We start from the raw sequence: 143,027 nt of genomic DNA on the forward strand, positions 1-143,027 counted from the left end.
CACAGCAGTTTGGTGCTCTTGTACCTTGATGAACAGCTCCAAAAAAGATGGTCTCTGCTCCACAAAAGCAGCAAGACTCTGGTACAGGTCATGAAGTCCCCTGAAGTGGGAACAGGTAATGCTGCCAGAAGCACATCCCTTTGTTCAAAAGTCCATCAGGCACAGAATCCTGCTGGCACCAGCAAGCTGGTACCTGCTACCTCCCCACATGCACATGGACTGCTAGCCAGACCTTGTGTTGAGACTTGCACAGATGTGGGCTGGGAGGAGGAGGAGGAGATGTTTACTCTAACAGGAGATACCCACCGTTTCAGTCTCCACAGTAATTAGGAGCAAAGCACTTTTAAAGCACCTTCCCTGCACCTATTATACAGGCACAGTGTGAGGTGCAGCCATTAATCAGACAAGCTGCTGGAGACAACTGCTAATTGAGAGCAATCCGACTCCCTGAAGTTTGCCTCCCTCTTTCTACCCATGCTGAAATAGGTAATTTGCTCTGTATAGTGGTGTTGGAGAGCAGGTTGTGGCAGGCTGGGGCTTTACACTTCTGCTGTGCCCAGGGTTGGAGGAGGGGATAAGCTCTGTTTGCTCAATAATAAAGTATGTGTGTCCTGCACGGCCCTGTCCACACCTACACAACACTCTGGATGCTCTGGGTTCCTGTTCCAGTTCTGCAGGAAGAGGTGAGAGTGGGTGGCTGATAGAATCATAGAATCAGCCAGGTTGGAAGAGACCTCCAAGATCATCCAGGCCAACCTAGCACCCAGCTCTATTCAGTCAACCAGACCATGGCACTAAGTGTCCCAGCCAGGCTTTGCTTCAACACCTCCAGGCACAGCGACTCCACCACCTCCCTGGGCAGCCCATTCCAATGCCAATCACTCTCTCTGACAACAACTTCCTAACAACATCCAGCCTAGACCTAACCTGGCACAACTTGAGACTGTCCCCTTCTTCTGTTGCTGCTTGCCTGGCAGAAGAGCCCAACCCCACCTGGCTACAGCCTCCCTTCAGGTAGCTGCAGAGAGCAATGAGCTCTGCCCTGAGCCTCCTCTTCTGCAGGCTGCACACCCCCAGCTCCCTCAGCCTCTCCTCACAGGGCTGTGCTCCAGGCCCCTCCCCAGCCTTGCTGCCCTTCTCTGGATGCATTCCAGTACCTCAACATCTCTCTTGAGGAGCCCAGAAGTGGACACAGTAGCAACTGCAGAATTTCCATGGAGTTTTGAAAGTCCCAGTCAGTGGCCACCAGCTCACCAAAGCAGCACCTGTATGAAGAGTGCATCACAAAGCCCAGCATGCTCTTAGTTGAGTATTCAAGGCTGCATTGCAATATCCAGAGCCTCAACATTGCACCAGTAGTCCTCTTAAAGTCAAGGAGCCACTTGTGGGTGAAAGTGCAGCTCACTAGGAGAACTCCAGAGCAAGACCAACTGAGACTACATAGAGGCATGAAGAAAAAAGTAAAACCTCATGTATGGCTGAGACCCCACCTGGAGTCCTGGGTGCAGTTCTGGAGCCCCCAGCACAAGAAGGACATGGAAGTGTTGGAGCCAGTGCAGAAGAGGCCACCAAGATGCTGAGAGGGCTGCAGCAGCTCTGCTATGAGGACAGGCTATGAGTGTTTGGGACTCTGCAGCCTGGAGAAGAGAAGGCTTTGAGGAGACCTTGGAGTGGCCTTCCAGGATCTGAAGGGGGCTACAGGAAGGCTGGGGAGGGACTATTGACAAGGGGTTGTAATGATAGGATGAGGAGGGAAGAGTTTAAACTGGCAGAGAGGAGATTGAAACTGGATGTTAGGAAAGGGTTGTTTGCAGTGAGGGTGGTGAGACACTGGCACAGGTTGCCCAGGGAGGTTGTGGAGCACAGAATCACCCAATATGATCTTTGACACCTGGAGGTGTTCAGGACCAGGTTGGACGAGTTGGACCTGTTCTAGTGAGAGGTGTCCCTGCCTATGGCAGGGGGGTTGTAACTGGCTGAACTTTGAGGTCCCTTCCAACCTAAACCATTCTACGATTCTATGGTATAATTTGTTGAGTTACAGGACAGTGAAAGAAGAGTAAGAGGAATTCAGTGGCTAAAAGGCTTCTGAGTCAGACTATATGGCAAACATGTTCAGGACAGATGGCAATTTCTAAAAGGAGCTGTTTACTCCTCGAGTTGCTCTTCTTCCTTCCTGTGGCATTTCTCCCTCGTTCTGTGGATCTTCTGCCCACAAAGTTGCCTTTTTTTTCCCTCCAGCATATTTCTGGTGGCAATTTTAAACCATCTTTAAAAAGAACCCCGCAACCCACCCAGCTATAAAAAAAACCCTTTCTCCCTGCTCTTTGTCTTCTTACCTTCACATTCCTCTCTGCCAATGCCCTGTCCTAATTATGGCTAAATGCACAATATTGAGTTGTTTTGGAAAATGCCATTTGTCCTCATACAGGAGGTCTAATGAGCAGCTTAGGTTACCTTGCTTTTTTATTTGGCCAGATGTCACTTTCTGTTTGTGTCATTGCCTGTGTTAATGTCTAGGTAAGGGAATCCTGAATCATAGAATCATAGAATCAACCAGGTTGGAAGAAACCTCCAAGCTCATCCAGTCTAACCTATCCTCCAACATCAACCAGTCCAACCTATCCCCAACATCATCCAGTCCAACCTATCCTCCAACATCATCCAGTCCAACCTATCCCCAACATCATCCAGTCCAACCTATCCTCCAACATCATCCAGTCCAACCTATCCCAAACATCATCCAGTCCAACCTATCCTCCAACATCATCCAGTCCAACCTATCCCAAACATCACAATGTCACAGTATCATCAAGGTTGGAAGAGACCTCATAGATCATCAAGTCCAACCCTTTACCACAGAGCTCAAGGCTAGACTATGGCACCAAGTGCCACATCCAATCCTGCCTTGAACAGCTCCAGGAACGGCGACTCCACATCATCCAGTCCAACCTATCCCCAAAATCATCCAGTCCAACCTATCCTCCAACATCATCCAGTCCAACCTATCCCAAACATCATCCAGTCCAACCTATCCCAAACATCATCCAGTCCAATCTATCATCCAACATCATCCAGTCCAACCTATCCCCGACATCACAGTGTCACAGTCTCACAGTATCATCAAGGTTGGAAGAGACCTCATAGATCATCAAGTCCAACCCTTTACCACAGAGCTCAAGGCTAGACCATGGCACCAAGTGCCACGTCCAATCCTGCCTTGAACAGCTCCAGGAACGGCGACTCCACATCATCCAGTCCAACCTATCCTCCAACATCATCCAGTCCAACCTATCCCCAACATCATCCAGTCCAACCTATCCCAAACATCATCCAGTCCAACCTATCCCCAACATCATCCAGTCCAACCTATCCCAAACATCATCCAGTCCAACCTATCCTCCAAGATCATCCAGTCAAACCTATCCCCCAGCCCTATCCACTCAAGTAGACCGTGGCACAAAGTGCCTCATCCAGGCTTTAAATAGATTGCAAAATAGATTGCAAAAGGAAAAGCAAAAGGAAAAACAAAAGGAAAACATGACCCAATTAACTAGAGCTAGACCCTGGAGGTGCTGTTCTGTGTAAGCCTCACAGTCCTGTGACAAGACTCAGCTTTTGCATGCCTTAGCTGCAGTCCTGCACGTTAGATTCTCTGTTATTTAAGCCATATTTCCTTTCCTTTAGGACAGCAATGACTTTCCACTGGTGCCATATCCATTAAACTGCCTTTAGGTCCACAGCACCCTTGAAAAGTGGTGCTCATTAAATCTTGGAAAGCAAACAACTTTTTTTTTCTCTTGGATGTTGGAAAGGATGAAAAGATAAATCCTCTTTGCAGACATAAAAATCACCCCAGCAGCATGGAATTCTTCTCTGGTTCTTATTCTGCACAGGTTGCTTTGATAACAATTGCAACTAATACTGGTTCATGTCTTTTCTGGATGTATTTATGATAACCTCAGGATAAGTTAACAGGAATTCTTCCCTTCATATAATTAACTAAGATTCTTGCTGAAGTGTCTTGTCCCCTCACCCTGTTCTCAGCACAGGGTGCACAGAGGCAACAGAAGCTGAATTTCAGCACTGTTCCTGATGCTTCCTTTTGTTTGGTCTGCTTTTGTCTTTTAACTCTACACTTGCTGTTGAAAGTAAAGACATCCCAACTCTCAAAGTTATGGAGCTGTGCTTATTTTAGGCATAATGGACTAGAAAATCATAGAATCATAGAATGGTTTAGGTTGGAAGAGGCTTCAAAGATCATCCAGTTCCAGCCCCCTGCCATAGGCAGGGACACCTTACACTAGAACAGGTCCAACTCATCCAACCTGGTCCTGAACACCTCCGGGTGTCAAAGAACACATTGGGTGATTCTGTACTCCACAACCTCCTGAAGGCCTCATCCAACCTTGAACAGCTCCAGGGAGGGAGCAGCCACAACCTGTTCCAGTGGCTCACCACCCTCACTGTGAAGATTCCTTTCCTAACATCTAGCTCAAGATCTCATCCTACATGGCCTTGAACACCTCCAGGGAGGTTGTGGAGCAGAGAATCACCCAATGTGATCTTTGATCACATTGGGTGATTCTCTGCTCTACAACCTCCCTGGGTAACCCATGCCAGTGTCTCCCTACCCTCAATTCTTCCTAACAGCAAAGACCACGTTGGGTGATTCTCTGCTCTACAACCTCCCTGGGCAACCCATGCCAGTGTCTCACCACCCTCAATTCTTCCTAACAGCAAAGATCACATTGGGTGATTCTGTGCTCCACAACCTACCTGGGCAACCTGTGCAAGTCTCTCACCACCCTCACTGCAAAGAACCCTTTCCTAACATCCAGTTTCAATCTCCTCTTTTCCACTTTAAACCCATTACTCTTTGTCCTGTCATTACAAGACCTTGTTAATAGTCCCTCCCCAGCCCTCCTGTAGCCCTCTTCAGATACTGCAAGGCCACTCCAAGGTCTCCTTGAAGCCTTCTCTTCCCCAGGCTGCAGAGCCCCAACTCTCTCAGCCTGTCCTCATAGCAGAGCTGCTGCAGCCCTCTGAGCATCTTCATGACCTCTTCTGGACTCACTCTAACAGTTCCAGGTCGTCCTTGTGCTGGGGGCTCCAGAACTGCACACAGTTAGTAACAGGTTTTCATGAGAGAGAGAAGAAAAATGATTATTGTTGGTGCTGCAAAAGAAATATGAAAAAGCATTGGCTACAGATCACACCTAATATGTGACTGAAAGCATGGAGCCAAGTGGGAACCTGCAGTGCCAAACTGTTTGCAATTAATCCTGGCTTACCAACACTTGAAAAGCAGACTTTCAGCTGGAATAGGCAGGCAGTGCCTCCATTCCTCTGGCAAAAAAAGCTGTTTGCAAGAGAAGAATTAATCTGTGCAAAAGACAGAGCTTTCTCCAAGGTTATGCCCTCTGCTCCACCAGAAGAGAAGTGAGCTGTGAGCAGTTTTTATGCTCTCACTTTCATCCTGATGTGGCAGTACTACTTTTTAGGCTTTGTCTTCTACAACTACCTGAAAGGAGGTTGTAGCCAGGCCGGGGGAGGTCTAGGCTGGATGTTAGGAGGAAGTTCTTCACAGAGAGAGTGATTGGCATTGGAATGGGCTGCCCAGGGAGGTGGTGGAGTCTCTGTCCCTGGAGGTGTTCAGGCAAAGCCTGGCTGAGGCACTTAGTGCCATGGTCTGGTTGACTGGATAGGGCTGGGTGCTAGGTTGGACTGGGTTGAACTTGGAGGTCTCTTCCAACCTGGTTGATTCTATGATTGATTCTAGTTAATTGGACAGGCTTGGGTGCTAGGTTTGACTGGATGATTTTGGGGGTTTCTTCCAACCTGATTGAATCTATGATTCTGCCAGACAAGCAGCAACAGAAGAAGGGGACACAGTCTGCAGTTGTGGCAGGGGAGGTCTAGGCTGGATGTTAGGAGGAAGTTGTTGTCAGAGAGAGTGATTGGCATTGGAATGGGCTGCCCAGGGAGGTGGTGGAGTCGCAGTCCCTGGAGGTGTTGAAGCAAAGCCTGGATGAGGCACTTAGTGCCATGGTCTGGTTGGTTGGCCAGGGCTGGGTGCTAGGTTGGACTGGGTGAGCTTGAAGGTCTCTTCCAACCTGGTTGATTCTATGATTCTATGATGGTGCTGGTGCTGACTTTCCAGTAGAAGGCTATCCATCTTCCTTGCCTCAGTGTGACCATTCTCCAACTTTCTTCCCAATGCTTCAGTCCTTGTTTGGGTTTAGTTTTCTCTCCTCCTCTATTTTTATGTTGCTGCAGTTGAAGGATGTAAATTCTCTGTTGTAATCATTGCCCTTGGCCCATGCAGGTTTTTCACCATCAGGACTTAATAATAACCCTGGGCACATAGAAGCTCATCAGTCTTTAAATGCTACTTTAGGGATGGAGAAGAGCAGCTTCTTTCCTTCCCATGCACCAAGCATATTACCACAGTCAGGCACAGACTGATAGTCTCATGAGCAGCACTTATTTCCACTATTGTTCATGCTCATGCCAAAGATTAATCTCTTTGCCCACAGCAGACTACTTGTCTGATTTATTTCTGTGTACAAAAGGGACCTTACACAGGGCTCTGGCTCTCTGCAGACGTTGTTGAGAGGGCATCCAATTATCAGTTCATCATTTTAGTTTGATTAAATGATAGTTACAATGAACAGCCCCACTTGTATTGTGTCCTCTGCTCTTTTGTGTTGCTGTTAACACACATTTAGGGCTGGCTGTGCAAGAGACCAGCCCTTGCCTGAATGCAGAACCAGCTGGACTCAAAACAGACCTTTTTAGTGACTTCAGGGGACCTTGGAGCCAGCCTCTGATATGAGTAGTCATAATAATTTGCTTTTTCAATCACAGGAAAGCTTCATGCTTCTAGATCCAGGCAGCTCAAACAGATAAATGCATGTTCATCACCTCACAGGGCTGTGCTCCAGGTCTCCCACCAGCTTTGTCACCCTAAAGCTAAATAAAAACTAGAACTAAATCCAAGTCTTTGGGATGGTTTAGATATTCACAGAACCACAGTGTGCACAGATTTCTTGCTAGCAGAAGGACATGAATTAATAAACAATGAGCAACCCTGTGCTGCAAAATGTCCTTGAGTCCATCCCAGAGGCAGGAACTGTGGTGGTGAATAACAGCTCCCACATGCAGCTGCAGCAGGCAGGAGCTGCTGGCTGCAGGAGGCTGACCCTGCAGGTTGTTTATACAAGTTAACCTATCTATACCTCACACTAACCTTAAGCCAATCTATACCTTCCACATGTACCAATCATAGAACAGAATCATAGAATCACAGAATCAAGCAGGTTGGAAGAGACCTCCAAGCTCATCCAGTCCAACCTAGCACCCAGCCCTGGCCAATCAACCAGACCATGGCACTAAGTGCCCCAGCCAGGCTTTGCTTCAACACCTCCAGGGATGGCAACTCTACCACCCCCCTGGGCATCCTGACTAAGCTAGCTATGCACACCTCTTCCAAGTTAGCATATAAGTCACTGTATCATGGGATTAAAGTTGATCTGGAGAAGGATTATCTAACCACATAGGTGTTACAAATGCTCCTCTGGTGGTGCAACGCCGGCACAACAAATGTTAGGGGCTGGAAGGGACCTCAGAAGATCATAGAATCACAGAATCAGTCAGGGTTGGAAGGGACCACAAGGAGCAGCCAGTTACAACCACCCTACCCTAGAGCAGGCTGCACACAGCTTAAACACCTCCAGCCATGAGGCCTCAACCACCTCCCTGGGCAACCCATTCCAGCCTCTCACCACCCTCATCACCAACAACTTCCTCCTCACCTCCACTCTGACTCTCCCCACCTCCAGCTTTGCTCCATTCCCCCCAGTCCTCTCACTCCCTGACAGCCTAAACAGTCCCTCCCCAAGTGAGAGCACACCATAGGTGGGAAGACAAATATTATTGCACCCAATTTTGCACTTGCACTTGTCCTCTAGCAGCTAAAATGAGGTTTTTAATATACTTATTACGAATACATGCATCTGCTCTGCTGCTTTTGCATAATGAGCACATTCCTGATGCTTAAAGAATTAACTTCCTCTCCCTCCAAGAGATAGACAAAATGAGGCCTGCTGTTATTCACATATTTATTTCTTCATTCATTATTATATATGCCTTTTTTTTTCCTTGCCTGAAGCGTACTGGGCAATCCATCTTGTGCCCAGGAAACCCCAGGGGATGTGGAGCAGGCTCAGCTCTCAGCTCAGAACTCAATTATCACAAATCTCATCCTATAAATTGGAACATGTTGCAGAGAAAGAAGGAAATACAGCTCCCCACAGTACATTTCCTGAAAGAGAGAGAGAGAGAGAATGGCTTTGGACAACTGCCTGGAGAAATACATTGGAGGGAAATTATCCAACCTCCCCCAGCCCCACGCTGCAGGAAGACAAGGGGCTGGTTAGCTGTGCTTCCAAATGCCTTTTGCCACATCCTGGTTTCATGTGCTCAGCAAAGTCCAAAGCAGCACTGATAAACCTAGACAGCATCCATCACAGTATCACAGTATCACCAAGGTTGGAAGAGACCTCACAGATCATCAAGTCCAACCCTTTACCACAGAGCTCAAGGCCAGACCATGGCACCAAGTGCCACGTCCAATCCTGCCTTGAACAGCTCCAGGGATGGCGACTCCACCACCTCCCCAGGCAGCCCATTCCAGTAGCCAATGACACATCAGCCTGGACTCATGTATCTGGAACTCAGACATGATCCTTCTCTGCAAGGAAAGCAGCTTTTATTGCTTGGCTGAGCCAGATCAGGAGCTTTTATTTCCCCATTCAATGGCTCAGAGGATGGTTCTATAAATACATTGTTTTCCAAAGTAATGCAGATGATAGAAAGCTATCAGAATCATGAAGTCATGGAATCAACCAGGGTTGGAAGGGACCACAAGTGATCATCTAGTTCCAACCCCCCTGCCGTGGGTAGGAACACCTCACACTAGACCAGACTGTAAAGCCTCATCCAGCTTGGCCTTAAACACCTCCAGTGATGAGGCTTCCTCCACCTCCCTGGGCAGCCAGTTCCAGGCTTTCACCACTCTCATGCTGAAGAACTTCTTCCTAACATCCAGTCTGAATCTACCCATTTCCAGCTTTGTTCTATTCCCCTCAGTCCTATCACTACCTGACAGCCTAAGAAGTCTCTCCCCAGCTTTCTTATAGACCCCCTTTAAGATACTGAAAGGCCACAAGAAGGTCACCTGGGAGCTTTCTCCTCTCCAGACTGAACAGCCCCAAATGCCACAATCTCTCTTCACAGCAGAGCAGCTGCAGCCCTCTGATCACCCTCATCACCCTTCTCTGGACTCCTTCAAGCACATTAGAATCACAGAATCACTCAGGGTTGGAAGGGAGCACAAGGAGCAGACAGTTCCAACCCCCCTGCCATGCCCAGGGACACCCTACCCTAGAGCAGGCTGCACACAGCCTCATCCAGCCTGGCCTCAAACACCTCCAGCCATGGGGCCTCAACCACCTCCCTGGGCAACCCATTCCAGCCTCTCACCACTCTCCTGCTCAACAACTTCCTCCTCACAGCCAGGCTGAACCAACCTACCCATTTCCAGCTTCACTCCATTCCCCTTAGTCCTGTCACTGCCTGATATCCTGAAAAGTCCCTCCCCAGCTTTTTTGTAGCCCCCTTCAGATCCTGGAAGGCCACAAGAAGGTCACCTGGGAGCCTCTCCTCCACCCCTATCCCTTGTGAAGCACTTGGATAAGCTGTCTGTCTGTCCCAGAATAAGCATGGTTCCTGAAGTGCTGTTTCTGTGCAGATTTAGACCCCTTGTATCTTTCTCTGAAGCCCCCCAGAGTTACCCCAGCCCGTGTTACACATTCACCAAAGCACTGCTTAGCCTCTGGGATGGCTCAATCCCTGGTGCTGGTTAAGAATGGGGAATGCATCTCTATGCATTGGCAGAGCAGCTCCAGCCCTCTGATCATCTTCATGGCCCTTCTCTGGACACCTTCCAGCACCTCAACATCCCTCTTGTAATAGGCACTCCAGAACTGGATGCAATACTCCAGGTGGGGTCTCAGCAGTGCGGAGCAGAGGGGGAAGAGCACCTGTCAGGTGTATCCCTGCAGCATGACTTATGCCTGTGCCATACAGCTCCTTCTGTGGAGAGCTGCTTTAGGTGAGTTGCTACAAAGGCTGAGAAATGCACAAGAAGGTCGTTGCCTGACTGCAGAGTGGTGCCTAAGCAGTCAGTGAAGCACAATTTCTGGCAGCAAAGGGGATGTGGAAGGAAAGGGCTCTCAGGCTGCTGTGGGATGCTGTTAGACAGGGAGCACACCTGTGAGACACCAGCACTCATAGAATTATAGAATCATAGAATTATAGAATCATAGAATCATAGAATCATAGAATCAAGCAGGTTGGAAGAGACCTCCAAGCTCAGCCAGGCCAACCTAGCACCCAGCCCTAACCAATCAACCAGACCATGGCACTAAGTGCCCCAGCCAGGCACTTTGCTTGAATACCTCCAGGGACGGTGACTCCACCACCTCCCTGGGCAGCCCATTCCAATGCCAATCACTCTCTCTGACAACAACTTCCTCCTCACATCCAGCCTAGACCTGTCCTGACACAACTGCAGACTCTGTCCCTTTCTTCTGTTGCTGGTTGCCTGGCAGCAGAGCTCAACCCCACCTGGCTACAGCCTCCCTTCAGGTAGTTGTAGATAGCAATGAGCTCTGCTCTGAGCCTCTTCTGCTGCAGGCTTCACACCCTCAGCTCCCTCAGCCTCTCCTCATAGGGTTTGTGTTCCAGGCCCTTCACCAGCCTTGCTGCCCTTCTCTGGACACCTTCCAGCACCTCAACAGCTCTCTTGAATTGAGGAGCCCAGAACTGGACACAGCACTCAAGGTGTGGCCTGACCAGTGTTGAGTACCCAGTCTGGGGGTGCAGAGTGTGCAGACCTGATAAATAAGTGTCTGAACTTGTTAAAATGCTAATAAGCAAGGCAGGCTTGAGGTAGGATGCTCCAATAAGAGTGATGAGGTGTGAGATGCTCTCATAAACATTCAGCAGTCTGCCAGCTGATTTGTCTCCTCCTTGCAGACTACTCAAGACTGTATAGCTCAACTCTTTTTCATCTGTTTTTTTCAGCCTCTCTCCTTGGTAGGTAACATTTATTTTCAAGCTGCCAGACTGAGCTCCATGGAAATAGCTAAGGGGGTTGCTCTTTTTCACCAGGAACCACTTCCACCACAACAAAGCCCAGTAAAATACTGGTACAAGCATTAAGGCCTTTTAATTTTTAACATCCTTATTTCCAGGGTGTTTCTCAGAAGCTCAGGCAAGGAATATGCTGTGCCCCTACCACTTTGCAGCTGCCCTGGGATGAATCCAAAGGAACTTGAAACCACGAGTGTGGTTTTCATTAACTTCACTAGATTAGGTCTTCTACCAGGAAAAGTGCTGATCACTTGTGGGGAGTGTGGAGGCTTTGTGGATGGCTCTGCTTATTTAAGAGGTGAAAAGATCCACTGTTAGAATCCTGAGCACTGCAAAAAACTCTTTTTCCACTGCAGCTCTCACTCATGCATGAGCCCCAACACAGCTTTACTAACCTCACCTTGGCCTTTTTGCAGAGAAGAGCTTTCCTTCTACTTCTTGCATCAAAACAGAAGACAGACAACAGGCTCCTCTTGCTCAGCCTGCTCTTAGCTGCTGTTAATAGCCTTTTATGCCAGCAAGGAATCAGGAAGGACTTAGACACCTGAACTTCTAGCTGCTGTTTTTTCACTTAATCTGTTGCCAACACGCAGAGGTAACAAGACAGAGCAGCTACCATGGCAGTGCCACCCTCTGCAAAGGGCTTGGTGTTAGAGAAAGGCTCAAGGACCAAACCCACAACTTCAGTGCAACTTAGAGTCATAGAATCAGTCAGGGTTGGAAGGGACCACAAGGATCTAGTTCCAACCCCCCTGCCATGGGCAGGCACACATCACACTAGATCAGGCTGTCCAGAGCCTCATCCAACCTGGCCTTAAACAACTCCAGAGATGAAGCTTCCACCACCTCTCTGGGCAACCTGTTACAGGGTCTGGCCACCCTTGTGGTGTTGTATATCTCCCTCTCTGAAGGTATTCAGGAACCATCTGGATGTGTTGCAGTGTGATTTGCTCTAGGTGATCTTGCTCTGGCAGGTGGCCTGCACCAGATGATTTTTTGAGGTCACTTCCAGCCTCTAACATTCTACGATTCTATGATTCGATGGTGAAGAACTTCTTCCTAACATCCAGTCTGAATCTTCCCATTTCTAGCTTTGTTCCATTCCCCCCAGCCCTATCACTACCTGACACAGCCCTGTGAGCAAAGGCTGAGGGAACTGGGGGTGTGCAGCCTGCAGAAGAGGAGGCTCAGGGCAGACCTCGTTGCTGTCTGCAGCTACCTGAAGGGAGGCTGTAGTCAGGTGGGGTTGGGCTCTGCTCCCAGGCAAGCAGCAACAGAATAAGGGGACACAGTGTCAAGTTGTGTCAGGGCAGGTCTAGGCTGGATGTTAGGAGGAAGTTGTTGTCAGAGAGAGTGATTGGCATTGGAATGGGCTGCCCAGGGAGGTGGTGGAGTCGCTGTGCCTGGAGGTGTTGAAGTCAAGCCTGACTGGGCACTTAGTGCCATGGTCTGGTTGCTTGGCCAGGGCTGGGTGCTAGGTTGGACTGGATGATCTTGGAAGTCACTTCCAACCTGCTTGATTCTATGATTCTATGATTCAACCAGATTCTATGATTCTATGATTCATAGAATCAACCAGGTTGGAAGAGACCTCCAAGATCATCCAGGCTAACCTAGGACCCAGCCCTGTCCATCTATGATTCTATGATGAAACAGAGCCCTCAGATACCTCCTTACAGTAAAGCACTGAGGCAGGCTCTGGAGGAATAGGTGATTGCACAGGGATTATGACACAGAGTCCTAGAGGAGTCTCCCAGATGTATCACAAAGTGCAGGCACCACCAGCAGAAAGAAACTTGCTGCAAAGGGCTGATTCCTAAGGCCACTGCCAGCATTTCAACGAAGCTCCAACTACAATGCAAAGGCTTGGTGGCTATAGATGCCTCCATTTGTAAATAATGAATGTTGGGAGCTTATTCAGGCTAAAAAAGCATCCATTAAAAATGGAAATCAGTGGAGCCAACTGCTAGAAATATGGAGAGAAGATAAACAATAAAAATAAATCATTTAAGCTTCTAGCTAAGAAAGTCAGAGCGATTACTCCTCTGTAAATGGGGCAGCGAGAGGAGCTAATGGGCCTGAATTCTGCTCTGTGAAACTCTCAGTGGCTCCACTGGTTGGAAAGGAGTTGCTTAAAAGGTCTGCAGAAGGGGTTCAAATCTGGTCTGGAAGATGCTGTGACCTTTACTCGAGGGGCTAAGCAGAAAAGCCTTTTGTTGTCGCTCTTTGCCAAGCCCTGCCTGTGGCAAGGATTTGTGGTGCTGTTCCAAGAGCTTCCACAGACTCTCCTGGTGAGGCACTAATTGCTGCTTGCAATTTGGGGTAGCCTGATTTGTTTAGCTGGCAAATCCGAATCACAGGTGCGGGTTGGCAAAGGCCCTCAGGGTCACCTCCTCTCGTCTCAAACCCTGCAGGCATCCAAACGCACTGCCTGGTGCCTTAAGGCAGGGAACTGCTTTACACTGGGCATAACCTGCACCTTGTGCAGGGGGAGGAAGCAAAGCACAAGGAACCAGCAGGATGCAGGTCTTATTCTAGGTAGGCAAGGAGTTGTGCATACTCTGCTTCACATGTGGCTCCTGTGCTTCATATGTTCATATGTGGCTGCTTATAAGCAGCCTACAGCCATGCTGGAGGTCCCCAGGAGTGCTCACAGAATCACAGCACCATGCAGGTTGGCAAAGGCCCTCAGGGTCACCAAGTCCAACTTAGAACCCTACTCTACAACATTCACCTTGAACCATAGCCCTAAGCACCACATCCTAACCAGCCTCCAACATATCCAGGGTAGGTGACTCCACCACCTCCCTGGGCAGCTCATTCCAGTCCCTGACCACTCTCTCCATGAAAAACTTTTCCCTAATGTGCAATCTAAACCTCCCCAGCCTCAGCTTGAGGCCGTTGCCCCTTGTCCTGTCTCCAATTAGCTGTGAGGAGAGCCCAGCAGCAACCTCTCCACAACTTCCCTCCAGGTAGTTGCAGACAGCAGTGAGGTCTCCCCTCAGAAGAGGGTTTGTCCTCTGCCTGAGATGAGAGCAGTGAGTGCTGCACCTGGCTGATAGATCGGTGTCTCCAGGGAACAATATCACCAGCAGCTTGCCTTTGTCACTTTGGGTTTGTTTCCTCCCCCCCCCACTACTTGCTCTTCCTCAGCTGCCTTGCTTACATTTTGCCATCAGCTTTACCTTTCATTTGTCGTTGAGCTGTGTGTGAGGGCTCAGAAGATGCAGGCTGAGTGTAGTCCTTGCTTGATTTATGGCACCTTCTGCAAGCACCCAGGTGCTCCAGTGAGCAATGCTGACACACAGAGCTCACTGTATTTCATCAGGCTCCAGCAGCCACCTCTGCAGTGGCACATGGCTGGTGTTAGCACAGCACCAGCAGGTGGGGGGGAGGAGATTTTAAATGACCTGTCTTTTGGGTAGGATCTGTCTTACCTTCCCCTGGGAGGTGTTTTGAAGTTGTGTCAGGGTCAGCTAAAGCACGGAGGTGGTTTTGTACCTGTACCTATCAGGCAGTGAGCACCCTTCCAGAAGAAGAGGCAGAGAAATTGATGTGGGGATCCTAATGTCATTCATTACTGTGGCCAAGCACAGCAGGACCCAGATTCCCACACTGATAAAACAGTAGAGACTGCTCTGATCTGACACCTCCAATCTCTAGATACTCTGCTTCAGCTCCAGCTGCCAATCACATCTGCAAGCTGCTGGGTTTGGGCCCATATCTGAGCAAGATTCAAGACAGGGGCAGGGGCAGGGGACAGGGGCTGGTTATGTGTGAAGGTCATTTGGAAGGGAGCAGCTGATCTCCCAGCACATAAATCTTCGTGTACTGGGTTGGATACAGATCACAGCATCACAGGATTGTCAGGGTTGGAAGGGACCACAAGGATCATCCAGTTCCAACCCCCCTGCCATGGGTAGGGACAACTCATGCCAGATCAAGCCTGACTTTAAAAATCTCCATCAATGAAGCTTCCACCACCTTCCTGGGCAACCTGTCCCAGGATCTCACTATCCTCATGGTGAGGAACTTCTTCCTAACATCCAATTTGAATCTACCCACTTCTACACTTGCTCTGCTCCCCCCAGTCCTGTCACTACCTGACACTCTAAAAAGTCACAGAGTTACAGGATCATAGAACCATAGTCAGGGTTGGAAGGGACCACAAGGATCATCTAGTAACAACCCTCCTGCCATGGACAGGGACACCTCACATTACATCAGCTTGCCTACATCCTGGGCTCTGCCCAGCACTGCTGATGCCAGCAGTGTTCCTCAGTACTCCAAATTGCCTTTTTCTCCCCCTCCCGTGGGTTTGACTGGCAGAAGAAGGTGCAAAACCTGCTTCTCCCAGCACAGGCTTGAGGTGGGACCAGCAAAAGGCTTCCCCACACATGTGCTGACCTGTGTGGAAGCCCATGCTGGAGTTGGGCAAGTGCTTGGCTGGGTTTTCATGCCCAGTGTAAATGGTAAGTGGCCACTTGGTCTAGAACAGTATAAACAGAGAGCAATGAAGCTCTGGTGAGGGGCCTGGAGCACAGCCCTGTGAGCAGAGGCTGAGGGAGCTGGGGGTGTGCAGCCTGCAGAAGAGGAGGCTCAGGGCAGAGCTCATTGCTGTCTGCAACTGCCTGAAGGGAGGCTGTAGCCAGGTGGGGTTGGTCTCTTCTGCCAGGCAAGCAGCAACAGAACAAGGGGACACAGTCTTGAGTTGTGCCAGGGCAGGTCTAGGCTGGATGTTAGGAGGAAGTTGTTGTCAGAGAGAGTAATTGGCATTGGAATGGGCTGCCCAGGGAGGTGGTGGAGTCGCTGTGCCTGGAGGTGTTGAAGCAAAGCCTGGATGAGGCACTTAGTGCCATGGTCTGGTTGATTGACCAGGGCTGGGTGCTAGGTTGGCCTGGATGATCTTGGAGGTCTCTTCCAATCTGTTGATTCTCTGATTCCCTGACAGTGGGGTAAAGCTGTTTTTACAGCTTAGCCTTTTCCATTTCCTGACAGCCCAAATCTCTGCAGCTGTCTGTAACATCCTCTGGAAGAAATTCCCAATCCAATCAGAATCAGTAAATGAACCCAGATGAGTTTTGTATCCAGTCTGGGGTCAAGGCTTCAGGAGAATAAACCAATTCTATTCTCATAACTCCTGACTCTGCCACATGAATTCCCTGCCTCCACAACAGCCAGGGATACCCAATTCAGACTATGAGAGCTTTGGTTTTTCCTTCTCTTTGATTTGAGTGAACTTGCTTTGATGCTTAAACAACAGAAAAAAAAACCCAACCCCACCCCAGCAAAACAAAATTAGGCTTTTATCTGAAGCACTCAGGAGAATACAGCAAGCTACTCCAGGCTGTCAGCTCCAGTTGTAATTAGGTGCTTTTAGAAGTATACTCTCTATTTTTATCTGTTATTTCTTCTGCATGCTATGTTTGTTGTGCTGAACACACCATGCCCTTGTCAGGCTACTGCAGATTCCTGCAGTATGTTTTTGTCTAGGTGCTGTTGTTACACAGATACTGAGATTGGGAGACAAACCAATTGGATTCTGGCATTTATTTGTCTTCTTAGAGAGAATCTTTTTGTCTGGTAGGTATGTAGGGACTCCTAAAGAGCTGTTAGGATGCATCATGTTAATCTCTCTTAGCTCATGGATTACTGACCTAATGCACAGTGACAGCCCTTTCAGAGCTCTTGCACTGCAGTCACCTGCTGTCACATGTGTGTGCTGATGGAGGTGGTCAAGAAAAGACTGGGTGAGGCATTTAGTGCCATGGTCTAGTTGACTGGGTGGGGGCTGGGTGCTAGGTTGGACTGGATGATCTTGGAGGTCTCTTCCAACCTGCTTGATTCTATGATTCTAGGTACACCACCTCTGCACACCAAACCTCTGCACACCAAACCCAGTGTGCCCCTCCCTACAAGAACCCACAAGAATAGGCTGTCCCCGTGCAAAGATACTCTCACATTGTACCCTCATAGCCTGTAGAATCATAGAAGGGTCTAGATTGGAAAGGACCTCAAGGATCATCCAGCTCCAACTCCCAGCCATAGGCAGGGACACCTCCCATAGAAGAGGTTGCTCAAGGCCTCATCCAACCTGGCCTTGAACACCTCCAGGGAGGTTGTGGAGCACAGAATCACCCAATGTGATCAAAGATCTGAAGGGGGCTACAGGAAGGCTGGGGAGTGACTATTGACAAGGTATTGTAATGACAGGATGAGCAATAATGGGTTTAAACTGGCAGAGGGGAGATTTAGGCTGGATGTTAGGAAGAAGTTCTTTGCAGTGAGGGTGGTGAGACACTGGCACAGGTTGCCCAGGGAGGTTGTGGAGCACAGAATCACCCAATGTGACCTTTGATCATTGCCTGAGAGCTCTGCAGTAATCACCACACTGTGTTGGATTCATTCCAGTCTCTCATGGGAGGGCTCAGATGCGAATCATAGAATCAACCAGGTTGGAAGAGACCTCCAAGACCATCCAGGCCAATCCAGTCAACTAGACCATGGCGCCAACTGCCTCAGCCAGGCTTTGCTTCAACACTTCCAGGGATGGCGACTCCACCACCTCCCTGGGCAGCCCATTCCAATGCCAATCACTCTCTCTGACAACAACTTCCTCCTAACATCCAGCCTGAACCTCCCCTGCCACAACTGCAGACTGTGTCCCTTTCTTCTGTTGCTGCTTGCCTGGCAGAAGAGCCCAAACCCACCTGGCTACAGCCTCCCTTCAGGTAGTTGCAGACAGCAATGAGCTCTGCCCTGAGCCTCCTCTTCTGCAGGCTGCACACCCCCAGCTCCCAGTGTCTTAGCTAACAGCTCCCTTCTTCCAAGAGGCTTGTGTGCCTGATGCCAAAAAGAGGCCTTCTCTTCAGCTTTTCTATATGTTCAATTTAGGACTGGAAAGAAGAATCATGTTTATAGGCACAGAGAGCTGTAGCAGAGAGCTTGCAAGCATCAAAGCTCAGGAAATGAAAGCAACTGGAGACTCTACAGAGCTGGTTACAACAGGGCAATGAGGAGTGACCTTTAGTTAATTACTCTGTCGAAACACTACTCATGCTGATGATAGAAAGTCAGAATGAGGCTCATAAACAGTAGGTTTATACCCCTGACAGCCCCAGGCAACCTTCTGCAGAGACATGCCTCTGCTGTGTGCACAGGCTGAAAGAGTTGGGGCTGTGCAGTCTGGAGAAGAGGAGGCTCCCAGGTGACCTTTTGGCCTTCCAGGATCTGAAGGGGGCTACAAAAAAGCTGGGGAGGAACTTTTGAGGCTCTCAGAGAGTGAGAGGACTGGGGGGAATGGAGCAAAGCTGGAGGTGGGGAGAGTCAGAGTGGCTGTGAGGAGGAAGTTGTTGAGCATGAGAGTGGTGAGAGGCTGGAATGGGTTGCCCAGGGAGGTGGTTGAGGCCCCATGGCTGGAGGTGTTTGAGGCCAGGCTGGCTGAGGCTGTGTGCAGCCTGCTCTAGGGTAGGGTGTCCCTGGGCATGGCAGGGGGGGTGGCACTGGCTGCTCCTTATGGTCCCTTCCAACCCTGACAGATTCTATGACTCAGGCTAAGCCTGGCTGGGGCACTTAGAGCCATGGACTGGTTGATTGGACAGGGCTGGGTGCTAGGTTGGGCTGGATGAGCTTGGAGGTCTCTTCCAGCTTGGCTGATTCTATTTTTCTATGATGAATAGAAAGGAAGTTGGCAGTGCCAATATCTTTAACCCCTGATGTGATGTCAAAGCATCACATTTATGCCTAGAGGTCATCTTCAGGAGCTGCTGGAATGTGGTGCCTTCCAAACCTGACTGATTCTATGATTCTAAACAGCCTGCTAGGAGCTCCTGACCTGCAACCCAGCTTCTAAAGAATAAAGACCTTTACTGCATCTGCTGCACTCCAAGCTACAAGGCTGACAAGTGCTGCTTTCCAAAAGAAAAACAGTTTTGCAGACCCTGAGCCCCCAGCTGACCTGACCTCAGAAGTAGCAGAGCTATGTCAGGAAGGCAATTCTATAGCCTGGCTGCTGTCCTGGCACAATATCACTGTGAGAAAAAGCTGCATCTGCAGGAAAACCACAGCCAAGCCTAGACAGAAAAGCAAGGAGAACATCCAGCAGATCAAGGGAGGTTCTCCTCTCCCTCTGCTCTGCCCTGCTGAGACCTCATCTTGAGTACTGTGTTCAGTTTGGGGCTCCCCAGTTGAAGAGGGACAGGGATCTTCTGGAGAGGGTCCAGCAGAGGAAGAGGAGGATGATTAGGGGACTGGAGGGCATGGCTGATGAGGAGAGGCTGAGGGACCTGGGGCTGTTTAGTTTGGAGAGGAGAAGACTGAGAGGGAATTTGATAAATGTTTATAAGTATCTGAAGGCTGCCAGGAGGGGGGACAGGCTCTGCTACCTGCTCCCTGGGATAGGACAAGGAGCAGTGGGTGTAAGTTGCAGCAAAAGAGGTTCTGCCTCAGCACAAGGGAGAACTTCTTTCCTGTAAGGGTCCCAGAGCCCTGCACAGGCTGCCCAGAGAGGTTGTGGAGTCTCCTTCTCTGGAGCCTTAGAAGTCCTGTCTGGATGTGTTCCTGTGTGCCCTGAGCTAGACTGTATGGTGCTGCTCTGGCAGGGAGGTTGGACTGGATGATCTCTTTGGGTCTCTTCCATCCCCTAACATCCTCTCATCCTGATCTCCCACTAGAACAGTTCCCTAGAGGTTTGAATTTGCTCAATTCAGCTGTCTAAAGGAAGGCAATGACACAGTATAAGGACAGTGAGAAACCTCCAGCACTGCAGACACTGTCAACTCCCAAAGGCATTTCAAAGTGCTCAAACTGAGAGGGTGCTAAAGAAAAGCCACCCAAGGTCAAACCTTCACGAGAAGCAGCAGGAACAAAGCTGCTCTGCACTTTCACATCCATTGTTTCTCTCACACTGCCCCAGTCCAAAGAGAAAAGGTGATTCACAACCAGGCAGGCAGCAAAGCTCCCAGCCTTCCTCAAGGCAGCAGAACCCAGGACTAGCAGCACACTACAGATGTTTTCACCTTGGGTCCCTTCCAACCCTTAGCATCCCGTGAGCCTGTGATCAACTGTTCCACCTCTTTTTCAGGCCTGTGGTTTGAGGTTTGTTTTTTAGCTGAGCAGTGAGGGAGAGCTGCAGTGCAAGCACTGTGTTACAGGGAACAGACTCACTGCCCCGGGAGGGGCACACAAAGTGACAAAGAGGCCATGGGGTAAGACAGAGTCTTTCCAGGTTTATGGACAGCTGTAGAATCTGGGATGTTCTGTTGTCTTTGTATGCCACGTATGTGAGAGCCATGGGAATGTCAAAGAGGCAACAAAGCAGTGAAAAAATGGGTTCAGTGACAATACATCAACGTCAGCCTGCATGGCAGCTCTTTCTCTCAGCCATAGTTTTAACACACTGCAATGCCTGTGTTTTAATCTGTCTGGCCACCAGCCTTTAAAGTCTGGATGTTTATAAATCCCTGAGAAGAAAGACATAGCATGAAAGAAATGACAGCCCTGAATTATAGATGTGCTGAGTGTTGTCATCCTAAGTTCTCTCCTCCACCAAAAGGGCAGTGAGGGATTCTTTGGGCACCACACTGTATTTTTACAAGTCAAGTACAGCCACTTGCTCAACTGATAGCTTGGGTTTGGGCTGGAAGTCTCCACTCATATTACCTGAGCTCAGCTGAGCAGGATGCAAAACTATTTGGCTAAGAATACCTTTTTGTTAATCTAGGCCATTTAGGCTGAGCTTTTCCTGGGGTGACAGCTGTGCTGTCTACAGCTACCTGAAGGGAGGCTGCAGCCAGGTGGGGTTGGGCTCTGCTCCAAGGCAAGCAGCAACAGAAGAAGGGGACACAGACTCAAGCTGTGCCAGAACAGGTCTAGGCTGGGTGTTAGGAGGAAGCTGTTGGCAGAGAGAGTGATTGGCATTGGAATGGGCTGCCCAGGGAGGTGGTGGAGTCGCCGTCCCTGGAGGTGTTGAAGCAAAGCCTGGCTGGGGCACTTAGTGCCATGGTCTGATTGACTGGATATAGAGCTGGTTGATAGGTTGGCCTGGGTGATTTTGGAGGTCTCTTCCAACCTGGTTGATTCTGTGATTCTATTCTATGCAAGAGCTTTGTCTACTCAAGTCAAAGCCACTCATGTACCTAAATCCCCCGGGCAGTGTCAAGCCGCAAGCAGTGTTGCTCTACAGCTTGTTTCTGCAGCTATAATTGCAAGAGGAAGGGATGCTGAAATCATAGCATGATAGGATGTTAGGGGTTGGAAGGGATCTCTGGAGGCCTTCAAGCCCAACCTCTCCCAGAGCAGGACCATAGACTCTAGCACAGGTCACACAGGAACACATCCTGACAAGGCTCGAAAGTCTCCAGAGAAGGAGACTCCACAACCTCTCTGGGCAGCCTGTGCCAGTGCTCTGTCACCCTTACAGTCAAGATGTTCTTCCTCATGTTGAGGTGGAACTTCCTGTGCAGCACTTGCCCCTTGTTCAATCCCAGGTCACAAGCAAGCAGAGGCTGTCCCTGTCCCTTCCTTCCTGACCCCCAGCCCTCAGATATTGATAGACATTTATTAGATCCCCTCTCAGCCTTCTTCTCTCCAGGCTCTCAGCCTTGCCTCACCAGGCAGTGTTCCAGTCCCTTCAGCATCCTTGTAGCCCTCTGCTGGACTCTCTCCAGTAGATCCTTGTCCCTCTCGAACTGGGGAGCCCAGAACTGGATGCAATATTCCAGGTGGGGCCTCACTAAAGCAGAGAAGAGGGGGAGGAGAACCTCCCTCAATCTGCCAGCTACACTCTGACAGTCAAAACACTGTTTCCAAGATTAACCATTTGCAGCACCATGACCCTTACTGGAGTTGTAATTAATATTAATCACCAATTCCTTGCTTTTAGCTTGATGTGCTGTTGCCATGAAAGGGGATGGCAATTTAAGCAGCTACCTCTGGAACACTTGGTTGGTGTGCAGAGCTTTGCTCCAGTTCTACACTTTGACCACAACAACCCCAAGCAGCCATACAGGCTGGGGACAGAGTGGCTGAGAGCAGCCAGGCAGAGAGGGACCTGGGGGTGCTGGTAGTGAGTAGCTGAAGATGAGGCAGCAGTGTGCCCAGGTGGGCAGCAGAGCCAATGGCATCCTGGGCTGGCTCAGGGGCAGTGTGGCCAGCAGGACAAGGGAGGTTCTTCTGCCCCTGTGCTCAGCACTGCTCAGGCCACAGCTTGAGTGCTGGGTCTTGTTCTGGGCTCCTCAATTCAAGAGAGATGTTGAGGCGCTGGAAGGTGTCCAGAGAGAGGTGATGAAGCTGGTGAGGGGCCTGGAGCAGAGGCCTGTGAGGAGAGGCTGAGGGAGCTGGGGGTGTGCAGCCTGCAGAAGAGGAGGCTCAGGGCAGAGGTCATTGCTGCCTACAACTATATGAAGGGAGGCTGTAGCCAGGTGGGGTTGGTCTCTTCTGCCAGGCAACCAGCAAGAGAACAAGGGGACAGAGTCTGAAGTTTCGCCAGGGGAGGTCTAGGCTGGATGTTAGGAGGAAGTTGTTGTCAGAGAGAGTGATTGGCATTGGAACAGGCTGCCCAGGGAGGTGGTGGAGTTGCTGTCCCTGGAGGTGCTGAAGCAAAGCCTGGCTGAGGCACTTAGTGCCATGGTCTGGTTGATTGGCCAGGGCTGGGTGCTAGGGTGGCCTGGATGATCTTGGAGGTCTTTTCCAACCTGGCTGATTCTCTGATTCTCTGAAAAAGGAACCCACTGACACATGATGGCTACACATTTTGCCATATCTTTATTGCACTTTTAACCACGTTGCAAACAATTCCACAAAAATAAAAATGCTGCAAAAGTAAAGCCTAGAGCTGCCCCAAGCAGCTTTGGATTTGTTTCTTTCTCTTTTCTTCTGTACCCATATATGTATATATTTACACAAAACTATCAAAAGCAAAGTTGAAAAGGAGCAGCTCAGCTAGGATAGTCTAGAAAGAGAAAGGAGCTGCCCCCTCGTTATGGACAAATAGTACAACTTGTCATTTTACATCACTTGGTAAAACCAACATTCAAGTATTCCTGTCGATGCACAAGTAGTGAAATTCCCTTCCAGTAACCACTGTAGTTATGATAATAATGATTAGCTTCTCCTTTTTTTGTTTTGCCTTTAAAAGTTCATACTGCCTTAACCCTTTAAATGCTGGGAGGGGAGGGGGAAATGAAGGCATTCGATTTAAATAAGATGCAGTGGATTGGAGCACTTAAAGGGTTAACACAAACTCCTACGTGGGCTGCCAGCACAAAGAAAGTGTGAGTCACAAAACTATGCTGTCCCTCTTCCTTAGGTTTGGTAGGTAGGTCTGGGGCTTCATAGATATGCCATATATAAATACAAAATATTAAGTAAAGGCCTCCTTTCTCTACAAAAAGGACAGGAGGTGTTTTGCTATCAGACTGTTGCCTGTCAACCATCTGAGCCTTTGCATAACCTCTCCTCAGGAACTAACCAAAAGCATCACATTAGACTGAACTTTGTCTGAACGAGCTAACCCTCTGCAGAGTCTACACTTTGCCTACTTCAGGAACAACTCTACCTCATGTCTGAATTCACTGAATTCACAAGTGGCATACACAGTCTTTTGCAAGACTTTTGTGTCTGTGTGTGTGTGTGTGTGTTTGTCTCCTCTTTGAATCTTCTCCACTTGGCTGGTCTTGCAAGGTCACTACCTCTCGGTTGTAACAGTGTTAGCATCAGTGTTCAAGTCATTTTCCACCACGGTGTCATAGCCATCCTTTTCTATGCAGTCACTGACAGCCTTCAGGACAATCCGCAGCCGCCTGTCCAGCGCCTCCAAGTGAGGCTGGTAGAGGATGGGAGCTATTTTGTCTTTTAGTAAGGATTCCTTCAGCAGGAGGCTGAGTTTGTACTCCTCCTTGGCTAACAGCTGTAAGCGCAGATAGGTTGACTTCCTGATTCTAAGAGAGGAGAGGAAAGGAGAAAGAAAAATGCAAATCAGTATTTTCATCACTGCTGTAGGCAGGAGGGGTTGGGCTCTTCTGCCAGGCAACCAGCAACAGAGGAAAGAGACACAGACTCAAGGTGTGCCAGGGGAGGTCTAGGCTGGATGTTAGGAGGAAGTTGTTGGCAGAGAGGGTGATTGGCATTGGAATGGGCTGCCCAGGGAGGTGGTGGAGTCACTGTGCTGGTACTGGAAGGTGTCCAGAGAAGGGCGACAAAGCTGGTGAAGGGCCTGGAGCATAAACCCTATGAGGAGAGGCTGAGGGAGCTGGGCCTGTTTAGCCTGGAGAAGAGGAGGCTCAGGGGTGATCTTATTACTGTCTACATCTACCTGAAGGGACATTCTAGCCAGGTGGGGGGTGGCCTCTTCTCCCAGGCAACCAGCAATAGAACAAGGGGACACAGCCTCAAGTTGTGCCAGGGGAGGTCTAGGCTGGATGTTAGGAGGAAGTTGTTGGCAGAGAGAGTGATTGGCATTGGAATGGGCTGCCCAGGGAGGTGGTGGAGGCACCGTCCCTGGAGGTGTTCAAGAAAAGCCTGGCTGAGGCACTTAGTGCCATGGTCTGGTTGACTGGATAGGGCTGGGTGCTAGGTTGGACTGGATGATCTTGGAGGTCTCTTCCAAACTGGTTGATTCTATGACAGGGCTAAAAGGCTTCCAATCAGCATAGCAATAACAGCATCGAAGCTTGACTGTGTGGTTTGAAATGGTGTGGAGCAGGCACTGCCACAGTCCCAATGAGCAGCTGATCCTTGGGAGCCTTTTAGGGGTGGAGAGGTTTTGGAGCACAGCTCTAGAGTCAAGTGCCTTACCTTGCCTTCATGTTCCTCAGCTGGGTAAGGCACCAGCTGGACCTGAGTCACATTTGCCTTGGCAGTGAGCTGCAGGGTGTCTGTGACTTTGCGCTGGGCTGTGGCTGATGGCAGCAGAGGCTCATGCAAGCTCACCTTAGAGGCATGCCCAGAGCATCTGCAGACACAGAGCTTGCTCCATGTCACAGGATCACAGGCTCACAGAATGCCAGGGGTTGGAAGGAACCAAAGAGATCATCAAGTCCAAACCCTCTGTCAGAGCAGGACCATACAATCTAGCTCAGGGCACACAGGAACACATCCAGACAGGCCTTAAAAGGCTCTGGAGAAGGAGACTCCACAACCTCTTTGGGCAGCCTGTGCCAGTGCTCTGGGACCCTTACAGTCAAGAAGTTCCCCCTTGTGTTGAGCTGGAACCTCTTTTGCTGCAAGTTACAACCATGCAACTTACATCCATGTCCTAGCTGTGCAAAGCTGAAACTGTAAGTGTCACCTGTCCCCTCAGAAAGTCCCAGCCATGGGCACTGAGGAAGCAGTTGTGAAGCACTTGACCAAGCTGGGGCAGGCTTTGCCATGACCTCCATGGGACATGCTTTTAGCCATAGTAAAGCCTCTCTCCCAGCGCCTCGCCAGCTGTGCTCCTGACCTCAACAAAGCATGGAATGTGCTCAGGGTGGCCTGGGACAGGCTCCCTGGGCAGGATAGTAACATCTCCTCCCCTCCATGGCATGCCATGTATGACTCAGTAGAAACTTCATCCCCATTAGTGGAAACAACTGTATAAATTGGGTAATAACTCTGGAGGTGAAACACACCTGCAGCACTGGTTTAAAGGCACCAAAATGGAAAGTTCATCGTGGGAATATTTTCCAAACCTATGTAAAAACAAGAAGATGACAAAGATTACTTTAAAGACTTTCTTCTTTGTTATCTTGCTTTCTTTTTTTGTTACCTTCCTTCCCTCCCTCCCTTCTTTTCCTTTTCTTTTCTCTTTTCTTTTCTTTTCTTTTCTTTTCTTTTCTTTTCTTTTCTTTTCTTTTCTTTTCTTTTCTTTTCTTTTCTTTTCTTTTCTTTTCTTTTCTTTTCTTTTCTTTTCTTTTCTTTTCTTTTCTTTTCTTTTCTTTTCTTTTCTCTTCTCTTCTCTTCTCTTCTCTTCTCTTTTCTTTTCTTTTCTTTTCTTTTCTTTTCTTTTCTTTTCTTTTCTTTTCTTTTCTTTTCTTTTCTTTTCTTTTCTTTTCTTTTCTTTTCTTTTCTTTTCTTTTCTTTTCTTTTCTTTTCTTTTCTTTTCTTTTCTTTTCCTTTCTTTTCCTTTCTTTTCCTTTCTTTTCTTTTTTTCCCTTTCCCATCCTTTTCCCTTTCCTTTCCTTTCCTTTCCTTTCCTTTCCTTTCCTTTCCTTTCCTTTCCTTTCCTTTCCTTTCCTTTCCTTTCCTTGCCTTTCCTTGCCTTTCCTTGCCTTTCCTTGCCTTTCCTTGCCTTGCCTTGCCTTGCCTTGCCTTGCCTTGCCTTGCCTTGCCTTGCCTTGCCTTGCCTTGCCTTGCCTTGCCTTGCCTTGCCTTGCCTTGCCTTGCCTTCCCTTCCCTTCCCTTCCCTTCCCTTCCCTTCCCTTCCCTTCCCTTCCCTTCCCCTTCCCTTCCCTTCCCTTCCCTTCCCTTCCCTTCCCTTCCCTTCCCTTCCCTTCCCTTCCCTCCCTTTCCCTTCCCTTCCCTTCCCTTCCCTCCCCCTTTCCCTTTCCCTTTCCCTTTCCCTTTCCCTTTCCCTTTCCCTTTCCCTTTTCTTTTTTCCCTCTCCTTTCCTTTCCTTTATCAGAAAGATTCTTAAAGGTGATTACCCTCTTCCATTGTCTAAGTGGATAATAAATGTTTCATTTCCAAACTTCTCGAAGGTTTCATAGTGATGTCGATCCATGTTACCTACAGAGAAAAAAAAACGTCCAGTTTCACTCTGGCTTTCTGCTGGGAGCAGGTCAGGGCAATGATTTCATAGAATCATAGAATTAACCAGGTTGGAAGAGACCTCCAAACTCACCCAGGCCAACCTAGCACCCAGCCCTAACCAATCAGCCAGACCATGGCACTAAGTGCCTCATCCAGGCTTTGCCTCAACACCTCCAGGGACGGTGACTCCACCACCTCCCTGGGCAGCCCATTCCAATGCCAATCACTCTCTCTGACAACAACTTCCTCCTCACATCCAGACTAGACCTCCCCTGGCACAGCTTGAGTCTGTGTCCCCTTGTTCTGTTGCTGGTTGCCTGGCAGAAGAGCCCAACCCCACCTGGCTACAGCCTCCCTTCAGGTTGTTGTAGACAGCAATGATAGGACAAAGGGTAACAACTTCAGACTGGTAGAAGCTAGATTTAGACTGGACATTAGGAAGAAATTCTTCACCATGAGGGTGGTGAGGCACAGGAACACATTACCAGGGAAGTGGAGGCTCCACTTGAGGTCAATCTGGTCCAGTGGGAGGTGTCCCTGCCCACGGCAGGAGGGTTGAAACTGGATGATCTTTAATGTCCCTTCCAACCTAAATGATACTACAGTACATGTCTCAGGATCAAATATGTAGTTGGCACCTTATAGGTGCAGCAGGACAGCTTTCATATGAGAATGGCCCAGTGTTAGCCACTGAGTAGGTGTGGGGTAGGTCACCATTACCTGCTTGGTAGTGATTATTCTATTCTGATCAGGTTACAAAGGAAAAAACTTACTGATACACACCACAACTGCTTTGTGACTAAGCACCACCTCCCTTTTTTTTCCTCCTTCTGAGAGTTTACAGAGCAAGCAGCACTGAATGCCACTGCAGGTTGAAAACAATGTGCCAGTAACGAACAGTCCTTGAATGTGCATCCACTAAAGCAAACTGTGAAGCCCTTAGTTGTGGTGAAGGAGGCTAGCCTGACCTGCATTCATCACCACCCTGCATTGCTGAGCAGCTTTGCTCCTTTAATCTGCACTGGTGGGAACACAGAACCCATGTAAATCTGCACTTTCTCATCATCCCCATCAGACAGGGCACACAGTGTAAATGCAGCTTCAACCACGCTGTAGTGGTGAAGAAGAAATGGATGAGGGAGGTTCTTCTGCCCCTGTGCACAGCACTGCTCAGGCCACACCTTGAGTGCTGTGTCCAGTTCTGGGCTCCTCAATTCAAGAGAGATGTTGAGGTGCTGGAAGGTGTCCAGAGAAGGGCAGCAAGGCTGGGGAGGGGCCTGGAACCCTATGAGGAGAGGCTGAGGGAGCTGAGGGTGTGCAGCCTGCAGAAGAGGAGGCTCAGGGCAGAGCTCATTGCTGTCTACAACTAGCTGAAGGGAGGCTGTAGCCAGGTGGGATTGGGCTCTGCTGCCAGATAACCAGCAATAGAACAAGGGGACAGAGTCTCAAGTTGTGGCAGGGGAGGTCTAGGCTGGATGTTAGGAGGAAGTTGTTGGCAGAGAGAGTGATTGGCATTGGAATGGGCTGCCCAGGGAGGTGGTGGAGTCACCATCCTTGGAGGTGTTCAAGAAAAGACTGGATGAGGCACTTAGTGCCATGGTCTGGTTGCTTGGCTAGAGCTGGGTGCTAGGTTGGCCTGGATGATCTTGGAGGTCTCTTCCAACCTGGTTGACTCTATGATTCTTCTTCTAATGAAATGTTGCATTTCATGTTTGAAAGAGATGGAACATACCCATTAGGAAATCAAAAACTGTCATATCCATTATATCCAGGATTCTGGTCCCACTGTCATATGGGGGTGTTTGTTTAACCTCTTCACAATAATCTGGATCGACTTCCCACCTGGAAAAGCCAACATTTTGACAGTTTAGGTGACATACAGAGTTTACTGAGGGTTTGGTGGTTTGCTTTTGGTTTGTTTTGTTGAGTGGTTTTTTTACTAGAGAAAGTTATTTTGCAAAGATCTAATTCTCTCACACCAGGTAGAGGCAGCAGATTCTTCAGGCTGCTCCCAGTAACACAGGCAACCAACAAAGATTATGACTGATGAAAAGGGAGAAAGTCACAAGGCTGGAAACTAAGTGGCTAATAGCTTCAAGATTTAGGAGACCAGCTGCACCATCAGTCATGATGATGAGAACATCAGAGACCTATTTAGGGCTTCTAAAAGCACTGAATCTTTCACCCTCTCACAGGACATGGGCAGGTCCCACTGCATCCCATCAAAGCCACTGTGGAAGTATCTGTCTCATGATGAGGGAATGATGCCACTGAAGGTCCTCTCAGGTTCAGCATCATAAGCTGGAGCACCTTGCAACTGTAAATACTCTGTCCTTCCCCAGGAGCTGGGCTCAGTGAAGAAATGCAGATGTTCTCCTAAGCCTCCATGCTCTGTGTTAGGCAAGGGCAGTACCTGCAGCACTGTTTCCTCTTCCTATCACCCTTTGCAGCTGCTGAATCCTTTGCTCACCACTACTCACTCTGCTTTCTTGCGCTTGTGGTAGGAACGTCTCCAGGGGTTTCTCCAGGTTTTCCTTTTAGCTAAAGACAAATCAGGTAGGAAAGCAGCCAGAGACCCTTCAATCTGATCTGGTTTTCCACACAGGGCGTGCTCTGTTGAGCAGTAGTAGGAGCATTCCCCATAGAAGCAGATGTTGTTGGCTGGAAAGAAAGCAAAAGAGTTTTAGAGCCTACCCTTAAATGAGCGTTGCAAGAACTCATAAAGGCAGAAGAATCCAAACCTCTGCTACCACACATAGTGTCCTGCCACTGAAACCACCAGAAAGGCATTCATTTCACTGGCTGAGATCATGGCCTGTGCTGAGTAGTCTGTGGCTGTTCTCAGGCTCTTTATATTCCAACCCCCCCCCCAACCCCAGATTTGAATATTTTCATTTATAGACTCATAGAATGGTTGGAAGGGAGCTCAAAGCTCAGCCAGTTCCAACCCCCTGCCATAGGCAGGGACACCTCCCACTAGAATAGGTTGCTCAAGGCCTCATCCAACCTGGCCTTGAACACCTCCCTGGGCAACCTGTGCCAGTGTCTCACCACCCTCACTGCAAAGAGCTTCTTCCTAACATCTACTTCAAATCTCCCTTCTGCCACTTCAAACCCATTCCTCCTCATCCTGTCATTACAATAATTTGTCAATAGTCCCTCCCCAGCCTTCCTTCCTAGCCCCTTTCAGATACTGGAAGGCCACTCCAAGGTCTCCTCAAAGCCTTCTCCAGTCTGCAGAGCCCCAACTCTTGTAGCCTGTCTTCCTAGCAGAGCTGCTGCAGCCCTCTGAGCATCTTTATAGCCCTCCTCTGGACTCATTTCAACAGTTCCATATCCTTCTTGTGTTGAGGGCTCCAGAACTGCACACAGTACTCCAGGTGTACTCCTTTCTCCTTTCATTTCCCCAGAATGATACATCCTTTGGGATCAGTTTGTTACTCCAGGCTGGAACAGTTGATATGTGCCCCAAACCAAGTCACCTTTCAACATCTTGTTTCCTTTCTTTAGGAGCAGACAACAACATTTCATTCATTTACTTGCTAGTGTGAGCAGAACTGGCAGTTTTACTAAGGAGAATTGCTTACTGCAGAGAGGCCTGTGGGGGTGTGGGTGGGAGGTGGAAATAGCACAGATGCAGCTCTGTCAGCACACATCCCAAACATCAATTTCTTCCTCCACACATCAGGTTGCTCCAACAACCGTGGCCAAAACTTGGGTTTGGAGCTTGTGTTATCTTAAAACCTCCCCAAAGCTGCCACCATCTATTTCTGGACCCACAAGAACATCCACCCCTGCAAGAACTCCCTTCCCATATGAAATTCATTGGAGGTGGGAGAGAGCAGCACCTCCCCACCCTGCCACAAGCCCCACTATGAACAAGAAGAGGAGCACAACATTGGTGATCTTGTTGGTGTGCTACAAGTCTTTTACCATGCACATCAAATGCTATTGGAGGAAGATTGTGTCCCTTCCTCATGGTAAGGCATGGAGCTGAGAAGTCACATTGCTTCCTCATTCACCACAAGGCCTCTACATTCCAATACTGCTTCTGAGATACTCTTCCTTTTGGCAGGAGCAGCATAAATGTGGCAGGAAGGGCTGGCAAACAGAGGGAGGAGATTTTCTGCCTGCCACAGCAGAGCATGTGGCTCAGAAAGGTGAGCTGGTAGACCTTCACCTCTGAGATGCCCTGCAACATGCTGCCCTGCACATTGCCATGATGTTTTCCCTGTCCAGAGCCAACCTACAGCAGGCAGAGAGATGGTACACTGCTGGTGGCCAGTGAAAGGAAGACAAGGAGTCAAGAGGCAAGGAAGCAACACCAAGTCCTGGTGCCAAGGAGATAACAGCAGGGAGGGAGAAACAGGGCAAGGAGCTGAAGGAAGGAGAAGAATGTGGAAGAGCAATAATGTCTCATGATGGTTTTGATTGTGTTAATTAAGTGTATTATCTGAGAAAAACTGCTAACCTCAGAATTGCATCATATAATTGGACTACAAGGCTGATGTGTCCAGTTCTGGACCCCCCAGTTCAAGAGGGATATAGAATTGCTTGAGAGAGTCCCAACACAGAGCCACAAAGATGATGAAGGGAATGGAACATCTCTCTTATGAGGAGAGCCTGAGGGATGTGCAGCTTGGACAAGAGGAGACTGAGAGGTGACCTCAGCAATGGTTATAAAGGTGTGCAGGGTGAGTGGCAGGAGGCTGGAGCCAGGCTCTGCTGCGGGATGCCCAGTGCCAGGACAAGAGGCAATGGGTGGAAGCTGAGGCAGAGAAGTTTCACTTAAACATGAGGAGGATTTTTTACCCTGTGAGGATGAAGAACACTGGAACAGGCTGCCCAGGGAGGTTGTGGAGTCTCCCTCTCTGGAGGTATTCAAAACCTGCCTGGATGTGTGCCTCTGTGATCTGGTCTAGGAGATCCTGCTCTAGCAGGGTGGTTGGACCAGATGAACTTTTGAGGTCCCTTCCAGCCCCTGACATTCTATGATTGTATGATTCTTTGTGTTGCTACTTGACAGTTTGTCTCAGCTCCATATTTACAAGCCTCTACTGAGAGCCATCAGATTTGTCCATGAAGTTATGATTACCTGGACACAGCCCTTCTGGAACTTTCCCTTGTGACTGACTCCTAAGTGCCTCCCATATACCTTTGCTCAGCAACAACTCCAACCAGAACAGTATATTTACATGGACGAGGTTGGCTCTTACCAGTTAAATACATCATAGAATCATAGAATCAAAAAATCAGAGAATCAACCAAGTTGGAAGAGACCTCCAAGATCATCCAGGCCAACCTAGCACCCAGCTCTAGACAATCAACCAGACCATGGCCCTAAGTGCCTCATCCAGACTTTGCTTCAACACCTCCAGGCACAGTGACTCCACCACCTCCCTGGGCAGCCCATTCCAATGCCAATCACTCTCTCTGACAACAACTTCCTCCTAACACCCAGCCTAGACCTCCCCTGGCACAACTTGACACTCTGTCCCCTTCTTCTGTTGCTGCTTGCCTGGCAGCATAGCCCAACCCCACCTGGCTACAGCCTCCCTTCAGGCAGTTGTAGACATCTTGACTCAGCCCAGAAATATTTACCCTGTGGTCAAAAAAAACTCCTCACAAATGACTGGAAGAGAACTACTTCAGGGAAGAGAAAATTAAGAAGAGAAATGAACAAAGGAAGGAAAGGAGCACTCAGCAGCTCTCTACTTTCAGCTGCTTTATGAAGCAGAAGATCCTGTCTCAAATAATCATAGCAAAAGCTTTTCCTGACATGGAAGACATTCATAGTCCCTTCATATTTTAAAGGAATGTCCCATGAGCAAAGAAATGACCATGGCCTTGGCCAATAAGCCACTCTCAGCTTATCTGCTTCCTATGAGCTCCAGCATGCACCTCGCTGCTGCCCATCGCATCCTGCCACACCTATCCACTTCTACTCAGCACCTCCACTCAGTTTCCTTTTAAGCAGCCCAGTAATATGTGGCTGACAGGGATGCTTTGAAAACCCTTTTACAAACTGCAGGAAGGAAAAAAAAGCATTCATAGTTGGGCAGCTCAGGTTGAAAGTGACTCTGGAGGCCCCCAGCTTAAGCTAGAGCTTCAGGGAGGCTTCTCCTTACAGAGGCACCAGCTCTGGGACCATCTCAGTGGCCCTCCCATTTTGTTAGCCTACAATAAAGTGTAAAGTCAACATCTAGACAAACTCAAGCTAGGGCAGGTCTTGGGCATGCCACCTTGCAGTCTGTAATCACTCCTGGCTTTCCTCCTCAAAAAGGCTTTGCAGCACACACTTGGCACAGGTTTTGCACTGCTCAGGCAGGTGTCTCAACTTCGCCTTTGATCATCCTAGCAAAAACCAGGAGGGCTTCATGCCTCCCTGTGAACCTCCTCCATAATTCAGGATGAAAGGGAAGAGGCATCCAAGCACCTGTGGGCACCACTGCCAGCTGCAGATGGTCTGCAAATGGGAGGATCCTGCTGGGCCATCCAGACAGTTGCGATACGCTCAGCCAATAAAAAGACTGGGGAGAAACATCTGTGATTTACAGCCTGAGAAGACCTAATGCAGACAAAATATCTCAAGGGGTTCCAAGCTGCCACAAAGGCTGATTTACAAGAAATCATACACAGATGCTGCTTGCTGCAGGCCAGCAGAGAAGAGTTAGGAGATAAAAAGTGATGCTTTACTTCTCGGGCGCCTGCTGCCTTGGTGGGCAGACTCAGGCTCTCCCTCACACTGCAGCCAGGCTTTGTGTCTCCACTGGTTAGGAGCTGCAGTGGAGCTTGTGCTTAGATTCAGCTGTGTCAGCATCACCTCTGTGTCTGTGGAGGGCAGAAACCCACACAGATATACCTTGATCACCTGAGACAATTTATCTTCCAGGGCTGCTATGACCTGACTTCTGCCCAGCCATGGGAAGGCAAGCGTAGAATCAGTCAGGGTTGGAAGGGACCACAAGGATCATCAAATTCCAATCCCCCTGTCATGAGCAGGGACACCTCACACTAGATCAGGCTGGCCACAGCCTCATCCAGCCTGGCCTTAAACACCTCCAGGGATGAGGCTTCCACCACCTCCCTGGACAATCTGTTCCAGGCTCTCATCACCCTGAACAACTTCTTCCTAACATCCAGTCTGAATCTACTCATTTCTAGCTTCATTCCATTCCCCTCAGTCCTATCACTACCTGACAGCCTAAAAGGTCCCTCCCCAGCTTTTCTGTAGACCCCCTTCAGATACTGAAAGGCCACAACAAGATCACCTCAGAGCCTTTTCCTCTCCAGACTAAACAGCCTCAACTCCCTCAGTCTCTCCTCATAGCAGAGTTACAAGCCACAGAAACAGGTTTGTAAAGGGCAAAGGGCCCAGCAATGCCTCTCCTGTGCTACTGCAGCTTCTGCTGCTCACTATGTAAATCTGACCTTTCAAAGAAGGAATTATATTAACCACACCACTTTGCACAGTGGGAAGATAAATGCTGTGTTTAATAGTTTGCTTCTGAATTTAACGTTGGGAACAATGAAGCTCTGCTCCGTGCCCTCCAGGAATGCAATTGGGGCTAATGGTTTGACACTCATCACACATTCGTGCCCAGAGAAGTCCTCATGAAAGCCTGGGGGCTGTTGCAGTGGTGGCATTCAGTCACACAGAGTGACACAGACAGCAAGGGTGCTGCCTGCCCCACGCCCAGCTGCTCAGCCCTGCTCCCAGCTACTGACATATAGGGCCAGGAAGATGATGAAGGGGCTGGAGCACTGCCCTGTGAGGACAGGCTGAAGGGAGCTGTTCTTTTTGGTCTAGTGAAGAGAAGACTTAGAGGGGATCTAATCAAGGGAGGTTATTCTGCCCCTGTACTCAGCAATGGTCAGGCCACACCTTGAGTGCTGTGTCCAGTTCTGGGCTCCTCCATTGCAGAGAGATGTTGAGGTGCTGGAAGGTGTCCAGAGAAGGGCAGCAAGGATGGGGAGGGGCCTGGAGCAGAGACCTGTGAGGAGAGGCTGAGGGAGCTGGGGGTGTGCAGCCTGCAGAAGAGGAGGCTCAGGGCAGAGCTCATTGCTGTCTGCAGCTACCTGAAGGGAGGCTGTAGCCAGGTGGGGTTGGGCTCTTCTGCCAGGCAAGCAGCAACAGAAGAAGGGGACACAGTCTGAAGCTGTGGCAGGGGAGGTCTAGGCTGGATGTTAGGAGGAAGTTGTTGTCAGAGAGAGTGATTAGCATTGGAATGGGCTGCCCAGGGAGGTGGTGGAGTCACTGTCCCTGGAGGTGTTGAAGCCAAGCCTGGCTGGGGCACTTAGTGCCATGGTCTGGTTGATTGGCCAGGGCTGGGTGCTAGGTTGACCTGGATGACCTTGGAAGTCTCTCCCAACCTGGCTTATTCTGTGATTCTAGGAATGCTCATACATATCTGAGTGCTGGGGATCAAGAGAGAGGGGACAGACTCTGCTCAATTGTGACTTGGACAGGACAAGGATCACTGGGTGTAAGCTGCAGCACAGGAGGTTCCAGCTCAACACAAGGGGGAACTTCTTTCCTGGAAGGGTCCCAGAGCACTGGCACAGGCTGCCCAGAGAGGTTGTGGAGTCTTCTTCTCTGGAGCCTTTCAAGGCCTGTCTGGATGTGTTCCTGTATGACCTGAGCTACACTGTATGGTCCTGCTCTGGGGGGGGGGGGTTGGACTGAATGATCTCTTTGGGTCCCTTTCCAACCACTATCATCCTATGACATTACCACAGACCCTCCATCACCTGCACTGGGGCTCCAAGCCTCTGAGTGATGGCAAGAGGTGTCCTGCCACTGAGACAGCAAACTTGAGGTAGCACCACCAATGTGTTTCAAGGTGAGAAGTTAATTTCAAAGGCAAAGCTTTTTCTGCCAGTTGTTTTTCTCCCTATGGGCACGGAGCTGTGGTAATCACTCTCCACAGCTCCTGTCCAACTCCTGGGGGGTAGTGGAGGTGAAAGAATGCTGTACCCCAAGCTGCTATTAAAGCAATGAACTGCTTTGATTGACACAGAATAGACATGTCTAGCCTAGCTCTTATATAAGGCAGTGAGAGGAAGCAGCCTGAATTACCTGGGGAAAGATTAATTTTTAAGGTTTCTTAAAAATGTAGGGGAGGGAAAAAAAATAACAAGAGGTACCAAATATAGAAGAACACAGTTCTCATTTCAGGCTTCAAGGTGCTGTAGCAAGCCTCTCTGAAATCTAAGTAGGTGACCCACATTCTGCACAGCAGGCCGAGGGTGAAATCCCAGCTAAAGAAGCGAGCTCAGTGCTTTGCTGGCAACTGCACACTGAGAGCAGGATTTGGCCTTTTGGAAACAAAAGCTGGAGGGAAAAGGGAGATGAGGTTTAATTGTGGCTTGGTCCTTCTCCTCTCATCCAAACTGCCCAGCCCATATCATAGAACCATAGAATCAACCAGGTTGGAAGAGACCTCCAAGATTATCCCGTCCAACCTAGCACCCAGCCCTAGACAATCAGCCAGACCATGGCACTAAGTGCCCCAGCCAGGCTTTGCTTGAACACCTCCAGGGGTGGTGATTCCACCACCTCCCTGGGCAGCCCATTCCAATGCCAATCACTCTCTCTGACAACTTCCTCCTAACATCCAGCCTAGACCTCCCCCAGCCCAATTTGAGACTGTGTCCCCTTGTTCTGCTCCTCTCTAATCCAATGCAGGTGTTTCTATACAGACCTCATATGGAAGGACAAGGAGCAATGGATGGAAGCTGCAGCACAGGAGGTTCCAGCTCAACACAAAGGGGAACCTCTTGACTGTAAGTGTCCCAGAGTACTCAATCAGACTCTCCAGGGAGGTTGTGGAGTCTCCTTCTCTGGAGCCTTTCAAGGCCTGTCTGGATGTGTTCCTGTGTTCCCTGAGCTAGATTGTGTGGTCCTGCTGTGGCTGGGGGGTTGCACTTGATGATCTCCTTGGGTCCTTTCCAACCCCTAATATCCTGTGAGCCTGTGATCCTGTAAGCACATATGCAAAGGAAACAACCTCCAGGGATATGTGCTCCTGCAGAGTGAGTGAAAGCAGCACCAGCAGCAGCACTGGCACAGCAGAAAGGAAGGGATGTCTATGCATGCTGAGATGTTCAAGTGCTCCCAATGTGTAGCGTTCAAGCTCCTTCTTCACTGAACCCCAAAACTGTCCTCCCAAAGCATCGGAGCGGCAAGAGATCCTGAGGGATGCTGCAAGTGTCTGGCTTTCATTATCTGAGGATGAAAGGATAAACTTCATCATGAAACCCACCCAAAAATCATGGTCTGGTGATCAAAACCAGTGAAGAGCCAGAGTGTTTGCGTACTCCTCTGCCCCTTTTTCTGTGTGCCACCCTGACAGCTGAACAATCACTCTTCTTGGGAAGCAAAGAAGGGAGTGGAGATGCCTTTAAATATATTGCTTTGCAGAGCACTCCTTTTATTGAGATATGCATGAGGAGACATTTAGCTAGCCTGAGCAACTGGAGTGCTGGAGAGAGTCCTGAATATTTACTAAAGCAATGCATGGAAAGATCTTTCTTTCACCTGCTCAAGGTAACAGCTAATTCAGAATTGCTCTTGTTTGGTGAGAAGGGGGAGGGGGGAACAAAAAAGATCCATAATTCCTCAGAATTGGTTAATATGAACAAAAACATAGTGCTTACCAGCTGTGTAACACTGATTCCCTTAAGCTGCTGCCTCAATCACTTCCAAAAGGAAAGCTGACAGCATTAATGTGTCTTTTTTTTCCCTTCCTAGCAAATTACCATTCACTGGTAAGAGTAGCAGGGCTACTGCAGTCTGCTTTAGTACAAAGGATGTGAAATTAATTTCAGTAATTGCTGACCTAATTCCATTTCTCATGTTTAGTCCAAACTGCCTGCAAGTGCACTTTCCTGCAGCCTGCTTTCTCTCGGAGCGCAGCCCTAATGCCTCCACTAACCTGGCTGCTTGCAGCCATTTCTGCTCCCCAGTGGGAGAAGGGATGGCACTCTGCAGCCTGCTCAGAAGCTACAGCTGTCTGCAGCTTCCTGGCCCTCATTCCATAGAATCATAGAATCAATCAGGTTTCCAGGCCTCCTGAGCCACACCTTGAGTGCTGCGTCCAGTTCTGGGCTCCTCAATTCAAGAGAGATGTTGAGGTGCTGGAAGGTGTCCAGAGAAGGGCAGCAAGGCTGGTGAGGGGCCTGGAGCACAGCCCTGTGAGGAGAGGCTGAGGGAGCTGGGGGTGTGCAGCCTGCAGAAGAGGAGGCTCAGGGCAGAGCTCATTGCTGTCTGCAGCTGCCTGAAGGAAGGCTGTAGCCAGGAGGGGTTGGGCTCTTCTGCCAAGCAAGCAGCTACAGAACAAGGGGACACAGTCTGCAGTTGTGGCAGGGGAGGTCTAGGCTGGATGTTAGGAGGAAGTTGTTGGCAGAGAGAGTGATTGGTGTTGAAGCAAAGCCTGGATGAGGCACTTAGTGCCATGGTCTGCTTGATTGGCCAGGGCTGGGTGCTAGGTTGGAGTGGATGATCTTGGAGGTCTCTTCCAACCTGGTTGATTCTATGATTCTGTGCTTCTATGACATGACATGGAAATGCTGTAAGGTTTCTTCCAACACATGTCCACACTGGTTTCCTTCCCTGGAGCTTTTCAACCCTGTCTAGATGTGTTCCTCTGTGACCTGAGCTAGATTGTATGGTCCTGCTCCGACAGGGAAGTTGGACTTGATGATCTCTTTGTGTGCCTTCCAACCCCTGACATGCTGTGATGCTGTGATTCTGGTTGAGGGAACAACACAACACACTGATGAGAACCATCAGTATTTACTCTCCCAGGGGTTCCATTGCAAACAGTGCTCTCCCAGCCTGAAGGGAAGAGCTTGGTGTAAAATCAATTACATTTAGTGCTCATTTAATTTGAAGAGATGCAAATGGGCACATGGAGAGGGATACATTGCCAGCAGACACCATGTGTCCACCGTGACCATTAATTGCCACTGAGCACTCTGGGGATGAAGATGCTGTCTACAACTACCTGATGCTGTCTGCAACTATTTGAAGGGAGGCTGTAGCCAAGTGAGGGTTGGGCTCTTGTGCCAGGCAACCAGCAACAGAAGAAGGGGACACAGTATCAAGTTGTGGCAGGGGAGGTCTAGGCTGAATGCGAGGAGGAAGTTGTTGGCAGAGAGAGTGATTGGCATTGGAATGAGCTGCCCAGGGAGGTGGTGGAGTCGCCGTCCCTGAAGGTGTTGAAGCCAAGCCTGGATGAGGCACTTAGTGCCATGGTCTGGCTGATTGTCTAGGGCTGGGTGCTAGGTTGGACTGGATGATCTTGGAGATCTCTTCCAACCTGGTTGATTCTATGATTGTATGCAGAGGCACAGTTACCCAAAAGGGAGTCCCTGGGGGGTGCCCTGATAGCTCAATGCAGGTGCACAGACTACTTTTTGCAACAGTCTATACATCACACCTGTGCTCCTCACCTTTCTAAGCACTTCCCCCTCTTTTGCTGCCCCTCATCTAGCAGAGAGCACAAATCAGCCTCTTCCAGACTTCTCCAGGCTCCCTATTCCCTCTCCACCATCATCCCAGGCCATAGGGCTGTCTTCAGCACCCTCCTGTTTTACTTTGTTCTGCCCTCAATCTGAAGCTCTGAGCCACCTGCCAGCCTGGAGAATTTGTTTCTAAATGCTTAATTTAAGACCTTTATGACTTTTTTTTTTCACTAAGCATTAATTAATGCCTGCCTCTTAAGGTCACTACAAACCCCAGGATGGAGTTTGGGCATATGTTAATGAGAATCCAACTAATTAAGCTGGGGACTTGTAGAGAAGAACCCTGACGAGTAGCCAGCAGGATTTAAGCAAAGTCTATTGATTTAGCAAACATGAAATTGAAACACAAATTACTTGCTCTAGTGTTTTATTCTCCAGAAAACCATGGTTCAGTGTTAATCAAATATTTTAATTGAATTTATCTGGGGGCCTCTAAATAAACTTGACTAAAGGATGATGCTGGGATCATGCCTTGGATGTCTGGAATTTCATCATGCCAAGACAAAGATCTTCACCTGAACTGGCAGCCTTAATGCTGCACTGCCAAGTTCTGGCTGCTGTCAGATGCTCAGGACATGAGTCCAGGTTTGTAATCCTCAGCAACCATTCAAGTTCACCCCCAAGCCTTGATAGAGAACCTGGGAAGACTAAAAGCAAGCAAACCTGCTAATCTACATCTATCTTGCTAAACTGGGAATAAAATGGCTTACATCTCAAATGAGCTGTGGTCCCTAGTGCACATAAACAGACAGAGAGTGATAGAACCGACCAGGTTGGAAGAGACCTCCAAGATCACCCAGGCCAACCTAGCACCCAGCCCTGGCCAATCAACCAGACCATGGCACTAAGTGCCTCATCCAGGCTTTGCTTGAACACCTCCAGCGACGGCAACTCCACCACCTCCCTGGGCAGCCCATTCCAATGCCAATCACTCTCTCTGACAACAACTTCCTCCTCACATCCAGACTAGACCTGCCCTGCCACAACTTGACACTCTGTCCCCTTCTTCTGTTGCTGCTTGCTTGGCAGAAGAGACCAACCCCACCTGGCTACAGCCTCCTTCAGGTAGTTGTAGGCAGCAATGAGGTCTGCCCTGAGCCTCCTCTTCTGCAGGCTGCACACCCCCAGCTCCCTCAGCCTCTCCTCACAGGGCTCTGCTCCAGGCCCCTCACCAGCTTTGTTGCCCTTCTCTCAACACCTCTCAGCACCTCAACATCTCTCTTGAATTGAGGAGCCCAAAACTGGACACAGCACTCAAGGTGTGGCCTGAGCAGTGCTGAGCACAGGGGCAGAAGAACCTCCCTTGTCCTGCTGCCCACACTGCTCCTGAGCCAAACCAGGATGCCATTGGCTCTGCTGCCTACCTGGGCACACTGCTGCCTCATCTTCAGCTGCTCTCTATAAGCACCTCCAGGTCCCTCTCTGCCTGGCTGCTCTCAGCCACTCTGGCCCCAGCCTGTAGTGCTGCTTGGGGTTGTTGTGGCCAATGTGTAGAACCCTGCACTTGGCCTTGTTCAGTCTCATCCCATTGGCCTCTGCCCACCCATCCAGCCTGTCCAGGTCCCTCTGCAGGGCTCTCCTACCCTCCAACAAATCCAGACCTGCTCCTAGCTTGGTGTTACCTGCATACTTACTGATGCTGAACTCAATCCCCTGGCCCAGTCAGGTAATTTATATTTTGGGGGGCACTTTTGTGTGTGTTTGTCTACAAGAGGCCAAGGAAATAACCCGACTGATAAGTGTGGCAGAGGGGGAGAAGGAGAGAAAGCAGCTGAGGCACAAGTGCTTAGCTGGAGCACGCAGAGATCGCCGCACATCAGGCTTGACGAACGCTGTCCCCATGTACTGTCACAAGGACTGTACATGTAAAATTGGGGCACTCACAGCACAGGGCACTAGGAAGTCTTTTGCAATTATGTAATTCATTTTAGAAGAGAAGCTACTGGAATAAACAACTCTGTCCTGCAGAGCTGAGCACGGATAGGAAGCCAAAAATAACAGCCGTAATAATGACTTTATCGGGGATCACAAAAGTGTGATAAACATTTTAAGAGACAAAGCTCTGTAATGACAGGGCTCTGACTTCTGCTCACAGCAATAATTGCAGTTACACCATGAGAAACTGTAATTAAGCCTTGAGATGTTGACTTCAGGGGTCTGGGATAAACAGCTTCTGTCCAATCGCACACAGAGCGAGGGGCAGAGAGGAAGAGATCTCTGGAGACTTCTGCTCCAGATTGCCTGTTACACAAGTCACAGCCCCAGTTCAGCAAGGCACATTTGCATGCAGCTGAAGGAATAGGAGTTAGGCTCACTGGAAGGCAGCTGACATGCTTTAAATTGAATACTCTTTGATAGAATCACAGAATCAACCAGGTTGGAAGAGACCTCCAAGATCATCCAGTCCAACCTAGCACCCAGCCCTGGCCAGTCAATTAGACCATGAGTGCCTCAGCCAGGCTTTGCTTCAACACTTCCAGGGATGGTGACTCCACCACCTCCCTGGGCAGCCCATTCCAATGCCAATCACTCTCTCTGCCAACAACTTCCTCCTAACATCCAGCCTAGACCTCCCCTGGCACAACTTCAGACTCTGTCCCCTTCTTCTGTTGCTGGTTGCCTGAGAGAAGAGACCAACCCCCACCTGGCTACAGCCTCCCTTCAGGTAGTCATAGAAAGCAGTGAGCTCTGCCCTGAGCCTCCTCTTCTGCAGGCTGCACACCCTCAGCTCCCTCAGCCTCTCCTCATAGGGTTTGTGTTCCAGGCCTTTGTCCAGTTTCTCTGAGAACATACCTAAGTGTGTATTTTGGAGCCTTATTTCTCCATCACAGCATCCCAGATGGTACCACTTTCTCCCAAGCCTCTGCTATGAGGAGAGGCTGAGGGAGCTGGAGTGTGCAGCCTGGAAAAGAGGAGACTCGGGGTGACCTCACTGCTGTCTACAACTACCTGAAAGGACGTTGTAGTCTGGTGAGGTTGGTCTCTTCTCCTAAGCAACCAGCTGGATCTCATTTCAAACATTAATGTCCCCACGCTGAGTGTCCCTAGAGGAGAAGCGCAATCCCTAGTGTCATGGGAGGTTGTAGCCAGGTGGGGTTGGGCTCTGCTGCCAGGCAAGCAGCAACAGAACAAGGGGACACAGTCTCAAGCTGTGGCAGGCGAAGTATAGGCTGGATGTTAGGAGGAAGCTGTTGGCAGAGAGAGTGATTGGCATTGGAATGGGCTGCCCAGGGAGGTGGTGGAGTCACCATCCCTGGAAGTGTTGAAGCAAAGCCTGGATGAGGCACTTAGTGCCATGGTCTGGTTGATTGGCCAGGGCTGGGTGCTAGGCTGGGTCGATGATCTCAGAGGTCTCTTCCAACCTGCTTGATTCTCTGATTCTATTCTATGAAAGAATGCAGTGTGATTTCCCAGACTACCTGGAGAGATGAAAAAGGTCCTCCAGAGCTTCTTGTCACGGGTAACATCTCGTATCTCTCTTGTCATGTTCACGAGCCGACCCGCGACTGGCGGCACGCGGCGGAAATCCAGGATCCTGGAAGAGGAAGGGAAGAGTTTACCTAAAGGATTAAACTATGCCGATGGTGATAGGGTTTAGGCAGGCTCATTACACTCTGAAGGCACGTTTTAACTCTGGTCTTTAAGGAATAAAAAGCCCATCAACTTTCAAGTGGATAATCCTTCCTATAATATAGTGTGAATTATGTGCTGAATATGATGAGCTCTGCTTTGCCTACACAGCATGGAGCAGGTGCAAAACACAGAGGAGTAGGGGAACATATTGTTCCATGATAAAAATGGAGATTTGGTAGAATTCCAGGCATAAGACACAGGAGAAGCTTTGTTTTGACTTTGTGCTGCTTCAGGATTGCTACAACATGCATGTTGCTCACCCATTTTTGAAGTGATCTGAGGAATGGCAATTCAGCACCTTCCTTCCATAACCACCATCTAATAGTACATTTTTTTCCCCTGGCAGTCTTAGTATCTGTTTCATTTACCTTCTTCTGCTCCTCTCTGTTCCAGTACCCTTATACCAACTTAAACTTATCTCCCTGAAACTAAATTTCATCCCACAGGCAAAGGCTGAGTGAAGAGCCTTTCTCTACCCCAAATTCCCTTGCCTTAGTAGATCATTAAAAACTCCTTGTGAAGTTTTACAGTGGAAAAAAAAAAAAGGCATAGTTCCCATTCAAAACCTCCAAAAAGGTTGAGATTTTGATGTCCACTGCTGCTAAGATTTTTCTGCATTAGGTAGCTGCTGCTTTTTCTGCTTACTGTGTGGATATTTAATGTGCCTCCCTGCAGGAACAGCATTAATATTTTCTCTTACACTACCTGCTGAAAATGGCCAAGCAAAATATCAATCAAAGATCAACAGGGATCAATGTCAAGGTCAACCACAAAATACAGAAGACCCTTGAAGGGTCTGATTAGGATGGTTCTTAATGACAAATCCACCCTCTGCCATCCATTGACAGGTGCCTTTATGCTAAGCATCAACCCAGAAGTCAGCAATACTACATGGAACCCCAAATAATTTATGCCCCTAAAGCTTCAAGCTGCTCAAAGGATGATTCTTGGCACCCCAGAGTTTGAAAGAAGCTTCAGTTCTAACTCAGCCTGTGGAATGCCCTCATTTCTTGCCACACTGTTAATAACTCATCACTAATTATTAATTACTGCTTCTAATCTAGGCAGTCTGAGAGGGCTGCAGTCTCTTCCCAGTCAGGGTATCTGCATGAACTCTGCCTGGGGAGACATCATCAGCTACCACCACTGCCCTCTCCTTCCCACTAACTGGTGTCCTAAATACACTCCTGATATGGGATGGTCCTGGCTTTTGGCTGTGAAACCAAACCCCCCCTCTCAATATCACCTCTCTGAACACCCACACCATTCCCCATGTCCCACTTGGATCTGCACACCCTGCAGCTAATTGGGCTGAGCTAGAGTCCCCTCACACTTCTGTCACATATTTCCCAGGAGATGGGTCCTCTCCATTCAAGATCACAGGGGAAATTCATTCCTTGGCTTCTACTCAATGTCATTTCTCTTTCCTTTTGAGAATAACTTATTGCTAGAGTTCTCATTCCCAGAGCAGCTACACATTTCCTAATTATTAATCTAGCCTTTCATCATCTGCCATTTCATTTATTCATGGCCTTTGCCCACCTTTGCTCCATCTTCTCCCTTCTTTAAAAGGAATTCAGTTCCAGGGCTGGAACACATAGGGCAGAAACCTATGACAATTATCTCCCCTTTTTCTTTCAGTGCAAACCCCTTTTTACTTGCCTGTCCAAATGAAAGGCTGCTATCTCTGCATTGTGCCTCTCATAGTCTGAGAAATAGAAAAAGTCAGGTGGGGTTTCTTGTTCTCTGGTTTGCCTGCAAAGAGAAAAACAAACAAACAAGGGAAAGGGTTTTAATGCTGGGTTAGAATTCCTAAGGAGCAGCAGTATTTTAGGCTGGAGTTCAGTATTGCTTGCTTAGTGGAAAGCCTTTAAGGACATCATGTGTGCAGCATTTACCACTCAGCCTGCATTTGACCTTCTATTTTATTTTAAACCAGTGCAACAACAACCAGAAAAAAGCCCAAAGCAACCTGTCCTGGGTTAAGGTGGATCCCTCCCCTGGTAGAATAAACTCACCACTGCCACAGGCTGCATGCCATGGGCATCAGAATAATAAGAGATGGGGCAAAGCTTAAGGTAAGCAAGTTCCATGGGTTTATATACTTTCCATCAGAAGGCTACATAAGTGTTTCTTGGGAGCAGGACATGAACTGATAAGCAATGAGCTGCCCTGTGCTGCAGTGTCCTTGAATCCATCCCAGAGGCAGGGACTGAGATGGGGAATAACAGCCCCCCACGTGTTGAGGTGCTGGAAGGTGTGCAGAGAAGGGCAACAAGGCTGGGGAAGGGCCTGGAACACAAACCCTGTGAGGAGAGGCTGAGGGAGCTGGGGGTGGGCAGCCTGGAAAAGAGGAGGCTTGGGGTGACCTCATTGCTGTCTACAGCTCCCTGGAGGGAGGCTGTAGCCAGATGGAGTTGGGCTCTTCTCTCAGGCAAGCAGCAACAGAAGAAGGGGACACAGTCTCAAGCTGTGCCGGGGGAGGTCTAGGCTGGATGTTAGGAGGAAGTTGTTGTCAGAGAGAGTGATTGGCATTGGAATGGGCTGCCCAGGGAGGTGGTGGAGTCACCATTCCTGGAGGTGTTGAAGCAAAGCCTGGCTGGGGCACTTAGTGCCATGGTCTGGTTGATTGGCCAGGGCTGGGTGCTAGGTTGGCCTGGATGATCTTGGGGGCCTCTTCCAACCTGGTTGATTCTATGATTCTATGATTCTAAGAGCAGCGGGCACAGCTGAAGAGGCAGAAGCAGCAAGGGGAAGGTCCAGGCTGTGCTTCTAGACATAGCTCTTGATGCTCCAATGAAATTATATTAACTTATCCATTGGTGTCGTTATTTGGCCTATCCCTAGAATCATAGAATCATACAATCAGTCAGTGTTGGAAGGCACCACAAGGAGCAGCCACTTCCAACCCCTCTGCCATGCCCAGGGACACCCTACCCTAGAGCAGGCTGCACACAGCCTCAGCCAGCCTGGCCTCAAACACCTCCAGCCATGGGGCCTCAACTGCCCCCCTGGGCAGCCCATTCCAGCCTCTCACCACTCTCACGGTGAAGAAATTCCTCCTCAAGACCACTCTGAACCTACTCTCCCTTCAGAGCTTCTACTTCCAAGTTTCTCTGTTCTGAATATTCTGCTGCCTGAGCTAGAATTGCAGCTCCAACAGCCACACAACCAACCCAGGCACTCAGGCAAGCTGCTGTCACAAAGCACTTCCACCCCAGACTCTTGCTCTGCTTAGCAGGCTCTGGTTTATCACACTCAGACATTTCATTAGTGACAGCAGCAAAGACAATGTCACTTCATTAAATTATCATTAGCTGCAATTATGAAATTTCCAACAGCAATAACATTTCTTTTTCAGCTTTCATCTTTGGCAGCCATGCAGCTCCTCTCGTAAGGATGCCTTTCCCTTTGTGTTAGTGGGAGCCAGAAGTGACATGTTTTCCTCCTTGCAGCAGAAATGGGATGGCTGCAGTTTGATGGCCACGACACATGTCATGTTTCAAAGAACATGAACAAAACTGTGCTCTGGAGAGGATGCAGAATTTGTTGTGCCTTCAGTTTAAGAAGCAATAGCAAAAAAAAAACAACCAAAAAAAAAAGGGGGGGGGGAGTCATGCTGTTGGAAATGGAAAGGCTAAAAATCTCCAACACCAAACTCCATGGAAAATAGAGAGGGTGTGGCCAGTAGATCAAGGGAGGTTCTTCTTCCCCTGTACTCAGCACTGGTCAGACCACACCTTGAGTACTGTGTCCAGTTCTGGGCCCCTCAATTCAAGAGAGATGTTGAGGTGCTGGAAGGTGTCCAGAGAAGGGCAACGAAGCTGGTGAAGGGCCTGGAGCACAAATCCTATGAGGAGAGGTGGAGGGAGCTGGGCCTGTTTAGCCTGGAGAAGAGGAGGCTCAGGGGTGATCTTATTACTGTCTACAACTACCTGAAGGGGCATTGTAGCCAGGTGGGGGGTGGCCTCTTCTCCCAGGCAACCAGCAATAGAACAAGGGGACACAGTCTCAAGTTGTGCCAGGGGAGGTCTAGGCTGGATGTTAGGAAGAAGTTCTTCACAGAGAGAGTGATTGGCATTGGAATGGGCTGCCCAGGGAGGTGGTGGAGGCACTGTCCCTGGGGGTCTTCAAGAAAAGACTGGATGAGACACTTAGTGCCATGGTCTGGTTGATTGGCCAGGGCTGGGTGCTAGGTTGGCCTGGATGATCTTGGAGGTCTCTTCCAACCTGGTTGATTCTATGATTCTATGATTCTATGATCTGGGGAGGAAGAATAAACTGCTCCAGTACAGGCTGGGGGGTGATCTGCTGGAGAGCAGCACCATGAAAAGGGACCTGAGAGTGCTGGTGGAGAACATCCATGGCACAGCAATGTGCCCTTGTGGCCAAGAAGGCCAATGGGATGCTGAGGTGCATTAAGAAGAGTGTGTCCAGCAGATCAAGGGAGGTTCTTCTCCTCCTCTACCCTGCCCTGGTGAGACTTCATCTTGAATACTGCCTTCAGTTTTGGGCTCCCCAGTTGAAAAGGGACAGGAATCTGCTGGAGAGCAGCCCTGTGGAGAGGGACCTGGGGGTCCTGGTGGCTAACAACTTACCCATGGCACAGCAATGTGCCCTTGTGGCCAAGAAGGCCAGTGGGATCTTGGGGCGCATTAGGAAGAGTGTGTCCAGCAGATCAAGGGAGGATCTCTGCCCCTTCTACTCTCCCCTGCTGAGACCTCATCTTGAATACTGTGTTCAGTTTTGGGCTCCCTGGTTGAAGAGGGACAGGGATCTGCTGCAGAGGGTCCAGTGGAGGGCGATGAGGATGATGAGGGGTCTGGAGGGCTGCCTGATGAGGAGAGGCTGAGGGACCTGGGGGTGCTTAGTCTGGAGAAGAGAAGACTGAGAGGGGATGTGATAAATGTTTATAAGTATCTGAGGGCTGCCAGGAGGGGGGGACAGGCTCTGCTCACTGCTCCCTGGGATAGGACAAGGAGCAGTGGGTGTAAGTTGCAGCAAAAGAGGTTCTGCCTCAACATAAGGGGGAACTTCTTTACTGTAAGGGTCCCAGGGCACTGGCACAGGCTGCCCAGAGAGGTTGTGGGGTCTTGTCTCTGGAGATTTTCAAGGCCTGTCTGGATGTGTTCCTGTGTGATCTGTGTTAGATAAGATTGTCCTGCTCTGGCAGGGGGGTTGGACTGGATGATCTCCTTGGGTCCCCTCCAACTCCTAATATTCTGTGATCCTGTGAGCCTGTGTTAATCTCTAAGCGGTTTCCAGTCGTGATGGCTTTTGGAAGGTGCACAGCTCAGGTAGGTGAGCAGTGCTGTATCTCAGTGCCACCTCAAACCTGCCTTGTGCCCTATTTTGAAGTCTTAACTGAGATACAGGCACTGTAAAGCTGTTCTGCAGAGCATCTGCAAGGGAGGACAGCTCCTGCAATAGGAAAACAAATCTCTTTCTCCTTCCCTGCTGTCGCAGGTGGGCAGCTGACAGCTTGTGCATCACCCATGCTACATGCTGCTGTTAAAATAGAACTTCTGCACCAAGACTTTGTCTCATGAAAGTCTTTAGAGTTGTGTTGGGGCAGATCTCAAACCCCCAGAGAACTTGCAGTAAATCCTAATTATGGGGCTTAGTGGAATGCAAAGCCATGTCCACCCACCCCCAGGACTGCTGGGACTGGGATCTGCCTCGAGCCCTCCTGTATCCATCCTGCTGGAGAAAGCAGTAAAGTCTTGCACTTCTTGGCTGTATGAAGACTTTTCTATAGAACCAGCAGAGTTTGAAAGGCTGAGATCCCTCCTTTTGCTATGAACATGGGCTGCCCAGGGAGGTGGTGGTGTCACCATCCCTGGAGGTGTTCAAGCAAAGCCTGGCTGAGGCACTTAGTGCCATGGTCTGGTTGATTGGCCAGGGCTGGGTGCTAGGTTGGGCTGGATGAGCTTAGAGGTCTCTTCCAACCTGCTTGATTCTATGATTCTATGATTCTCTAGCTCTAAATGACAAGCAATTGCCATTATAGAGACATCAAGATATTTGACTTGTGTCAAATGCATGGCCAGCAGGACAAGGGAGGGGATTCTACCCTTTTACTCTGCTCTCCTCAGACCCCACCTGGAGTCTATGTGCAGTTCTGGAGCCCCCAACACAAGGTCATTGAACTGTTTGAGTGAGTCAAGAAGAGACCATGAAGATGCTCAGAGGGCTGAAGCACCTCTGCTATGAGGACAGGCTGCAAGAGTTGGTGTTTTCAGCCTGGAGAAGAGTAGGCTTTGAGGAGATCTTGTAGTAGCCTTCCAGCATCTGGAGGAAGCCTACAGGAGGGCTGGGGAGGGGCTGTTTACAAGATCTTGTAATGACAGGAGGAAGGGTAATGGGTTTTAATTGGCAGAGGGGAGAGTTAAATTGGATGTTAGGGAGAAGTTCTTTGCAGTCAGGGGGGTGAGACACTGGCACAGGTTGCCCAGGGAGGTCGTGGAGCACAGAATCACCCAATCAAGATCACATTGGGTGATTCTGTGCTCCACGACCTCCCTGGAGGTGTTCAAGGCCAGGCTGGATGAGACCTTGAGTGACCTGTTCTAGTGGGAGGTGTCCCTGCCTATGGCAGAGGTTGGAACTGGCTGACCTTTGAGGTCCCTTCCAACCTAAAGCACTCTATGATATCCATAGAACTCCAGAGGAACCCCCAACCCCCCCCCCCCCAGCAAACCTTACACACATCAGCACAGCTGATAAGCTGCAGAAAACACTACTAATTAGCTAATCAATGCCATCAGCTTTTTTATCTCTGAAAGACTTTAAACAAATCGTGGCTGCTCCTTTACAAGGAAATCTTGCTCCAGAAAATCAGGCTTCAATAAGGGCTAGATCTCAATCTTGCCAGCACAGCTACCCCCCCCGAGGCTCTGCGCCGCCTGCTCGAGATGCCAGGCAGTCAGTGCATCGCTGCTGGGGTAGTCTGGTCTCTCTAATGTCACTTCTCCATTTGCTCCCTGCCACCCCTGGCAATGGCTGGGGATATTATTCATGTAAGCTAAGCATAGCTGTCTTGCAGGCTTGGACTTGTTTGTACATATTTCTCTCCTGTCATACTGCATTAGTAAGCGGCAGTGCACCCTCCTAGAGATCCATGAACTCAAGTGCATAGAATCACAGAATCAACCAGGTTGGAAGAGACCTCCAAGATCATCCAGGCCAACCTAGCACCCAGCCCTATCCAATCAACCAGACCATGGCACTAAGTGTCTCATCCAGGCTTTTCTTGAAGACCCCCAGGGACGGTGCCTCCACCACCTCCCTGGGCAGCCCATTCCAATGGGAAATCACTCTCTCTTCCTAATAGGTATAGGCTGGATATTAGGAACTTCTTCCTAATATCCAGCCTATACCTACCCTGGCACAACTTGAGACTGTGTCCCCTTGTTCTATTGCTGGTTGCCTGGCAGAAGAGCCCAACCCCACCTGGCTACAATGCCCCTTCAGGTAGTTGTAGACAGTAATAAGATCACCCCTGAGCCTCCTCTTCTCCAGGCTAAACAAGCCCAGCTCCCACCACCTCCCTGGGCAGCCCATTCCAATGCCAATCACTCTCTCTGACAACAACTTCATCCTAACATCCAGCCTAGACCTCCCCTGGAACAACTTGAGACTCTGTCCCCTTCTTCTGTTGCTGCTTGCCTGGGAGAAGAGCCCAACCCCACCTGGCTACAACCTCCCTTCAGGTAGTTGTAGACAGCAATGAGGCTGAAAACCTGCCAAAATGGACTCCAAAGCCACACTGCAATGTAGACAATGGAAATAACTCACATTCTTTGGACCCAACTATACAGCATCAAACAAGCTCCCAAGTTTCCTTGGTGCTTCAGGTGCTTCCTGCTGTGTATCTACAGAAAAACACGTTCTGGCCACTGTCCCCATGGCTAATGCTGCTCAGAAACAGGCACGGTGCTCACTTCTCTGTCTCTTGGAAGCATTGGCAGAGCCCTGGGGTATTTAGTCTTGAGAAGACTGAGAGGGGATCTGATCAATGGCTATAAATATCTGAGGGGTGGGTGTGAAGTGGAGGGAGGCCAATTTCTTTTGGGTGGTGTGCAGTAATAAGACAAGGAATGATGGATACAAACCTGAACAGAGAAGGTTTCACCTCAACATGAGGAGAAATTTCTCTACAGTGAGGGTGACAGAGCACTGGAACTCAGAGAGGTTGTGGAGTCTCAGAGTGGCCATGGGGAGGAAGTTGTTGAGCATGAGAGTGGTGAGAGGCTGGAATGGGTTGCCCAGGGAGGGGGTTGAGGCCCCATGGCTGGAGGTGTTTCAGGCCAGGCTGGCTGAGGCTGTGTGCAGCCTGCTCTAGGGTAGGGTGTCCCTGGGCATGGCAGGGGGGTTGGAACTGGCTGCTCCTTGTGGTCCCTTCCAACCCTGACTGATTCTGTGATTCTATGATTCTCCTCCTCTGGAAACATTTAGAACAGCCTGGATGCATTCCTGTGTTGACTACCCAGAGTGATCCTGCTTTGGCAGAAAGGACTGAACTCTGTAATCTCTGAGGTCCCTTCCAGCCTCTAACATTCTGTGATTCTGAATACAGCCTGGAAGGAGGAATTATCAACTCCCCAAGATGCTGTCTACAACTACCTGAAGGGAGGCTGTAGCCAGGTGGGGTTGGGCTCTTCTGCCAGGCAAGCAGCAATAGAACAAGGGGACACAGTCTCAAGTTGTGCCAGGGGAGGTCTAGGCTGGATGTTAGGAGGAAGTTGTTCTCAGAGAGAGTGATTGGCATTGGAATGGGCTGCCCAGGGAGGTGGTGGAGTCACTGTGCATGGAGGTGTTGAAGCCAAGCCTGGCTGGGGCACTTAGTGCCATGGTCTGGTTGATTGGCCAGGGCTGGGTGCTAGGTTGGAGTGGATGAGCTTTGGAGGTCTCTTCCAACCTGGTCGATTCTACGATTCTATGCTTTATGTTCTTTATGTTTCTTTGCAAAGCTCCATAGAACTAAAATGCAACAGATTCAAATGTGAAACCCTCTCCTGGAATAACCTTATCCCAACATCCTGCTGGCTTATTCCAACATCCCACAGATAAAACAGGAGCCTTGTTCTTTGGATCTGCCTTTAGCTGGCAAGAGATTCAAACGTATGTTTATTGTTAATGTGATGTCTGCAGCAGCACCTGAAGAGATTTGCTGCTAATTCCTCAGCCACAGTAGAATCATAGAATCATAGAATCAACCAGGTTGGAAGAGACCTCCAAGATCATCCAGTCCAACCTAGCACCCAGCCCTAACCAATCAACCAGACCATGGCACTAAGTGCCTCATCCAGTCTTTTCTTGAAGACCCCCAAGGACAGTGTCTCCATCACCTCCCTGGGCAGCCCATTCCAATGCCAATCACTCTCTCTGTGAAGAACTTCCTAATATCCAGCCTATATCTACCCTGGCACAACTTGAGACTGTGTCCCCTTGTTCTATTGCTGGTTGCCTGGCAGAAGAGGCCACCCCCCACCTGGCTACAATGCCCCTTCAGGTAGTTGTAGACAGTAATAAGGTCACCCCTGAGCCTCCTCTTCTCCAGGCTAAACAGGCCCAGCTCCCTCAACCTCTCCTCATAGGATTTGTGCTCCAGACCCCTCACCAGCTTTGTTGCCCTTCTCTGGACATGTTCCAGCACCTCAACATCCTTCTTGAATTGAGGGGCCCAGAATTGGACACAGCACTCAAGGTGTGGTCTCACCAGTGCTGAGTACAGGGGCAGAATAACCTCCCTTGACCTACTGGCCACACAGTAAGCTGCTAACTAACAACCCAGCAAACACTAACACGTGTGATGATCATACCCTAAGGTGCACAGCTGGATTTCAAAAGCCACATGAGGCTGACAACACTTTTGAATCAATGGGATCAATGGACTGCCATGAGAATGGTTTTCACAGTGTTAAAAGGGCACTTACAGAATATCCTACATACATATATATGTATTTTACTTCATCCAAAGGGATTTAAACATGGTTTTCTGTTGTGTGCATTTAAACAGTTGCTGTTTTTTCAAGTGTTCCAATCTAATCAGTGCATTGCCCAGTTTGGTGCTGGCTCTTCTCATGATCTGGTCTTAGGCATATGTAGGAAGAGCATAGAATCATGCAATGGTTTAGATTGGAAGGGATCTCAAGGATCAGCTACTTCCAAGCACTCTGCCACAGACAGGGACACCTCCCACTAGAACAGGTTGCTCAAGGCCTCATCCAACCTGGCCTTGAACACCTCCAGGGAGGTTGTGGAGCACAGGATCACCCAATGTGATCAAAGATCACATTGGGTGATCCTGTGCTCCACAACCTCCCTGGCCAACCTCTGCCAGTGTCTCACCACCCTCACTATAAAGAACTTCTTCCTAACATCTACTTTCAATCTCCCCTCTGCCACTTTAAACCCATTCCTCCTCATCCTCTCATTACAAGACCTTGTCAGTAGTGCTTCCCCAGCCCTCCTGTAGGCTCCCTTCAGATACTGGAGGGCGACTACAAGGTCTCCTCAAAGCCTTCTCTTCTCCAGCCTGAAAACCCCAACTCTTGCAGCCTATCACAGGATGTTAGGGATTGGAAGGGACCCAAGGAGATCATTAAATCCATCCCCCTGGCTGGAGCAGAGGTGCTCTAGATCAAGTTCTGCTCTCAGCAATGCTGAGGTACAGTCAGCAAGTCACCTTCCCTGGAGGTGTTCAAGAGTAGAGCTGATGAGGCACTTAGTGCCATGGTCTGGTTGGTTGGATAGGGCTGGGAGCTAGGTTGCCCTGGATGAGCTTGGAGGTCTCTTCCAACCTGCTTGATTCTATGGTTCTGTTTGTAATATATTGTAACTATCTGCTTGTATCTTGTGCTAAGCTGTGAATATGAAGCTTCATTCCTTAACTTCCAGCTGGCTGAGTCTAGTCTGGGTGATTTCAATGTGAGGTGGGGGCAGGTAACTCTCAAAGCATCACAGAGGGGCAATAAATGAAAGCAGTGCTCAGAGCTCCCGCAGTGCCAGCAGTCACAGGACACAGGTTCTACAGAGGTTGCAGGCAGCAGGAGAGGACTTCTGGCAGTGGCTCCTATTTTGCAAACAGTTGGAATCTGGTGATCCTGTCTTTGGAGAAGGATTTGGCATATTTATAATGGCAGGCTGGGAAGCTCTGGAGGAGAGACAGATGGAGGTCTGTTGATACCACACAGAGTTAGAAACTACACAGTGGCACCAGACCAACTGCAGTGTAAGGGAAGAGACAAATCAACAAGGTAACAGCAACAGAGGAGAAATAACAACTAAAGGGAAATCAAAGCTTGGGAACATTTCCCTGCCATGGCACAACTTGGAGAAAACACAGTAAGGGAGTTTAAAGAGGAGAGGGTCACATCTGCATTGACAGAGGACAAGATGTGACTGTGAGCTGACCTTATGGCTAGAGAAGTGACTCCTGCTTAACAAATACAAGTAATATGAGGAGAGGCTGAGGGTCTAGCCTTGGGCACTGTGGTAAAGGGTTGGACTTGATGATCTGTGAGGTCTCTTCCAACCTTGGTGATACTGTGATACTGTGATACTGTGAGCTGGGATTGTTTAGCCTGGAGAAGAGGAGGCTCAGGGCAGACCTTATTGCTGTCTACAACTACCCGAGGGGTGGTTGTGGCCAGAAGGAGGTTGCTCTCTTCTCTCAGGTGGCCAGCACCAGAACGAGAGGACACAGCCTCAGGCTGCGCCAGGGGAAATTTAGGCTGGAGGTGAGGAGAAAGTTCTTCCCTGAGAGAGTCATTGGGCACTGGAATGGGCTGCCCGGGGAGGTGGTGGAGTCGCCGTGCCTGGGGCTGTTCAAGGCAAGGTTGGATGTGGCACTTGGTGCCATGGTCTGGCCTTGAGCTCTGTGCTAAAGGGTTGGACTTGATGATCTGTGAGGTCTCTTCCAACCCTGATGATACTGTGTGATACTGTGATACTCTGCTAAACTAACAGAATCAGGAATAAATCTGGTGGGTCAGCTCCCTCCTAGGTAAGGCTGAGACTTGCTTTGGTGTTCAGCAGTATTTGGATAAACCAACACAGTGATTTGTGTGAAGAGACAATTGCAAAGGCTCAATTTCTCCTTAAATATTTATCTTAGGGATTTGGAGGGTTATTATTTTTTTGTTTTGCAGTTACTTGATGGCCCAAACCCAACATTAATAATTTTTGGGGGTTTTCTTTTTCATAAAATCATAGAATCATAGAATCAACCAGGTTGGAAGAGACCTCCAAGTTCATCCAGTCCAACCTAGAATCGTAGAATCAGTCAGGGTTGGAAGGGACCACAAGGAGCAGCCAGTTCCAACCCCCCTGCCATGCCCAGGGACACCCTACCCTAGAGCAGGCTGCACACAGCCTCAGCCAGCCTGGCCTCAAACACCTCCAGCCATGGGGCCTCAACCACCTCCCTGGGCAACCCATTCCAGCCTCTCACCACTCTCATCACCAACAACTTCCTCCTCACAGCCAGCCTGAATCTCCTCACCTCCAGCTTTGCTCCATTCCCCCCAGTCCTGGCACTCCCTCAGCCTCAAAAGTCCCTCCCCAGCTTTTTTATAGGCCTTCTTCAGATCCTGGAAGGCCACAAGAAGGTCACCTCAGAGCCTCCTCTTCTGCAGCCTGCACAGCCCCAACTCTTTCAGTCTGTGCTCACAGCAGAGCTGCTGCAGCCTTCTGAGCATCCTCCTGGCCCTGCTCTGGACACACTCCAGCACTTCCACATGCCTCTTGTAATAGAGGTTCCAGAACCTATCATCCAGCCCTGGCCAATCAACCAGACCATGGCACTAAGTGCCTCAGCCAGGCTTTGCTTCAACACCTCCAGGGACAGTGACTCCACCACCTCCCTGGGCAGCCCATTCAAATGCCAATCACTCTCTCTGACAACAACTTCCTCCTAACATCCAGCCTAGACCTCCCCTGCCACAACTTGAGACTGTGTCCCCTTGTTCTCTTGCTGCTTGCCTGGCAGATGAGCCCAACCCCACCTGGCTACAGCCTCCCTTCAGGGAGATGTAGACAGCAATGAGCTCTGCCCTGAGCCTCCTCTTCTGCAGGCTGCACACCCCCAGCTCCCTCAGCCTCTCTTACTGAGCCTCATCACAACACTTAGACTGCAGGCTCCCTGCCTTTTCAGAAGATGCTGCTACAGAAACAAAATCTTTAGTCTGGGAATCTATATTTAGTTTCCAGGATCACTCTCTTGCACCTGCCTAAATTACCAGGATTAATACCCACCAGGGCCATGTATTACTCGAAAGAATCCTGCCTCAGTGCCAAGTTTCTCTGCTCTGGAGGGGTCCTATTATCTGTAGAGCAGCCAAAAAGCTAGAAAAGAGGGCAAGCAGCCCAATCTGAGTCAAGTGCTATCCTGACAGACACATGCTGGCTTCCTGTGCTGCAGCCCAGAGCCACTGAAGAGACACCTTTTGTGTCAGCCCCAGGCACCTTAACTAACGAAAGGATGTGCTGCTGGCTCCACAACAGCTCCTTTTAAATCCATTGCACTCCTGTTCTGCCAGGCAATGAGGGGGAATCAGCTGCAGGGATTAGGGATGAGCATGGATCACAACAAGGAGCTTTGCTGCAGCAGGGAGTGGGTTTGCTTTGGGTTACACCACTTTGCAGATGGAGACCCTGACCCTCTCCAGCCAGGGAAATTCAGCAGCAGCAAAATCACTATGAGACATCCAACAAGATGTAGTAATTGCATTGGTAGGGACACAGCTTACCAATAGAAGTGTCATTTGTCTACCAGAAGAGATAACTGGAGATTATTTGGGTCTACTCACTGCTGTAGGTTTCTATTTTCCTTTGGAAAGCAGCTTTTCTGTCTTCCCAGGTAGCATTTAAGGTGTTTAAATGTCTGTCATGGAGCCAAGTTGCAGGCTTAACAGTTAATATACAGTGTTACCTAGATGATAAAATGCACTTAATAGAAGGCTTAAAAGGCTGCCACTCAGCAGTTTGCTGCTTTCTCAATTACTTGGTGGCCTAGGAGGGACTCAGGGACTTCTTGCATTTGGAAGCACTACAGTGGGGCTTTGATTAGGCTGCCTCTTGCTCCAGCAAGCAACAGATGCTTCAGAAGGTCCAGAGAATGGGCTGCCCAGGGAGGTGGTAGAGTAGCTGTGTCTGGAGGTGTTGAAGCAAAGCCTGGATGAGACACTTAGTGCCATGGTCTGGTTGATTGGCCAGGGCAGGGTGCTAGGTTGGCCTGGGTGATCTTGGAGGTCTCTTCCAACCTGCTTGATTCTATGATTCTTCCACCACAGACAGGCATGAAATCGTAGACTCATAAAATGGTTTAGGTTGGAAAGGAACTCAGAGATCGCCCAGTTCAAACTTCTTTGTGCTAGTGGAAAACTCAGACTGAAAATCCAGTGTCTGCTTGCAAGACTTTCTACATTCACACACACAACCCACAGCTCTCAGGTCAAACTGGATTGTGCTGAAGGGTGATCTAGAGTGTGCTGAGATAATCCAAAGCTTGTTACTCCAAGTGAAGGAGGCAGCCAGTGGAAAAAAACCTGATGGAGAATCGTAGAATCAGTCAGGGTTGGAAGGGACCACAAGGAGCAGCCAGTTCCAACGCCCCCCGCCATGCCCAGGGACACCCTACCCTAGAGCAGGCTGCACACAGCCTCAGTCAGCCTGGCCTGAAACACCTCCAGCCATGGGGCCTCAACCACCTCCCTGGGCAACCCATTCCAGCCTCTCACCACTCTCATGCTCAACAACTTCCACCTCATGTCCAGTCTGACTCTCCCCACCTCTAGCTTTGCTCCATGCCTGTGAGGCAGCTGCAGTCCATAGGAAGGTACTTAGACTTTGCTGCCTTGTGTCACCCAGGAGGGCTCTCTGTGCATTTGGCACCTGTTAGAACAGGTGGAGAAAATGCCACTTCATTTTATAACACGTTTTAGTGACTCGCTAAGTCCTTAGGAAGATAAATGATGCTGCTAATGCAGCTGCACCTACAGCAGCAAAGATTTCTGGTGCCTATTTCTGCCTCTTTATGGAGTCTTGGCAGCTGATGGCTTTGGCTTTCTCAAAGCATTCTGCTCCAAAGAGCACTCCCAGGAATGATAGGAGCTGTTTACAAGAGCAGAACACGGTCCAGAAAGCGAGCGGCCGAGGCAGGAATGCAAAGACATGCAATTTAAGTGGTACAGAAAGGATGTTTGGCCTGCTTCATTGCTATCATCCCAACGACAGTATGGGTCTCTGCAGGCTATTCAGGCTTCTCTCATTTAACTAGCTGTTCTGCAGCTAGAGGAAAATGAGGGAGTATTTGCTGTGGCAGAGACAGACATTTGCAGAGGGGCGCGAAAGCAACAGCAATAATTAGCACAGCGCCAAAAGGAACTGGCCTGAAACACAGCCCTGTGAGGAGAGGCTGAGGGAGCTGGGGGTGTGCAGCCTGCAGCAGAGGAGGCTCAGGGCAGAGCTCATTGCTGTCTGCAGCTCCCTGAAGGGAGGCTGTAGCCAGGTGGGGTTGGTCTCTTCTGCCAGGCAAGAGCAACAGAACAAGGGGACTGAGTCTCAAATTGTGGCAGGGGAGGTCTAGGCTGGATGTTAGGAAGAAGCTGTTGGCAGAGAGAGTGATTGGCATTGGAATGGGCTGCCCAGGGAGGTTGTGGAGTCACCATCCCTGGAGGTGTTCAAGCCAAGCCTGGCTGGGGCACTTAGTGCCATGGTCTGGTTGACTGGCCAGGGCTGGGTGCTAGGTTGGCCTGGCTGAGCTTGGAGGTCTCTTCCAACCTGCTTGATTCTGTGATTCCAAATACCCAGATCATGCCACTGCATGCCAGCCCTGGAGTGCTTTTCTCCTGAGCAGAGCAAGCGAGCTTGGCAGCAGCACATGCTCAAGGACCAACTCACTTAATACAAATGATAAACTTGTGACATGGAGACACCAATAAGCTCCCAAAGGAGTGCCTGTGTATAGAAATGTCTTGTTACCTGGGGCAGGAGGGGAGTGGGGAGGAGATGGAGAGAAAATCCACAGAGAAACAGCCAGATTAAAGTGGGTTTTCTTTCCACTTCCAGTCGCAGAGTCAGAGCGAAAAGGGCTCAGGAGGTCACCTAAGCCATCTCCTGGCCCCAGGGCAAGACTGGCTAGAGCTAAACCACTCTTGACAGACGTTGCTACAACGTGATCTTCAAAATGTCCTTTCACAATCCCACGGCTACAGGCCTCTCCTCCTTGTCCCCACACCCTGACCTTACTCTTCTGCTGATTTTCAGTCTCACCTTTCCCCCTCACTCTACAATCAAGGCAAAACCATCACAGCAAGATGTGATGCAGCTGATCTTTGTGCCTTCCCTAGGACGGAATACACACGACAGATATCACAGAATCACAGAATCAACCAGGTTGGAAGAGACCTCCAAGATCATCCAGGCCAACCTAGCACCCAGCCCTAGCCAGTCAACTAGACCATGGCACTAAGAGCCTCAGCCAGGCTTTGCTTGAACACCTCCAGGGACATCAACTCCACCACCTCCCTGGGCAGCCCATTCCAATGCCAATCACTCTCTCTGACAACAACTTCCTAACAACATCCAGCCTAGACCTGCCCTGGCACAGCTTGAGACTGTGTCCCCTTGTTCTCTTGCTGGTTGCCTGGCAGCAGAGCCCAACCCCACCTGGCTGCAGCCTCCCTTCAGGTAGTTGCAGACAGCAATGAGGTCACCCCTGAGCCTCCTCTTCTGCAGGCTGCACATTCCCTGCTCCCTCAGCCTCTCCTCATAGGGTTTGTGCTCCAGGCCCTTCACCAGCTTTGTCACCCTTCTCTGGACAGATATGCCAGAACATCCATCTCCCATTCCAGGAAAGAGCATCCCCAAGCCAAGACTTGGGAATTAAGCCTTAACACCTTTAGCCTGCAGATTCCTCAGCTCAAAGGCCTCTTCTTCACTAATCACAAAGTTCTTTACTTTCAACTCATTAAAAGTCCAACCAATCCAAAGCCTGGCAAGCCTACTTCAGGCATTCTCCTTAAGCCCAGCACTGTTTCTAGAGGACAATGAAGTGACCTCTGATTTCTTTACACAGAAAGAAGGCTTTTGTGAAGATGTTGTGCAAAACAGGTTCCTTGCTCAGTGCAGCACCAGAGTCATGCTGTACTGTGCACCAGATGTATAGGTGGGTAGAGACACAGAGAGAGAGATGATGGAGATGATAGAAATGGAGATAGAAATGGAGATGGAGACAGAGATGGAGATAGAGATATAAATAGAGATGATAGAGAGATGGAGATAGAGATAGACATGATAGAGACGGAGACAGAGATAGAGATAGAAATGTAGATGATAGAGAGAGGTTATAGACATAGAGGTAGAGGTAGAGACAGAGATAGAGAAAGAAATAGACATAATAGAGGTGATAGAAATGGAGATAGAGATGGAGACAGAGATAGAAATAGAGATGACAGAGATAGAGAGATGAAGATGGAGATAGACATGATGGAGATGGAGACATAGAGATAGAAATACAGATGATAGAGAGAGAGAAGATAGAGGTAGAAATAGAGATAGAGGTAGAGGGAGAGATAGAGACAGCTAGAGATAGAAATAGACATGATAGAGATAATAGAGATGATAGAGATGGAGATAGAGATGAAGACAGAAATAGAGATCACAGAGATATATATAGAGGTATGATAGAGACAGAGATAGAGATGAAGATAGAAAGAGATGATAGAGATAGACATGACAGAGATGGAGATGGAGACAGAGATAGAGGTAGAAATATACATGGTATAGAGAGAGACATGACAGAGGTAGAAATAGAGGTGGAGACAGAGAAATGATAGAGATGGAGATTGAGACAGAGATAGAGGTAGAAATATACATGGTATAGAGAGAGACATGATAGAGGTAGAAATAGAGGTGGAGACAGTAAGATGATAGAGATGGAGATTGAGACAGAGATAGAAATAGACAAGATACAGATAAATATGATAGAGGTAATAGAGATGATGGAGATGGAGACAGAAATAGAGGTAGAAATGACAGAGGTATGATATAGACATGATGGAGATAGAGATGATAGAGATGTAGACAGACAGAGAGATGAGATGATATAAACATGATAGAGATGATAGAAATGGAGAGAGACAGAGACAGAGACAGGGATGGAGATAAATACAGATACATAGATAGAGACAGATAAGGAGATTTTTACCTGAGCAAAAGCTGAGTTACCACTCCTGACCGACTACACAAAGAGGATGTGAAGGGGTAAATAATCAGGGTAACTAATATGATGCAAGAATATGAAAGATTCCTTTTTTTCTCCACTAAAATATAAAGATGACAATAAAGGCAGACATTTGACTCTTCTTTGGGGCTTTTCTTTTCCTCCTAGCAACCTGGATTTTGGATGAATACCTCAAAATGTACCCTCTCTACACCACAATGCCCTCACTGACATTGTGCTGACAGTAAAGCCAAGGCATAATCTCCCCAATCATCATTTCATTGTCTACCAGCACAGAAGAATAGCTCCTGGTTTTTCTTTTCTCCATTCATCTTTCTGAGCTTTCAGATAGATAAGACATGAAGAGAATCTTTGATCAGCACAAAACACATACGAGTATGACCGACTGGGAAAAGTTCCTTTAGCGATTCAGAATGCTGCTTCCAGTTCTGCCTAGTAAGTAGCTGCCTGTCACCACAGCAAAAGCAAAGAGGGCACAAAATATCAGCATAAGCACAGTTGTCAGGATGTCTTCCCCATCCCTGCTTATCAAGACGACAGCCAGCGGTCCCCTTCCTGCTCCCGGGGAGCGCGGCTGAAGAGAGGAGGTCCTGTGATGAGCTCTCCACTCTCAGCCTGCTCAGATCCCGGATTGTGCTGCCTTGAGCCTAGCTGGGATATTTTGCTGAGAGGAATTAGATGCTAGGCTGTGAAAAGGAAACAGTGGTGTTGTCTGCTGCACTCGTAGGCTTGCTGAGATGGCTAAGAACAAGAACACGAACACAGGCAAGGCAGTTCACTCTCTGGCTTTGGGCTGCACTTCTCTCTCTCTAACCTGCCTGGGCAGCCCATTCCAATGCCAATCACTCTCTCTGACAACAACTTCCTCCTAACATCCAGCCTAGACCTCCCTCAGCACAATTTGAGACTGTGTCTCCTCATTCTGTTGCTGCTTGCTTGGCAGAAGAGACCAACACCACCTGGCTACAGCCTCCCTTCAGGTAGTTGTAGACAGCAATGAGCTCTGCCCTGAGCCTCCTCTTCTGCAGGCTGCACACCCCCAGCTGCCTCAGCCTCTCCTCACAGGGCTCTGCTCCAGGCCCCTCACCAGCTTCTGGACACCTTCCAGCACCTCAACATCTCTCTTGAATGGAGGAGCCCAGAACTGGACACAGCACTTAAGGTGTGGCCTGAGCAGTGCTGAGCACAGGGGCACAAGAACCTCCTTTGTCCTGCTGGCCACACTGCTCCTGAGCCAGCCCAGGATGCCATTGGCTCTGCTGCCCACCTGGGCACACTGCTGCCTCGTCTTCAGCTCCTCTCTCCCAGCACCCCCAGGTCCCTCTCTGCCTGGCTGCTCTCCAGGCACTCTGTCCCCAGCCTGTAGCACCGCTTGGGGTTGTTGCAGCTACAGTGTAGAACCCTGCACTTGGCCTTGCACTGCACTGCACTGCATGAATATCTCAAATTCAAGAGGCAGGTACAGAGTTAGAGAGCAAATATGATTAAAACACTCGAGGTGAGATGAGTTTTTCCAGCATTATGGGATAGCAGCTGGTCTTGATTATCACCAAACACAGCAGCACTGAATGCTGGGGTAAGTGAAATAAAGATGCTTTTCAGAACCGCTTTTGTAAGGTGTTTACAGGACTGCTTCTGTTGTAAGTAATGACACACATGACTGCTTTTTAGTCAGTAGTGAGGACTGAAGTGTATTATTTCCAAGATTGGTAGCTCAGGTTTTCACACTTTGATTTAAAGAAGCCTACTCTCTGCACAGGGTGCTCAGCAGGAGGTACAGAATCCATACAGGTGTGCTGACTGGGCAGGAGGCAGCACATGCATGCAGAATAGCAGCTGTGAAAGTCTCAGCTGCTGCAAATTCATCTTCCTCTCCATCTTTTGGAGTGCTGGTGGGAATCATAGAATCAAACAGGCTGGAAGAGACCTCCAAGATCACCCAGTCCGACCTAGCACCCAGCCCTAGCCATTGAACTAGACCATGGCACTAAGTGCCCCAGCCAGGCTTTGCCTGGACACCTCCAGGGACAGTGACTCCACCACCTCCCTGAGCAGCCCATTCCAATGCCAATCACTCTCTCTGGCAAGAACTTTCTCCATGCTTGCCTGTGACCAGAGCCTCATCCAGAAGATGGGATGTGAGATGGAGAAGAGAACACTGATGCCACAGTGGCTTAGGTGGCAGTGCCAGTCAGCTAGAAATGATTTTTCACCATACAGGGCTTGCACAGAAAACCAAACAAATCACTGTATGAAGAGAAAGACAAGCTCTAGGAGGCTCCCATCACTAAATTTCCTTTGCAGATACAAAAATTCTAAGTCCTGAAGCAAGGTTTGATTCATCTTTGAGACAGAAACCTGACTTGACAGACAGGAGTTAAAAGATCAAGAGATGCTTGACAGCACAACAAAAGTGTCCCCAGTGCCAGCATTAACAGGGTCAATGCCTGCTGCCACAGCAGGGAGAAAAAAGCCTCATAGCAATTACACAAGCAGGAGACATCACTAATGAGGTGATACAGTGACATTGTTGGTGCCTTTTTTTAAGGCACTGTGCTGGTTGAGCCTGGCTGGGATATTTTAGTGAGAGGAATTAGATGCTAGGCTGTGCAAAGGAACCAATGGTGATGTCTGCTGCACTCATAGGCTTGCTGAGATGTATAAAACAAGAACATCAATATAGATAACAGAGATGCTCTTTGGATCTGGCTGCCTCCCTTCTCTCCCTAACCTGCTGTCTGTGTGACTAATCCTTCTGCTTCCTAACTCCCCCCCGGCCAATTCTCCAAACTCAGCTTGAATGTAAGGCAAAGTCTGGGATAAGGTAAATCTTATAAGGTAAATTATAAGGTAAATCTAAACCTCTCCTGGTGCAGCTTCAGGCCACGCCTTCTTGTCTTTCTTTTCAGCCTTATTGTTATTGTGATTATGATGATGATGATGATGATGATGATGATGATTATGGTTACAGAACATCTCAGAATCACAGAACGATCTGGGTTGGAAGGGACCTCCAAAGGTCATCCAGTCCAACCCCCTGTACACTCAGCAGAGACATTCTCAACTAGATCAAGTTGCCCAGAGCCCTGTTGAGCCTCACCTTGAATATCTCTAGGGACAGGGCCCCATCCACCTCCCCTGGGCAGTCTTGTGCTAGTTTGAGCCTAGTTGGGATGTTTTAGTGAAAGGAATTAGATGCTAGGCTGAGCAAAGGAAACAGTGGTGATGACTGCTGCACTCCTAGGCTTGATGAGATGCATAAAACCAAGAACACAAACACAGATAACAGACTTGCTCTCTGGCTCTGGCTGTCTGCACTTCTGTCCCTAACCTGCTGTCTAACTAATCCTTTTGCTTCCTAACCCTGCTGGCCAATTCTCCAAACTCACCTTGAAAGTAAGGCAAAGTCTGGGATAAGGTAGGGGGATGGAAAGGAGATGGAAGGGTGGTTGGGAGGCCCTCCTGGAGACTCTGGTTTCTGGGAGGGCTGCTGTGTTTCTGTATTACTTCTAACTTCTCTATTGCTGTCTATAGATGTAGGCATTGTAAATATCATAGAATCAATGAATCAGTCAGGGTTGGAAGGGACTACAAGGAGCAGCCAGTTTCAACCCCCCTGCCATGCCCAAGGACACCCTACCCTAGAGCAGGCTGCACACAGCCTCAGCCAGCCTGGCCTCAAACACCTCCAGCCATGGGGCCTCAACCACCTCCCTGGGCAACCCATTCCAGCCTCTCACCACTCTCATCACCAACAACTTCCTCCTCACGGCCACTCTGACTCTCCCCACCTCCAGCTTTGCTCCATTCCTCCTAGTCCTGGCACTGCCTGAAAGCTAAAAAGTCCCTCCCCAGCTTTTTTGTAGCCCCCTTCAGATCCTGGAAGGCCACAAGAAGGTCACCTCAGAGCCTCCTCTTCTCCACACTGCACAGCCCCAACTCTTTCAGTCTGTGCTCACAGCAGAGCTGCTGCAGCCCTCTGAGCATCCTCCTGGCCCTGCTCTGGACACACTCCAGCATCTCCACATCCCCCTTGTCCCAGGGGCTCCAGAACTGGATGCAGTACTCCAGGTGGGGTCTCAGCAGAGCACAGCAGAGGGGCAGAATCACCTCCCTGGCCGTGCTGGCCACACTTCTGCTGCTGCAGCCCAGGCTCTGCTTGGCTTTCTGGGCTGCAAGTGCACACTGCTGGCTCCTGTTGAGCTTCGAGGTCTCTTCCAATCTGGTTAATTCTATGATTCTCATCCAGCAGCACCCATACCTGCTTGTATCTTGTGCTAAGCTGTAAATATAAAGCTTAATTCTAATTTCCAGCTTGGATTCCTCCTAACATCCAGCCTAGACCTCCCCCTGGGTGATTTTCACAAGATTTGGGTGGGGGGACAGGTAACCCCCAAACCATCACAGGTCACTGTCACTGGAGGTGTTCAAGAAAAGACTGAACGAGGCACTTAGTGCCATGGTCTGGTTGATTGTCTAGGGCTGGGTGCTAGGTTGGCCTGGATGAGCTTGGAGCTCTCCTCCAACCTGCTTGATTCTATGATTAAGAAACCAGAACCCTGCCAGGGTTCCCTGCCCCTCTACGGTTTGGATTCCTTCGTGCTCTTAAAAAAGCAGTGCGAGCATTTTTGCCATGCCAAGCCCATGAGATCTGTCATCTTTCCCCTTGAGTTACCCCTTGGAGGCTCTGCTGTACACTGTCTGCTAGCCCTAAACTGCAAACTGGGAAAAAAAATGACACAGCTGCAAAAAAAATCAGCTTTGAAAAGCTGGCAGTGCAAAGAGAGCTGAGTGGGAGTGAAGCTACCTTGAGCCTTTCTTCAGGAGAAAGTCCACAGAGTATTTTCCACAGAGGTTTTTCAATGTGAAATGTTTCTGGAGAGCACAGGAGGGGAAAAAAATATGTGTAAAATTAGAACTCTGAAGCACTCCTTCAGCCCTGAGAATGCTATTTAATATGTCTGGGGTCATTAAGGGTAAAGATTTAATGGAACAATAACATTAAACATATTAAAGGCATAGCAGAGCTCAGATTTCTTTCAGCCTGTTGGATAGTTTTGCTTTTCACTGTGTGATGAATGAGCAGCACTGAACTCCCAGGGTTCAAAATAGGCTGTGAGGCTGATGTATTGATAAATAAGCTGTTCCCTTTTTATTCCATCCCATCATTACAAGAACCATAGAATCGTAGAAGAGAATCATAGAATGGTTTAGGTGGGAAGGGATCTCAAGGATCAGCAAGTTCCAAACCCCTGCCATAGGCAGGGACACCTCCCACTAGAATAGATTGCTCAAGGCCTCATCCAAACTGGCCTTGAACACCTCCAGGGAGGTTGTGGAGCACAGGATCACCCAATGTGATCTTTGATCACATTGGGTGATCCTGTGCACCACAACCTCCCTGGGCAACCTGTGCCAGTGTCTCACCACCCTCACTGCAAACAACCCTTTCCTAACATCCACTTTCAATCTCCCCTCTGCCACTTTAAACCCATTCCTCCTCATCCTCTCATTACAAGACCTTGCCAATATTCCTTCCCCAGCCCTCCTGTAGTCCCCTTCAGATACTGGAAGGCCACTCCAAGGTCTCCTTGAAGCCTTCCCTTCTCCAGGCTGCAGAGCCCCAACTCTTGTAGCCTGTCCTCATAGCAGAGCTGCTGCAGCCCTCTGAGCATCTTGGTGGCCTCCTTTGGGCTCACTCTGACAGTTCCATGTCCTTCTTGTGTTGGTGGCTCCAGAATTGCACAGTTTTCTTGGCCAATTTAAACTCAAAAGCCTACCCATGTTGAGGCTGCTTGGTAAGGCAAGTGGAGACAATAAAGCAGGCAAGAGTTGACCATAGAAGCAGAGCTTAGAAAAAAAACAGCACAAGAAAAAGAAGAGAGAAGAGAACAGGGGAAGTGAGAAAAAAGTCTGTGAAAAGCTCCAACACTTCCATGTCCTGCTTGTGCTGGGGGCTCCAGAACTGCACGCGGTACCCCAGGTGGGGTCTGAGGAGGGCAGAGCCAAGGGACAGAATCCCCTCCCTTGCCCTGCTGCCCACACTGCTCTTGCTGCAGCCCAGCACAGGGTTGTGTCTGGGCTGCACTCACACTGCAGGCTCCTGTTGAGCTTTGCATCACCCCACACCCCCAGGTCCTGTTCCTCAGGGCTGCTCTCAGCCTTTCCCCACCCAGCCTGGAGCTGTGCTTGGGACTGTGCCGACTGTAAGCTTGTCCTCAGAATCTCCCAGGAAGCAGGAAAATATTGGCACTGTTTTTTTAAGCAAAAGCTGCAAACCAGGGAGCTATTAAGGATTCAGCTCTGCCCTAAGCAAAGCACTCTAGCCTCATTAAGCACATGCTTAACTTTGGGCACACATATAGCCAGTGAACTATGTGTGTCCTTGACAGTCAAGCATAGACTTAATACCTCCTTGGAGCTCTTTTGTGTTCAGTACTTCGCAAGAACAAGCCAGTGATAAGCACCAGATCCCTGCAGCAGCTCTGGCTGCTCACCCTGTCCACTTCCAGGCTAACAGTTGGAGTTGTGAGGTTTTTTTTTCCCCTCTTCTACCCACAAGACAACCAAAAAAGTCTCATTCTGCCAAAAGTATGAACCACTTTACAGATGGGCTTTGGCAGATCCCTGATCCCATCTTTCAGGTTGACACTGAGGTTTGCAGGTCCTGGGTGTGCTCAGGACTTTTTGTAGCAAAATAACTGCATCATGAAAAAGCAAGAAGAAAACACAACCCCAAACCCACAAAACCTATCCCCCCCCCCAAAAAAAAATACCCCAAACAACCCAAAGTCCAATAATGCTCTCTTCTCACTTGCATTGTCAAACTCACCCTGGCTCTCACTGTGCTTCCTGCCTCATGCAGGGAAACACAAATTGGTCTAGAAAAGCTCAGACACCTTTTATGAGCTCTCATGTTCCAGAAATGCTGTTTTACCTGTGCCACATAGAGGAATGGGCTGAAGGGCCACAGGCAGTATGCATGAGCAATATAGACCCAACATTTCCATCTCCAGCTCAGGTGGAAGAAGTTGTTTGGGCTGCCTGCTGTCACAACTAGAAGCACCACAGTGTGTGTGCACTCTTGCATCCAGCCCATTTCACAGAATCATAGGATCACAGAATCATAGAATCAAACAGGTTGGGAGAGACCTCCAAGCTCACCCAGTCCAACCTAGCACCCAGTCCTAGCCAATCAACCAGACCATGGCACAATCAACCAGACCATGGCACTAAGTGCCTCAGCCAGGCTTGGCTTCAACAACTCCAGGCATGGTAACTCCACCACCTCCCTGGGCAGCCCATTCCAATGCCAATCACTCTCTCTGACAACAACTTCCTCCTAACATCCAGCCTAGACCTCCCCTGGCACAACTTGAGACTGTGTCCCCTTGTTCCGTTGCTGGCTGCCTGGCAGAAGAGACCAACCTCCACCTGGCTACAGCCTCCCTTCAGGTAGTTGTGTACAGGTTGGTACAGGCTTCCTGGTTTGGTGTGCACTTCAGGGTTTGAATTTCTCCTCTCCTCCTCCTCCTCTCTCAGATGAAGTGTTTGCAGTTCTTAATACAGTATAATGGGGATAAAACCTAATACAATCACATCTCTCTCTTAGCCATACAATGAAGCTGTCATTTTACCATGGCTTGGAAAAACAAATCAAAGGATGCTCAGGTTTCATCTATTACAGTGCAAAACCCTCCAGAAATCCACTGCTTTGTGTCATAGGTGACCTACATATCTGCATTCATATAGGGGAGCTTCACTTGACAAGGATCCCAAAGGAGCAACTGTGGCTGCTCCCTCTTCCCTTCCCAACTACCCATGCAGAACTCAATCACTTTGAGGTTTACCATTCAAGAGCTTCTGAAATGCACTCAGTTGAGTGCCCAAGATTTTGCAAATAAATAATTACTGTCAAAATAATCAACAGGACAGAGCCTACAGGGAGTATATGAGGAGAGGCTGAGGGAGCCAGGGGTGTTTAGGGATGACCTCATTGCTGTCTACAACTACTTGAAGGGAGGTTGTAGCCAGGTGGGGTTGGTCTTTCAATAGATCTTCTTTTCACTTAAGAGGAGCAGGTTAGGCCAACACTGAGCCCAGCTGAAATCCTGCTTCTGTTGTCCTTTTAGCTGTCTACAACTCCCTGAAGGGAGTCTGTAGCCAGGTGGGGTTGGTCTCTTCTGCCAGGCAACCAGCAATAAACAAGGGGACACAGTCTCAAGCTGTACCAGGGGAGGTCTAGGCTGGATGTTAGGAAGAAGTTGTTGGCAGAGAGGGTGATTGGCACTGGAATGGGCTGCCCAGGGAGGTGGTGGAGTCAGTAGTTGGACTGGATGACTCCTGTAGCCTGTCCTCATAGGAGAGGTGCTCCAGATCAAGTTCAGCTCTCAGCATCGCTGGGGGACAGTCAGCAAGTCACCATCCCTGGAGGTGTTGAAGCAAAGCCTGGACGAGGCACTTAGTGCCATGCTCTGGTTGGTTGGATAGGGCTGGGTGCTAGGTTGGCCTGGATGATCTTGGAGGTCTCTTCCAACCTGGCTGATTCTATGACTCTATGACTAATACAAAGAGCCTGACATTATAATTTGTACAGTGAGCTGCTCTGACCAGCTATGGACATCTCAAAGTCTGGATGCTGCCCTCACATCCAGTGATAAGAAATGGGGAATCAGAAAAGCAAAGCATCTTGTGCAGTCTCCTCCTGTGAATTCCAGCTCTGAGTGCCAGCAGGTGGCTCAGCCCAAGCCACTACCATGCCACCAGGAGTGCCTGGCGTTGGGAGCCAGAGGATTTGCTGGTGTCCAGTCCTACTGACGGTCAGAGGGACACGTCCACCAGGAGCAGAGCAAGTTTTGCTTCTCGAGCTCCTTTCAACCCCAGCTCCTGAGAATCTCCCATAATTATGCCACTGAGGGCAGCAGGCCTGTGGTTACTGCAGATAATTGCTCCCCAGGGCTGAGTGTTTCTAATTCCTCAGAGGTGTGATTTCCCAATAAAGCACACCCACCCCTGAACTGCCTTACCCCTGCTATTAACATTCCTTAATGGGTGCCAAAGGGTGATGTGCCTCTCTGAGCTGGAAAGAAGGTGTAATTGCCTGGTCCAGGCTGCTTTGTGGTTACAGAGAAATGGAAATTGCTTTGATATGCTGTGGTATTTCAGTGCTCTAATAAGACAGACTACCCAACCTCTCCCTTTTAGCATTTATTTCCACTCCTTTCTCATCACTACTCCTCCTCTCAGCAAACATGACCCCTGGGAAGGGTGTCTCAACTTATTCTTTACCCTAAGCTGGTGCTGCAGTTGGCAGGTAGACTTCCATTTTACAGTGTGTTTTCTTCCCAGCCAGGATTTTGCCTGCACAAGGAATCCAGAACAGCACTTTCCTGACTGCCACTCCCCAGCTTTGCATGGGCACTGGCCCCATCCTGCTACAAAAACCAGAAGCTGATTGCTCCTGACAGACACTTGTCCTACCTGGCTTATTCCTGCATACAAAGTGCTACACCTCTGCTGGGAGGACAGGATGAGAGAGTCCAGGCTGTTCAGTCTGGAGAAGGGAAGGCTCCAGGGAGACCTCACTGAGGCTTTTCTGCACTTAAAGGGGGCTATAAAAAGCTGGGGACAGAATTTGTATCAGAGCTTGCTGTGACAGGACAAGGAGAAAAGCCTGCATGAGGCACTTAGTGCCATGGTCTAGTGGGGTGCTAGGTTGGACTGAATGATCTTGGAGGTCTCTTCCAACCTGCTTGATTCTATGAGTCTATTCTATTCTAAAAGAGATGACATTGAGACTAGACAAAAGGAAGATGTTTCTTTTACAAAGCGGGTGGTGAAGCACTAGAACAGGCTGTCCAGAGAGGTGGTAGGTGTTCCATCCATGCAAACATCCCAGGTAAGGTTGGATGGGGCTCTGAGCATCCTGATCTAGTCAAGGATGTCCCTGCTTACTGCAGGGGTATTGGACTAGATGACCTTCAAAGGTTCCTTCCAACCCAAACTATTCTATGTTTCTGAGTCTAGCATACACTGACATCACCACTTTGCCATTTCATAGAATCACAGAATCAAGCAGGTTGGAAGAGACCTCCAAGATCATCCAGGCCAACCTAGCACCCAGACCTATGCAGTCAACCAGACCATGGCACTAAGTGCCTCAGCCAGGCTTGGCTTCAACACCTCCAGGCACGGTGACTCCACCACCTCCCTGAGCAGCCCACTCCAATGCCAACAACTTCCTCCTAACATCCAGCCTAGACTCCCCTGCCACAACTGCAGACTGTCTCCCCTTCTGGGGCTGCTTGCCTGGCAGAAGAGCCCAACCCCAGCTGGCTACAGTCTCCCTTCAGGGAGCTGCAGACAGCAATGAGATTGTGTTGCTTTACAAAACTATGAGAAACTTTACTTCCTCTCTAACCTTCTCCTTGTTTTCAGGCTGGCAGCCCCCACTGCTAATCCACTCTTTATATTAAGGGCAGCACATGAGTCAGAAATTACACTGGGAAATTACACATCAGGGTCCTTTGAGCTTCCAGCCCTCAGGACAGAGGGTGGGTTAATGCTCTGCAGCCCACAGGAAGTCACTCTGTTACTCCCAGGGGAAAAAATCAAGCCATATTAGCATCACTTCTCTCTTCTGCATCTCCACTGAGGATTTTTACCTCCTGGCCTCCACATGGGCCCTGCCGCAGGGGGCTGCAGGTCCACTCCCTGCTCTCCACAGAGCATTATCCCTTCCCTCCTTTAACCCTAGCCACAGACAGAGCATCTCAGGGGAAAAAAAAGTCAATCTAAGGTTTTGAGAAGCAGAGAATCACAGAATCACAGAATCAGAGAATCACAGAATCAAGCAAGTTGGAAGAGACCTCTAAGCTTATGCAATCCAACCCAGCCCTATCCAGTCAACCAGACTATGGCAATAAGTGCCCCATCCTGGCTTTTTTTGAACACCTTGATCACACTGGGTGAATTCTGTGCTCCACAACCTCCCTGGGCAACCTGTGCCAGTGTCTCACCACCCTCACTGCAAACAACCCTTTCCTAACATCCAGTCTAAATCTCCCCCCTGCCAGTTTAAACCCATTCCTCCTCATCCTCTCATTACAAGACCTTGTCAATAGTCCCTCCCCAGCCCTCCTGTAGCCCCCTTCAGATATTGAAAGGCCTCTATAAGATCTCCTTGAAGCCTTCTTTTCTCCAGGCTGAAGAGCCTGTCCTCATAGCCTGTCCTCATAGCAGAGCTGTTACAGCCCTCTGAGCATCTTTGTGGCCTCCTTTGGGCTCACTCTAACAGTTCCATGTCCTTCTTGTGCTGGGGGCTCCAGAGCTGCACACAGTATTCTTGGCTAATTTAAACTCAAAAGCCTACCCATGATGAGGTTACTTGGTAAGGTAAGGGGAGATTATAACAAAAGAGGCAAAAGTTGACCATAAAAGAGCAGAGCTCAGAAAAAAAAAATCAGGGCAAGAAAAAAAGAGAGAAGAGGAGAGGACAGGAGAAGGGAGGGGAGATCTGTGAAAGATGTGCCATAAAACCTTTCATGAAGCAGCATTGTTGCTCTTTTACAGGGCTGATTTATGGCATGCAGCTGTGTTTCTCCAACAGTTCATGTCTGGTTACCTCTCCTTGAATTTCTTACCCCCTTTAAATGCCTACCAAATATGAAGCTTATCCACTGTACAGTCTGATAGGTATGTGTGTGCATGGCCCAAAGGAGCTTTCCAAGGCAGGACTATGCTCTTCCTGAAGCCAAGGACACTGTTATTTCAGTTTCCCTGCCTTTTAATGTGAACTGTGAGGCTAAGTGTGTGGTGGAGCAAAGTGGCTGCACCATTTAATCACTGGACTTCATCATCTCATTCCTTCAGCACTTACTATTTTCCTCTGGGTCTGATCCAACTTTCCCTCTACTCACTGACAGGTCTCCCATTGAGTTCAAGGTGGACTGGATCAGGAAGGACAGATTCAGTTCATTAACTCAGACCCAAACTTAAAGGCCAGCAAAGTCATGGGAAAAGCCTCCCGCTGGCTTCAGTGGAGTGTGGAACAGATGCAGATTAAAGTGAATACCTAAGGAGCCATCTGTGACAGCAAACACCCCCTTCTTGTCCATGCCTGGATGTGGGGGACAGACAGAAGACACAACCTCTGGTTTCAGTACTTAGTTTAACCACATCCATGACACCTTCCACAGCTCTAGCTAATACCACGGCGGATATTGCAGGATTAAAGCAAGAGCAGGAGCAGAAGAGCCTTAAATTCATATTGGAATTTCAACTCTGCCCAAAGCATCCTGTGCAGCTGATGCTTACAGGACTGAGATCTGAGATAAAAGAGAATACACAAGTGTTTCATTACAGATGCTTCTGGCTTCCTCCTTAGCAACCTCCAGAAGGCAGCTATTACCAAATGCCTGAGTAATTCCCAATAAAGTTGAGTAAAGATCTTCATTTCATCACATCTATTGGGAAGGATGAAGCTCCCATTTGTTTCTTTCCCCCCAGCCCCGGGGCACTGTTTATCAGGCAGCTCACAGACTGCACTGACAGAAACAGCAGCTGAATGTGAGCCAGCAGTGTGCCCAGGTGGCCAAGAAAGCCAATGCCATCCTGGCCTGGATCAGCCTGGCCACGGCCTCAGCCAGCCTGGCCTGAAACACCTCCAGCCATGGGGCCTCAACCACCTCCCTGGGCAACCCATTCCAGCCTCTCACCACTCTCATGCTCAACAACTTCCTCCTCACAGCCAGGCTGACTCTCCTCACCTCCAGCTTTGCTCCATTCTCCCCAGGCCTGGCACTCCCTGACAGCCTAAACAGTTCCTTCCCAGCCTTTTTGCAGGCCCCCTTCAGATTACTGAAAGGCCACAAGAAAGTCACCTCACAGCCTCCTCTTGTCCAGACTCTTTCAGTCATAGAATCATAGAATCACAGAATCAACCAGGCTGGAAGAGACCTCCAAGCTGCTGCAGCCCTCTGAGCATCCTCCTGGCCCTGCTCTGGACACACTCCAGCATCTCCACAGCCCTCTTGTCCCAGGGGCTCCAGAACTGGATGCAGTACTCCAGCTGGGGTCTCAGCAGAGTGCAGCAGAGGGGGAGAATCACCTCCCTGGCCCTGCTGGCCACACTTCTACTGCTGCAGCCCAGGCTCTGCTTGGCTTTCTGGGCTGCAAGTGCACACTGCTGGCTCCAACTTCCACCCATTGCCACTTGTTCTGTCACTGGGCATCACTCAGCAGAGCCTGGCTCCATCGCCCTGGCACTCACCCTGCACATCTTTGTAAACACAAATGAAGCCAGCCCTTAGTCTCCTGCTCTCCAAGCTAACAAGCCCCAGCTCCCTCAGGCTCTCGAGCAGTGTGACTACTGGACAAAAAAATCCCCCAACAAACCTTTTAGCAAAGCCCTACAAAAACTGAACACTCAATTGTTCTGAATGCTTTTCACTCAGAGAAGGAACTAAAAGAGAACACACCACACGTGGCAGATATCAGTCTCTTGGCTAACTGCAATTTGAAGGTACTGGGGAAACCTGTCTGGACTAGATCAGGCTAAAGCAGTCTCAGTTGGTTGCAGCAGCTGCCAGAAGCTCTGCCTTTGCACAGGTTGCTGCACTGTTTGCTGGCAAGGATGGGGGAAGAGTATTCAGCACAATGTTCATTCTCAATAAAACCCTAATTCATCTCCATGAAAGACTCTGTCTGGACACTGCTTATGAAGTTCAGTCTTTTAGGACATATTTCCAGACACACTTTTTACTCCTTATAGAATCACAGAATCAACCAGGTTGGAAAAGACCCCCAAGATCATCCAGGCCAACCTAGCACCCAGCCCTGGCCAATCAACCAGACCATGGCACTAAGTGCCCCAGCCAGGCTTGGCTTCAACACCTCCAGGGACAGTGACTCCACCACCTCCCTGGGCAGCCCATTCCAATGCCAATCACTCTCTCTGACAACAACTTCCTCCTAACATTCAGCCTAGACCTGCCCTGGCACAACTTGAGACTGTGTCCCCTTGTTCTATTGGTGGTTGCCTTGGAGAAGAGACCAACCCCACCTGGCTACAACCTCCCTTCAGGTAGTTGTAGGCACACAGTAAGCCCTTAAACTACATCCTAACCCAATTGCCTCTAGAGCAGGGCACTGAGCACTGTGGCCAAACAGCAGATCTATTTTTATTATGACCTTAATAGTTAAATCCTGCTCTTAGGTGCATGCACACTGCTCCTGGGGACAGAGCAAGACTTCCCTTGCATCTCACAGTGCTGGTTTTGCTAATGATCAATATTCAGCTTTGTCAGTTTAATGAAGACATTGTTTCCACTTAGGTACAGGTCAGAGGGCAACTGCTGAACAATTTGCTTGTTAGACGGCGGCGGATTCCCTGCTGATCCATCTGATTGCTTCTGCACAATGTGCATTTCCAAGCAGATGACCATATTAAGTGATATGCCTTCTGCCTCGTTATTTGATGAGTTTTAATGGCTCTTACATTCCTCTGTTATCAGGAAGAAGGGATAGTCACTCATGCTAATGATGTGCTCTAGCTACGTTTTATGACGCTGAAGTTACTGCAGATTCATTCTAAAGGCTTAACAAGGAGCAACTGCCTGAATTTGTGGATTTTTGTCTTGATAATAAAGATGAGAAGGCACATTGAGGCTTCAAAAAAGAAAAAAAAGAAGAGGCAGTGAGATCTGGGGGGGGGTTTGAACTGTTCTGAGTGATCCAGAGCTTCCTCATGCTCAGTCGAGTTCCCTCCTGCACGAAGTCCCTTTGTACCAGTTACACTTCACTCCCAACTCTGAAAACTAATCTCCTGCAAACCCACTGGGCAAACACATGCCCTCCACGTGAGCATCACCCCTAAGGAATGGAAAAATCTAACCTGGATTGCCAGGGAGCAGATCATGGTCCACTGCCAAGCCAGGGGCTGCAAGGTGGTAAAACCCATCTGGGTGCTCTGCACCCAGCCGGGAGGGAGGAAGGAAAGGCACAGAGATATGCAAAGCTGCTTTGTGGGAGTTTAAAGCCTGTCTCTGAGCTCAGACTCACTGACCTGCTATTAGAGGGGCAGCCCCAGATAATCAAAGAATCAACCAGGTTGGAAGAGACCTCCAACATCATCCAGGCCAACCTAGCACCCAGCCCTGCCCAATCAACCAGACCATGGCACTAAGTGCCCCAGCCAGGTTTGGCTTCAACACCTCCAGGCACGGTGACTCCACCGCCTCCCTGGGCAGCCCATTCCAATGCCAATCACTCTCTCTGACAACAACTTCCTCCTAACATCCAGCCTGGACCTGCCCTGGCACAGCTTGAGACTGTGTCCCCTTGTTCTGTTGCTGGTTGCCTGGGAGAAGACACCACCCCCACCTGGCTACAGCCTCCCATGGCACTAGGGATGTTGCTTCTCCTCTAGGGACACTGAGCCTGGGGACATTAAGGTTTGAAATGAGATCCAGCAAGAAAGGTCTGTGAATTGCAGGACAATTTTCTTGCTTCTTTATCAATGTAACTACTACTGTAACATTATTTAACTAAAAATAACCAAGCCATTTATAGCTCAAAATGTGATCAGCCCATAAATAGTTGGATAAACTCCTTCCAGGCACAGCATGTACTTGATTTCCATTTGCAACACATTCTAAGGCTCTGCTTATGCATAAGTAATGCCTAGCAATAGTAGATGGGATATCCTCCTTGAACAAACCAGTCCTACCTTACTGAGCAAAGGGATGACTCTGCTTTTATACACATCACAGGATCACAGGATGTCAGGGGTTGGAAGAGACCCAAAGAGATCATGGAGTCATAGAATCATACAATCAGCCAGGTTGGAAGAGACCTCCAAGATCATCCAGGCCAACCTAGCAACCAGCCCTGACCAATCAACCAGACCACGGCACTAAGTGCCTCAGCCAGGCTTTGCTTCAACACCTCCAGATGTTTGCTTCAACACCTCAAGATGGTGACTTGCTGACTGTCCCCCAGCAATGCTGAGAGCTGAACTTGATGTGGAGCACCTCTCCTATGAGGACAGGCTACAAGAGTCATCCAGTCCAACGACTGACTCCACCACCTCCCTGAGCAGCCCATTCCAATGCCAATCACTCTCTCTGCCAACAACTCCCTCCTAACATCCAGCCTAGACCTTCCCCAGCACAACTTGAGGCTGTGTCCCCTTGTTCTGATGCTGCTTGAACTGCCATGGCATTAAGTTAAACAACAGCCTCATTCCACACCATAATTACTGCAAGCAATTTCATCGTCTGAGGTGTGCATTGCAGGGCTCTGCATTATTAGCTGATGCTTCTTCTGTCACAGTTCATCACATAAATATTCTCTTTACCTGCTGTGTCTGTGTGTGCCTTTTTAATGGCATCATTTCCTAGGATGAGCTGAAAAAGCAGCCCAGCATGGGCTGCATTATTTATATGCTGAGCCCTACAAATGGCATGGAAAATACTGTGCATTTCCTGGAAAGAAATATATTCATTATACCTGAAGCCTTGTGCCTAGCAGACTGTATGTCACTGAAAGGATTTAATTACTACCTTGCAAGCATTTTCAGTTTGCTAGATTTGTAACCAAAGGGGGGAAAAAAAAGTGTCTAGACACATTTTAACTCAAAGACAAAAGACTCTCTGCCCTCCCCAGAATATCCCATGCTGATAAATCTAGACACAGGCCTTACTGTGGTTGCTAATCAGTAGAAAATCCTGAGCATTTTTACAGCAGGATATAAATTGTAGGTTGAGCCAATTGGGAATACTAATGACAGAAGCCATAAAATATTTTGTAACATCAATTACAGCTGAAGGAAAAGGACTTGCACCAGAGATCAGCAGAATATTTTGCAAGTGTGCTTCATTTAAGACCATGATTCCTGCACATGATCTGGGAGTTGATTTGCCAAGAAGGATGTTCAGGAATATGTAATTGGCAGCTAGGCTGTTGTGGTGCTCCCTGCAGCTCAGCTGTAGCTGCAGAGTTAACTCAGATGGGAGGGTGCAGGTCTACTGAATCTACCTGACAAATCTCCAGGCTCTACCTGAGCTTTTCAAATCATGTTCTGGGCTCCTCAATTCAAGAGAGATGTTGAGGTGCTGGAAGGTGTCCAGAGAAGGGCAACAAAGCTGGTGAGGGGCCTGGAGCACAGCCCTGTGAGGAGAGGCTGAGGGAGCTGGGGGTGTGCAGCCTGCAGAAGAGGAGGCTCAGGGCAGAGCTCATTGCTGTCTACAGCTGCCTGAAGGGAGGCTGTAGCCAGGTGGGGTTGGGCTCTTCTGCCAGGCAAGCAGCAACAGAAGAAGGGGACACAGTCTCAAGCTGTGCCAGGGAAGGTCTAGGCTGGATGTTAGGAGGAAGTTGTTGTCAGAGAGAGTGATTGGCATTGGAATGGGCTGCCCAGGGAGGTGGTGGAGTCACCGTGCCTGGAGGTGTTGAAGCAAAGCCTGGATGAGGCACTTAGTGCCATGGTCTGGTTGATTGGACAGGGCTGGGTGCTAGGTTGGCCTGGATGATCTTGGAGGTCTCTTCCAGCCTGGCTGATTGTATGATTCTCTGATTCTTATTGCCATGCACAGCCTGCCTTCCTGACCATGCTCAACAGTCAGGGTCCAGGGAGATGACTATTTCTGCTTCCTGACATGCAGGGTTTGCCAGAGGAAGCCTCTATTTTCTGCTTCACACACTATTATCCACAGCAAACTTAATTTCAAGTCATCATTGCTTAGCTTTTGAAACCCTTAAGGTTCTCAGAGGACTTTACAAGGGTCCTTCCACCCTGATGGAATTGCCATTTTAAAAATAGAAGATGAAACAAGCATTGTGACAAGGAGAAAAGTGACAGGCAAAAGCCATACTTTTATTCCCTTCCCTCTTCCCCAGCATGTGAAAATTATCTCCTCACCCCAAAGCTTGGAGAGGAGGAGACTGAGAGGTGACCTCATATCAATGTGTGCAAGGTGAGTGGCAAGAGGCTGGAGCCAGGCTCTGCTGGGCGTGCCCAGGGACAGGACAAGGGGCAATGGGTGGAAGTTGAGGCATAGGAGGTTCCATGTGAACCTGAGGAAGAGGTTTTTTCACTGTGAGGGTGACAGAGCTCTGGCACAGGCTGCCCAGGGAGGCTGTGGAGTCTCCCTCTCTGGAGACATTCAAGAACCGCCTGGATGTGCTCCTGTGTGACCTGCTCTGGGTCACCCTGCTCTGGCAGGGGGGGCTGCACCAGATATCTCTCAAGGTCCCTTCCATCCCCTGACATTCTCTGATTCTATGAACACAAACAAAACCACACTGGGAAGAGCCTGTTAGCATCCTGATGCAGAATCCATTCCCAACAGCTGCACAGCACAGGAAGATGATTTCCCACCCAGGTGCATCTCGCATCTCTCACACTCAACTTGCTGCAGCTCCACACTCAAGACAGGCAATATTTGGTCACAAGGTGGTTACATTAAATCTCTCCTCAGCACAGGGGAGTTATCCATGTTCAGCCTACAGTGTTCCAGCCAAATAATGCTTTGTTAATGATGTCTGCAGTTAGATGACAAATCAGGCTATTTAAATTGCCTCGGCACATACATCCTTTACAGGCAGGGTATCCAAGTAACCATTCTAGCACAGCTTCAAGGTGGGAGGGAGAAAGCAATAGCTAATTTCTTCAGCTAGGTGGAAAATTAGTCCTGAAGAGATTTGTCTGGTTTGTTATGGTCAATTTGAAGAAAAAAAAAACCCAAACAATTTTTAAATTATTATTATTATTATTAAAAAGAAATCAAAGAAGTGAATTTCAAATGTGGAGCTCTGCAAGAAAGGGCACAGTGAGTTCCTCCCAAAGCACAGTAATGGGCAGGCTTAACTCTGAATAGGATGAAAACTATCTCAGAGTCCTTAACAGCAGGGTGTGCTTTCATCATAGAATCACAGAATCACTCAGGGTTGGAAGGGACCACAAGGAGCAGCCAGTTCCAACCCCCCTGCCATGCCCAGGGACACCCTACCCTAGAGCAGGCTGCACACAGCCTCAGCCAGCCTGGCCTCAAACACCTCCAGCCATGGGGCCTCAACCACATCCCTGGGCAACCCATTCCAGCCTCTCACCACTCTCATGCTCAACAACTTCCTCCTCACCTCCACTCTGACTCTCCCCACCTCCAGCTTTGCTCCATTCTCCCCAGTCCTCTCACTCCCTGACAGCCTCAAAAGTCTCTCCCCAGTTTTTTTTCAGGCCCCCTTCAGATCCTGGAAGGCCACAAGAAGGTCACCTCAGAGCCTCCTCTGCTCCAGCCTGCACAGCCCCAACTCTTTCAGTCTGTGCTCACAGCAGAGCTGCTGCAGCCTCTGAGCACCCTCCTGGCCCTGCTCTGGACACACTCCAGCATCTCCATATCCCTCTTGTCATAGGGACTCCAGAGCTGGATGCAGTACTCCAGGTACTTCGTAGGTAATAGGTAGCTTTGCTACATGTTAATGCCAACAGGCTTCAAATCACAGAAGAAATATCAGTGTGGAATTCCAGATCCTGCAACTAATTGCCTTTCTTTTGTAAGTTTGATGATAACTGAAATATCAGACACTAGAATGCCTCTATGTTTTTTCCCCATTCCTAAGAAGAGGCCAATAATAATTTCATTACCTGGGTAAGGAAATGTTGTTGCTGACTGGTATTAGAAGCTATTATGGCTCCACTTGAGAGATGCCTCCAGTGTCCTTGGGAACCTCTGGAAGGGTTTAGCTACACCACTGATGCTGATTCAGGTGGAGATGGGGGATACAGCATCTCTCTTGTAGCCTGGGCTGAGGCTTGTTCAGGGTTTCATAGAATCATAGAATGGTTTAGGCTGGAAGGAACCTCAAAGCTCATCCAGTCCAACTTACCACTCAGCCCTGTCCAGTCAACCAGACCATGGCACTAAGTGCCTCAGCCAGGCTTTGCTTCAACACCTCCAGGCACAGTGACTCCACCACCTCCCTGGGCAGCCCATTCCAATGCCAATCACTCTGTCTGCCAACAACTTCCTCCTAACATCCAGCCTATGCATTTAACCAGGATGCATTTAACCAGAAGCTAAGGCAGGTGTAGAAATGTTTGCAAAGATTTTCATTCCTTATCATAGAGATAAAGGAAAAAAGAAGGGGGGGAGGGGGGAAAGAAACCTAGACTGCAAAGCAAGACTGAAGGTATCACTGGGTTTTCAAGCACTGCTGGCCTTTTGGTTACCCTTAAAATCAGATCAGATCACAAAGAAAACACAGCCTATGACCAGCTAGAGAGGGTCACACTGCAAATTAATGCAGGTGGTCTCATTTTTTTTAACAGCTGAAGTAATAGAAGCAGAAATCTTACAGCCACCAAAGAGCCTCTCCTGGTTTGGCAATTGCCAAGTGTAATATCTGATGAACTCTGATGTCTCACTTGCTCAAGGATAAAATCCCGGCAGGCAGGGGCTAAAGGAACAGCTACACAGTCATGGGGGGTGTGTGTGTGGAATCTTGTATTATTACAGCAGCCACTTATTTTATTCTCCAGAATTAAAAGCACTTCACATATAAAAGTGGGGATTTAGGTGCCTTTTTTTTTTCACCTCACAAAGCAATTTTAGGTTTCTATAGAACCATTCAAAAGCAATTAAAATCCTGCTCCTGTTGATGGATTTGTATTCCTTGCTCACAGTGATGTCAGGCTTTGAAATTCAGGGATGCTGAATGTGATTCTTTGGGGATTTGGAGTCATTGCTGAGGGTCAGAAAATACCTTCCATGAGCTGGCAGCTATCAAATGCCTTTGGTAGCACCAAAACGGTTTCAAGTCATGTAGCTGTTAAAATCTAGAAGATATTGCAATAAAGAAGCAGTGCAGTATCAGGCAATTCAATGCACAGCAATTTCAGCCTTTTAGTGAGGAAAATGTATGGGGAAGAGGGAGAAGAGAGAATCTAATTATCTAATAACAGTACAGTTTGATAAGGGGGGCCAAGGAGCGTTTCCAAACGGTGCTACTGCGTCAAGAGTGATAGACTTACATTGCCAGGAGATAACAACAACAACAACAGCAGCAACAACAGTAGTAATAGAATCAGAGAATCAACCAGGTTGGAAGAGACCTCCAAGATCATCCAGGGCAGCCCTATCCAGTCAGCCAGACCATGGCACCAGGTGCCCCAGCCAGGCTTTGCGGCTCCAGCGACGGCGACTCCACCACCTCCCTGGGCAGCCCATTCCAATGCCAATCACTCTCTCTGACAACAACTTCCTAACAACATCCAGCCTAGGCCTCCCCTGGCACAGCTTGAGGCTCTGTCCTCTTGCTCTGTTGCTGCTTGCCTGGCAGCAGAGCCCAACCCCACCTGGCTACAGCCTCCCTTCAGGTAGTTGTAGACAGCAATGAGGTCTGCCCTGAGCCTCCTCTTCTGCAGGCTGCACACCCCCAGCTCCCTCAGCCTCTCCTCAGAGGGCTGTGCTCCAGGCCCCTCACCAGCTTCGTTGCCCTTCTCACAGTATCACAGTATCACCAAGGTTGGAAGAGACCTCATCAAGTCCAACCCTTTACCACAGAGCTCAAGGCTAGACCATGGCACCAAGTGCCACATCCAGTCTTGCCTTGAACAGACCCAGGGACACCTTCCAGCACCTCAACATCTCTCTTGAATTGAGGAGCCCAGAACCGGACACAGCACTCAAGCTGTGCCCTGCCCAGTGCTGAGTACAGGGGCAGAAGAACCTCCCTTGTCCTGCTGGCCACACTGCTCCTGAGCCAGCTCAGGATGCCATTGGCTCTGCTGCCCACCTGGGCACACTGCTGCCTCATCTTCAGCTACTCTCTACCAGCACCCCCAGGTCCCCAGAACAAAATCCTTCACAAACAAGCAAGTAAACAACCCAACTCCAGTATCTACATAAACATGATTCATAGCCCTCCTCCATTTAAAGGTCTGTGTTATTTAAGGCAGAATGTGAGGTTCCACTACCAGTGTTTGTTTTGGCTTCGTTTTCATATAACAAAAGCAATTGTTGCTCAAAATGTAATTCAGATGTCAGCAACATGAGGCTGTTCCCAATTGCTGAGATGCAAAATGGCAGGATTCATACTGCTGAGCCTGAAATTGCATGGGAGGGATGAACCCTTGCTATAGGAACCTGCATAAAAGGAATAAGCCATGCCAAAGATAATGGGGTTTAGCAGTTCCTCCTGCACTGTAGGTACCATTCTGGTCCTTGAGAGGACCTTTCTCCTGCCAAAGGATGCAGCACATAATAGGAAATGTATAGAGTCAACAACATTTGGAACAAAACTTTGCCAAAGCACCAGTGAAACACTGATCAGTCATTATGACTATTGGCTTATCAGCATCACTGATGTCTTACTGAGACCAGCATGGCCCCAAGAGTCAGATGTTTGTGGACAAACAGAGCAATTTCTTTTCTTAGGCCACACTCAGTGTACAGAATTGCTGCATCGTTGCTCCTTGAAAGGCAAATGCAGACAAAGTAAGTTAAATAAAGCTCTAATCATGCTGCTGCCTGACATATGAGATTGTTAGAGGCCACCAGGCAGAAGTGGCAGAAGATATGGGCTGGCTCAAAATGATTAAAGCAAAAGAAAGACTTCAAGGGCACCAGCAAGAGCTAGCTGAAGTCAGCACAGGAAGAACTTGTCCCTTCTACTGCTGTTTTGGGTGAAGCTCAGCACTTTAACATGGCTTGAACTATGGAGTGCACCTGAGAGGTCATCGTGCTGGAGCTGAAACAGAGTGGCAAGAATAGCTGCCTGCCCTAACCTGGGGCTTCCAGAGCATGGCCTGCTTAAAAAGAGGTATGTGACCATTGGCACACAGAGCCAGTGGTGCAGTACCACTCACAGTATCCTACCCTGTGCTGCAGAGAGCAAAGGGAGGTTGAGAGGCGATGACTGAGCCAAGTTTTGTCCTGTTTCCCTTCCTCTAAACATAGTAATAGATATAAACAGTCTTGCTCGTGCAAATGATGTTTGAACTGCAGCTGTCAGGAAATAAAGAGGGGGATGTAAAAGGTCATGACAGAATCATAGAATCAACCAGATTGGAAGAGACCTCCAAGATCATCCAGGCCAACCTAGCACCCAGCCCTGGCCAATCAACCAGACCGTGGCACTAAATGCCTCAGCCAGGCTTTCCTTTAATGCCTCCAAGGATGGAGACTCCACCACCTCCCTGGGCAGCCCATTCCAGTGCCAATCACTCTCTCTGACAACAACTTCCTCCTAACATCCAGCCTAGACCTCCCCTGCCACAACTTGACACTCTGTCCTCTTGTTCTATTGCTGGTTGCCTGGGAGAAGAGCCCAACCCCACCTGGCTACAGCCTCCCATCAGGGAGCTGCAGACAGCAATGACCTCTGCCCTGAGCCTCCTCTTCTGCAGGCTGCACACCCCCAGCTCCCTCAGCCTCTCCTCACAGGGCTCTGCTCCAGGCCCCTCACCAGCCTTGCTGCCCTTCTCTGGACACCTTCCAGCACCTCAACATCTCTCTGCAATTGAGGAGCCCAGAACTGGACACAGCACTCAAGCTGTGGCCTGAGCAGTGCTGAGCACAGGGGCAGAAGAACCTCCCTCGTCCAGCTGGCCACACTGCTCCTGAGCCATTGGCTCTGCTGCCCACCTGGGCACACTGCTGCCTCATCTTCAGCCACTCTCTACCAGCACCCCCAGCTGTTCATTAGTGCTGCCTTCTTTATCAGCTCCTTGGGTCCCAGAGACAGGTAGGCTTGGGAGTGCAGCAGGACAGAGGAGTTGAGTGCGCAAAGAAATGACGGGATCCAGACCTGCAAGGAATTCTTCCTCTTGTCCCTTCAGATTAATTAATAAGCTAATTAAGGATATGTCAATCAGCAGCCTGTGTGAGAAAAGCTGCCCCTCGGGGCAATAAGCATTAAGGCCTTCCCTGGAGCTATGTCTTAAAGAAAGCCTCTGTGACAATTTCTGCCGAGCCTCGAAGAAGTTGTTCTAATCCTTTTTATCGCAGGACTCACTTCTGTCAAGTGCCAGCTCCTCAGAGGAAGCCACCTAGCAGAGGTAGCTAATGAACCCATAAATTGATGTGCTGTTACCTTCGAGGTGAGGTTCTGGGGGACACAGGACAGAGCTGGGTGCTAGCTGTCCCCAGCGAAACAGGGAGCTCAGGCTCAAAGAATCCCAGAAAACTACCCTGTGGTGAGCGATGGAGCAGCAAGACCCAGGGAGAGACCATGGAAAGGTACCACCTCTGCTGTGAAACACCTCATGGCCAAGTCAGACACCCCCTTGCCAAGCCTGCTCTTCCCCTGGTAACTTCAGGACGGATGGGCACTTGGACATGAGTGCTGAGGAGCTCTGTTCTCACTCCTCTCCGCCAGATGAGCATCCCAGGCTCTTGGCTGCTGGTACATTCATGCCCATCTGCTCGCATGGCACAGTGCCCACTCACAAGTTGTCAGACAATTTCACGGGTGCCAAAAGAGCCTGGATATGAATAGGTGGCTTGGATAGGCTGCAAAACCCCCATCTCTTCTGCATGGCCTCTCTGCTCGCTCACGGAGCAGGACTCCAGCTGCGCTCACGCTGCCCGGAGCTGCGGACTCGCTCCGCACTGGCACTGCCTGGCGGTACCGCAGTGCACAAGTGGAGGCTTTGCTGCTGCTTCAGGCCAACCATCAGTGCCCTGAGTGCTACAGGAGCACAGAAAAAGCAGTGTCTGTACTGAAATACCCAGAGCACACCGAGCTAACCTGATACAATCAGCAGGACAAAAAGCCCAGCTCTTGGAAGCAGAGGCATGAAAGGAGCAGAAACCCCTGCGGCTCCCCACGGGCAGGGACAAGTAGGTCAGGCACAGCAAGAGAGAAATGGGCATATTTTGGGCTACATTCCCAGTTACCCAGCTCTTGCACCTGGGGTCAGGAGCCTGAAAACAAAAATAAAGATACATAGAGATATATATAGATACATATTTTATGTATCTATATATATACATAAATATGTAGTATATATATTAAATATATATATTTTATATATATATGTGTGTGTGTGTTCAACTTGGAATTGGCTCCAGGAACAGGAAAACTAGGCAGGTAATGGGAAAAGCAGGCTCTGCCCTCCCTGGGCATCCTGTTCTGCTGCTGTCAAAGCCCCAAGATGTCATGTTGGTTGCTCCCGGGTAGACATGGAATCTCATGGTAGCACTGAGGCCATGCTGCTGTTCCCACCTTGCCCAGAGCTGGCATGAAATGAACCCTCCTTGCTGTATCCCATTCTCCTGCTGGCACTTGCTGCATCCCATCCTCCTGCTGGCAATGACTGCTGGTTCCACATCTCAGTCTTAGGGAGAGAAACAAGATTCTGCTTTAATTTGCCTCTGTCACCATCAGCCCCAGGAGGCAGAGCTGGCATCGGAACCACAGCATCGCTCTCTCCTCCTGGCTGAGGCTCATCCAGGGCCCTGACACAAAGCCCAGTGCTTGCAACATGAAAGGCTGAAAAACCTCTGGGTTTTCACACTGCAGGAAGCAGATTTTCTGCTTAATAAAGCCCCAAAAGAATCAGATGCAAAAGAGGTTTGCCTGAAATTCTTTGGCCGAGTTATCCTCTCAGGGTGATTCAAAGAGGCACAAAATAAAGGGTAACGAAAAACATGCCAGGTCAAAACTCTTTTTGTGTGCCAGGAGGTAGAATCAAACAAACCACAAGTCAGTCATGGGGAAAACCAAGGAAAATAGCATCAACCATTGCTGCAGTTCCCTTCAAATCTCAGGATTGGTTTAGAATCATAGAATAGAATCATGGAATCAGAGAATCAGTCAGGGTTGGAAGGGACCACAAGGAGCAGCCAGTTCCAACCCCCCTGCCATGCCCAGGCACACCCTACCCTAGAGCAGGCTGCACACAGCCTCAGCCAGCCTGGCCTCAAACACCTCCAGCCATGGGGCCTCAACCACCTCCCTGGGCAACCCATTCCAGCCTCTCACCACTCTCATGCTCAACAACTTCCTCCTCACAGCCAGGCTCAATCTCCTCACCTCCAGCTTTGCTCCATTCCCCCCAGTCCTCTCACTCCCTGACAGCCTCAAAAGTCCCTCCCCAGCTTTTTTGCAGGCCACTTCAGATCCTGGAAGGCCACAAGAAGGTCACCTCAGAGCCTCCTCTGCTCCAGCCTGCACAGCCCCAACTCTTTCAGTCTGTGCTCACAGCAGAGCTGCTGCAGCCCTCTCAGCATCCTCCTGGCCCTGTTCTGGACACACTCCACCATCTCCACATCCCTCTTGTCCCAGGGGCTCCAGAGCTGGATGCAGGACTACAGGTGGGGTCTCAGCAGAGCACAGCAGAGGGGGAGAATCACCTCCCTGGCCCTGCTGGCCACACTTCTGCTGCTGCAGCCCAGGCTCTGCTTGCCTTTCTGGGCTGCAAGTGCACACTGCTGGCTCCTGTTGAGCTTCTCGTCCAGCAACACCCCCAGGTCCCTCTCCTCAGGGCTGCTCTCCAGCCACTCACTGCCCAGCCTGCATTTGTGCTTGGGATTTAACATTTTCATTTCCTCTGCTGCTTCACAGCAGCTAACCAAAGCAGCTGAAGATCCATATGTGGCCTCTGTGTGTTTGAAGTCTGCCTGTGTGCAGTACTTCTGCCCTTGCAGGTCTCTATACACAGCCATGGCATTATTTGTCCTCTGCCTGAGCGACCACTGCTGCATGAAGAATTCGAACCATTGATTAGCAACGTTCACAAAAGGGGCTTGAAGTGCTAAGAGGATCAGTTGGCTGCTGCTGCTGCTGCTGCTGAGGACAGTATCTGGCTTATGTGCTGGCTTGGGGTATTTTTATTATCCATGGCAGATAATCCAGCACTTTAAACTGCTTCTATTTACAACAGTTTTGCTGTCCCCCTACCACTCTCCAGCTCCCACACATTTGTAGATGCTATTTACTCTGGGTTTCTGCTACTTCTTCATATGTAAATGAGCCTTTCAGGCTGCCTCACTTCTACTTGCCCACATGCAGAATGGTCCAGCAGGGTGGAAAGCTGTAAGTCGACAAGAAAAGTACCTGTGCGATTGAAGCAGACACTGTGAAAAGGAAGAAGTGAGAAATGTCCAGTGTGTCCTGAGGCTGTGCTATTAACAGCTGTTGTGCACAGAACAGCCACAGTACACCTTTTGTCTGGGCTTTTTTAGAGCAGTGAGTCACCAGTAGCAGCCCTGCACTCTGCTGAGATCTGAACATGTGCTGGACACTTTCTGCTAAGCCTCTCAGCTTTGTCAAAACTTTCCTGACTCATCTTGCAGGGCACTGAATTAGTTTGTGGGTCTCTCATAAATGCCACCCAGTTTTTGCATCATCACTCACCATGGGACTGAGTCACCTGAACTGGTGACCTCCGACAAAGCTGGACATGGGTTCTCAGCCACTAGACACTGTTTCATCAGATCCTTTTCACTGCTACTTATAGAGTCATAGAATCTGTCAGGGTTGAAAGGGACCACAAGGAGCAGCCAGTGCCAACCCCCCTGCCATGCCCAGGGACACCCTACCCTAGAGCAGGCTGCACACAGCCTCAGCCAGCCTGGCCTCAAACACCTCCAGCCATGGGGCCTCAACCACCTCCCTGGGCAACCCATTCCAGCCTCTCACCACTCTCATGATCAACAACTTCCTCCTCACAGCCAGGTTCAGTCTCCCCACCTCCAGCTTTGCTCCATTCCCCCCAGTCCTGGCACTCCCTGACAGCCTCAAAAGTCTCTCCCCAGCTTTTTTTCAGGCCCCCTTCAGATCCTGAAAGGCCACAAGAAGGTCACCTCAGAGCCTCCTCTTCTCCACACTGCACAGCCCCAACTCTTTCAGTCTGTGCTCACAGCAGAGCTGCTGCAGCCCTCTCAGCATCCTCCTGGCCCTGCTCTGGACACACTCCAGCATCTCCACAGCCCTCTTGTCCCAGGGGCTCCAGAACTGGATGCAGGACTCCAGGTGAGGTCTCAGCAGAGCACAGCAGAGGGGGAGAATCCCCTCCCTGGCTCTGCTGGCCACATTGCTCCTGATGCAGCCCAGGCTCTGCTTGGCTCTCTGGGCTGCAAGTGCACACTGCTGGCTCCTGTTGAGCTTCTGGTCCAGCAGCACCCCCAAGTCCCTCTCCTCAGGGCTGCTCTCCAGCCACTCACTGCCCAGCCTGCATTTGTGCTTGGCATTGCCTCGATCCAGAAGCAGGACCTTGCACTTAGCCTCGTTGACCCTCCTATGTCCTGCCCCTCCCCACAGCCAGCAGCCCTAACTCAAGAAACCTGTAGAAATACCGAGGGCTTTAATGAGCTGGGTAAGAACAACCAAACTTCATATACATCTTGGAGCTAATGACCAAATCCCCATCTGCATCCTCCAAAGTGGTGGAGATCCCCAGAGCTATCCCTCTACGAGACAGGAAGCAAGGGCAGAGGGGGAGCAATTAAGCTCCATAAAGCATCCAAAAATAACTCCTCCCAAGGAGGGAGATGAGCATGGTGCAGCTCGCCTCCAGGATAAAGCTGTGCACACCACTCTGGAGAGAAAATCACCACAGCCTCTAGTTTATGCCACAAGTCCTGCACAAATAATTTTTTTCCCCTTCCCTGAAATTCAGTCTCTTGAGCCTAGTTTAAGGATGATAAATTGTAGAGGAAGAGAGACAAATTCCCATTAAATGTTTCAGGGCAGTGGTATCGCAGTGTGCACTTGCAGCCCAGAAAGCCAACCAGAACCTGGTCTGCAGCAGAAGTGTGGCCAGCAGGGCCAGGGAGGTGATTCTGCCCCTCTCTACTGTGCTCTGCTGAGACCCCACCTGGAGGGGGTCAGTTCTGGAGCCCCTGGGACAAGAGGGCTGTGGAGATGCTGGAGTGTGTCCAGAGCAGGGCCAGGAGGATGCTCAGAGGGCTGCAGCAGCTCTGCTGTGAGCACAGACTGAAAGAGTTGGGGCTGTGCAGGCTGGAGAAGAGGAGGCTCTGAGGTGATCTTCTTGTGGCCTTCCAGCACCTGAAGGGGGCTACAAAAAAGCTGGGGAGGGACTTTTTAGGCTGTCAGGGAGTGACAGGTCTAGAGGGGAATGGAGCAAAGCTGGAGGTGGGGAGACTGACCCTGGCTGTGAGGAGGAAGTTGTTGAGCATGAGAGTGGTGAGAGGCTGGAATGGGTTGCCCAGGGAGGTGGTTGAGGCCCCATGGCTGGAGGTGTTTGAGGCCAGGCTGGCTGAGGCTGTGTGCAGCCTGCTCTAGGGTAGGGTGTCCCTGGGCATGGCAGGGGGGTTGGAACTGGCTGTTCCTTGTGGTCCCTTTCAACCCTGACTGATTCTATGCTTCTATGATCTACATGCCCCACTGAAATCACCCTGGGTCCATTTTTAAGGGTTGATTTTAGCTTAGATTTTACTAAGGACATCTTCCCCACACTGCCACACCAAGGAGCCCCCCGTGTGCCCAGCCCTGTTACCTAGCAGTAAATTACAGGTTACGCATTTCATGCCAGCTCTTCTCTCCACAATGTTTACTGCTTCTCTGCACTGCTGACACAGGGCAAATCCTGTGAAATAAGAAGCTGAGGGACTAAAAGTGGTTACCTGATTAAAAGACCAAGCCCACAGAATTTCTTGGCATGCAGAAAATTAAAATGAAGAAGTGGCTTAATTAAAATCAGACACTGGAGATGTTTCTTTCCTAATACACTCTGGTAATGTATAGAAAAACCCAACCCTAACTATTAGCTGCTGCAATAACTGGCTTTTAAAAGAGAAATAAACACCAGCAGCTCTTTGGTCCTCAAGACCAAGCAGCAAGATTCTAGAAGCACTTAGATAGAAGGCAGCTAATCAAGCAGAGACACTTCACTGCTGTAAAAGATGACAGCCCACTCAGCTCTCCATTAGAACGGTGCTAAGGGGCAGGTGCAGCCAGTACCTGTTGGCCCTTTGTGCCTGTGTAAGACACGAACAAAACCAGATACTGTGTTATCACCTGCTGGAGAAACAAATGAGCTGGAGAAAAATGAAAGCCTTAGATGATTTGTGCAAAAAGCCCCAGTCACAGAGACAACGTGGGTAATGCCTCTGTGAGCTGCAGCGTGGAGTCTTCTGCTAGGAGCTGAGGAAGCCAGGGGAGAGGGGGGTTGAGGAGGATGCACCAGCTGTGGCGTACAGCAGCGTTGCAGTGCTGAGACAGGGGATGAAACTGAGCTATCACCTGGTGATAGACAGCAAAACATCCCTGCTTTGCTGGAGGAAGGTCTGCTCTGTCCTACCACAGCATTCAAATTGTTCCACCCTGGCTCAAAGTGGCCCCAGTCTGGGTCCAGGAGGGGATAATCCAAGGCAGCTTGGCTTGCGACAGCACAACAGAACTGCTGCCAAAAGAGAGGGAAAGAGATTTGTTTTCCCCTTCCTGGCTGCCAGCATGATGAAACACTTCTGTTGACAGATCCCTATGGATCCTAATCTGAATGGACAACCTTTGAGCTACCTGGACTTTGCAGACTTTGACTCTGGGGTCATTTCATAAGCATACTCGCTGAATTTGAGAGCAAATTTCTCCTGGGCTGGGTGGGATTGATCAATATTTCAGCCAGCCTTTGCTGAACTGTGGCAAGGGGAAATGCAGTGCACTGTGACAGACAGAAGATTGGGTTTCATTGCTGTCCAGGGCCATCAGTCAGCCTCAATCCTGATCCAGCTCCCCTTGAAGTCTCTACAAATTTTCCAATCTGCAGAAATGAGATTTGGACCACAGGCACTGCTGAGTCCTAAAACACAATTTGCATTGAAATGCTGAAGAAATCTGATCTGATGAACAGGATCAGTTAGGAAACAGAAAAAGAAACAGTCCATGCATAATATACCAGAAGTTCAGGAACTGAAACATTACACAGCAACCAGGTGGGGGTTGGTCTTTTCTACCAGGCACCCAGCAACAGAAGAAGGGGACAGAGTGTCAAGTTGTGGCAGGGGAGGTCTAGGCTGGATGGTAGGAGCAAGTTGATGGCAGAGAGAGTGATTGGCACTGGAATGGGCTGCCCAAGGAGGTGGTGGAGTCACCGTCCCTGGAGGTATTGAAGCAAAGCCTGGATGAGGCACTTAGTGCCATGGTCTGGTTGATTTGATTGGATAGGGCTGGGTGCTAGGTTGGTTCTATAATTGATCATAGAATCAAACAGGTTAGAAGAGACCTCCAAGCACATCCTCTCTCTCTTCCAACTTGGTTGATTCTGTGATTCTATGATCTACTGTCCTTATTAAGGACCAAGTTCAGATCTCAAGTACTTTAAATATCAAGTGATACAATTCATCCAGTTTACACCAAAGTTATTCCTGAAAGTAAGTGCAATCAAATCTGCCTGTCAGTCTCACTCAGGTAAATATTTCATCAGGGATTTCGTAGGTAAGGATTTGAATGCCCTTAAAAAAGGCCCAAATCTCATGGACGAGGTCCACAGACTAATTAGTGATTACAGAATCACAGAATCAAGCAGGTTGGAAGAGACCTCCAAGATCATCCAGGCCAACCTAGCACCCAGCCCTGCCCAATCAACCAGACCATGGCACTAAGTGCCTCAGCCAGGCTTGGCTTCAACACCTCCAGGCACAGCGACTCCACCACCTCCCTGGGCAGCCCATTCCAATGCCAATCACTCTCTCTGACAACAACTTCCTCCCAACATCCAGCCTAGACCTCCCCTGGCACAGCTTCAGACTGTGTCCCCTTCTTCTGTTGCTGGTTGCCTGGCAGAAGAGACCAACCCCACCTGGCTACAGCCTCCCTTCAGGTAGCTGCAGACAGCAATGAGCTCTGCCCTGAGCCTCCTCTGCTGCAGGCTGCACACCCCCAGCTCCCTCAGCCTCTCCTCACAGGGCTCTGCTCCAGGCCCCTCACCAGCTTCATTGCCCTTCTCTGGACACCTTCCAGCACCTCAACATCTCTTTTGAATGGAGGAGCCCAGAACTGGACACAGCACTCAAGCTGTGGCCTGAGCAGTGCTGAGCAGTGCTGAGTACAGGGGCAGAAGAACCTCCCTTGTCCTGCTGGCCACACTGTTCCTGAGCCAGCCCAGGATGCCATTGGCTCTCTTGGCTACCTGGGCACACTGATGCCTCATCTTCAGCCTACTATCTATCAGTACCCCCAGGTTTCTTTCCTCCTGGCTGCTTTCCAGCCACTCTGTCCCCAGCTTGTAGTGCTGCTTGGGGTTGTTGTGGCCAAAGTGTAGAACCCTGCACTTGACCTTGTTCAGTCTCATCCCATTGGCCTCTGCCCACCCATCCAGCCTGTCTAGGTCCCTCTGCAGGGCTCTCCTGCCTTCCAAGAGCTCCACACCTGCTCCTAGCACCAGCAGAGAAAACATTTCCCCTCCAGAACGCAGGGAGACAGCACTGCTTGCAATGTTAACCCCCTCTGTATAAACTGAATGCTGACACTGACACCTTCAACAGTTCTGATCAGTTTGTTTAACCTCAGGTCTCCAGGAATGCACCTTGCAAAGCAACACAGCTTAAGATGAGCCAACGCAGCACAGCAGCTTTGGGCTTTTGTACTTTGCCCAGCACTGCTCAGCCAGGTTTGGTGCGGCACAGTATCACAGTATCACAGTATCATCAGGGGTGGAAGAGACCTCATAGATCATCAAGTCCAACCCTTTACCACAGAGCTCAAGGCTAGACCATGGGCTGCCCAGGGAGGTGGTGGAGTCGCCGTCCCTGGGGCAGTTCAAGGCAAGGTTGGACATGGCACTTGGTGCCATGGTCTGGCCTTGAGCTCTGTGGTAAAGGGTTGGACTTGATGATCTGTGAGGTCTCTTCCAACCCTGATGATACTGTGATACTGTGATACCAAGTGCCACATCCAATCCTGCCTTGAACAGCTCCAGGGATGGCGACTCCACCACCTCCCCGGGCAGCCCATTCCAGTGTCCAATGACTCTCTCAGGGAAGAACTTTCTCCTCACCTCCAGCCTAAATTTCCCCTGGTGCAGCCTGAGGCTGTGTCCTCTTGTTCTGGTGCTGGCCACCTGAGAGAAGAGAGCAACCTCCCCCTGGCCACAACCACCCCTCAGGTAGTTGCAGACAGCAATAAGGTCCCCCCTGAGCCTCCTCTTCTCCAGGCTAAACATTCCAGCGTGCAGGAGGAGCCTTAAATCCTGGAGGGTTTCTAGCACAGCAGCCACTGTATGCATATCTCACTTCTTTGGCTGCTCAAGACAAAAAAAAAAAAACCCATTGCAATTTGATTTAATTGCTGTGTTGACTTCTAACAGTATGTTTACACTGGATGCCTGCCAGCTGAAATGCAACAGGTTCGCAAAACCTATTTCCTCCGAAAACCAGCCTGGTATGCGATGTAATAAAGCAAGCAATCTTCCAGGGGCCTCGGATCCTGAAGTTCATTTCGATCCCTCCGACTCGGAGGCGATGTCGCCAATTTGGCAGCGCTACAGCAGGCTAATTGATATGCTAATCAGGCCCGGAGGCTGCCTTGCGCAGGTACAACAGCCGCGCCGCAGCCTCCCAGCCGGGAACCCAGCTGCGGGAAACCAGAGCCCTTCACTCTTCCTTGTGTTAGGAGGATGCTGTGGCCTGTTTAATAGCCCCAGCAAAGGATGCATTATTTGGAGAGCAAGCCTAAAAGGCAATCAAAGAGACACTTAAAGAATGTTGCTAATCTTTTTGTTCTTGTTGACAATTAAAAGTTGGCAAAAAAAAGATGAGGAGAGGCTGAGGGAGCTGGGGGTGTGCAGCCTGCAGAAGAGGAGGCTCAGGGCAGAGCTCATTGCTGGCTACAGCTCCCTGAAGGGAGGCTGTAGCCAGGTGGGATTGGGCTCTGCTGCCAGGCAAGCAGCAACAGAACAAGGGGACAAAATCTTGTTCTGTGCCAGGGCAGGTCTCTTCTGCCAGGCAAGCAGCAACAGAACAAAGGGGACACAGCCTTGTTCTGTGCCAGGGCAGGTCTAGGCTGGACGTTAGGAGGAAGTTCTTCACAGAGTGACTGGCATTGGAATGGGCTGCCCAGGGAGGTGGTGGAGTCACCATCCCTGGAGGTGCTGAAGGTGGATAAGGCACTTAGTGCCATGGTCTGGTTGATTGGCCAGGGCTGGGTGCTAGGTTGGACTGGGTGAGCTTAGAGGTCTCTTCCAACCTGATTGATTCTATGATTCTACGAAGCACTCAAGATATCAGCCTGGTGCTAACTGGCTCTGGTTTAGTAAAGCCTAACCACGGACCTCAGCTCTGGAAAGAAGGAGCTGCGTGGTACTGTGACTTGTAAAAAAAAGAGGAGAGCAGAAAAAATGTGGTGCAATGATGAAGGAAAATCCAAGGCTGGCACAGAACTGGCTATTATCTGTTTCAGTCAAACCTGAGTTCACTAGACACAGCAGTGTCTCTCTGAATGGAACAACTAAACCTCAAGGACTGTATAATGAATACCCTTTCTACGCTGCTAGGAGGCTGTCTATAGAAGTGGGCATGAGAGATGTCATTCTTAAACACATACCACAGGCCACTTTTCTCACAACTCTGATAGCAAAGGTATCATTTTCTATTCGATCCTGTTTGGCTGTTCCACAAGGAACTGTGAAAAAAGAGAAACAACAAAACCTCTCTCAAAACCTTGGCCCCAGCGGATGCAAGAGGAATTCTGACGCTGGCTCTGCTGGAGCAGAATCTCCTCCTTCAAGAACAAAGTCTTAGGGAGGGAAAAACACACCCTGTTGGTTTTGTTGCTGAGCCAGCTATTTAACTTCACCAGCTAGGAGAAACAAAGGGAAACCAAATACAACTGTAAAATGCATCTTCCTTTTGGACAAATAAGCCAAAAAGCCTTTAGCTTGTGTGACTTTATGCCATCCCTTACCTGGTTAAGTCAGACAGAAAGCTGTGGCTGCAGATAGCACTGTGCTCAGTTTTGGGCTCCCCAGTTGAAGAGGGACAGGGATTTGCTGGAGAGAGTCCAGTGGAGGGCTATGAGGATGATGAGGGGACTGGAGGGCATGGCTTATGAGAAGAGGCTGAGGGACCTGAGGGTTTTCAGTCTGGAGAAGGGAAGACTGAGAGGGGATTTGATAAATGTTTATAAGGATCTGAAGGCTGCCAGGAGGGGGGGACAGGCTCTGCTCACTGCTCCCTGGGATAGGACAAGGAGCAGTGGGTGTAAGTTGCAGCAAAAGAGGTTCTGCCTCAGCACAAGGGGGAACTTCTTTCCTGTAAGGGTCCCAGAGCACTGGCACAGGCTCCCCGGAGAGGCTGTGGAGTCTCCTTCTCTGGAGCCTTTCCAGGCCTGTCTGGATGTGTTCCTGTGTGATCTGTGTCAGATAGGATTGTCCTGCTCTGGCAGGAGGGTTGGACTGGATGATCTCCTTGGGTCCCTTCCAACCCCTAACATTCTGTGATCCTGTGACAGCAGTGATCACACAAATGCATTTTATTATGCTGTGCAATGCTAGCACAGTTAGACACACTCACCATGGGAGATGGGGAGGTTGCTATTTTTTTTTCCTCCTGTCCCATATGGTAATAATTTTGGATGATTGAACTGTTAGGAGCTAAATAAAACTGCACATTAACTGTAAGATACATTGCAAATACATCCAATCTTCCCTGGAGTTTTAGCAAATACTTGCTTTTCCTATGATGCATTTGGAATTAGCAAAGGAATTTACACTGGGCCAGAGGATTTATAAATAGATTTGGCTTCCTCTCCTCCAGTACTTTATGGGCAATTATTTCAGAAATGAAGATCCAGGGCCACAAATAAACAAAATAACTGCAGCTGATCAGGCTTTATTTACTGCTATCACATTTCCCTGACTGTTAAGCTTCCCTCCTCTCATTTGCTCCACTAGCCTGAATCAATGACCAGATGAAGAGTTGTCAGTTAATGCCAGACACCGAGCACAAGAGCTGCCAAAGGCAGATTCTGTTCTCTCCATTTCCAAATCCTTCCTGGGCCTTTCTGGAGCTGGCTTGCTCCCTTGGATGAATCCAACACGGAATTGGGAGGCTGGGAAAGGGCACAGCGAGTCAGATGAGTTCTGCAGGGTTTCAAGCACTTTGCCAGGGTGTATGTTTTTGCTGTGACTCCCTGCAGAAGTCGCTGCCAAATGTCTGCATCTGCAGCCTTCCCCATACTGCTAGCAGACGCCTGGCTGCGTCAGGGAGGAGTTCACACAGTCTGCCCTATCAGCTGCAGTCCTGCTCAAACGGGTATCATTGCAGTTTGGAAGGTGCTGAGCACAGCTATGCATGGCCAGAGCAGCTTTACAGATAGTTCAAATGAACCACATCCAAGGCCTCACAGAATCACAGACTCATTTAGGCTGGGGAAAAAACCTTTAGGATCATCAGGTCCAACAGTTAACCTGGCACTGTCAAGTTCACCACTACACCATGCCCCTAAGCACCATCTTTTGGTGTGCCTCACATCATTTCAGCTTGCAGTACTTTGGCTACTAGACAGGGCAGGAAACGTTGGATTATCATGGTCTAGTTGATTGGATAGGGCTGGGTGCTAGGTTGGACTGGATGATCTTGGAGGTCTCTTCCAACCTGGTTGATTCTATGATTCTATGATCAATTTTCCTTGGGCTCAGGCCTGAAATCCTACTCACACCAACCCTATTCTCTAAAACCCAAAAAGAACCCAATAGCTCAGCCCAGTTTAACACAGAGGTACATCTCACATTGCCCCCTCCATCACCATCAGATAAACTTGAGCTAGTTTGAGCCTAGCTGGGATATTCTGGTGAGAGGAATTAGATCATAGGCTGTGAGAAGGCAACAATGATGATGTCTGCTGCACTCATAGGCTTGCTGAGATGTAGAAAAAAAAGAACACAAACATAGACAACAGAGTTTTGCTTTAGGCTGCACTTCTCTCTCTCTAACTTGCTGCCTGACTAATCTGTCTGTTTCCTAGCCCCCCTGGGTGATCCTCCAAACTCACCTTGAATCACAGAATCATAGAATCAACCAGGTTGGAAGAGACCTCCAAGATCATCCAGTCCAACCTACGCAAGATAAAGTCTGGAGTAAGGTAGAGGAAGGTAGAAGGGTGGTTGGGAGCCCCTCCTGGGGCCTCTGGTTTCTGGGGGGGTTGTTGTGTTTCTGTATTACTTTTTAACTTGTCTATTTCTGTCTCTAGCTGTAGATACTGTAAATCTCTGCTTGTATCCTGTGCTAAGCTGTAAATACAAAGCTTCATTCTAATTTCCAACTGGGCTGAGTCTAGTCTGGGTGATTTTCTTAAGTGTAGGGGGGGCAGGTAACATCTAAACCATCACAAAACTGAAGCCTCAGTTTTCATTTGCAGCTGAACACTTGCTGCTGTTGAATGGTTGTGTTACCCCCTGAGGCTCATGAGAAGGCTGCTTGTGTGAAGAGAATTAAAAGCTTCATTTCTCCTGCTTCACAAAGCCAAGAGGCTGATAACAGAGCAACAAGAGGATGCACCAGGTAGAGACACTCTAACTATCCACCAAGGAGCTTCAATGAGCTGATGTCAGACCCAGATACCAGCATAATAATTTATAGTTTTCAAATACTATTTAGGAGGAGAAAAAGTCCTTCACAATCCTGACGACCAGAGATGTCTGGCCTTGACCTTGTCAGACCTCACCTGCAGTCCTCTGTGCAGTTCTGGAGTCCCCAACACAAGAAGGACATGGAAGTGTTGGAGCCAGTCCAGAGAAGAGCCACAAAGATGCTCAGAGGGCTGCAGCAGCTCTGCTATGAGGACAGGCTGAGAGAGTTGGGGCTCTGCAGCCTGGAGAAGAGAAGGTTTCAAGGAGACCTTCAGTTACCTTCAGTATCTGAAAGGGACGTACAGGAAGGCTGGGGAGGGACTATTGACAAGGTCATGTAATGACAGGATGAGGGGTAATGGGTTTGAATTGGCAGGGGGGAGATTCAAGGTAAATGTTAGGAAAGGGTTCTCTGCAGTGAGGGTGGTGAGACACTGGCACAGGTTGCCCAGGGAGGCTGTGGCTACTCCCTCCTAGGGGGTGTTCAAGGCCAGGTTGGATGAAGCCTTGAGTGACGTGTTCCAGTGGGAGGTGTCTCTGGCTATGGCAGGGGATTGGAACTGGATGATCCTTGAGGTCCCTTCCAAACTAAACCATTCTATGCTTCTATGATCCTGGGGAGGTACATTCAGCCATGTAAAGCCTGTATCAGGTGTACCCTGCAGAAATGAGGGAGCAGCAAAAATATTCTGGAAGGTGTCTAAAAAGCGAAGAAGATGCTACAAAACTAAGTTTTGTAGCTTCAAATCCTGATTGATTTGCCCTTTTTTGTTTCTTTGTTTGTTTCCTGGTAGTTAGAATCAACCAGGTTGGAAGAGACCTCCGAGATCATCCACTCCAAATTATCACCCAGCCCTATCCAATCAACCAGACCATGGCACTAAGTGCCCCATCCAAGGTATTCTTGAACACCTCCAGGGATAGTGACTCCACCACCTCCCTGGGCAGCCAGGGAGGCAGTTCTAGGCTGCTTATTTCTGTGCAAGGAAGTGATGATGAGAAGCTGCGGGAGCTGGGGGTGTGTAGCCTGGAGAAAAGGAGGCTCAGGGCAGAGCTCATTGCTCTCTACAACTCCCTGAAAGGAGGTTGTAGCCAGGTGGGGTTGGTCTCTTCTGCCAGGCAGCCAGCAACAGAAGAAGGGGACACAGTCTGAAGCTGTGCCAGGGGAGGTCTAGGCTGGATGTGAGGAGGAAGTTGTTGTCAGAGAGAGTGATTGGCATTGGAATGGGCTGCCCAGGGAGGTGGTGGAGTCACCATCCCTGGAGGTGTTGAAGCAAATCCTGGCTGGGGCACTTAGTGCCATGGTCTGGTTGATTGGCCAAGGCTGGGTGCTAGGTTGGCCTGGATGATCTTGGAGGTCTCTTCCAACCTGGTTGGTTGATTCTATGATTCTAACTTCATTAACAACAAAGGAGCTAGGATGATTTAGGCTTGCTGAGTGTCTGGCTCCCTGCTCACTGTGACCAGAATGAAGACACATCCTTGCCAACATCCTTACTCAAAATCATTTAGGTGCTGAGCGGCACTCAGCAGCGTTGCCGCGGTAAGGTGTGATGCCTGGGAGCCCAGCTGCCGAATGCTCTGCTGCTGCTTTCTTTGCCAGTGGTGTATGTAATGCAAAGAGCAGTGAGAAAATGAGGGTGTTGCTGCCCTTCAAATCAGGCAAAGGGAGTGATTAAGACATCATCATTTTCTGTTACTGTTCTAGTGGATGATAATAATTGCTTCCACAGAGGAACGTGGCTCTAGCTCCGTTGCCATCCATCATCTTGCTGAGGCTGTGTACAGCACAGGAGGAAAAGGTAAACTTGTGATTTGACCTCATTAGCATTCCCAGAATTACAATGTCATACCAATGATAGAGATGGAGATTATCTGCAGCTGAGCAAATGGAGAAGGAAATCACACCCATGTTAGAAAGCCAACGGCACAGCCACAATTCTGCCAAGGACTTAAAGGCTGCTCAAACCTGCCTGGTTCTTGATTTCACCTGTAGGAATTGTGCCTATAAGCATCACACTTAGAATGTAGGGGATGGAGCCATGCACTGATGATCTGAGTGAGCAGGGAGGGAAAGGGCAGAGAGAGGAAAGGAAGGTGCTGGAGTAGATTCCCTCTGAAGCTGCCTACCCTTTGGCTTGGCTGTACTATCTGTGCTTCCTCTGACCCCTCCCAGGCAACCTCTAGAAGCATGGAGAAATTTGGGGAAGAAACCCAGAGGTCCCTGGCCTCTGCACAAATGCCTTTTGCTGCCTGGAAGTCCACAGGATTTCCTTCTGATTCCCAGGACAAATGAACATCAGGGGGCTCCAACTGGAACTTGGGTTGAAGTAAAGTGGGACCAATGATTTGGCCACTCTGGCAGTCAAGTAAGATCAACTCAAACCTGCATTTGTCTGAGCTGGCAAAATCTGTAGCAAAAGTGGGAATTTCCCAGTCTGCATTCAGCAGTGGACCCCCATGAGCTATGCTCTCCACTACAGCTGTAATGCAATGCCAAACACACAGATTCCAAACCACCTGTTCTCAGTTACCCCAGTCTTTTATGGACCATCTTAAAGGAAATGAACAGAACTTCCCTACAGTGGGAACAAAAGAAGGAAATGAATTTATTATGCCAGTGGTACCCTTGGCACAGTTACTGAGTAGCTTCATTAAACATTTTAAGGCCCCGAGCGTCTTTGCTAAACCCTCTACAGTAAGTACAGAGTCATTTTCCTTATTACAACACAAACATACAGGTCAGGTTTCAGAACTCATTTACATCTCCTTTGTCTCTGAATAACTTCCCTCATCTCAACGGGATCTGGGTAGGCACAAATCAAGGCTGCACTATCCTAGTCTCTCCCTTTTCCTCTAGAATCACAGAATCAACCAGGTTGGAAGAGACCTCCAAGCTCATCCAGGCCAATCTATCATCCAGCCCTGTCCAATCAACCAGACCATGGCACTAAGTGCCTCATCCAGGCTTTGCTTGAACACTTCCAGGGACAGCAACTCCACCACCTCCCTGGGCAGCCAATGGGCTCTCTCTGCCAACAACTTCCTCCTAACATCCATCCTAGACCTCCCCTGGCACAACTCAAGACTGCATCCCCTTGCTCTGTTGCTGGCTGTCTAGACTTTCTTGCAGCATCACTCTCAGATAAACTCAGGTTCACAGAGTCAGCACAGGCACAGCCAAATGACTAATGCAAGCCTTTAATACAAACAACAATAAATCAACAGATTAAATTATAATTTATCAGACAATTACTATTTAGCTCTTCCCAAGGCTGTTCTGGACCATCTCTCCTGTCTGGCCATAATCCAGAGGAGCAGCAGTACTAGATAAAGCTCAGCTCTGAGAAGTTAAGTTTACACAAGAAAGACAAGCTGAAAACATCCTGTATTTATGAAGGGAGATTTCACAGAGAGAATAAAATTCCTGAGAAGGCTGTAATGTGACCAAAGCCCCCTCAGTATCTCCTCCAGTGACCAGCCTAGCAGGGCAAGGTTTCAACAGACCCTGAAGCTCTTGGGAACCAGACACATTAAGCCCGAGAGATACCCCCAGCCAACTTTTAATGGCTTAGAAAACAGCAACAGGCTATTGCACCACAATTTCACTTTAGAACACAGGCCACTTTTTCCCTCCTATTTTTTTTTTTACTTACTTCATTGGTTTGAACAATGCCTGCCCATAGTTCTGGAACGTCATGATCAGCTTCAGCTGGGTGCCTCCTGATTTCATCGCTGCGGGAGGAAAAGAGAACGGCGTTGAAATGCTGCATGTGGCTCTACTTACATTCAGCCTCCTTGACACAGAACAAGCTCTCTTCTGCTCTGTATTAGAGGCTGCACTGCAGTAGCTGAGCACCAAGCAGGGTAATCCTAACTGGATAACAGATTTTTCAGTAGGTACAGACTACAGGGGAGGGCTTTCAGCTCCCAGCCAGGGCTACAAATGGATTGTACTCCCTGATACATCTTTGTCTTCTTGAATTGGCCATAAGCAGTGCCACAACCAGTTGGCAGCTGGCACTAGTGGTGTTCCACAAGGATCAGTGCTGGGCTCAGTCCTGGTCAATATCTTTATTGACGATCTGGATCAGGGGATTGAGTCCAGCATCAGTAAGTTTGCAGATGACACCAAGCTAGGAGCAAGTGTGGACCTGTTGGAGGGTAGGAGAGCCCTGCAGAGGCGGCTCAGGGCAGACCTCATTGTTGTCTACAACTCTCTGAAGGGAGGTTGTAGCCAGGTGGGGTTGGGCTCTGCTGCCAGGCAAGCAGCAACAGAACAAAGGGACACAGTCTCAAGTTGTGCCACAGGAGATTTAGGCTGGATGTTAGAATCATAGAATCATAGAATCAAGCAGGTTGGAAGAGATCTCCAAGATCATCCAGGCCAACTAGCACCCAGCCCTGGCCAATCAACCAGACCATGGCACTAAGTGCCCCAGCCAGGCTTTGCTTCAACACCTCCAGGGATGACAACTCCACCACCTCCCTGGACAGCCCATTCCAAATTAGGAGGAAGTTCCTGAGAGAGAGTGATTGGCATTGGAATGGGCTGCCCAGGGAGGTGGTGGAGTTTCTGTGCCTAGAGGTGTCCAAGCCAAGCCTGGATGAGGCACTTAGTGCCATGGTCTGGTTGATTGGCCAGGGCTGGGTGCTAGGTTGGCCTGGATGAGCATGGAGGTCTCTTCCAAGCTGGTTGATTCTATGATTCTACGATTCTAACTGAACACCATGCATAGGAAGAGACCAATGGAGTCCTGCTTTCTCCATCTTCAATTGCTTTTGCAGTTCATTTTTATAAGGAGCACACATTGGGAAGAGAGATGGGCTGCCTTCGAAGATAACTGCAGCTGGGATGTACAGTTCAATGCACAGCAGACATCTCCTTAATTAAAAGTATGAGCAGATACTACAGCAATCTCTGATCTCAGCTGTGATTTTAATTGTTGCTGAGCAGTGGAGATATGCAAATTCATCTCCTCTATGCACAATGGATATGTACCCAAGCCCATCCATTAATTTCAATGGGTCCCAAGGTGGTTCATACAGGAGAGCAGCAGAGCTGTGCAGAGTGGGGCTATGGCTGCACTCTGAGGGACATCTTTCCCCCAGTATTATATGGCCTCACTTCCCAGCTCAGAGCTAATGTGAATTTAAGACTGACATTTATTCATAACAATCTGAATAATTTGGACAGGACAATGTTAAGATCTGGATGACAGTGTTTCTAAAACCAGAGATACTTATACATATATATATATGCATATATATAAGAATTAATAGAAATGCATTTTACTTGATGATAAAACTACTTAAAATAGATAAACTTTGGCAAACTGCCCTGAATAAATGGAATTACCAATACCCTGATTCACAAAGCTGGTGAGGGGCCTGGAGCACAGCCCTGTGAGGAGAGGCTGAAGGAGCTGGGGGTGTGCAGCCTGCAGAAGAGGAGGTTCAGGGGTGACTTCTTTGCTGTCTATAGCTGCCTGAGGAGAGGCTGTAGCCAGTAGGGGTTGGGCTCTTCTGCCAGGCAACCAGCAACAGAACCAAGGGGACACAGTCTTGTTCTGTGCCAGGGCAGGTCTCTTCTGCCAGGCAACTAGCAACAGAACAAGGGGACACAGCCTTGTTCTGTGCCAGGGCAGGTCTAGGCTGGATGTTAGGAGGAAGTTGTTGGCAGAGAGAGTGATTGGCATTGGAATGGGCTGCCCAGGGAGGTGGTGGAGTTGCTGTGCCTGGAGGTGTTGAAGCCAAGCCTGGCTGGGGCACTTATTGCCATGGTCTGGTTGATTGGCCAGGGCTGGGTGCTAGGTTGGCCTGGATGAGCTTGGAGGTCTCTTCCAACCTGGCTGATTCTGTGATTCCTTAATGCTGTGTTCAGAGGGGCAGGCCAAGGCAGTCATGTCTGTGTGAATGACTCAGTCCTTTACAAGTGCTCCCTATGAATGGTCAGCTAATCAGTCCCTTTCTTTACAGTTCTGCACAAACTCTTGTCAACTGGAGAACTACATGAAATGTCAAGTTACCTTGCTCTGTAAAATTTGGCTTAGAGATGCCCTTGTTCCACCTATGTATCTCCTGCTTCTTTATCTTCCCTCTAAGCAATGCCATTAGCTGCACATCCTTTAATTACTCTTCTCAGTGCCTTGTTACTGATAGGTCATCAGCTCTTTTTCAGCACTTGTAGCCTATATTTTTGCAACAAAATGCTATGCAAATCTGCTCAGTGTAATTATACTTCTCCTGGAATAACATCCCTCCTGCCTTTCTGTTTTGCTGACCTCAGCCTTCTCTTGCCTTTCCATTTTTTTCCCAAAGGAACAAATAAATAATCAGAAACTAAAGGGCATTAAATAATTGGCACTGAACAGGTAAAGCAGGAACGTGTGGCTTGCACATATTAAACTCCCTCTATTGTGCAGAACAGGTCAGTTGATCTGCATTGGAGGGAAGAAGGAGCAGTAAGCCTTAGAATCATGGAATCATAGACTCAAGCAGGTTGGAAGAGACCTCCAAGATCATCCAGGCCAACCTAGCAACCAGCCCTAGACAATCAACCAGACCATGGCACTAAGTGCCTCATCCAAGCTTTGCTTCAACACCTCCAGGGGTGGTGACTCCCCCACCTCCCTTTTCATATATAGTCCATCCAGAGCCTGAAGCCAAAGAGAAACAGCAATCTTCTAGCCAAAACCCTACCTGTGGTGGCTTAGGACCATCACAGCCCAGTTACATGCTCTGGAAACACTCCTGGTTCATCTGGATAGCAAGCAGACAGATGGAGCTGCCCTTATCTCATTCTAAACAGTGACCAGGACCAGTCCCCATCACTTCCCTGCCCAGCTGCTGCCAAAGGCACAGGATTTGCCCAGCACAACCTGTATTTGCATGGGCTACCTCCATACAGACCAGAAATACCAGCCTCAGAACTGACTCCTGTCTGTCAGACAACTCTCCCCAGCCCAGCAACCTCAACACAGCTGCCTGCAGACTGCTCACACCAACTAAATGCCAGATGGTTTGGTTAGGTTTTTTTTTCCTCTAAAAATTATGTAATTGAAGCTTTTTCATTCAATTCTAAGGAGCTCAGGGCTTAGTGGTTGGCTCCCTCTCCTCTGTGAGACATCTGTCAGACAAGAGATGCTGGGCAGCAGGGTAAGGGCAGTGATCTTCCCCCTCTACTCTGCACTGGTGAGACCCCACCTGGAGTACTGTGTCCAATTCTGGAGCCTCTGTTACAAGAGGGATATGGATGTGCTGGAGCATGTCCAGAGAAGGGCCACGAGGATGAGCACAGGGATGGAGCAGCTTTGCTATGAGAAGAGACTGAGGGAATTGGGGCTGTTCAGTCTGGAGAGGAGAAGGCTCCCAGGTGACCTTCTTGTGGCCTTTCAATATCTTAAGGGGGCCTACAAGAAAGCTGGGAAAGAGACTTTTTAGGCTGTCAAGGAGTGATAGGACTGGGGGGAATGGAACAAAGCTCTGGCCAGCCTGATCTAGGGCAGGGTGTCCCTGCCTATGGCAGGGGGGTTGGAACTAGGTGATCCTTGTGGTCCCTTCCAACCCTGACTGATTCTGTGATTCTATTCTATGAAATGAGTAGATTCAGACTGGATGTTAGGAAGAAGTTCTTCAGCATGAGGATGGTGAGACCCTGGAATGGGTCACCCAGGGAGGTGGTGGAAGCCTCATTCCTGAAGGTGTTTAAGGCCAGGATGGATGAGACTCTGGCCAGTCTGATCTAGCATGAGGTGTCCCTGCCCATGGCAGGGGGGTTGGAACGTGATGATCCTTGTGGTCCCTTCCAACCCTGACTGATTCTATGATTCTATGAGTCTTATGATTCTATGACCCTTATGATTCTATGACCTATGCCCAAAATATACCAAAGATCCTGTAAGCCCATGAGAGAAAAGGGAAGCACGGAATCTGTCCTGAGGTACATCTGGGAAGCTAAGCAGTGGCAGGGAATCACAAGAAGGCAAAGAAGAAGAATAAAGAATGTTCCAGCATGCCCTCTTCCAAGCACAAAGTTGCAGATACACCAAGGAGACTGGCTTCTCAGCAAATTGAAGCCACTTGACAGACAATGAGTTTGTTAGCAGCTGAACTCAACAAGGAGTGTGTCATCACCAAGCAGGCAAATGCTCGAAGAAGATTAACAATTGAGAGCAATTCCTCTGCGAGACACAAAGGCCTGGTTTCCTGTCAGAAGGAATTGAGCTGGAGGAAGACAAAAGCATCTCCCTGGTCTTTTTAGATCCATCTTATTGTATTGCCTTAATTGGTTGCAATAGTAGCCTCAACCAAACACAAGTTTTGCTGGCACATCATCCTTCCACTGCTGCTAGGAGTGAACTTTGGATCTCCTCAAAATAGCGGCTGACATCGGTGGGAATGGTGTCCTGTTGTGGCTTAGAGCTGGAAGCCATCACGGACAGCAACCCATGCCACAGCTGCATGTTGGCTTCCCCAAGCATTATCTGGGCTTGGGTACAGATATTCCTCAATTCAAGAGAGATGTTGAGGTGCTGGAAGGTGTCCAGAGAAGGGCAGCAAGGCTGGGGAGGGGCCTGGAGCAGAGCCCTGTGAGGAGAGGCTGAGGGAGCTGGGGGTGTGCAGCCTGCAGCAGAGGAGGCTCAGGGCAGAGCTCATTGCTGTCTGCAGCTACCTGAAGGGAGGCTGTAGCCAGGTGGGGTTGGGCTCTTCTCTCAGGCAAGCAGCAATAGAAGAAGGACACACAGTCTCAAGTTGTGGCAGGGGAGGTCTAGGCTGGATGTTAGGAGGAAGCTGTTGTCAGAGAGAGTGATTGGCATTGGAATGGGCTGCCCAGGGAGGTGGTGGAGGCATCATCCCTGGAGGTGTTTAAGAAAAGACTGGGTGAGGCACTTAGTGCCATGGTCTGGTTGACTGGCTAGGGCTGGGTGCTAGGTTGGCCTGGCTGATCTTGGAGGTCTCTTCCAACCTGGTTGATTCTATTCTGTTCTATATTCCCACTTTGGCTGCTTGCTCAGTCCTACAGATGCACTGGCCAAGCTGGAGGTGATTCAAAGCCACTCTCCAAGTCCCAACTAGTTTGATTCTAATGTTGCAGTGCCTGCAGAGAGGGAAACATCTGAGCTTAGACTGGCCTTTCAAACTCAGCAAGACTCTTCAAGCACCTCTAGACTAAGCAGCCTTGGGAGAATCACAGAATTGCTTCAGTAGGAAAAGGCCTTCCTGATCACTGAGTCCAACCACTCTCTAGCTCTGCCAAGGCTGGGGTTAAACCAACTCCCTCAGTACCACATCTCTGCCTCTTTCAAACACTTCCAGGGACAGAGACTCAACCTCCTCCCCAGAGAGTATGCTCTAGTAGTTGAGAACCCTTTCAATGAAGAAAATGCTTCCAATATCCAACCTCAACCTCCCCTGGCACAACTGGGAGCAGTCTAAGGTGCCCAAATCTTGAGGATGGCAGTGCCAGAAAAGCGCAGATCTCATTGGAGGTTATTCACTCAGAACTCTGCATCAGATTATTTCCCTCATCCTAGTTTACCATTCCATCTGTGTACTGGCTTCCCTCTCACTTTCTGAGTTGTATTCCCTCAGGAAATCTCACTCCTGCTCCCACTTCAGTTAAACACATTCCTCTGGCCGTAGTAGCCAAACCGTGGGAGCTCCATCACCTTCCAGAAGCTTATCTCAACCACTGCTGGCTCATCTGGAGATGCCCTTGTGCCTTCATCTGCTGCCAACAGGAACATCACTGAAGAATTTCTATTGCTCAGAAGCAGCATACAGGACTTTCCAAGAACCTGGAGGGTACTACACCAGCACAATCTGTCAACTGATCAAGCAAGCTTAGGTATTTTTAAGGTCTTGCAGTGTAAAGCTGTATTGACTCCAAGGGAACCACTAAGTCACACTCTGAGTCCATCTCTTTGTTGTTGGGTTGGTTTGGTTTTTCCAGGTTTCTGAATCTCCTGTAACATCAGGGCTCAGGAACAGTTCTGTCATAGGCTTTACAAACCTGCTGGCTTCCAGCAAGTGCCTCAAATCAAGTCTCACATTGGCACAGCATTAAACAAATCCCAATGCTCTCATTACTTTCTATCTTCAGGCAACTCAAAGCCTCTCTTCCCTCCTTCCCCCCAGCCTAGTCAGAGACAGAATAGGAAGCAGCATTAACCTCTCCTGTTAAAACCCAGTGCAAGGGCTTTTGGGGTGTGATCAGAAATCTTCCTAACGTTAGGAGGCTTTGCAAAAAATTCCCTGAGATAACTTTTTTTCCTTAGTGTCTGTGGGATTAGAGTCCAAAGACTAGTGACATGGTGGGACTGCTTCTATTTTCTCTCACAGACTTAAGCTCAAGCCTTCAAGAATCCCCACTCCATTTCCATCCATGAGCCTGGTGCCACGGTCATGCTCCCAAGTCAGCTACTTCCCCACCTCGTCCCTCCCCAAGGCAAGACCTGAACTTTCTTCCTGATCCACAGACACTATCCAATATGAAAGACATCATCTGTCATCTCACAGTCATCCTTGCTTAAATGTATGCTACCATATGGTATTAACTCCTAGTTGAGACACAACATTGCCCAAAGGGATCTGGAATTTGAATTGCTCGATACTGGCCATGAGGAAGAAGTTGTTGAGCATAAGAGTGGTGAGAGGCTGGAATGGGTTGCCCAGGGAGGTGGTTGAGGCCCCATGGCTGGAGGTGTTTGAGGCCAGGCTGGCTGAGGCTGTGTGCAGCCTGCTCTAGGGTAGGGTGTCCCTGGGCATGGAACTAGTTGATCCTTGTGGTCCCTTCCAACCCTGACTAGGATTCTATACTCTGATTTTCTGCATGGTAGTCCTCACCCTACTGACCTGTCTAAACTGTATGGTCTTCTGATGCAGAGTGAGAGCCCCAAAAGAACCTCAGAACCTGGCTTTTGGTCAAAACCCAACAAGCACTTTAAAAGATATTTATTTATGCAGAGCTGGTGCCTGAGAAGTGAGATCCACTCAAAGCCTCAGCTACAGTTACCATCTGAAACAGAGGACATTCAGGTCCATTTTGGCTTCCTATTTATAGACCCAACTTTAAATCTAAAGCAAACATGTTGATTTGCTTTAACAAGTAATACTCTGCCCCAAGCTAAAGACATGGCCCTGTACAAGCTGTGAGGAACATACTGCAAAACAAATTCAAACCCTCATCATATCTTAATTTGGTTTTGCTCAGTCAGTTTCACTGACATGTTTTTCATACAATCATAGAATCAACCAGGTTGGAAGAGACCTCCAAGATCATCCAGGCCAACCTAGCACCCAGCCCTAGACAAGCAACCAGACCATGGCACTAAGTGCCTCAGCCAGGCTTGGCTTCAACACCTCCAGGGATGATGCCTCCACCACCTCCCTGGGCAGCCCATTCCAATGCCAATCACTCTCTCTCTGGCAACAACTTCCTCCTAACATCCAGCCTGGACCTCCCCTGCCACAACTTGAGACTCTGTCCCCTTGTTCTATTGCTGGTTATCTGGCAGCAGAGCCCAACCCCACCTGGCTACAGCCTCCCTTCAGGTAGTTGCAGACAGCAATGAGCTCTGCCCTGAGTCTCCTCTGCTGCAGGCTGCACACCCCCAGCTGCCTCAGCCTCTCCTCACAGGGCTGTGCTCCAGGCCCCTCACCAGCCTTGCTGCCCTTCTCTGGACACCTTCCAGCACCCCAACATCTCTCTTGAATGGAGGAGTCCAGCACTGGACACAGCACTCAAGCTGTGGCCTGAGCAGTGCTGAGTACAGAGGCAGAATAACCTCCCTTGTCCTGCTGGCCACAATGCTCCTGAGCCAGCCCAGGATGCCATTGACTCTCTTGGCTACCTGGGCACACTGCTGCCTCATCTTCAGCCTGCTATGCACCAGTATCCCCAGGTCCCTTTCTTCCTGTCTGCCCTCCAGCCACTCTGTCCCCAGCCTGTAGTGCTGCTTGGGGCTGTTGTTGCCAAAGTGCAGAAGGCCTTTCTTGGTTTAGTCAAGCCTTCTGCAGGGGAAGAGATCTGTGAAATTACTCAGAGGCTTTGCTGTGCATTTTGAGTCCCCTCCTTTCATCTGGATTGCTGCATTAAATCAATCTGTTGACTCCTGGCAGATTGATTGTTTTCTTATACAGTAAATCAATGGTGCTCCGCTTCACTGTGTTTTCTACACATCCTCGACAGGACTTTCCCCCTTTCTTTTGGGTGAGATATTTATAATTCCCTTTAGGATCCGAATTCATGTTCAAGATTTAGCATCCTGTCTTTTTCATTTTCTTTCCCCTGACTTGAAGCAGAGTCCAGCTTAGTTAATTGCAGCATTTACTCACTGCGTGAGTAATCTTGCGTGCTTGCTTTCTAATTACTGCCTGTACAAACTGAAGGCACTGCAGGATCAGAAATTAACTCAGTCAGGTAATGTTTCCAAACCTTTCCAACCAGAGAATTTACAGATTCGAAGAAAAAAACCCCAACGAGTCACAGGGATTACAAAAGCCTCTTCCCCTCCCAGGCAATCCTTCGGCACAGCTTCTCTGGACAGCAGTACAAGCGAGATCAAGACCGTGCTGCCTCCACAAAGTGCCCTGCCACAGCTGTTCTTGCACTGCTGACAGTGCTGCCACTTGTAAATATGCAAGAAAGCAGCTAACCAGAGTTATTTATGCATGCAATAAGCCGTTATGAAAGGCAAAGGAAATGTGCAATTGCCTCTGTGTGTGCTGCTTCTGAAAGCTGGGCTCCAGCACTCAGTGGAAAACAATTCTCTCTAGGCTCCTGGTTATGGCAAGAGGAAAATTTCAGTGGGTTAAATCAAATTCGGAGCTCTCCCTCTACGCTGAAGGAAATGAAGAGGAAATACAGGGATTGATGCAGAGCCCAGGATGCATCCTCCCCTTGAAAGCTCCGGGTAACCCCGTCCTTTTCAAGGCCAGCTCTAGGTGTCACTGTGGGAACTGAATGTGATGCTCCTTTCCCAGCCACGGATTTGTTCCATTTAAACTTTAGCATCAAGAAAATGTCACCTTGGTGCTCCCTGCTCTTGGGAATTGCTTCTGGCACCGTTTTCATTTTAAAATAACACTGGGTGTTAGAGAGTGGTGTGAGCAGCTCGGAGAGATGGCGAGGGAGCAATCTGGGCACCACTCGCCCCCAGAAATGATGCGAGCTGAGCAGAGAACTTACAACGCGGCTAAGAAAGCTGTTTAGCTGCAGTTTGGATCTAATTACTGTAGGTACCAAGGACTCACACAGCAAATCACCTAATTCTATTAGAGCCAAAGCAAATCTGAGAGCTGGGAAGAAACTGGATAAAGCAACATCCCACTTAATCTAATGCGTGTAAGGCCGTGCATTTAATCGTCCTGCTCGCAAAAAAGGAGCCTGAAGATTGGGCACTGTGAAGCTTTGCTTCCAGTTTGTAGAATAGAATAGAATAGAATAGAATAGAATAGAATAGAATAGAATCAACCAGGTTGGAAGAGACCTCCAAGATCATCCAGGCCATCCTAGCATCCAGCCCTGTCCAATCAACCAGATTGGAAGAGATCTCCAAGATCATCCAGGCCAACCCAGCATCCAGCCCTGTCCAATCAACCAGGTTGGAAGAGATCTCCAAGATCATCCAGGCCAATCTAGCACCCAGCCCTATCCAGTCAACTAGAAAGTGCCTCATCCAGGCTCTTCTTGAACACCTCCAAGGATGGTGACTCCACCACCTCCCTGGGCAGCCCATTCCAATGCCAATCACTCTCTCTGACAAAAACTTCCTCCTAACATCCAGAATAGACCTCCCCTGGCACCACTTGAGACTGTGTTCCCTCCTTCTATTGCTGCTTGCCTGGCAGAAGAGACCAACCCCACCTGGCTACAGCCTCTCTTCAGGGAGTTGCAGACAGCAATGAAGTCTGCCCTGAGCCTCCTCTTCTCCAGGCTGCACACCCCCAGCTCCCTCAACCTCTCCCCATAGCATTTGTGTTCCAGGCCTTTCACCAGCTTTGTCTTGCTTCTAACCTGGCATCTGTGCAGTTGCCTCAAAAAAAAAACAAACAAAAAAAAGAAAAGAAAAAAGAGATATAATGCAAAAAGCAAAATAACAAAAAATTTGATATCTTAAAAAAAAACCCAACAAAATCAAACAGAGAAATTAGAAGACATGGAGAAATATGCAAAAAGAATATGGCAGCCCTCTAAATGTCCTCTGGTCAAATATATTGCTTTTCATTAATCAGCTTATATGCTTTTGAATCCTGCTGCTGCTCTGCAGCAAAGCTGAAAACTGGCAGGTGTTATTTTAAAACCCTTAATTTTAAGCCCTCCAAGAATTTATGATGCTAAATAAGAGATGCTTCACTACATAATAATAATAATAGTAATAATAATCAAGTGTATTAGCAATATGCTCTGTCTGCTTTGCAACCTGGCAAAGCTCCTGAATCCCCCCCATAGCCAGGCAGTTGATGCTACCAGCAAAATTCAGATCCTGGTATGTCTGCATTGGCAAAAGTTTCCTTCTGCTTCTACAGATCTGAGTCTAGAGTGGGATTTATGAGTAAGAATCATCTCCTGTCAGTTCCCACAGTGACCAATGCCTAAGCTAAAGGTGCTTCATGTTGTAGTTTATGGAAATTAGGTTGACACATTGACAGAAACCACGGCTCTGTGTTTTTGTTAGGGGCATAAGAGGCCCTACCACGTTCTGAAGAGCCTTGTTCAAACATTTACAGTGAGACAATCCCCTAGGAAATTGCTAATAACAATCATAAATCTTCCTCTGTGCTCCTGTGGCTCCTTCCCCCCCCCACCACTGATGTGAAAGCTCTATCAAAATCATAATTAATGGCAAGCTCATGACACACCCATATGACACATTAGGGGAAACCATAGCCCCAGGGAAGCACATGGCAAAACTTCCACTTACATCACAGGGGTCAGGATTTCACTCCTATTTTTTATGATAACCATTTTGCTGCTAGGTTAATTAAAGCATAGAGAGGTTAAGCAACATGCCAAGAAACAAAGTGAAGATCGAGTCCAGAAGAGCAAGTGAAGAGTGAGTACCAAACTATTATTTCTCATTCCTGCCTCTTTTTTTCTCCCACCAGTTTCTACACCTCTACATCAACTTTAACCTTCCCACTACTCTGCAGAAGTGACAAACTTCACGGCTTAAATGTTGCTGAGTCTGCTGCAAACACTGCTCTGATCCTGCATAGACACAGCTGAGCTCTAATGTGAAGAAGCAAACAGAGATCCATGCCCTTAGCAGCCATGCAGTACAGAACACTGCTGCAGCCAATGGCTTTTGTGTAAACCTCAAAAGTGAACCAGGAAATGGTTTGGTTAAGTATCACCTCTGCAAAAAAGCCGGAGACAGCCTGGGCACTGCCTGGGGCACCTCTGCTCTCTTTGAGGAACAAGAAAGATCAGGGCCTGCATCTAATCTTCAATGGATGTGCTCAAAATGCAATGATAACACATGTTATAAAGTGCTGTCTCAATCCCCACCTGCACGTGGGGATTCCAGAAATCACTTAGTGTTGAGGGAGGAGGTCTGGAAAGGTGAAGGCTATGTCAAGGAGAAAATCACTCAGGCCATCACCATGCAGTGTCCTCCTTGCCCTCCAGCACAGACCAGAGAAGCACAGGCAGAATCTGCTGCTACCTGCAGTGTCACATGTGAGCTAGAGAAGGGAAAGCACATGGCACAGTTGTCAAACCTGATCTCCTGAAAGAATCACTCCAATCCAGAGCAAAAAAACTCATCACGGATTAACAAGCCAGCCTGTGTTTGTCATCTCTTCTAAGTGCTGACTGCATCCCTGGATGGCACCCGGGTACCACAGACTGCCATATTCAGAACCCAGCCCTGTCGTAGCTCAGAGCAGGGCTGTGTGCTGAGTACAGCCACTGAACAGCTCCATTCATAGAGGTGAAGCTCTCCTGTGGCATCCTGCATTTTACACCTACTCTATGCAGATCAGCAAAGTCAGTCCACTCTTGATGACCAAGGACCTCCTTTATTTCTGCTCAGCAGCCACTGTGATTCACAGGACGGGAAACACAAACCTTAGGGCTGCTCATGCTATTCTTGCCCAGGCCATTTCCTGCTGAGGCCAGGGGAATTTTTGCCTTGCAGGGTTAAAGACCTGCTGACCTCATCCCACAGTGCCAACACACCATCAGCACTTTTACAGAGCTCCTGCTATTTCATCCCCCTGAAATGGACTTAGCAACTTTGTGGTCAGCGCAAATACCTTCATTTTCTGCGTGGCCAATGGAAACTGCTGGCTCTGCTTCAGCTCTCTACCCCTGGAAACCATGGGGATGTACATTTGTTTAGTAACCAAGGGCTTTCATTTGGGGTTGGGCTTCCCCCCCCACCCCGTGCAGCTATGCAGCCGAATTCAAGGAGATGCACGCTGTTATTAAAGAGCCCTGGATGAAAGCCCCGAACTGTGTCACCTTGTTTAACCAGAACCAAAGGCTGACAGAGGCACATCCCCGTTTGTGGATTTACAAGCAGGGTAAACAGAGATGAACCCTCTCTCCAGCGGGAGGCTGGCTTGCCTGGAGCTCCCCGCATGATGCCTGGGGAAGCTGCAGCTCTTCCAGCCGCAGAGCCCCGCGGTGCCGGATGCTCCCGCAGCCATGGCTGCAGGGCTGCAGGTCAGCTGCCTCGCCTTCCTCGGGGAAAGGAGCTCTGCCAGACGCAGCCTCTTCAATGACAATCAGCTAGTAACACAAACCTAGCTCCTGCAAGATGCTGTCTGCTTTTTGCCACCCTCTTTAAAATGGTCCTTGGGGGGCTGGACCAGATGATCTTTCGAGGTCCCCTCCAGCCCCTGACATTCTATGTTTCTATGACTTAAAACAACTGAACAGAGCACTCTCAGCCTGATGGTGGCTAGAGGGTCTCTGAAACGAAGGGGATTTGCCTTGCTGGCAGACTTTGCAATTACTCAGGTAATACAGAGCTGGCAATATCTCTTCACAGGGCAAGTCAGTGCAGATGATGAGGAGCAATGTTGTAGGCACACCAGAGAGAAGCCATGCAAAATATTCACATCCAAACAGCAGTGAGACCCTGAACAATGAGCAAATAATGATTAAAAAACGATAGATATGTCCACACATACCAACACTGGTTATCTTTTGGGAGACCAGGTCTTGCAGTAAAGCCTCAATTGCAGGATTATGTCTGGAATACAACTCGTACCGATTAATGCCAATGTGGAATTTTAACCAGTTTGGGTAGGAGTCTATGGAGGTTTCTCCAGTTGGTAAAAATTCTTCATGGTCTTCGTTTTGCCTACCACCAAAAAGAAAAAAAAAAAAATAGAACACAACAGAAAAAAAAAATTAGGAGAAAGAAATAATGTAACAGGCATCAAGACACAGGGGCATCAAAACGTGACAACTCGGAAAGGCAAAGCGCTACTGAGGTGGGAGAAGCCCCTGAGTTGTCCCTGTAGTGGCTGCGTGCCATGAGCTTGATCCCACCTGGGGCCAAGGGGGAGGTGGAGATGGATTTTCACCTCTACTTAAAATCATGCCTGATTTAAAGCTCATGAAAAGTCAGAAGCAAAACTCAGTGTGACATCACCGAGCATTAGCAGAGGCCCTTATACAGCAGGAGCACGGAGCTGTGAATTTTATATCGCGCCGAGGCTGTATTATGTTGCACACAGCTTTTACAAGCGTGACCCAAACAACAGCAGCATCCTGCACCCTTATTTAACAGAGAACTGGGCCTGGAAACCAAGAGTGCAGCAGTAACTTGACCTGTAGTACAAAAGGCTCCCACACCCACTTCTCTTCCTTTAAAATAGAGAGCCAGAAGAAACTGGAGCAATTTGAGCTGGTCGCTGAAGTAACTCTGGATGGTTTTGCCCCTTCCCCAGCAGTAGGATGCACTTACAGAAAGGAAGTGTTAGAATTCATTTCAAGCCTGATTTTTCCCATTAGTTGTGTGAACTTTGGCTGCAGCCACTGAGGAGATGATGTACAACAAGCAGCTGCATTGTGGACACCAGTGACAATTCCACTTTTCACCTACCGAGCACACTATCACATATCTTCCATCCAAAGCCCTCTGTGGTTTTAGTCATCTCCAGATGTTCAGATGTTTGTGAGTATTTTTTTCCTTTCTTTCTTTTTTCTTTCCCAGAACTTTTCCAGAGGGTTGGGCTGTTTTGTTTTTTTTTCCCCACTTCACAGTCAGCTTTGGTTATTAGATGGAAGAAACCCTGGACAATTCACATGGTGGTAGGGAGGAAATCAGAAATATTTGTCCTCTCTTTTCTAAAGGTTTAGACCATGCTGGCTGCTCTGTGGCTTGACAGAGCTTTTGCACGGTACAATGCAGCTGTTTAAACATTACAGTGGCAGGGTGTTTGGAAGAGGGTGCTGTTGTATCAGACAAGGCTTTTGATTTCTCAGTCATTCAAATTTCTCAGCATTTCTTCCAAGCCAACAGGGCATACAATTCACAGAGGCAACTAACTGCTTTGAAGGCTGGAGTGCAGTACTGGCGCTAGGACCCAGGAAATTAATTGAGGATGAAAAATGCAGCACAGATCCCATCCTGAAGGCAGGAATACCTGCTGGGATGGTTGCCTTTGTGATACTAGACCTTGCTTTTCAGAAAAGTTGATGTATCACTGCCTGGTCTCATTGCTTATCCCTACAGCTCAGAGGGGGGAGGCTTGGGAAGCGCTGGAGAGAGGCTCACCGTGCTCTCACCCGGTCTCTTGCACTGTTTTCTTGGCAGCATCTGCCTCTGGATGCAAGCTGGGGGTGGGATATTGGAGCATACGGACCTTTGGTCCTGCTCTGTGTTTATTCTGTATTTCATGGCATTTACCGGGAGGAACACTACCGGTCACGCCTGTGTGCCACTTCTCTTTCTCCTAGTGACACCGAATCACTCCGTTTAACCCCTCTGCCTACTCCAGACCGGCCATGACATCCATTCTCCCTAGCGCTCGGCTCAAAAACAACGTTATAAAACAGAGAGCAGCCACCCGGGGAAGTGCCGTGCCACGTTTCCACACCGACCGCCCAGCATCCCCTCCAGGCCTCCCTCCCACTGCCGAGGCACCCCTGCTCGGGCCAAATCTCACGCTTGGTACCGAGCCCCGCCAACCCGAGCTGAGCCAACCCGGGGCAGTTTCCCCCTGGCCTCGCCCCCGCCCCCGGTACTCACCACTCGGTCTGCTCGGCCGCCCGCGGGTTGAACCTGATGTCGCTGTTGACATTGAAGAGGAGGTCGCCGTCGGCCAGCGGGGGCAGGGCGAGGCGGTAGAGCGGGTGCTGGAAGAGGGCGGCCAGCGGGGCAGCGGCGGCGGCGGCGGGGGGCGGCGGGCGCGGTGCCCCGGGGGGGATCAGCCGCCGCGTCCGCGCCCCCTCCGCCCCCCCGCCGTCCGCACCGGCTCCGCCGCCGCCCGCCGCCCGCTCCGCCGCTTCCCGCGATTGCGAGGAGAGGTTGGAGCCTGGCTCGGCGCTGAAGTCCTGCAGGATCCGCAGCGTGTGCTTGCTGGGCCAGCGCGGCGCGGCGCGGGGCGGCGCGGCGGCGGGCGGCGGGCAGGAGCAGCCGGGGCGGCCCTCGGTCCCCCGCCGCTCCAGCCGCGGCAGCAGGTCGATCATGATGTGCATGGTGCAGGCGACGAGGAACACCATGAGGATCAGCACCCGGAACTTGCGGACCAGGAGCATTTTCATGGCCGGGGCGGCTAATAAATTACCGGGGGAGGGGGAGGGAGGGGAGGCGGCAGGGTCGGCCGGGAGCGCTTTCGTGGAAAAAGCCCGGGCGGGCGTGGGTCTTCCAGCTCCCCCCCCGGGATCGTGGCTTTCTCCTTTCGGATCGGGATGCGAGCGATCAAGTCAATAAAGTTATCTCCATAGGCGCCGAGAAATAAACAGGCTAAAAACAATAGGTCCTCATTTCTCAGTAGCATCAAGAACTTAGGAGGGGGAAGGGATAAAAAAGGATAATAATAATAATAATAATAATAATAATAAAAATGAACACCGGACCGAGCCTTTAAAATCAATCGGAAAACAATGCCAGCGGCATTGCTTTGTAGAAAGCCATCTGTTCACGATTCCTCTCTCTTCTTGTTACAGAGATCACAACAAAAAGGGAAAACTGGCTCTTGAAAAGGAACCGGCATCAGACACTAGCTGTGATTCAATAAAATAATAATAATTACAATTAAAAAGAAAAATAAAGGAAAAGAGTCGCGGAGGAGGAAAGGGGGGGAGGGTGGGGGAGTGGGGAGAAGAATAATATTACGAAAACCTGGACGTAAAGGCAGCAGAAGAAAAAAGATCATCCATAATATTTGGCTGTGCTGGAAACGCTGACTCCTTTCCTTTCAATCTGCCCAGTGATGCAGCAGAAGCGCTCTCCCGCTCGCTCTCGCTCCCTCTCTTCTCTGAGGCTGTTTAAGAACATGGGCTGGAAAATCATTTTCTTAGAGCAGTTGCAGTTTCTTCATCCATCGCGTCCAGCGCTTGGGAGAGATGAATATGTTCAACTGAGCTCGAGTCTGGGTGGCTGCTGTATCCAAGCTGGGCTTTTGCTTTGGCTTGGGTTGGTTTTTTTTGGCCGCAAAATTGTCTGGTGGCACAACTGCAACATAAAGGTTAAATATGGCACAGAAGAAGAGGAAAGAGAAAGGGAAAGGGAAAAAAAAACAGGAAGGGAGGGGAGGGAGGATTAGAGGAAAGAAACTAATATAAATCAGTAGAGGTTCTTTTTAGCAAAGAGGTCCCGGCTTTGATCTCTGCTGGGTCTTACAGATCCGCCTTTTAGAGAGAGAGAGAGAAAGGAAAAGAGAAAGGGGGAGAGGAGGGAAGAGGAGGGGGGGGAGAGAGAGATCTTTGGCAGGTGCAGAGTGAAAACCTCTTTCAGCTACACTGAATTCTGGAGACTGGTTGGACTAGTAGCTCTGCAGCTCCAGCTTTCAGTGGGTGTGTTAAATATTATGAGCGAGCCATGATTCCTGCCTTCCTCACGTCATAGTTAGGAGATTGGCTAAATAAACGCTACAGTGATAGTAACAGGAAAACCTCAACCGAAAGCTGCTTGCTGGTTTATTTTTTTTCCCCCCTCCCCTCCTCCCTCCTTCCCACCCCTCTTTTCATTCTACTGCAGCTCCAACTGGGGCAAGGAGAGGGCGTCTGTTCCACAAAGGTTTCAAAATTAAAAAAAAAAATAACAAAAAGGAAAAAAAAAAATGAATTAAAGTGGTAGCAGAGAGAGAGAGGAATCTGCGCTAACAGCGCAGCAAAGTAGGAGCGCGGTCGGTGTTGCCCAGGCTGGCAGCAACGATTCTGCTCGGTCATTGCCTGGGCTGAGAGCTGCCTGCCAGCCTTTCAGCCCCTCTCCAGCGCAAGGTCATCACGGCAAGCCCTGTGCTCCACTCCCCCCGGAGGAACAGCTTTGCCTTAATCCGCGATCCTGCGGGCTGTGATAATCCGGCAGCGTGCTGCGGCGTAATCTTGCTGCTCGCCGGCTGCTCTTAGCTGCGCAGTCGGCTCCCTGCCTGGGTGGCCTAATGCCTTATGGAGCTGGTTGGTGGTCCCGAGGTCAGCGCAGCCTTCGGAGCCCAGTGAGTGCCGTTGATGGTTGTCTGAGGTTGAGGGGAGTCTGGAGGATGGGAAAAGCTGCTCCAGTGGTCTCCTGGTGATGAGGCAGTGATGCTCTGGGCTGCTGATTTTGTCTTTCGAGCAGGGGGTCCACTGGATTTTTTGCAGGGCCCGGGGCTCACTTTGCTCAGGAGCTTTCTTTTGCTACTTCAGATGGAAATTATCTATCCCCAGCATTTGTCCCCTGTTCACGTGAAACAAAGGATTAGCAGCATAACTTCTCTGAGGCTGCATTCAGAGGCAACTTCACCTACGTGTCTCCTGCTTGCTCCTTTACTCCCAGGGCAGGAGCACCAAACCTACCTCAGTATGCTAACCACAGGTTAATGGTCTCTTCGGGACTGCAACTGATGTTTTAGACTATAAATCCTTTCAGCATTCACTCTGACAGTATCTGACTCTTCAGAGGCTGTCAAGAGTCCTGCAGATCGATCAATAGTCACTGAGTGGGGCTGCAGTAGGAATGAGAAAGGTGAAGTGACCTCAGCAACGGTTATAAAGATGTAAAGGTGAGTGCCAGGAGGATGGAACCAGGCTCTGCTGGGTGATGCCAGATGACAGGACAAGGGGCAGTGGGTGGAAGTTGAGGCATAGAATGTCAGGGGCTGGAAGAGGCCTCAAAAGCTCATAAAGTCCAGCCCCCTCCCAGAGCAGGATCTCCTGTACCAGGTCACGCAGGAATGCATCCAGGTGGGTTCCAAACATCTCCAGAGAGGGAGACTCCTCAACCCCCCTGAGCAGCCTGTTCCAGTGTTGTGTCACCCTCACAGGGAAAAAAATCCTCCTCATGTTTAAATAAAACTTCCTCTGCCTCAGCTCCCACCCATTGCCCCTTGTCCTGGCACTGGGCATCACTGAGCAGAGCCTGGCTCCAGCCTCCTGCCACTCACCTTTACATCTTTATAACCATTGCTGATGTTATCTCTCAGTCTCCTCTTCTCCAAGCAGCACAGCCCCAGCTCCCTCAGGCTCTCCTCATAGCATAGATGTTCCATTCCCTTCAGCATCTTCATGACCCAGCACTGGACTCCCTCCAGCAGTTTTATGTCCCTCTTGAACTGGGGGTCCCAGAACTGGACACAATACTCCAGATATGGCCTCAGCAGGGCAGAGTAGATGGGCAGGAGAACCTCTCTCGACCTACTAACCACAGCACTTCTAATACACCCCATAATGGCATTGCCCCTCCTGGCCACAAGAGCACATTGCTGGCTTATGTTCAACCTCCCATAAGATAGGACCCCCAAATCCTTTTCCCCTGGTAAAGCAGGAGAATGATGTGAAGACACAGTTAGCTTTCCCCTCTCCTGTGTGGGCTCCATCTCTAGCCCATATCAAGACAAGGAAGGTACCAGCTTCCCATTGGGTTTTTTTCTCATGGATATGGGCAGGAACATAGTCTTGCTCTGGTTTTGGAGCCTCTGGGCCTTGGGTGTGTGTGAGGGGCCCATCCCACCTCACTAATCATCTGTTTGGGAACACAAAGTGACAGTCTCAAGATTGCATTTCTGTTGGTGGCCTCACAAAGCTAGCAGGGGGAGGAGTGTTTGGGTGAGGCTGGAGATGGGAACGTGAATGTCTGCTGGAATGGGAAGACTCAGGTGGCTTGTGGTCAGGAAGCCACTAAGATGTGTCAGGAGCTGGTCTGCAGGTCAGGACAGCCTGGAAATTGATCAGCTCAGGAGATGAAGGTGATGGGGATAACAGATAAGGAGCAGGTAGGGCAGGCAGGCTCAGGGACCATGTCTAAGGGCTACCAAAGCTGGAGCAGCTTCCCAGGACACCCTTGTTGCTGACATTGAGCAAGAATGAGCTTAGTGCAGAAAAGCTTTTGTGCTTATGCTGGGATCTGGGGTGTGTGTAACCCACTCCCTTTTCCTGTTGTAAGGGAAGAAATGGGAATTTTTGTCCAGACAGCTGGATTTCAGCTCTGCCATCCCTGTCTGTGTGATCTTTGATCACATTGAATGATTCTGTGCTCCACAACCTCCCTGGAGGTGTTCAAGGCCAGGTTGATGGGGCCTTGAGCAACCTGTTCTAGCGGGAGGTATCCCTGCCTATGGCAGGACATTGGAACTGGATGATCTTTGAGGTCCCTTCCAACCTAATCCATTCTAGGATTCAAAGGTCACATTGGGTGATTCTGTGCTCCACAACCTCCCTGGAGGTGTTCAAGGCCAGGTTGATGAGGCCTTGAGCATCCTGTTCTAGCAGGAGGTATCCCTGCCTCTGGCAGGGCATTGGAACTGGATGGTCCTTGAGGTCCCTTCCAACCTAATCCATTCTAGGATTCTATGACATTAATAAAGGATTACATAGAGCTCATTCCAGTGAAATCAGCTCCTTTTATATCAACACTTCATTTTCTCTACCTTTTTTTTCTTGCCACCAAATGGAAACAGCTTTTCTCTCTTTGCTTAGGCTTGTTGGAGCATTATGGGCAATTTCACATGGTTACAACCAGGAGCCAGGAGTGCTTTGGGCCTTGCCTCCATATCACAAATTAACCTTCAGCCTTTTGTTTGCCCTTTCTGCCTTTCATTGATTTAATAGGCACAATCAAGAATCCAGGGGTGGCCATTGACATATACCCTGGAATTTCTGCTTTGTTTTTGTGCATGAGTTGCTGACTTATCTGCTGGTGACATCGAGGTAGAGGTTTATTTCCCCCATTTCTTGATCCAGTTGCCTCACTGAGCAGAAACAATGGTGGCTGTACGTGGTAATGCATTTGGGTAAATAAATGAAGCATGGATTTGGGGTGAGTAAACATAGCCAGCTATTATTTTCCTTCAGAAGGTTACAGCCCTCTGATGTAAAGGGCTGAATGCAGCAGGGCAAACTGCAGGTCAGGCTCGGCTGCACATTTTCCATCAACCTAATATTTTTATTGTTCTTTCTAATGGAAAAAAAATGGATTTTCCTTCCTGAAAACATCTATGATGCTGGAAGTCCTGAGGGCATCACATGCCTTGCCTGGCCGCTGCGATGCTCCTGCCTGGGGTGCTCGTTCTGCTCTCCTCTTTCCTGCCTCTGAAGATCCACAAACTGACCCAATTTACTCGCCTTGTAAACAGAAATTACTCTGCCAGTCTAAGGGGTGCTGCATATTAACATCCCACACTGTGAAAATCTCTGCAGAGATCTAAACACAGCCAGAATGAAGAGATGACAATCACAGCAAGGCTTTCTGTGCCCTTGGTAGTATAATGCTGAACCATAGAATGGTCTGGAAGGGACTTTCAGAGGTCATCTAGTCCAATCCCCCTGCAGTCAGCAGGGACATCCCCCTCTGGAGAAGAGGAGGCTCAGGGCAGAGCTCATTGCTGTCTGCAGCTCCCTGAAGGGAGGCTGTAGCCAGCTGGGGGTTGGTCTCTTCTCCCAGACAACCAGCAACAGAACAAGCTGTGCCAGGGGAGGTCTAGGCTGGGTGTTAGGAGGAAGTTGTTGTCAGAGAGAGTGATTGGCATTGGAATGGGCTGCCCAGGGAGGTGGTGGAGTTGCTGTGCCTGGAGGTGTTGAAGCCAAGCCTGGCTGGGGCACTTAGTGCCATGGTCTGGTTGACTGGATAGGGCTGGGTGCTAGGTTGGCCTGGATGACCTTGGAGGTCTCTTCCAAGCTGGTTGATTCCATGATTCTCTGATTCCTGTGTGAATGCAAACATAGAGTTCTGCTGAGTCCTGCACAGTCACTTGTAAACTGGATCAGATTGCTGAGAGCCTGAGGTTAGGCCTCACCTTCAGTACCTCCAGGGATGGGGCTTCAACTACCAGCCTGAGGAGCCTGTTCCAGTCTTCCATCACCTTCACGGTGCAGAACTTGTTCCTAACATCCAATCTAAGTCTCCTCTCAAAAAAAAAAAAAAAAATGGAGTGCTGCTGGACCAGAAGCTCAACAGGAGCCAGCAGTGTGCACTTGCAGCCCAGAAACACAACCAGAGCCTGGGCTGCAGCAGAAGTGTGGCCAGCAGGGCCAGGGAGGTGATTCTCCCTCTCTGCTGTGCTCTGCTGAGACCCCACCTGGAGTACTGCATCCAGCTCTGGAGCCCCTGGGACAAGAGGGATGTGGAGATGCTGGAGATGAGCACAGACTGAAGGAGTTTGGGCTGTGCAGTCTGGAGAAGAGGAGGCTCTGAGGTGACCTTCTTGTGGCCTTCCAGGATCTGAAGAGGGCCTGCAAGAAAGCTGGGGAGGGACTTTTGAGGCTACAGGGAGTGAGAGGACTGGGGTGAATGGAGCAAAGCTGGAGGTGGGGAGAGTCAGCCTGGCTGTGAGGAAGAAGTTGTTGAGCAGGAGAGTGGTGAGAGGCTGGAATGGGTTGCCCAGGGAGGTGGTTGAGGCCCCATGGCTGGAGGTGTTAGAGGCCAGGCTGGCTGAGGCTGTGTGCAGCCTGCTCTAGGGTAGGGTGTTCCTGGGCATGGCAGAGGGCTTGGAACTGACTGCTCCTTGTGGTCCCTTCCAACCCTGACTGATTCTATGAGAATCACTTTATTGCTAAGGAATGTGCTTGATACTCAGCAGAAGGAAACTCCTTAGGCCTGATTCTTGTTTGGTCTGTGAAGGATGAGTGATACTCGTTGGAAGGGATGTGGTAATACTTTGTTCTGTTTTTCTTTTCTTGTAATAAAGCAGTCTAATGTTGTCTCAGTTGCCTTCCAGCTTGGGATTTTGTTAGATGTGTGGTCGTTTTGAAACAAATCTTAACCAAGTGTCCTCCCCCAGATGGAGCAGGCAGTGTGGTCAGCCTCTCCTTCCCGGAATGGTTTCGTTATGGTTGACTGGAGGGGCAGTGAGCTGCAGGCTTGAGCGAGTGATGAGAGGAGGGTGTGGGTGGGGAATGGCTGAGAGCAGCCCTGAGGAACAGGCCCTGGGGGTCTGGGGTGATGCAAAGCTCAACAGGAGCCTGCAGTGTGAGTGCAGCCCAGACACAACCCTGTGCTGGGCTGCAGCAAGAGCAGTGTGTACACAGGGCAAGGGAGGGGATTCTGCCCCTTGGCTCTGCTCTCCTCACACCCCACCTGCAGTCCTGGGTGCAGTTCTGGAGCCCCCAGCACAAGAAGGACATGGAAGTGTTGGAGCCAGTCCAGAGGAGGCCACCAAGATGATTGAGAGCTGGCGGAGCCCTGCTCTGAGGACAGGCTACAAGAGCTGGGGCTCTGCAGCCTGGAGAAGAGAAGGCTTCAAGGAGACCTTAGAGTGACCTTCCAGTATCTGAAGGGAACCTAGAGGAGGACTGGGGAGGGACTATTGACAAGGTCTGGGAATGACAGGATGAGTAGTGTGTTCAAACTGGCAGAGGGGAGATTTGAAGTAGATGTTAGGACTGAGAGTTCTCTACAGTGAGGGTGGTGAGACACTGGCACAGGTTGCCCAGGGAGGTGTTCAAGGCCAGGTTGGATGAGGCCTTTTGCAGTCTGTTCTGGTGGGAGGTGTCCCTGCCCATGGTAGGGGGTTGGAACTGGCTGATCCTTGATGTCCCCTCCAACCTATAGCATTCTGTGATTCTACAACATGTGGTTGGCTCCCCCTGTTACCAGCAGAGCTGCCTGGTACTGTCACATCAGCTGAGCTGGGCAAAAGTGGCTCAATCTATGCATTCATCCCCAGCCTCCCCCAATTTCAGAAAGCTGAAACTTCCAACTTCAGTCTTATGCCTTCAATGTCCCCATTCTTTAATTTGGGCTGCACTCTTCTGGATTATCCAAAACCCCAGGCATTGCTTGGTAAACCTGTTGAAAGCAGAGGAGCCATTATTTGACTGAGGCAATGAAACAGAAGGCTTTCCCCTGCCTGTTTGTTGCTCCTCAGCTGTTGCTGCCACAGATCAAGGGTCAGCTCCTCAGCTGGCATCAGCAGGGCCTGGGTTTCGTTGAAATGCTACCTAATTCTATCAGCTGAGGATCTGGTCCACAATGCTTAATTCTTCCACTGGCTGGAACAAAGAGCTGCCTGGCAATGCAGGAACAAAACCTGTCATTGTTGGTGCCAGAGCAGTGTGATTGGCCTGCGGAGGGATCCCATGTGCTCCAGGCATGCAAGGGAAGCATTCATCTTGCATACAGCTCCATTACAGAAGGGCTGAAAAAGCACCTGTTGGAAGTGGTAGGATGTCATGATAAAAGTTAACTGTTAGGGTGTGGTGTTCTTGTCTAAAAGGGCACTGTTTAAAGCCAGTCAGAACAGTTGGCTTGGTGTGCCTGCTGTAAAAGCATGCATTGCTTGAGCCAGCCTGATTTCATCTCTCTGTAACTGATCCCTTCAAGTAAATTGTGATCAAATAAGCTCACAGGATCACAGGATGTTAGGGGTTGGAAGGGATCCAAGGAGATCATCGAGTCCAACCTCCCCTGCCAGAGGAGGACCACACAATCTAGCACAGATCACAGAGGAACACATCCAGACAGGCCTTGGAAGTCTCCAGGGAAGGTGTATAGGGTTAACACTCCAGGGGGAGAAACCCTGAACCTGACCCTAGGGGTCTTGACCCCTCCCTCTGGAGTGTTAACCCTATACAGAAGGAGACTCCACAACCTCTCTGGGCAGCCTGTGCCAGTTCTCTGTGACCCTTAGAGGAAAGAAGTTCCCCCTTGTGTTGAGCTGGAGTCTCCTGTGCTGCAGCTTCCACCCATTGCTCCTTGTCCTATCTTAGGGAGCAGTGAGCAGAGCCTGTCCCCCCACTCCTGACCCCCATCCCTCAGATATTTATAACCATTGATTAAATTCCCTCTCAGTCTTCTCTTCTCCAGCCTAAGCAGCCCCAGGTCCCTCAGCCTCTCCTCATCAGGCAGCCCTCCATTCCCCTCATCATCCTCCTAGCAGACCCTCTCCAGCAGATCCCTGTCCCTCTTCAACTGGGAAGCCCAAAACTGAAGGCAGTACTCAAGATGAGGTCTCACCAGGGCAGAGTAGAGGGGAAGGAGAACCTCCCTTGATCTGCTGGACACACTCCTCTCAATACAGCTATTAGCGTACGAATCTTCTTAAAGTAGATACCACATGGCTTGCTGAATTACACAGAAAATCATTCTGCAGCCTGCCTGAGGCTGATGGAGCTCTGTGATTTGTGCCTGGAGAAAAAGTGTCCTGATGATATAACAAGATGTAGCTACAGATGCACGCAGGAAGGCTTTGCACGCAGCAGTGTGCAGTCATGTACAGACCCATCTGAGTGCATACACAGGCAGGAATGCATGCACACACCAAGGGTTTAATTGCATACTGAAGAGGCTCTCCTGGGATTTCTCTTCTCTTTTTTTTTTTTGTTGGTGTCTAATTTGGATTTTTATGGATGTTTTGACTTCTTGACTTGAGCTTCTTTCCTCTTGACTGGATACAGTTTCAATCAGATAATTAAAAAAGAAACACCAAAGGAAGAAAAAAAAAAAAACAACTTAGGAAGTAAGAGATTGAACCACAGAGATATTTTAAGCATGCCACAGCCTGAAATAGGAATTAAAATACTAATAAAGAGCCCTCATGGGAGAGGCTTACAGCTAGGCTGTGTAACCTAACAGGCTGCAAATTACTCTGCCCCCAGGAGACACCAGGATGCTCCTCAACTTGGATTCTCCCTTACTATGTGATGCTGGAAAGTTTCTTCAGTTCTGTTTCCTTATCTGATAAGAAAGGATACCTGAGGGCATCTTGAGCATCTTGAGATCAACTACCTAAAAGGAGGTTGTAGTGAGGCTGGCGCTGGTCTTTTCTCCTGAATTGCTAATGATAGGACAAGAGGAAATGGCCTCAAGTTGCATCAGGGGAGGTTTAAATTGGATGTTGGGAGGAAGTTCTTTCCTGAGCAGGTGGTCAGGCACTGGAACAGGCTGCCCAGGGAGGTGGTGGAGTCACCATCCCTGGAGGTGTTTAAAAGGAGAGTGGATGTGGTGCTTGAGGCTATGGTCTGGTGATGAAGGCTGCTGGGATGAAGGTTGGACTGGATAATCCTGGTGGTCCTTTCCAACCATAGCAATTCATAGTGATGAGATGTTGTGCTGAGGGGTTTGGTTTGGCCAAGGACTTGTCAGTGTGAAACCAATGATTGGACTGGAGGAGCTTGAAGGGCTTTGCCAATCTAAGAGATTCTGTGGTTCTGTAATAAAAGCCACTACAGGAGAGAGATGATAGTTGAGGTCTCACTTTTTTGGAGAGTAATTCATGCACCTATCTTAACCCTCACAAGAAACTCAAATGCTTAAGCATGTTCTACATAGGAAGGTTTGAAACATTGGACCTTTGGGTGAGTCCTTGTGTCATGAAACCTCTGAAACTTAGGAGAGTCTTCTCTTGGCTTACCAAGGTAGGTGGTGAGGGTCTCCAGAGCTTCTCTCCAACTCCTCCAATCAGCAGGGGGGGGACTTCCTGGAACCATTTCATTGTTAGTGATTTCCACTATTTGCTCCTAAATCTGCCTGTTCCCTAAGGAATTTTTGTTTTGCACTGTTGCACGTTCTTGGGTTGTCCTGTTGATGTGTTTCAACACAGCAAACACTAGGGATCAAATCAGGCTCTTCTGCAGTGGCCACTGAAGCTGGGAGGATGTGGGTAGCCCTCCTAGTAAAGCAGCTGTGTTGCTACAGGGCAGGGATGATCTATGAGCCTGTGAGTGTGTCAGGGTGCTGGGGACAGGGTTGTTTTCTGGCTCTCTTACTTCTTGTCAGGCCGTGGGCTTCTCCAAGGGATGCTTTCAAACACTTGAGACAGCTTAGGTGGCTGAACTGGAAGCATAATTGCCATGGACTCCTTGTAAAGTCAGACCTAATTGCCTTCAGGGTTGTCACTTAGCAGAGAGACACCAACAGAGATTTCCATATATAGGTAGCGATAATAAGACTTGATTTATCTCCTCTGTCTCTTCAGAGGAGGGATGCTTTGAGGCAGGGCCTGTCCTTTACTCTGTGCTTGCACAATGCCTACAGCAAGAGAGCAGTGTCCCGGGGTGGAACACAGGTTGGAAGGATGTGGATGATGTCTGTGAGCAGTGCCTGTAATCCAGTGGTGAAAGGAGTTGCTCACTTACCTTCCCTGCTGGAAGATAACAACTTTGGGCAGTTGCCAAGGAATGTGTCAAGGTTATAACTCTGCACACTTGAATGTCAGATGTGCAGAGGGAAAGTGGATTCAAGTGCAGTGGATTTTCCCTTCTCTGGTTCTTTGAAGATTGAGGTAACTATAAAAAAAAAAGAGAAAAAAGGCTTCCATGGAATTTCTTTTTTGAAACCAGAGGAGTGAATATTAGTGAGTGTGCTTTGTTCTGTGTTCTTCACAGCTGAGAGAATCGTGGAGTCAAGCAGCTAGAAAGAGACCTCCAAGCTCATCCACTCCAACCTAGCACCCAGCCCTGGCCAATCAACCAGACCATGGCACTAAGTGCCCCAGACAGGCTTTGCTTCAACACCTCCAGGGGCAGTGACTCCACCACCTCCCTGGGCAGCCCATTCCAATGCCAATCACTCTCTCTGACAACAACTTCCTCCTAACATCCAGCCTAGACCTGCCCTGGCACAACCTGAGGCTGTATCCCCTTCTTCTGTTGCTGCTTGTCTGGCAGCATAGCCCAACCCCACCTGGCTACAGCCTCCCTTCAGGCAGTTGTAGACAGCAGTGAGGTCTGCCCTGAGCCTCCTCTGCTGCAGGCTGCACACCCCCAGCTCCCTCAGCCTCTCCTCACAGGGCTCTGCTCCAGGCCCCTCACCAGCTTTGTTGCCCTTCTCTGGACACCTTCCAGCACCTCAACATCTCTCTTGAATTGAGGAGCCCAGAACTGGACACAGCACTCAAGGTGTGGCCTGAGCAGTGCTGAGCACAGGGACAGAAGAACCTCCCTTGTCCTGCTGGCCACACTGCTCCTGAGCCAGCCCAGGATGCCACTGGCTCTTTTGGCCCCCTGGGCACACTGCTGCCTCATCTTCAGCTGCTATCCACCAGCACCCCCAGCTCCCTCTCTGCCTGGCTGCTCTCAGCCACTCTGGCCCCAGCCTGTAGTGCTGCTTGGGGTTGTTGTGGCCAAAGCGTAGAATCCTGCACTTGACCTGGTTAAATCTCATCCCATTGGCCTCTGCCCACCCATCCAGCCTGTCCAGGTCCCTCTGCAAGGCTCTCCTACCTGCCAGCAGCTCCACACCTGCTCCCAGCTTGGTGTCATCTGCAAACTTACTGATGCTGGACTCAATCCTTCGTCTAAGTCATCAATAAAGATATTGAACAGGACTGGGCCCAGCACTGATCCTTGGGGCACACCACTAGTGTCAGCTGCCAGCTGGATTTGGCACCATTCCAGCCAGTTCTTGCCCTATATCAGAGTGAATCTGACCAAACCAGGAGCTGCCAGCTTTGCCAGGAGCTTGTTGTGGCAGATGGTGTGAAAGGCTTTGCTGAAGTCCAGATAGACTACATGCACAGCCTGCCCCATGTTCACCAGGTGGGTGAAATGTCAGGGTGGAAATGGACCTCACTGCTGAGTGACCTTCAACAAGAGCAGGTAGGAGGTCTTTGTTGTTGTGGTTGTCAGTGATGGTGATTTTATTTCATTTTTTGGTAAGAAGCCTTGTTCAGGGAAGTGATTCAGTGGTTTTAACCAGAACTTCAAGGCAGGGACATAGTGACAAGACAGAGATTGCAGTGGGTAACAAGGCTGGGTCAATTATTGACTAGCTCATCTCAGCACCTTTGTTGTCTTTCCTGATGACCTTCGTCTGTGGAGCTGAGCCTATGGGAGCTAAGTGTTGGCTGGCACTGTAAGAAATGAACATTTTCTCATTCTAAAGCCAATTGAATTCTCCCCTTGCAGAGCTTTTCCTATTATCTTTTAGATTAGTGCCCTGTGCATGGCTGTCTGCTCTGATTTCTGCCTTTTCTCATGGGAAAAACATGCAGAATGGGTACAAGACAGTGCAGTAGCTGTCATCTGGTAAAACATTGGAGAAACTCAAGCAAAGCTATCTAGAGCAGGGCCAGGGTGGCCCAGATCTCAGCTGGAACCCTTTAGACATGACTGCCATGCATAAAAATGCTAATACAGTGACTCATATAAATATGAATCCTTCTTCAAATGGCTTATCTGCTATTTCTACTGGAACTAATAGTTTCAAGAGCACGAGGGGTGTGTAGTAAGAGTGGCTGCAAAGCTCTGTTGTGCTCACTTTCTTGCTGTGTGATGGTGTGCAGCTCCCTCTCTCCTCTCCACTTGTCTTCAAATACAGATGGTGCCCTTCTGGCAGGTTAGTCAGGGAACAGGGAATGGACTTCTCTGTACCTTTGGCATAGATATTCCTCCTGTCAGGACTGATGTAGCCAGAAAGCTCTGAAAAATGACTAATGCTTGAGATCCCCAAAGGCATAGTGCCATGGCCCTAGAGCTTCTTGGCTTGATGTGATGGGGAAGAGACTGTTGTAGTTCATAGATTCATAGAGTCATAGAATGGTTTAGGTTGGAAGGGACCTCAAGGATCATCCAGTTCCAACCCCCTGCCATAGACGGGGACACCTCCCACTAGAACAGGTCACTCAAGGCCTCATCCAACCTGGCCTTGAACACTTCCAGGGAGGTTGTGGAGCACAGAGTCACCCAATGTGATCTTTGATCACATTGGGTGATTCTGTGCTCCACAACCTCCCTGGGCAACCTGTGCCAGTGTCTCACCACCCTCACTGCAAACAACTTCTTCCTAACGTCTAGTTCCTGGCACTCACCCTTCACATGCTTATAAACATTGCTGAGGTTGCTTCCTGCACTCAGAAAGATGCTAGTTCCCAGGCTCTTGGCATGGAGCTGTTGCTTGCAATCTCAACGTGGAGATCAGGACATAAATTAGGTCCAAAAGGTCCTGCTGTGCAGCTGCTCCAAATGTGCTCCCCCCGTACGGATCCACAGGGCACATTGACAGCAGCGCTGGGGTAAGGGACAAGGCTTGCTGCAGCTGTGTGGTGTGTAACAGATGCCCAAGCATACTCCAGAGTGAACCTGTTACAGAGGCAGCACAAATGCCACAGAGCTTAATCACTCTGTTTTCCACCTGAGTTTGCTATAAACCCTTGGCAGAATGAGAGGGAAATGGCCGATGGATGTCGTGAGTTCAGCCAGACTCCAACTGTTTTCCTCATAAAGGGCTTCAAAGAAGCTGGCTGAACCTCCCCCTTCATATTTAGCCTGGCATTTTGGTTTATTCTCAGAAGGGAGACACTGGCATTGCTGCAAAACAGTTCAGGATGGGCAAGGATGCTAGAAGGCACTGAAATACAAATAGCCTTACCCCAGAGGGAAGTGTTGGCAGTTTGTATGCCTCTGTAGCCTCTTTTCCTCCATTAAATTTATAGAGGCTGTGTTCTGATGCAGCAGCACTTTCTCATCTGCTGCCTCATTGCAGTGGCAGCAAGAAATGGGTGAAGACTGCAAACGTGCTCCTTTCTGTACCCTACAGTAAGTGCCATCTAAAGTAATTTAGCTCTTCACTCACTGGCACCTGATGGAGCCAGAAGGGCTGAGAAACAAACAGCAGAAAAAGAGAGTGAAGAGTAAAAAGGGACTGAAGGCTTAGTGAGGTGAGAGACACAGCAGTAGCAATCACCTCTGAAGTCTTTTAATAGAAGGGTCTGTAGAAAATAATTTTCTCCCTTCCTTTACTCTCCAGACCCCAGCATTCAAAGGGCAGGCAACAACTCCAACTGCTGCCAGCCACCTCCTCCAGAACTGCTATTTGTTTGACGTGGGCAGGCTAATGCCAGTAGTGGGAAAACTTGCCCTGGGTGCTGAATATGCACATTTGCATTCTTGAAACCCCAACTGAACTTTGATTTAGTCTTTCTGAGCCATGATTCAAAAAAAAAAAAAAAAAAAAAAAGAAAAGAGAAGAAGGAAAAAAAAAAAGAAGAAAGGAGAGAAGGAAAAAAAAGAAGGAGAAAAGAGAGAAGAAAAATAAAGGAAGAAAAGAGAGAAGAAAAAAGGAAGGTAGAAAAGAGAGAAGAAAAAAGGAAGAAGAGAAGAGAGAAGGGAAAAAAAGAAGAAGAAAAGAGAAAGAAATAAAAAGAAGAAAAGAGAGAAGAAAAAAGGAGGAAGAGAAGAGAGAAGGAAAAAAAAGAAGGATAAAAGAGAGAAGGAAAGAAAGGAAGAAAAGAGAGAAGAAAAAAGGAAGAAGTGAAGAGAGAAGAAAAAAAAAGAAGAAAAGAGAGAAAGAAATAAAAAGAAGAAGAAAAGAGAGAAGAAAAAAAAGAAGAAGAAAAGAGAGAAGAAAAAAGGAAGAAGAGAAGAGAGAAGGAAAAAAAAGAAGAGAGAAGAAAAAAAGGAAGAAAAGAGAGAAGAAAAAAGGAAGATGAGAAAAGAGAAGAAAAAAAAAGAAGAAAAGAGAGAAGGAAAAAAAAGAAGAAAAGAGAGAAGAGAAAAAAAGGAAGAAGAGAAGAGAGAAGGAAAAAAGAAGAAGAAAAGAGAGAAAAAAAAGAAGAAAAGAGAGAAGGAAAAGAAGAAGAAGAAAACAGAGAAGGAAAAAAAAGGAAAAAAGAGAGAAGGGGAAAAAAAAGGAGAAGAAAAGAGAAGGGAAAAAAGAAGAAGAAAAGAGAGAAAGAAAAAAAAAAGAAGAAAAAAGAGAAGAAAAACAAAAGAAGAAGAAAAGAGAGAAGAAAAAAAGGAAGAAGAGAAGAGAGAAGGAAAAATAAAAGAAGAAGAGAAGAGAGAAGGAAAAAAGAAGAAGAAAAGAGAGAAGGAAAAAAAGAAGAAAAGAGAGAAGGAAAAGAAGAAGAAAATAGAGAAGGAAAAAAGGAGAAAAGAGGGAAGAAAAAAAAAAGAAGAAAAGAGAGAAGGAAAAAAAAGGAGAAGAAAAGAGAAGGGAAAAAAAAGAAGAAGAAAAGAGAGAAGGAAAAAAAACCAAGAACTGTGTTGTGGAGAAGAAGCTGCAGCAACTGCTTTCTGGCACAAACATATGCAAGCCATATTTCTCCCACAACCGTTTCCCATGGAATTGTAACCTCTGAAGGCTCCTGAGGTTGAACTGAGCTGTAGGTTTTGTAACGTGAGATGGCATTGTCAATTTGGCAAGCCTGACAGCCACAGCGCGGTAGGGCAAGACGAGGGAAAGAAATGGTCCAGCCTTGTTTAGAGCAAAGGGGGGAGAAAAGGAAGGAGCTCTTCCCAGAGCCCACAGTAATGCTGCCATCCCTTGTGTGACTATGGCCATGTCATTTAATTTCGTTGCATCATCTGAAAATGAGTGTGAAATTAGTACCATATGCAGCCGGCGTAGAAAGGCCAGGGGGATAAATCACATTGTCCTTAAGCAGGGGGAAGCTGAGACTGTGGACAACTGCAATAACTGCTCTCTCTCTCATCTTGCTGATGGGTGAGTGGGCACTTGGTGGGTGCTTGCCCTGCTGGGGTGAGTGAACCCAATGGTATCTATGAGTCATGGTCTGCCACGGAATGTAGGTGAGCCTTGTAACTCACCCTCTCGAGGACTTCCACGGAATCACAGTGTCAGGAGCTGAAAGCGACCTTGAAAACTCATCCAGTCCAAGCCCCCTGCCAGAGCAGGATCTCCTAGACCAGATCACACAGGAACAAATCCAGGCAGGTCTTGAATACCTCCAGAGGGGGGGACTCCACAACTCCCCCTGGGCAGCCTCTTTCAGTGTTCTGTCACCCTCACAGCGATGAAATTTCCTCCTTATGTTTACATGAAACTTCCTATGCCTCAGCTGCCACCCATTGCCCCTTGTCCTGGCACTGGGCATCCCCCAGCAGAGCCTGGCTCCAGCCTCCTGCCATCATCTTTATAACCATTGCTGAGGTCACCTCTCAGTCTCCTCTTCTCCAAGCAGCAGAGGCCCAGCTGCCTCAGTCTCTTCTCATAACAGAGCTGTTCCATTCCCTTCAGCATCTTCGTGGCTCTGCACTGGACTCTCTCAAGCAGTTCTATGTCTCTCTTGAACTGTGAGGCCCAGAACTGGACACAGTCCTCCAGATGTGGCCTCCCCAGGGCAGAGTAGATGGACAGGAGAACCTTTCTTGACCTATTAGCAGTCAGCTGGGACCTGCCTGTGCTAGGGGCTGGCTGTGGCTGGGCTGGCCAGCCAGATGTGCCTTTGCTAATAATAACAGACATTGCCTAATGAGCAGAACTCCATATGGGTTGCTTGCGTAAGCCGCTGGGTACCGACTCCTCTTCTCCTGGACAGGTTATGTAATCACATCAGAACTCAAAGGTACAATTTGGAGTCCACCTCCTTGTGAACATCTGCCTGCTCACGTTTTTTGCCTGCTGATTTTGTAAGGGTCCTGGTCAGAAATAGGTCTCTGTGCATGCAGGCATGGAAAACAAATGCTGAAAGGTTGCCGAGACGATGACCTTGGAATTGCTCATTGAAATCAAAGGAATATCATTATGTTTGCTCCACTCAGTGCAAAGTCTCAGAAGAAGCAATGTTGTGGTGTGCTGACTTCTCTAGCCCTAATGCAGCACTGATTTGAGAGTCCCTCGTTACTGTCTACAACTCCCTGAAGGGAGGCTGTAGCCAGGTGGGGTTGGGCTCTTCTGTCAGGCAAGCAGCAACAGAGCAAGGGGACACAGTCTCAGGTTGTGGCAGGGGAGGTGTAGGCTGGGTGTTAGGAGGAAGCTGTTGTCAGAGAGAGTGATTGGCACTGGAATGGGCTGCCCAGGGAGGATGGAGCACTTAGTGCCATGGTCTCGTTGGTTGGGTGTTGGGTTGGCCTGGATGATCTTGGAGGTCTCTTCCAACCTGGTTGATTCTGTGATTCTAATGCTGCATTGCTGCCTTTGAAATAAGCAAAGAGGATGGCCCTGGAGCCCTGAAATGAGCCTGGACATGACCCAAAGTTGGTGACATCTACAAAAAGAGTCTGGTTGACTTTAGCAGGCTTTGGTGCCAGCTCTTAAAAGGTTGCTGGCAAAAAATTCTACAGTGACCTCACAGCATTTTAATTCCCTCCCTTTGCTGGTCTCAGATAGTCTAAACCAACGGACCTTTAGTACATGCTGATCATCTTCAGTTTTCCACCAGAAAACAAAACTCAGAGCAAGTTTTGCTGAAGAATTGTCAGAGAAGTGACTTCAGCTTTTAATTTATTTGACTTACTGGCTGAGGCCCATGCTGGCAGATATTTCAGTAGCTCGTTACTGATGGAGGATGTTCTTGATGTGTGCTCTTCAGAGCTATGTTCAAGGTATATAGCACACACTGGGCTGTGTTTCTTTTCCAGTCAGCTTCAGGGTCTCCTTCTCAAGAGAAGTGAATGGGATTGATTCCCATCGTGGCAGATAAAGGTGCCCTCTGCCAGGCACCCAATGACAGAACAAGAGGACACAGCCTCAAACTGTGCCAGGGAAGGTTTAGGCTGGATGTTGGCAAGAAGTTCTTCAAAGCCAGAGTGATTGGCATTGGAATGGGCTGCCCGGGGAGGTAGTGGAGTCACCATCCCTGGAGGTGCTTAAGAGGAGGCTGCATGAAACACTCAGTGCCATGTTTTATTTAGTTGGAAAGGTTAGGTGATAAGTTGGACTCAATGATCCTAGAGGTCTTTTCCAGCCTGGTTAATTCTGTGATTTTGTGAAGGTTTCATGGCCTTGTTCTTAATGTTTTTAAGCCAAGAGCCTTTAGTGAAATGAGAAGAAAGCCAATGGTATCCTGTCCTGGCTCAGGAGCTGTGTGGCCAGCAGGACAAGGGAGGTTCTTCTGACCCTGTACTCAACACTGGTCAGGCCAAAACTTGAATACTGTATCCAGTTCTGGGCTCCTCAATTCAAGAGAGATGTTGAGGTGCTGGAAGGTGTCCAGAGAAGGGCAATGAAGCTGATGAGGGTCCTGGAGCAGAGCCCTGTGAGGAGAGGCTGAGGGAGCTGGGGGTGTGCAGCCTGCAGAAGAGGAGGCTCAGGGCAGAGCTCATTGCTGTCTGCAACTACCTGAAGGGAGGCTGTAGCCAGGTGGAGTTGGGCTCTTCTGCCAGGCAACCAACAAGAGAACAAAGGGACACAGTCTGAAGCTGTGGCAGGGCAGGTCTAGGCTGGCTGTGAGGAGGACGTTGTTGTCAGAGAGAGTGATTGGCATTGGAATGGGCTGCCCAGTGGGGTGGTGGAGTTGCCATGCCTGTAGGTGTTGAAGCAAAGCCTGGATGAGGCACTTAGTGCCATGGTCTGGTTGACTGGCTGGGGCTGGGTGCTAGGTTGGCCTGGATGATCTTGGAGATCTCTTCCAACCTGGTTGATTCTATGATTCTATGATAGTCTGTTCCTTCGAAGCTCCCTCAGCATTTTAAACTGCACTTCTAATTACTGTAGCAGATAATAAATACAGTGCATGCAGCCAGGCACAGAAACCAGCATTATTTTGTGCTTAGTCCATGTGTTTTGTGCAGACATCTGGAGGGCAGCCAGATCAGTAAATGACTGATTTTTAATGGAAATCAAAACCACAACAGATGTCCTGTATACTGAAAAGAGTTAAAAATGACTGTTTGCAGTCTCTGTGCTTGCCTTTAAACAGAATACATGAGTAGTTGTTTAGCATATGGAGGCTTTAACATTAATAATTGCCTCTGCTATTTCTGGGAGTCTGCCAGGTTTATGCAGGGGGAGCCTTGAAGTTAATGACAGGCTTCACAGACAGAACTTCTGCACTCTCAATAACCAACCCCTCTGATGGCTAACAAGTTGTGAAAATCTTGAAGGCCACTTCCATGGCACTAGAAAATGGTCAGCAGGGCAAGGGAGGGGATTCTGCCCCTTTAAGCTGCTCTCCTCATATGCCCCCAGGAGTCCTGGGTGCAGTTCTGGAGCCCCCAACACAAGAAGGACATGGAACTGTTGGAGCCAGTCCAGAGGAGGTCACCAAGATGCTCAGAGGGCTGCAGCAGCTCTGCTGTGAGCATAGGCTACAAGAGTTTGGGCTCTGCAGCCTGCAGAAGAGGTTTCAAGGAGACCTTATAGTGGCCTTCCAGTATCTGAAGGGAACTACAGGAAGGCTGGGGAGGGACTATTGACAAGGTCTTATAATGAGAGGATGAGGAGGAATGGGTTTGAACTGGCAGAGGGGAGATTGAAACTGGATGTTAGGAAGTTCTTTACAGTGAGGGTGGTGAGACATTGGCACAGGTTTCCCAGGGAGATGGTGGAGCACAGAATCACCCAACGTGATCAAAGATCACTTTGGGTGATTCTGTGCTCCACCACCTCCCTGGAGGTGTTCAAGGCCAGGTTGGATGAGTCCTTGAACAACCTGTTCTAGTGGGAGGTGTCCCTGCCTATGGTGGGGGGTTGGAACTAGATGACCCTTGAGTTCCCTTCCAACCTAACCCATTCTCTGATTCTATTCTCTATTTATTTCTGCCCACTTCCATGGAGTACCTCTCTGATTCAATGTGTTACTCCTGTTTGCAAAGACAAGAACTTGTTTTCCTAGCGTGCTAAAAAAAGACCCTTTGAAACACCATGAGACTGCAGCGAGCGCTGGAGAAACCAATATCCTATCTTCCAGTGTTTGTCTGCTGCCCTTGCCAAACCTTCTAATTTAGCAGCACACAGTAGTGCACCAAAGTGAGTCATGAATTCTTCAGTATAATTACCACGCAGAGCACAAGTGGGGCTGCAGAAGTCTGAACCTTTTCCTGTCTGTCGTCTTCCCCTTCGACTTGCTTTTCAAGTGCCATATGCTTTGCAAGAAAGCTGTGCAGTGGAGCACAGCTTTCACCCTCTTCTGAACAGCCATGGCTAAAAACTAACTTCTGACTTATTAACTTAAGGCCTTTTTCTGCAGGACAAGCACAAGAGACAAAAATGCTTCTGGATGGTTTTTGCAGCTAGAACGTGTGTGGCTTTTTGTTGGTTGTTTTGTTGCTGTTGCTTTTGGTTTGGTTTTGGTTTTACTTTTAAGGGAAACACCTTGGTAGAGACATCCAGTGTGGAGTTGTAGGACTTATCATAGAATCAAGCAGGTTGAAAGAGACCTCCAAGCTCATCCAGGCCAGCTTATCCCCCAGCCCTGGCCAATCAACCAGACCATGGCACTAAGTGCCCCAGCCAGGCTTGGCTTCAACACCTCCAGGGATGGTGACTCCACCACCTCCATGGGCAGCCCATTCCAATGCCAATCACTCTCTCTGACAACAACTTCTTCCTAACATCCATCCTAGACCTCCCCTGGCACAACTTGAGACTGTGTCCCTTTGTTCTCTTGTTGGTTGCCTGGCAGAAGAGCCCAACCCCACCTGGCTACAGCCTCCCTTCAGGGAGATGTAGATATCAATGAGACCACTCCTGAGCCTCTTCTGCAGGCTGCACACCCCCAGCTCCCTCAGCCTCTCCTCACAGGGCTCTGCTCCAGGACCCTCACCAGCTTTTGTTGCCCTTCTCTGGACACCTTCCAGCACCTCAACATCTCTCTTGAATTGAGGAGCCCAGAACTGGACACAGCACTCAAGGTGTGGCCTGAGCAGTGCTGAGCACAGGGGCAGAAGAACCTCCCTTGTCCTGCTGGCCACACTGCTCCTGAGCCAGCCCAGGATGCCATTGGCTTGATATGAGACTGTATCCAGTTCTGGGCCATCCAGTTCAAGAGGGACATGGAACTGCTTGAAAGAGTCCAGGACAAAGCCACAAAGACAGTGAAGGGAATGGAACCTCTCTGTTATGAGGAGAGCCTGAGGGAGCTGAGGCTGTGCTGCTTGGAAGAGAGGAGACTGAGAGCTAACCTCAGCAGTGGTTATCAATATGTAAAGGTGAGTAGCAGGAGGCTGGAGCCAGGCTCTGCTGGGGGATGCCCAATGACAGGACAAGGGGCAATGGGTGGCAGCTGAGGCACAGGAAGTTTCATTTAAACATGAGGAGGAAGTTTCATCCTTCTGAGGGTGACAGAACACTGGAAGAGGCTGCCCAGGGTGGTTGTGGAGTCTCCCACTCTGGAGATATCCAAAACCCAACTGGACACGTTGCTGTGTGATCTGGTCTAGGAGATCCTGCTCTGGCAGGGAGCTTGGACTGTAAGAGCTTTTGAGATCCCTTCCAGCCCCTGACATTCTATGTTTGGTTGGTTGCAGCACAGGTGCTAGCAGAGCACAAAAAGCTAAGATGGTAGAGATCTGGGGGATTTCACTTCCTTCAGCCACTGCCAGGGTGGTTAGTGTTCAGCAGCATATCCTTTCTTAGGTGTTGCAACAACCTGCTTCCTGAGCTCCTAACTGTACCAGTTTGCTTCCTGCAGAGCCAGGATGCACAGGAAAACGTGGCAGCATTTCTGAAGTCATGGTTACGTTTCAGAGAGCTGTTTCAGAGTCCAGCTGCATGACTGCTCCCACCTCCTCCTTCGTATTTCCCTCTGTGATAGGGAAAAGCACCTTTCAGATGTAGCTCTCTTCAGCAGCTATAGATGAAAGTTGATTGCTTTTTTAGCTGTGACTGTGGATAAACATAATGGCAAGTGATGTTGAAAACTCTCCTTGGACTTCTGGAAACTTCCTTCCCTCTTTCCCAATTACTGGTTTGGTTGCCACATCTTCTGGCTTGTGGCTCAGCCCTGCTGTTGTTTCATGCTTGGGTAAAGGCAATTAAAGCAAAGGGCTTGTTCCTGTGAGTGGGGTCATACCAATGCAGGAACACTCACACTTCACTGTCACCCTGCTCTGCCCATACTACTAACAAAGCTCTCAACCACCCTGTTCCAGTAATTACATTAACTAAACTCAATAGTCTGACAAATTCCCAGATGTGTCATTTCTTTCCCTCTCATAACTGTGTTTATAGAAGTACACTGTGGTGTGAAGTTAATTCTGCATCCATGCTGAATTAAGTGTCTTGTTTTGTCCTTTCTTTCTGAAATGAATTGTTCCAGAAAGGCAATGCTGCTGTTGTAGGAGCTCATGTGGAAGTGAGACTACCTGAGCTAATGAGTCATTAGATATTCCTCAGCATGGAAATTAAACAAGAATCACAGAACTGACCAGGTTGGGAAAGACCTCTAGAATCATTGAGTCCAACCTATCACCTAACCATTCCAGTTAACTAAACCATGGCACTAAGTGCCTCATCCAGCCTCCTCTTAAACACCTCCAGGGATGGCAACTCCATCACCTCCCTGGGCAGCCCATTCCAATGCCAATCACTCTTGCTTTGAAGAACTTCTTCCCAATATCCAGCCTGAACCTGCCCTGCCACAGCTTGAGGCTGTGTCCTCTTTTTCCATCACTGGGTGCCTGGGAGAAGAGCCCAATCCCATCTGGCTACAACCTCCCTTCAGGTAGCTGCAGACAGCAATGAGGTCTGCCCTGAGCCTCCTCTTCTGCAGGCTGCACACTCCCAGCTCCCTCAGCCTCTCCTCACAGGGCTCTGCTCCAGCTCCAGCCTCCTCCCCAGCTTTGCTGCCCCTCTCTGGACACCTTCCAGCACCTCAACATCTTTCTTAAATTGAGAAGCCCAGAACTGGACACAGCACTCAAGGTGTGGCCTGAGCAGTGCTGAGCACAGGGGCAGAATGACTTCCCTGGTCCTACTGGCCACACTATTAAGGAGTATTGTTCTTTGAGTGATGGAGATGTTAGGCTTGTCTGTTATTTGATCTGCTCCCTTCAGTTGCTGCAGCATCAGCAGTGTTTCTTTGCACTATACTACAATAGTGTTTCTTTAATTTCTTTATAGTGTTTCTTTAATTTCTTTATAGTGCCACAGATACATGAAAAGTTGCAAAACAGAAGTGAAAACACTTTCTAAGAGCCCACAGCCTAAATGTGAGTGTGCAAGAGGAGATATCAGCACATGCTAGGACATACTTGGTATGAAAGACAGCACAGATACGTAGGGAAGCTGCCCTAAGCGTCTGGGATGGGCTACAAACAGATTGCTCTTCAGTGAGAGCATGAGAGCTTAGATGAGAGTAGCTGAGGCATGGTGGATCCAACCCAAGAGGACACTTGAGGCAGTGGGACAGCACAAGCCAACCTTGGCCTACTCACTGTGATTATAATAGCTGTGTTAGAGAGGAGGGCTCGCTCTGAATGCTGCATTACTTTGATTTTTGTCAATTAAAGCCTGATGCAATTAGATGAAGCCCTTGCTCTGCACACTTGACACTGCAAGATGCTGAGGGGTCTGGCCTTGATCCAGCAAAGCACTTAAGTGATTCCATTAGCTTGAATGGCACTACCTGTGTGCTTAAAATTAAGCATGCACTTAAGTGCTTTGCTGGGTTGAGGCCAGCATGTGCAGTGGGTAGCAAGATCAGATTCGCGGTGATCGCCAGCGTCTCGCTTTGGTTTTGCCCATGCAGGAGGCTTGTGTGGTTTCATTTATTGCCTCTGCAGGCTCACTCCTCACCTTGTGATTCTGACAAAAAAAATAAGTGGCAGCCCTGAATAAATCACCCCCCAAAAAAGTGCTCCTCTCACAGGGTTTTTACAGCGCACACTGTTGGAAACTCAAGTTTAATGCCAAACTGAGCCACTTCAGCTAACACCACCAAAGTGTTTGAGGCAGTTAAATACAGAGACTGATGCCT

At 49.2% G+C, this 143,027-nt stretch overlaps 1 protein-coding gene across 1 annotated transcript; it reads right to left on the reverse strand.

Moving 5' to 3' along the window:
- Positions 1 to 22,964: 22,964 nt before the first annotated feature.
- On the reverse strand, positions 22,965 to 119,960 carry FAM20C (FAM20C golgi associated secretory pathway kinase). Its single transcript, XM_064153738.1, has 10 exons — positions 118,103 to 119,960; positions 116,034 to 116,206; positions 102,545 to 102,623; positions 44,773 to 44,865; positions 42,897 to 43,012; positions 29,430 to 29,610; positions 28,682 to 28,791; positions 26,844 to 26,925; positions 25,830 to 25,889; positions 22,965 to 24,158 (listed from the first exon to the last, which is right to left on the reverse strand). The coding sequence occupies exons 1-10, from the start codon at positions 118,615 to 118,617 to the stop codon at positions 23,906 to 23,908; spliced, it is 1,662 nt and encodes a 553-aa protein (XP_064009808.1). The 5' UTR covers positions 118,618 to 119,960; the 3' UTR covers positions 22,965 to 23,905.
- Positions 119,961 to 143,027: the final 23,067 nt, after the last annotated feature.

Source organism: Pogoniulus pusillus, chromosome 13 (assembly GCF_015220805.1).
Source record: "Pogoniulus pusillus isolate bPogPus1 chromosome 13, bPogPus1.pri, whole genome shotgun sequence".
NCBI lineage: Eukaryota > Metazoa > Chordata > Aves > Piciformes > Lybiidae > Pogoniulus > Pogoniulus pusillus.

Coding starts and splice junctions, on each gene's coding strand:
- FAM20C (XM_064153738.1), bottom strand. CDS start 118,617: ATGAAAATGCTCCTGGTCCGCAAGTTCCGGGTGCTGATCCTCATGGTG. Junction 116,207..118,102: donor GCGGCCGAGCAGACCGAGTG/GTGAGTACCGGG, acceptor TTTTGGTGGTAG/GCAAAACGAAGACCATGAAG. Junction 28,792..29,429: donor CACAAGCGCAAGAAAGCAGA/GTGAGTAGTGGT, acceptor TGGCTTTTCCAG/GTGGGAAGTCGATCCAGATT.